At 43.6% G+C, this 123,613-nt stretch overlaps 1 protein-coding gene across 2 annotated transcripts; it reads left to right on the plus strand.

The window, feature by feature from the left end:
• The first annotated feature begins 48,191 nt into the window (after positions 1–48,191).
• nr2f6a (nuclear receptor subfamily 2, group F, member 6a) lies at positions 48,192–110,326 on the plus strand. Of its 2 annotated transcripts, none has more exons than XM_084327482.1 (7): positions 48,192–48,518; positions 48,860–49,613; positions 54,374–54,468; positions 84,321–84,655; positions 100,547–100,696; positions 102,354–102,450; positions 103,798–110,326. In XM_084327482.1, exons 2-7 carry the CDS (start codon positions 49,342–49,344, stop codon positions 104,070–104,072), a joined length of 1,224 nt encoding a protein of 407 aa, XP_084183608.1. In that variant the 5' UTR covers positions 48,192–48,518; positions 48,860–49,341; the 3' UTR covers positions 104,073–110,326. The 2 variants fall into 2 exon arrangements, with proteins under 2 accessions (XP_084183608.1, XP_084183609.1); XM_084327483.1 differs by having other exon boundaries at positions 84,324–84,655.
• The last annotated feature ends 13,287 nt before the right edge of the window (positions 110,327–123,613 follow it).

Raw genomic sequence — 123,613 nt, forward strand, 5'->3', positions numbered from 1 at the left:
GGAATTAAAGGTCAAGGGAAAGGCGAACCTCACAGTACTCCCCCCTCCACGGGAGCCACCGGGCGACCCAAAAACACAGACAGAGGGGCAGGGGAAAAAACAAGGCAACAAAACAAAAAGTACTGGGCCATGCCAGCAGGGGAAGCTACAACAAAAGTGGGGCTAGCAAAGGGAAAGGGTAGCTGCCAGGGCACTGATCGCTACAGGGCCTATGCTAGCTGTACTGCTACATTAACATAGAGGCTGCGCTAGCTGCCGGAGCTAGGCTGGCAGACAGGGCTGGACCAGCATGAGAGAACAAGCTAGCTGGAAGGACAGTCCTAGTCAAGTCAAGTCAAGTCAAGAGTTTTAATTGTCACGGCATACAGGTATACAATGAAATGCGGCTGGTCTTGCCCGCGACGATGTGCAATACAGTGGTACAACATATAATAGAATCCAATAAAATACAGTGGTACAACATATTAATAGAATCCAATAAAACAGTGCAATAAACAGGTACATGGTGTGCCATCTCGGTATCTGTACATTAGTATTTACAGAGCATATAGGACATGCTAGGTAGCTTTAGTAGTGCAATACACTGTTCCTGATGCTATACTACTTTAAGTGGCCTTTCCTCTGGCCATAAGTGTGCGTGTGTGCGGCATGAGTGTTAAAGTGGCTGCTAGTGTGTGAGCGTGCTCAGCGTGCGTGTCGTGTATGTGCTTGTGTGTGGATAGTTCAGTTTCTGTGTCTCTCCATGTTCATTGTTCAAGGCTCTGATGGCCTGGGGGAAGAAGCTTAGCCTAAGCCTCTCCGTCCTAGTAGCTGGAGTTCGCAGGCGTCTGCCTGACCTCAGCAGCTGGAACACTGGACTAGCTGTGGGAAACTGACCTAGCTAGCTGAAGGGGCAGTCCTAGCAGTGGGAGAAAACTGACCTTGCTAGCTGAAGGGGCAGTCCTAGCAGTGGGAGAAAACTGACCTTGCTAGCTGAAGGGGCAGTCCTAGCAGTGGGAGAAAACTGACCTTGCTAGCTGAAGGGGCAGTCCTAGCAGTGGGAAAAAACTGACCTTGCTAGCTGAAGGGGCAGTCCTAGCAGTGGGGCAAACTGACCTTGCTAGCTGAAGGGGCAGTCCTAGCAGTGGGAGAAAACTGACCTTGCTAGCTGAAAGGGCAGTCCTAGCAGTGGGAAAAACTGACCTTGCTAGCTGAAAGGGCAGTCCTAGCAGTGGGAGAAAACTGACCTTGCTAGCTGAAAGGGCAGTCCTAGCAGTGGGAAAAAACTGACCTTGCTAGCTGAAAGGGCAGTCCTAGCAGTGGGAAAACTGACCCTGCTAGCTGAAAGGGCAGTCCTAGCAGTGGGGCAAACTGACCTTGCTAGCTGAAGGGGCAGTCCTAGCAGTGGGAAAACTGACCTTGCTAGCTGAAAGGGCAGTCCTAGCAGTGGGAAAACTGACCTTGCTAGCTGAAAGGGCAGTCCTAGCAGTGGGAGAAAACTGACCTTGCTAGCTGAAAGGGCAGTCCTAGCAGCGGGAAAAAACTGACCTTGCTAGCTGAAAGGGCAGTCCTAGCAGTGGGAAAACTACACAAAAAGTGGAGGCCATGCAGAGGGACCGGGTTAGCTGCCTGGGCATGGCTAGCTACAAGGCCTATGCCAGCAGCAAGGCTGCATTAACATAGAGGCTGTGCTAGCAGCCGGGGCTAAGCTAGCAGACTGGGGCCATGCTGGTAGTAGAGGCCTAACAAGCTGCAGGGGAGCTAACGAGGCTAACAGGGAAGCAAACAGGGGAGCCAACAGGGGAGACTAACAAGCTAACAGGGGAGCTAACAGGGCTAACAGGGAAGCTAACAGGGCTAACAGGAAAGACTAACAGGCTAAACAGGGGAGCTAACAGGGGAGACTAACAAGCTAACAGGGGAGCTAACAGGGCTAACAGGGAAGCTAACAGGGCTAACAGGGGAGCTAACAGGGGAACTAGAGGGAACCAAAAAAAAGGCAAACTCAACATACACCGTCTGTGCTGGCTGGGGTCGTCGACTGGTCGGGTCGTACTGTTATGGTTTGTAACCGACCCCAATCGCACAACACAAGACAGGTATGAGAGTAAGCCAAGAACTGGGCATTTATTGAAAACAACAGAAACGGCACTGTCCCTTTAAGGGAGAACACAAATTACAGGAAAACATGAACTTGGGAAAATAGGCACAGTGCCTTTAAGAGGCGAGCTGGCTAAGGGGAAGGCTAAGGGAAGGCTAACGGACTGGGCCAGGGCAAGGGACAAGGCAGGAACAGGGAGGACTAGGAGGACTGGACAGGGAGGACTAGGAGGACTGGACAAGGAGGACTAGGAGGACTAGAAGGACTGGACAGGGAGGACTAGGAGGACTAGAGAGGGGAAACAGGGACAGAGGCCCGCGGAGGCGGGCTGGGGACAGGGAGGACTAGGAGGACTAGAAGGACTGGACAGGGAGGACTAGGAGGACTAGAAGGACTGGACAGGGAGGACTAGGAGGACTAGAATGGGGAAACAGGGACAGAGGCCCGCGGAGGCGGGCTGGGGACAGGGAGGACTAGGAGGACAGGACAGGGATGACTAGGAGGACTAGGAGGAACTGGACAGGGACAGAGAGAAACAGAGTCAAGGCCTTGGACAGGGCGAGGGCTGGAGCTGCTTACAGGGAGGAGTAGGAGGGCGCAGGCTCGGAGAGCGCATCTGGCGCGGAGGTCTGAGTGGTGCGCGTCTGCTTGGAGTACGCGCCGGTACGGAGGGCGCATCTGGCGCGGAGGTCTGAGTGGTGCGCGTCTGCTTGGAGTACGTGCCGGTACGGAGAGCGCATCTGGCGCGGAGTCTGGATGCGCGTCTGGAGTGCGTCTGGATGCGCGTCTGGGGTGAAGAGCGCGTCTGGCTCGGAGGTCTGGATGCACGTCTGGAGTGCGTCTGGATGCGCGTCTGGAGTGAAGAGCGCGTCAGGCTCGGAGGTCTGGATGCGCGTCTGGAGTGCGTCTGGATGCGCGTCTGGATGCGCGTCTGGAGTGAAGAGCGCGTCAGGCTCGGAGGTCTGGATGCGCGTCTGGATGCGCGTCTGAAGTGAAGAGCGCGTCTGGCTCGGAGGTCTGGATGCGCGTCTGGAGTGAAGAGCGCGTCTGGCTCGGAGGTCTGGATGCACGTCTGGATGCGCGTCTGGAGTGAAGAGCGCGTCTGCTGCGCGGAGGTCTGAAGTGGAACACTGGAATACCTCCCGTAGAGGATTAGAGAGCGCAGTACAATGTCTCCCTCCAGGCAAACGGCGACAGGTGGCCAAAGCTTGCACCTCGTCTCACGCCGGAGATAAAACAGCATACAGACAGAAACAGAAACTCCCGTAGGAGCCTACAGACAGAGAACCTCCCGAAGGAGCTTGGTGATAGAGATATGATACGGAACGACCCGACAAGGACAGAGGGGAAGAGCGAGGTACTTAAAGCCCACAAGGGCGCTAATTAGAATACACATCAGGTGCGTGAAGGTAATTGATACTTGAAACTAGAAGTGTGTGTTCGGCACCAGACCAATCAAACACATAATGACAGGTAGTCCAAGGGTGTGGCTGCTGAAGAGCAAACGAGAGTAAACGAACGCGAGGGTGGGGGCTAGTGAGGTGAGGAGACAGGGAATTAAAGGTCAAGGGAAAGGCGAACCTCACAATTCCAGTGACCTACTACCTCATACTGGACATGAGCACCATCGGTCCCATGGAACAGCTTCATATTGCCTTCTGTCTGACCTGCAGCGTCGAACCTTACCTGCTCTGCCTTGACCTATTCTGAGTGATTTCTCCTGCCCCCCGGGGCATATGGCCCTGAGCCATCGTCTTGTATTCCATCCTGTATACATATGCTTGTTCTTAGTTCTATTCATTACTTAATTTCACAATTCTCTTATATACTCTGATTCTATTCACATATATGCTTACTACATGAATCTATTCTATTCACATATGCTTACTACATGTTTCTATTGCTATGTCCGCCTATCACAAACACGCAAACTATCTAACGCCTGTCCCCGTTATCAGCTCTATTCTATTTTCAATCTTTCAAAATGTTCTTATGTACCCCAGTTGCTATTGCATGTACATATTTGTGTTTCATTACACATATATGTACATACTTACCAACTGTTTCGCCTGTTTTATAGCAACACTACTATCACCGACATCTAAGAAGGGAGATCCCCCCTTGAACGACCCTTCTAAGGTTTCTCCCATCCACATTGCTTGTGGTGCTTTTTTCCTATCGCTAGGTTTTTAGTGAGTTTTTCCTTACCTTTGCGTGGGGTATATCTGGGAGTGTTGCATTTATTTATTTTACATTTTATTTTGGATTTCATGGTGTTTTTTGTTTTGTTCTTGATTTATTGTGATGTTTCTTCTTGACTTGTTTAAAAAAGATGTGCCCGGCCCATGGGGACATTAACGTTAGGTTATGACTATAACCAAGTTCTGTTAATTAGGGGTGACGCTTGGCATCACACTGCACTATCTCGCGTACGTGCACGCGCACTCAATAAATTCCACAAATGTACCTTTAATACCAGTATTAGTCTGACCACACCCCTCATCAGCTTACCTTCATAAGCAGGTGTGTGGTCACCTGCTCTCCTCCTTCCCAAGCTTTCACCACAAGGTGAGGTCAAGGGCTGCAGCGGCCGTCTGATGCCAAGCGTCACCCCTAATTAACAGAACTTGGTTATAGTCATAACCTAACGTTCTGTTCCATTAGGGGCTCTGCTTGGCATCACACTGCACAAAGGGAGGCCAAGCGGAGCCGCTGGCTGACAAATACACCCCGCTGAAGGCCCCCCACAACCAACAGAACAGGGAGGGCCGAGCCCCCCCGACCCCCCCTAATGGAGGGCACCCTCCCTATTAGAGGTTTACCGAGAGGGCGACGAACCCGACCGCGCGAAGAGGCACTCAAGCAACTCAACGCACAGGGTGAGCAGACCGTGGCTTGACCCCACGACTACACCCACGCACAACCCGCATGCCACCCGGGAACGAACGTAGGAAACAACCTCGTTACTGCCCCCAGAATCACGGGATCAAGGGCAAACCCAACCCCGTGGCAAGGCCGTAGCAGCGGAGCGCGAAGGAAGACCCAGACCCACCAAAAGGACTGGACTCCCTGGAATGGGGGCCCGGAGAAGTCCATGATGCCAGCATCAAGACCCCACCAGGTGGGCACCTAGTGACCCCGCCCCCCACATCGCCAGCGTATTCGGACAAAGGCCCCTCAGCCGAGCGGGCCCTGTCCTCCCCAACAGTACACCGCCTGGAACACAGGCCCTGCAACAGGCAGACAGCATGGTCGTAACACACAAGAGTTAACCAACGGAAGCAGGCAGTGCACCGGGAAAAAAGACCAGGCAACAGGCTGTCAACCCAAGCCTGGAGACTGCGGACGAGGCAGGCGCCAGAAAGGACAGCTGAACACAGCCGCCCCGGCGGAAGGGGCGTATGCTGGCGTTGTCGCATAACCAAGCCTCCACAGAGAAGGCCGATACGATCGGCAGACGTCATGAACGTGCAGGGGCACCCTCAACCGGAGAAACCGGGAGTTGACACTGCAGCAACACACCAGAGAACCAACCACCTAGGCATTACCCCATGCAATGGTTGGTCCCATAACCCCTCAGGAAAGAAACCCCAAAAACACACCTGCGGCACTGCCGCAGCCCGCGTTCTGGTTTCCAACAGGGCTATCCCGGGCCTACGGGTCAACGAAACATTACCCCGGACCGGGCCCGGTGATACGGGGAGCACAGGGTCCCCCGAGGAGGTTAAACCCACCCCAACAGGCCCCTCTGCGCCAAGCGCAAGAGAAGAGCGTAAAAAATGGAAGACCAGCCCCAGCACCCCGCACTCGGTATTCCCAGGAGGTCACCCAACCAAGTACCAACCAAGACCAACCTGCACAGCGGCCGAGATCCACCGAGATCGGGCGCGTACAGGTTGGCACGCCCGTAAGCCATTACGACAGAATGTGCAGAATACAACACACCCAACAAGGGTTCCATAAGGCTCAACCCTGTGACACCCGGACCGACCTAGCATTTTTTCCCCCTGAAAAAAATCCAAGTCCCTCAGGGTACCAGAACAGCAGATCTGCATCCCCAGCGGACAACGGGTGCAACTGATCTGGACCAGCGCGACCAGAACCAGTCCCGTGCCCTAATCACGCCGACCTGCCAACCCCAGGAGAAGGGGCAGATATGCGTGTTGATCCCAACATAAAAAGAAGGCGCCACCCAGACGTTTCGGTACGAACCGCGCCCGGTGGCCCACCCCTAGGGCGTGAGACCCTTCCCCATATGTCCAGACCCATTCCGTCATCATCCCCTGACATGAACGGGAACCCATCGACAACCACACAGGGTGTCGGAAGAGGAAAAACCCCCATCCCAATTGCTTCATAAAAACGCTGTTTCAACCCCAAGCAATCAAGGCGCGCCAGTCAGCCAATGCCCCAAAAGAACATCCTGAGCTAGCACTATGTGTGCGTTTTGACATACCCACATCAACAATAGGCTGTTTAGACCACCATATTGAATCCCCAAGATGCCCAGGGGAACGACAAGAGGGGCGAGATGCAATCAACTCCATGAATGAATGAATGAAAAAATTTTACCCAACAGACTGCAGAAAGGGTACAACCCAGTACGGCAATACACACAATTGGTTAAGGGGAGGCAGACCTGAGAAAGACGTTAGTCTTGTTTCCATCAGGGACCCTCATTTCCAATCCATATAGACACATCCAACTCTTTATAATAATAAAGAAAAAGCATCACCCGTATGACCCAACTGCACAGCTGGGAGTAAAAAACCTGTTTTCACACGATTTTAATCCAGTCACTCTTTTTAATCAGAGTGTAAGACCAGACCCTCCCAGAAACACCTTCCCACATGAGTTCATAGTCATGAAAAAGATATGCCAACTGTGAGTCACGTGACCAACCGACTCAAGTTGACACATAAATCGGGCGCAGCAGAACTGTGAGCCCTACGCCCTAAACTCGACACCTTTAAGACACCAACTCATGGAAGGCGTCGCCATAGCAACACCGCTACAACGGGCGGGGAAACCTGCCGGCTCCTGTCATGTAATAGGAGTCGGTAGAATAATCCCTCCCCCCGCCAAGACGTCCCACTGGCTTGGCCCTGACTGGCTCAGCAGAAGAGATCAAAAATCCCCTAAACCAATCAAGTGGGGAAAGGAGGGGTTTATTCGACACCCCCTCCCGAAAAAACACCCTTTATCCCTACACACAGAAAAACAACCGTAGCCATCTTGAAAAACCTCCGGTAGAAAGCAATGCATAGCAAAAGCTAATACAATGCCCACTACCCACAAAAATGTGAACAGGTTTTACAACAAAACACAAGTCGCCTGTGCGTGAATCCTACACCCGTTGACTATGTCGTACATAGGAAAAAACGCTGATCGAGAGTAAACGGCTAGGCCGTGAAATGTGTGTGTACGAGTATTACTGCAACTAAACAACACAGCATTGTGAAACACATATACTTAGTTCAAGCAATGGAATAACACCAGTTTCTACCTGCATGTGGAGCATCAAGCTAATAGAACCTATTACCGAGTGTACGTTGCAGACCTTGCTTAACCTCGTAACACAACACGACTCATCCCACAACGTAAAAGGGCAGATTCATATATACACAACCCCACCATATGAATTGTTTGAAGAAACACACAGTTTGTTCGGCCAAAACAGTCCCCCTCACATCGGGGAACTTTTTTATTAAACTAAATAAAGTGTTTCAAGGCACAAAATCATAGAGGGGCCGGGGAGGGTGTAGAGGAGAGGGGACACAGAGGGGAAAAAGTCACTTAACGGCGTCTGCCACCTCGCGCCGCTCGAGTCTTGCCACCTCGAGGAGCCCCGGAGGGACGGTAGGTTACAGTCTGCTGGACACGACGTTCCCTACCGTCTCCTCCGGTCGTGGATGTGCCGGCGGTGGCAGAAGCGCCGTTTCGTCCCCTGGCCCTCTTGGCAGGGCCAGCAGCGGCGGCGGAGGCAGTGGTAGCGGCGACGGAGACAGCTCGACGTCGCGGAAGCCTTCTGACTCCACCGGCAAGGACGGGAGGCAAAAAATGGGGTTGGAGAATGGACCTCTCCTCTGCCATCTCTCTGCATGTTGAGGACATCAACCGCAGGGCCTTCCCGAATAGGCCAGTGTCGGAGAGGGCCTGCTCCAGCCAAAGGTGACGCTGGCCCAGGGTGGCCAGGGCGCGCACTTTCCCCATGGCTATGGCCAGCACCTGGGAAAGGTGCAGGACAGCTCCCGCAGCCTGGGTGATCTGATTGCATTTCACCTCGTTCAGATCCGTGCCGCCCGTCATTATCCCCGATACAAATCTAGCCAGGTGGGCGATGTTAGACGCCGCAGCTAGCGATTGTGTACCAGCGATGAATGACTGGTCACCCCAATAAGCCAATCGCCTAGCCGATTTCCCCTGGAGGACCGGCTTGCATAGGGGTTCCCACACCATATCCGGACAGAGGAGCGCGGCCATCGGACTGTCAAGCCGAGGCACGCCCTCCCCCATACCTTTGACCAACCCCGACACCCGCGTAACTGGTACGTAGGCGGGAGTTAGTCCCATGATGTTGGACACCGCCTGACCCCGACGAACATAGGCCCCCATCGATGGGAAAAATGGGTAGACAACGTCCACCCCTCTCACTGGGGAACGCTGCCAGGGATGGCCTATGAGGTCATCAGGGACAGGTGCAGGCAATGGCAGCGGCAGCGGCACACCGTTTGCGGCGGCGGCTACCGCCATGAGCTCGGGAAACAAGGCCCGCAGTTCCCCCTGCGAACCTTCCTCCACCGACCCCGCATCCCTCACATACAGCAGGCTGCGACTGGTCAAGGAGCCACAGTCTGATGTGGCCGACAGTAGGGCATCCTGCTGATGAGGCCAAGGTGGTTCCTCGACATCCTCGAACAGGGCGCCCCATGGAGCCATTTCCCCCCCCCTCCGGGGTCTCCTGAGGAGGGATACTCTCCTCCACGGGGCCCTCATACAAAAACCCGTCCGCCTCGTCCATGAAGTCCTCAGTCTCCATTGGAAATCCAGAGCCGGATGCATCTTCGCTGGTCTCCAGCAGTTCCCCAAACCTAACATAAATGGCACCTAACATAAATGGGGGCTCGTCCGGGATCAACAGACAGTTGGTGTTGGTGTGCAGTGGGCACGTTGATTGGTTTTGGTTTTGGGTGGTAGTTTGTTGGGTGTGTTTTTGGTGTGTGTGTGCACTAGTGTCTGGGTAGGGATGTCGTCTTTTGGGGTGGAGGAGTTCCTGAGTGATCCCTCGGTTGATCGTTTGGATCAGTGTAGGAGGGAAGACTTGTTTGCCATCGCCTCGCATTTTCAGGTCGCCCTTGCTAAGAGTTTGGCAAAGGCTGACCTGAGAGAAGAGGTGGTGCGCATATTGGTGTGGAACAAGGTGCTCGGTGTCGGTGAGGGTGCGTCTTTTGTTTCTTCCCCTCCAGTCTCAGACGAGGAGCGGGAGGGCGAGGTACCTCCGGTGGTAGACCCGGTTAGAGACGGGGTAGAGGATAAGCCTCCCCTTTCGGGTGTCACGTCTCCCGTGCCCGGACATGCTTCATCTTTCCCTAGTGGGAGTGCTGAAGAGGCCAGTCTACAATTGAGTTTAGCACGGTTGCAGTTTGAGGAGAGGAAGGAAGAGAGGGAATATAGTCACAGGTTGGCTATAAGGAAAATGGAGCTGGACACTGAAAACCGCCGGCTAGACGCTGACAGCCACCGGGTGGACGCCGAGATTAAAATGAAGCAGCTGGAGCTTGAAGCTGCTAAGATTGGGAGTCCTACTCAACCCTCTTCCACGGCGGTGGGGGCTTACGACGTGAGTAGACTAATTTCTCTTGTACCTCAATTTCGTGAGGCGGAGGTAGACGCATATTTTAATGCTTTTGAGCGGGTGGCTACATCTTTAAAGTGGCCTAAAGAGGTCTGGGCTCTCTTACTACAATGTAAGCTAACGGGAAAAGCCCAGGAAATTCTGTCTGCCCTCCCTCTGACTGACAGTTTGTCTTATGACATAATCAAGACGGCTGTACTTCGAGCATACGAGTTAGTGCCGGAGGCATATAGGCAAAAATTCCGAGCTCACAGAAAGTTACCTGGCAGTACTTTTGTGGAGTTCGCTCGTGAGAAGGAGTCTCTATTTTTTCGGTGGTGTAAGGCGAGTGACGTGTCTGATTTTAATTCACTGTCTGAGTTACTGTTGCTGGAGGAGTTTAAAGGTAGTCTGTCTGACCGTTTGGCTACATATTTGAATGAGCAGAAAGTGGGTACGTTGGCTCAGGCTGCAGTGCTCTCTGACGAGTTTGTGCCGACCCATAGGCAAACTTTTGGTACTCTCCGACATGAGAGTAGGACCTTTTATCCCTCTGCTCACACTCCAGCTAGGTTACATGTTAGTCCGCCGCAGATCCGCCGCAGTGGCTATGTTGGACAGACTAGTCCGCCCCGCTCAGTATCTCCCCGCTACAAGGAGGAGCGGGAGTGTTTTTACTGTCATCAAGTGGGCCACGTAATAAGTGACTGTGTTGTTTTGAGACGCAAGGAGCAGTCTCAGACAGATGGACGACCTAAAGCGGTTGGTTTGGTCCAGACAGTGTGTGACGTCCCAGGTCCCAGTTACGATCCATTTATGTCGGACGGGTTGGTCTCGCTCAGTGGCAGTGAGTTGGACCAGCGTCCAGTACGCATACTGCGGGATACTGGGGCAGCACAGTCATTTATCACATCAGACATGTTACCATTTTGTGATGAGTCATCGACTGGCTCTAGTGTGTTGGTGCAGGGGTTCGGCATGGGCTTTGTGTCGGTGCCCCTCCATCAGATACATTTAACCTGCGGGTTGGCAAAGGGGGTGTTCGAGGTGGGCGTGCGCCCATCATTACCAGTGGGTGGTGTCACCTTTTTATTAGGTAATGACATCGCTGGTGGCAGAGTTATGCCATGTATTGAAGTTTTGGATCACCCTAATGTTTTGTGCCCTGATGTGTTTGCTCTGTTTCTCCCAGATGTGCCAGTGTGTGCGATCACCCGTGCTCCACAACCTGTAGTTGTGGCGAGTGACAGGGTGACGATTCGACGGGGTACACTAGCCTCTGACGCACCACGGTTACCCAGGACTTGTGGTAAGCTGGTGGTTGCCCAGAGTGAAGACGCTGGGTTGGGCACATGTTCATTTACTGCTCCTGCTCCAGGGATAGCTGGAAGCAGAGAGGTGGTCAGTTCGGTTGTGAATAAAATTCGGTCAATAGGCGGTCCTTTGAGGCTGTTGAAGCAGCTGATGGGAGAGACTCTTCACAACAAACCTCAGGTGAGGGGTTTGTTGTCTTGTGTGTGCAGGCTTGTAAAGTGGCTGCAGGAGGCTAGTGCTGTCTCTGAGGGGGGTCTCTCTGCTGCTCAGCGTATTGTGACGCTGCATTTTGTGCTGTGCTGTGTGGTCTTTCTCACATTGTATTATGTGTTTTTCTTTGTGAGGAGGAAAACGGCAGCAGTCTGCCATTGTGCATTTTGACCATGGACCATCCCTCTGTTTTTTTTGTGAGGTGCCTTCTCAGACCACGGTCTTAATACTTTTGATGTTGGTGTTGGGACTGCTGTACCCCTGGACATTTTGTGTCAACAGCACCCCTGATCATGTCAAATGCTACCAAGAGAGGTATGAAGAGGCGGAAGGTGATGGTCTGTTTGGTTGGTGGCGGTGGTGGATGTTTTGTTTTGTGTTATGATGTGTGTTCTTTGGGAAAACTGATGGGGTACTTGGGTGTTGTGTTGTCGCCAGCCATGGGCTGGCTCTTTATGGGGGGGAGTGTTACGGACGGTGTCCTTATGTGTATATATATGGGAGTAATGTATGTAATCTGTTGTGTATATAGGCATGTTTTGTTTGTTGTTGTCTTGTCTCCCTCTTGTGTCTTCATATCCCACTCTCAGGTTCCCAGTTGCAGCAGCAGCTGGTCAATCAGCAACTCACCCCGGTGCAGCGGCAGCTGAGACTCGTTTTGCAATCAACATCCACTCTCCCTTCATATACCCTTTGTGTTTCAGTGTTAGTTAGCTCCCTGGTTTATTGGTTGTGGTAACTATTCTGTGTCTTTGTGGGAGAGCTCTTTGTATCTGTTTGTAATTAGAGCGGTGGCTCTTTAGGGTGCTTGTGTACCAGATCTGGTTAAAGCTCGGTTTGAGTTCTTAGGTATCTTTTGGTACCAGAGCTGGTGAAAGCTCTGGTTCATTATTGTTAGCATAGGAAATATTGTTGTGTATTTGGTGTAGAGCTGGTACCTGAAGCTCTGGTTCATTGCATTGTGTTTAGGAGTCTTTATAGTTTGTGTACATTTCTGTTAACCCTAACCTGTGTATACTTGTTTCTCTTATTTCCTCGTCACCCAGCCTATGGTGATTGTTTTGCTTTGTTATTAATCTTTTGTTTCGCACACAGGGACATTGAGGGCAGGAAGATACCCTGGGGTCTACATCTGCATCACGTAGGAGAACTACTGTTAAAGACACCAGCTTAGAGTGAGCACCACCTCCTGTACTTTGGGGCGTCCGCGCCTGTAAGGGGGGGGGGGTGGGCTTTTGTTTCATTTTGATATTATTTGGTGCTCACTGGTAGGTCCTCTTTGCTCTCTGTGTTGCTGATCCTTATTTGAAAAATAAATATTGTTATTTTACAATCTGTCTCCGGTGTTTTGTGTCACTGCACCCTCACCTATCCTGTCTGTGGCCTAGTGTTGCGTCTCCCCACGGGGGCACGTAACAGACGTGAACGGGCAGACGCGAAAAGTTTGCGTCGCAAATCCTCTGGCTCCAAGACAACCCCCCGTTCACCAACGGGCGATTCCCCAGAACCAGAGGAACCAGAGTCGAGATCAGGCCATCGCCGGAGCGACGGCACCGAACCCTCGGCTCTTCGGTGAGGCAAACTATCCACCGGCAGTCTCCCGGGCTGGGTCGGCAACCACGAAAGTGGCAACAGCCCAGCACCGAGGCGCACGACGGAGGCGGGAATGGAGAACCGCTGGTGAAGAGTAGGTCTAGCGGGTCTACTCTCCGCGGAATACATTATGACCCAACTTTTTCTTGTACAACAGATGTGAGAGAAGAAAAAATTAAGCACAATGTAAACCCGTCACAACTCTTTTCAACTAACAACACGTCAAGTGGGGTACTACCGAGGCACTTCCTTGTGGTGAAAGCGAGAAGGAGGAGAGCAGGTGACCACACACCTGCTTATGAAGGTAAGCTGATGAGGGGTGTGGTCAGACTAATACTGGTATTAAAGGTACATTTGTGGAATTTATTCAGTGCGCGTGCACGTACGCGAGATAGTGCAGTGTGATGCCAAGCAGAGCCCCTAATGGAACAGAACGTGTGTTGTCGGGCCTTACAAATACATTTTATTTGGTTTAGAAGACCAGACCTCTTTAAATGTAATGCGTACCAGAGAAGACCAGACCTCTTTAAATGTAATGCGTACCAGAGAAGACCAGACCTCTTTAAATGTAACGCTTACCAGAGATGTGCCTATAATTTTTTTATGCTCAACAGATATGTGCCTATTATTTGTAATGCTTGCCAGATAAGTGCATTTCATGTTTAAGACCTCTTTTTTTCTTTTTATCCACTTTTTCTTATTCTTTTTCAGTTTTTTCTCCCATCCCAATTTAGTCGTGCCAATTCCCCCCCTCCCCTGTCTTGATCATTGCTCGCATGTGCCCCCCACTGGTCGGTCGTAGGGAGGGTTGAAGAATCTATCGCATGTCCCCTCCGATACATGCGGAGTCAGCCAGCCACTTCTTTTCACCTGCCAGGATTCAATACCGGTGTCTCACGCATTGGTGATGAGCGCTTAGACCGCTGCGCCACCCAGCCTCCCGTGTTCAAGACCTCTTTAAACTTAATGCTTACCAAAGAAGTGCCTATATTTTTAAGACCTCTGCTTACGAGAGAAGTGCCTATAATTTTTAATACCTCTTTAAATGTAATGCATACTATAGAAGTGCCTATCATTTTTAATACCTCTTTAAATGTAATGCGTACTAGAGAAGTGCCTATCATTTTTAATACCTCTTTAAATGTAATGCGTACTAGAGAAGTGCCTATCATTTTTAATACCTCTTTAAATGTAATGCATACTAGAGAAGTGCCTATCATTTTTAATACCTCTTTAAATGTAATGCATACTAGAGAAGTGCCTATAATTTTTAATACCTCTTTAAATGTAATGCATACTAGAGAAGTGCCTATAATTTTTAATACCTCTTTCAATGTAATACGTACTAGAGAAGTGCCTATCATTTTTAATACCTCTTTAAATGTAATGCGTACTAGAGAAGTGCCTATCATTTTCGACTAAGTCGACTAAGACCACCTACTGGTGCGGGAAAGAAGCCCATACATGTAAATATATCTTATATATTATAAATATATCTTATATATATTGGATCGTTATAACAAGCATTTCCGGGGGAAAAACGCTATTTACAATGTAAATAGAACAGTGTAAATGATGATTTGTGAGTAACATTACTCAAATTGCACTTCCTCGCTCATCTCATATCAGTGCAGGGAAGACATTTCTATGGGCAGGACTACACTGAAACAGGCGATGTGTGAACATGCTTCCTAATTGTCAATCATCTCTTATTCTCTCCTGCAGATTGTCAGATTTTCTCACTTTAAATAGTTAATAATGGTAGCAAGCAACAGGCTTTTAAAAAATGTATAGTATTATAGTACAATAATAATCGTGTGGTAACATTCCAGGCAACTAATACAATTATTTCATTCTTTCTGACTCACCTCCTCTCACTTTCACTCCCCCCCTCACACACACTTCTCTCTCTCATGAGATCTTGGCTTAATCCCAACGTCTGGATTTCTAGGCTCACAGGCTTTGAAGTGTGTTCTCAAAGTGTCCGGGAGGGAAGAAGATGGTCTCATGTCAGAATAAGGGAGCCCATGATGGTTCTCGTACAGACGTTTTGAGCCCTCTGTGTGGACCTTCAGCGAGTCTGTAGCTTTGCCTTCACCCGGGGGAACTGCCCACAATCCAAAGTGAGAGTGATGATTGAGAAAGATAAAACACACCTAAAGTGTGGGGGGGGGGGGGGGGAACTTGTGTAAATCTATATTAAGGGATACAATATTGAGTATTCCTTGTATTCATCTTTAGCCTGCTATTTTATTTAGGCCTATTCAATTCAATTCAATTCAATTAAATTCAATTAAATTCAAATGTATTAATCCACAGGAAACAGACATATGCACAGACAGACATATTGCCCATACAATTTATTTTCATGATAACATCCGAAGTCTTGAGTTGCTGATACTGAGCGGGGAGGGCTGTGTGCAAATGCTCTTCCTTCGCAGAACCCTTGCGCCCTTCTTGGACTCTCGAACTTGACAAGTCAGAAATAAGTGTCCAAGGGCTCAGTTTGTACAGTAGGCCTAGTCTGAACATTGGGATTTAGCTATTGTGTGCCTTTCCAAAAGGACAGAGGTGACAGTTCTGTTATCTCTGCCTTTCCCTCCTCCTAATTACTTATTGACTTTCATGACAAACACTGCCACCTAGTGGGCAGAATATATATATATATAGGGTATATATGGTAAATGGTGCATTGATTGATTGATTGATTGAAAAGTTTATTAACAGATTGCAGAATGGGTACAGTACAGTACAGCTCAATACATACAATTGTTAAGGGGATGCAGACCAGAGAAAGACTTTCGTCTTGTTTACATCAGGGTCCCCCATTTTCAATTCATCATAACATATATGACATACATGACATACAGATAGACAGTACTGCTACATCTATACATTTATGACATATCAGATTTGCAAATACAGTACTGTTTGTGATACAAAAGTGTCCAGAAAAAGAGTGTATATACATTTGGCGTAGAAACTGTACATTGGAGGAGGTTGGGTGGGTGGGGTGGGGTTGGGTGGGTTGGGTGAGGGCTGTACATTGTAGGTGGGGGGGGGGGGGGGGGGGTTGGGTAGGGGACACACACACATTTTACACTGTACATTGGAATACTGACAAAGCCTTACTTGGTAATTTACTGTACAACTAGGTTAGGACATTTGTAGGGGCCAGTTTCGAATTGCAGTACGTAGGTGTTTTTTGAGAGTGTTTTTGAAAGTGGGTAGTGATTCACATTCCTTTACAGCTTTAGGTAGGGCGTTCCACATTGATGTGGCATAATTGCGAAACGTGTTTAGTCCCTTGTTTGAGCCGAATCTGGGTTTTACATGATTTGTGGAGCTCCCTCTGGTGTTGTGGGCGTGGTATTCACTGACCTTTGGGAAGTATGTTGACATGTACATGGGTACCTTGGTCGCGTAGTGTATCTTGTAGACCAGGCCCATTGCAAGTTGCTGTACTCTGTCGTCATTTATATAGCGCTTTTAGCCAATGCACTTTACAATTTAGTTCCTCACATTTTTACCCATTCACTCACACACTCACACACCGACGGCAGAGGCAAACATGCCAACCTGCTCATCAGGAGCAGTTAGGCGTCAAGTGTCATGCTCAAGGACACTTTGACCTGCTACCCAGGAGGAGCGGGAATCAAACCGGGAACCTCCGGATTACTAGACAACTGCTCTACCTCCCGAGCCACTGTCACCCCCAGTGTATATACCGGTATGAATAATTTAATAATATCCACCATCAGAAAAAAACGTCACACAAATGATGAAATGATTTGCTGTTTTGAAGGTAAAACACAGTTATTGGCTGTATCTTCAACCCTAGTTATATTTCAAACAGTGTAATAATCTGCACTTTTGAAATATAGCATTAATCCATCAGAGTTTAATTGAATTAAATATATTTGTATGTACCCTACATACGCAAATCAAGCTCAGGTCCAAGTCATTTTCCAGAAAGATCATATTATGTTGACCTGTGCCAGTGACACAGAACACAGTTTCAATGAAACCGTCTGAGACACAGTCTCTTCCCTCTCCTGTGTGTGTGTGTGTGTGTGTGTGTGTGTGTGTGTGTGTGTGTGTGTGTGTGTGTGTGTGTGTGTGTGTGTGTGTGTGTGTGTGTGTGTGTGTGTGTGTGTGTGTGTGTGTGTGTGTATACATGTCCTTCTGACATTGTAGGTTTGAGTCTGGTTCACAACTTGTCCATGTTAGCCCTTTTCTCATTCTTCTATCTTTCATTCCTGTCACGTTCCAGTGTAAATGATCTATTGAAGTAGAAATCCAATATAGTTTATTATTCTGTTACCCTTAGTTTAGTATTCACTCTCTTTCGTTTACTCTCTTTGGTTTATCCTACATTCACTCTTTTTAGTTTATTATAATAATAATAATAATACCGATAATAATAATAATAATAATAATAATAATAATAATAATAATAATAATAATAATAATAATAATAATAATAATAAAGAGTATTTGTATAGCACCTTTCATACAAGAATTGCAGCTCAAAGTGCTTCACAGCTGAAAAAAGACAGGCACAAGATGAGCACATAAAGTGCAGACATATAAAATCACAGTGTTTCACATTAGGATCTAACATCAATAGGGCACCTTGTTTGTGGTTTGATAAACAAGCAAGGCCTTTGCTTTTTGGACAGGCTGCTTTTGTATATAAGAATTTGTTCTTAATTGCTTGCCTGGATAAATAAAGAATTAAATTCTATGGCAGTTTTAAAATAGACAATAATAAAAAGAGTAGAATAGAATTGACAGAGTAAAATGATGCAACAGTGCAGTGCAATAAAATAGTTCTGAATGACTGTTTAACAGTTTAAAACCATCTTTACCTATGTTTGATATCTGTTTAAAACCTGACAGTCTTTCTTCCTGTTTGATACTCACTTTGACCCTTCGAACCTCCCTCTCAGGGCGCAGTTCCCTCTCTCAAGGCGCAGTTCTGGGCCTGGATCCCCCACACAGTTTTAAAACCTGACAGTTTAGAATCTGTAATAAAAAGTTTGAGAACCCCTGTATTAAAAGGCTAAGGTGAAGAGATACATTCTTAGCTTATTTAAAAAAAAATAAAAAAAAAATTTAATTTAGCTTCCCTAATGTCCATAGGTAGGGTGTTCCATAGCTTTGGTGCATTTGTTTGGCTGCGTCCCCAATTTTCTTTAGCCTGTGGTTGGGAACCGTCAATAGACCAGTATAGTAGACTAGAGAATTTGCTATGTTTATCCTACATTCACTCTCTTAGTTTATTTTACATTCACTCTCTTAGTTTATCCAACATTCACTCTTACAGGTACATAATACATGCACGCATGCATACATGTACACTACATACATACACACATGAGCATACACATACCACCACCCCCCCCCCCACCCCCCCCCCCCCCCCCACACAAACACCTACACCACCCACACACACACACACACACACACACACACACACACACACTCTCTCTCTCTCTCTCTCTCTTAGCTGTCCATCGTGTTCGATGATGACGCTTGCTCCAGGGATGGGGTGAGGGGGGGGGGGGGGGGGCTTAGCGACGCTGGTGCCACTTCTCGTGGGCGTTGAGTCCTTGAGCCGCACACCCGTCACGAAATGTGCAAGCAATAAAAAAAGAAAAGCCATTTCTAACTAGACTGGTGGAACAAAGTACTCTTTTTAACATACAGTATGTGTCCATAGCTCAACACCAGTCTGTCCCTGTGACCGGTGGCCATCATTACATCATCATTAGAATGTTTCTAATCACACCGGGGTGCGATGGCAAGGCCTCAGAGGGTGAATGCTCCCAGGGGAGGGCTCCTCCACTGATGTCTGGCTAATTGGTAACTTGCACTGAAGGATCCGGTTACCAAACAACACAACAGTGTGGCGCTGTATCAGGTGGCTGAGAAGAAGAATGGAGCCCTCTGTTGGAGATACTGATGGGGAAGAGGGGTGGAGGGGCGCGTGGTGCGGGGGGTGGAGCCTCTGTAAATGCCTTGCTTAACTACCAGGCTCTTGTTTTTACTCTGGTGAGACAAATAAACAATATGGTGTTAAATACTTGCATGTAGAGAGAGAGAGAGAGAGAGAGAAGAGAGAGAGAGAGAGAGAGAGAGAGAGAGAGAGAGAGAGAGAGAGAGAGAGAGAGAGAGAGAGAGGGAGGGATAGATGAGAGAGAGGAGAGAGAGGGAGGGATGGAGGGAGAGGAGAGATGAGAGAGACAGAGAGAGAGAGACAGAGAAGAGAGAGATGTACTTCAATTGTGGCTCAATTCTACAAATAGCTTCATTCATTCAGTTAAAGGTGTACAGTAACCTGTAATCCAAATGTAAACAAGCAGGGAAATGTAAACAAGCAGGGTGCACCAACACTGAAGCCAACTCATGAGATTGGAGAGAGAGAGAGAGAGAGGGGAGGGATAGATGAGAGAGAGGAGAGAGAGGGAGGGATGGAGGGAGAGATGAGAGAAAAAAGACAGAGCTAAAAACAGAGGTAGAGATTGAGAGAGGGAGAAAGTGGGTGAGAAAGAAACAGAGAGAGAGAGGGATGTATATATAATATATCACATATAGAGAGAGAGAGAGAGTCCTTCTTCTTGTCTCTCCATTAGAGCTATACAGACCAGTATTTATACATCGTCCAAAGCTAGGGACATTTAAAAGCTCGTGTGTTGCAAAAATATTGAACCACTTCAGCGCCGTAATGCCATCGCCCCCCCCCCCCTCCCATTACTCATTAGAATACATGATAACATCAAACCCGGAGAACGATTAAAAATGAATCCTCTCTGTAGGCTGGGCTCTTTGTGTCGCGCATTAGACTCTAAGGCAGTTTGATATTCAAACCCCAAATTTAATTTGAAAATAAATGACTAGCTGGGACTGTTTGCTCCTGTGGCTCTGTGATAAGGAGGGGTGACTGTATTCATACATGCAAGGATCAGAGATATCCTTTTAATACGGTATATATCTGCATATTTCAATCCATTTATCCTTTTTTTTATGCCAAAAGGAGGCAGCTGCTGATGCCATACATAGTGGAAAGAGAGGGCAGGTATGTGGAAAGCAACAGCACAGAGACAGCTGCATGTTCTCCAGACAGTCCATTCATATAGTATTTGTTTAATTGAGACAGTAGAAGAGCTAAGACAGAGAGAGAGAGGAGGAGAGAGAGAGAGAGAGAGAGAGAAGAGAGAGGAGAGAGAGGAGAGAGAGAGAGGAGAGAGAGAGAGAGAGAGGAGAGAGAGAGATACTCTGAATTATGGCAGGTGTAACTGAGGGGTACAATTCCCTGACTGTATTGATAAGTATGGTATCATTAAACCACTACCGCTTTATGTACTTTAACTTCTGGCCATACAGTACACGATATCTAAGTATGATGAACACTTTCCCACATATGAAATCAGGTCCACACAAATATAACAGTCAAAGGTTTAATATAGCAAAAGGTATATACAACATTCACTTAATTACATTTATGATTTGAATGCACTTGTAAGGCAAATGAGTATTCGTAGGCAAATCAACACTGAATGTCCAATCTCTGGTTACGCAGGAAGCAAGTATACAACCTGGTTCTTTAGGGAACTATAGCGATGGTACTTAAGGATTATAGCGGGATACTAAAGGGGTCCTGCTGGTTGTAAGTCAGTAGGGGGGGGGGGGGTTTGGAGAGCCGTCAGCTGCATCCCATCTGGCCAACGATTCCTGGGGAGAATTCAGGTACAGAACACAGTGCCCGCAGGATCTTGATCCACAGATGAATACACTTGGGCCCTCTTGTAGACGGTAGCTGTAGGCTGTAGGTCCACAACGAAGGAGAAGCGAGGTGGCCTCGGTCTGGGTTGAGCGCCGTCTCACCTGGGCTCCTCTCGGGGGTAATTCCAACACTCACCGGCGTTGGCTGTTATCCGCTCCACAAATCAAAGCACCCAAAGCAAATAGATATTCCATGCCGTATAGGCTCAGCAGTCGTCCGGGTAGGTAATCCAATGTGCAGGTCCCCCTCGGTCCTCGTCTAGAACTCCTCGGATGCAAGCACCACACGTGGTCTGCCCAGCCTGGTTAAGCTTCTAGATAACACGAGGAGGCGATGGGGGTGCTACTCACTCTAGAACTCGATACCGCACGATGCACCATACATAATAGACTATTATTAACTTAATAGAAATACGTCCCACTCGACGGTACAGTGCCAAACTATGACAATTCAGCTATGAATTTACACGAGGTCTCAATGCTTATTCTGGGGCCAAATAGGCCATACTGCACCACACGTGGGTCGTGGGTGAGGCTTCACGTCTGTTACTAGGTTGGAGGGTAAAAGACTAATGGACTAAAAGAAAGTTCTACTTTACTTGCGCCATATTTATATGCACGGTGAACAAATAGTACCATTCGTATTTCGGTAGCCGTATTCCTACGCGGAACCGGGGCTAGTTGGGACATGTTCGTCGGCACTATTGAACTTGACTCAAGGGGCTTGTCTGCTGGCGCCAGGTTCTTGTCCAATGAGAGAATGAACTATTATGGGCTGTAGTAGACTAAAGGGATATTCAGTGTATATGTACAAAGAATATACAAGGGATATCAAACGATATACAAATACTATTAAATATATATCCATAAATAAATATATATATTCGGTTTAATCTGATCCTTCACAACAGCCGCCCCCTAATTAGTCCCACCTAATTAGCTGAGCAGAGACAGATTAACCGCACTGTCCACTACTCAATGTCCGCTGTAAGGGTCAGTCAACTCACAAAGTCATGGGGTCATGGTCGTCATCGATAGTGTCTGGGAGTCTTGGCAGTTCTATTAGCCTCGCCACGGGTCGTGTGTAAGTCCGCCCTTGGACGAGCACTTCAGCTGCTCGGACCTTGCCATCGGCACCGGTGATCACTTTGCTTACGCGGCCAGCCGGCCACATAGCTCTGGGTAGTGACTGGTCAATAATCATGACGACTGTTCCTTCTGTCAAATTGTCTCTCTCTTTTACCCACTTCTGGCGGGTCTGTAGAGACGGTAGATAGTGGAGTAGGAAGCTATTCCAAAACTTGTCAGCCAGTACTTGACTGTACCTCCACATTCTTCGGCCGTTCGCTTCTTCAGGCCTGTACATTGTCTGGGGTAGCGCGGGGTCCAGCCGCCCCATCAAGAGTGTGTTGGGGGTGACTGGGTCGACATCTGCTACATCACTTGAGACGTAACCGAGGGGCTTGGAGTTCAATACTCCCTCGATCTCTGTGAGGACTGTCATTAGGACTTCTTCCGCCACAGTCTGGGCCCCAAGCACGGCGTACAGGGCTGTCTTTATAGAACGTACTTCTCGTTCCCAGGTTCCACCGAAGTGGGGTGCGTTCGGGGGATTAAACTGGAAGTCAATCTGGGATGGAGCGAGGTGGGTCTTAAGTTCTGGGCCCATAGCTTGGAAGCTCTCTCTCAGCTCTCTTTCTCCGCCTTTGAAGTTTGTCCCGTGATCAGACAACAATGTAGACGGTTTTCCTTTCCGCGATGTGAATCTTCGGAAGGCCATAAGGAATGAGTCTGTGCTCATGGTTGGAAGGAGTTCGATATGTATCGCTCTGGTGGTCATGCATTTGAATACAATACCCCACCACTTCTCGGTTCCTCTTCCTTTCTTTATATACAGCGGACCGAAACAGTCCATGCCTGTGGAGTGAAAGGGCTTGTCGCCGAGTCGGAGGCGACAGGGAGGTAGGTCAGCCATCCGGGGTGTGCTGGGCTGCGCGCGCCACTTTCGGCAGTCTAGACAGGTTCGCTGGAAGCGTCGCACTGCTTCTCTCCCTTGAAGTATCCAATAGCGACGTCTGATCTCCGCGAAGACTCTCTCTGCTCCTGCGTGGTGCACATCCTCGTCGCATTTCTTTATGATCAGCTCTGTGACCTTGTGTCGGCTGTTCAAGACTATCGGGTACTTAACGTCATCCGGTAGGTCGGGGGCTCTCCGCAGACGACCACCGACTCTGATGAGACTATGGGCGTCACTCTCGGGTGCCAGGTGGAGCAGTCTGCTGTCTGATGGGACGGGCTTTCCTCCCTGTAGACAGTCCAGCTCATCGGAGAACGAGTCTCTCTGGGCTCGTTGTAGCAGAAGAAGTTCTGCTTCTTCGTAGTCAGCTGCTGAAATGTCAGTGGTGGGCTGAATCTCTGGGTGGTGCCACAGGAATGTCTTTAGCTGCGCACTCTGTAGGGTGAGGCAATCATCTATGTTGGGGTCTGTGGAGGCGACTGTGCTTAATCCACAGAACATAGGTTTCTTGTTCTCAGCCTCCTCTTTACTCGCCTCCCGTGGGGTGGGCGTAGGCCACTCTTCTTCCGGGAGCTTGAGGAACTCTGGTCCGTCACCGTAGATGTTGTGACGGGTGAGGTCATCCAGAGACATTCCCCGGGTGATGACGTCAGCTGGGTTGTGTTTGGTGTCCACATACCGCCAGCTCGCTGCTTCTGTTAACTCTTGAATCTCGGTGACTCTGACTCCCACGAAGACCTTGTATCTGCATGAATCAGACTTGATCCATGTGAGTACTGTCGTAGAGTCTGACCACAAGATTGTTCTTTGCACCGGGATGGTGAGTTCACGTTGGATTAACGTGGCTAGATGCGCTCCTGCTAGGGCTGCGCAGAGCTCTAGACGCGGGATAGATTGTTGCTTTCGTGGGGCTATTCTTGAGCGAGCCAGGATGAAAGCGGTGTGTATCTCTCCTCCCTTCTCTTGGGCACGCAAGTAGGCCACAGATCCATAGGCTACTTCGGAGGCGTCGCTGAAGACGTGTAGATCCATCTTGCATGTCTCTGGCCTCACTGTGGGTGGGAAGTAGCTGCGGCGTATGTTGACGCCTGGGAGTGAGCGGAGTTCCGTCTCCCACTCTCTCCATGTGGAGGCAAGGTGTGCGGGTATTGGGTCGTCCCAGCCCTGGTCCTTGTCCCATAGTGCTCGTACAATCATCTTTGCCCTGGTGGTGTAAGGTAGAATACATCCCAACGGGTCATATTGTCTGGCGAGTGTTCTGTACACACTCCGTCTGGTGGTCGGTATTGCCGTCGACCTTCCCTGCTCCGTGGTCAGGGGTTTGTGTCTATAGTAGGATCACGGTGGTCTCTTTGCCGCCTAAAGCGCTCTTGTCTGGCGGGCGGCAGCTTCTCTAAAATCCTCTCGACGTTAGAGTTGGCGTATAGCTCGTGCATACCCTTTTCTCGTTGCGCTCCCAGCATCCCTACCAGGGACTGCACTTTTATAGACAGGTCGTCTAGTGAGCGATTGTCTGTTGCTGGGGGTAGGCGGTCAATATGCCTTATCTCTTGGATTACGTAATCCCATATACGTCCATATCTCTGGTCCAGCGCTGCTAGAGCCGCGGTGTATGGGGTCGTAGAGGTGGCATAGGCTAGCGCTATATTGTGCGCTCTGGGTACTTTCAGGTGCTTCAGTAATATTGCATACTTGTGGCGTTCGTCAACGACATCCACCATCATTGTCTCTAAGCACATCCGGAGCTCCGTGTACTGTGCTCGATTCTCATGGGTGAAGTCTGGAAACGTCGGTGTGCCAATGTATGACGCCGTGGATGGCTGGCACATCGGTGAGCGTTGGGAGAGAGGCCTCCTAGGCGAGTCTCCTCTTGCGCCTCTCTGTGGGCTGGTACCGGCAGGGTACCATGGCCCGCTGGTCCAGGTGCTGTTCCTCGGGGCTGGTCGTGCGTCATGCTCACCCGTGAATAGAGTCGGGGGTCTGTAGCGCAGCGCCGCGGGGGTATAGCCTGGGCTGTACTGGACCTCCTGGTCCGGTGGAGTACTGTGCTGTCGTCGGGCTTGGTTCTCCTCCTCTCCCTCTTCTTCTTCTGTCAGGTCCTAGATCCTGTAGTCGTTTATTTAGCCTCTCTGCAGTGTATGCTGCTCCTTCCTTGTAGCTGGGTCTCGCTTGGACCGGTCGGGGAAGGGGGTCTGCGGGGGGTATAGGCTCTCTCTGGTGGTCAAGTTCAGGGTCGCTTGGTCGGTTAGGGGATGCTGCCCTTGACTGTTGTCTCGACGAGGCCCTTGAACCCCTGGGGGAGGGAGAGGGTGTTGCCTTGGTGATCAGCTGCTCCATTAGCTGCGCTTGTAGTCTGTCGCGCTCGCCCTGTAGTCTGTCGCGCTCGGCTTCGCGCTGGATGAGAGCGATGTCGCGCTCTGCTTCTCTTTGGGCACCGTCAGCGGCGCGCTGGGTGTCGGACCGGTCTCTTGCCATATTCTCTTCCGTCTGAAGGCGTCTCATCTCCAGGCGTATGTGCTCTTCTTCGCTCCGTTGCTGTGTTTGGAGTCGATCGCGTTCACCCTGAAGTCGATCGCGTTCACCCTGGAGTCGATCGCGTTCGGTAGAGGCTGTCAGGCTGACGAGGAACGCCTGTGACAGCATCCTCTCCGCCTCGCTGGGGGAAGACGCTTGTAGAGGTGAGCCGCTCCTGGCTGTCCTCGTTGGGGAGTCCTGGAGCTCTATCTCCTCGGCGCTCTCCTCATCTTGTTCCGTGCAGGGTTCCACCTCTGGAGGGTTGTCTTCCTCCCGGAGCTGGTCGGGGACTACTTCTTCGGTATTGGCGGGGGGTAAAGGCATGTCTGTTCCCTCCTGGTCCCCACCGTGAGCTTGGTCAGTTACATTAGAACCCACTAGGGCCTCTGTGGTCGGGGTAACCTGGTCGTTAAGGTCAGACATAATTTTACTTTCTACTTTTACCGCGTTTACCGTCTGTAGAAGGCTAGGTAGTTGACTGACAGCGTAATCCTCTAAGTACTGAGGTGTCTGTCGTCTGCGCCGCGGGCGTTCTACGTTAGGAGGACCGTTTCGTGGAGTGTTCATCATAGGCCATTTCAATATTAATAACACTATATTAATATTACACTAGTTACCCTCCGGCTCGAAGGACCAATTGTAACTGAGGGGTACAATTCCCTGACTGTATTGATAAGTATGGTATCATTAAACCACTACCGCTTTATGTACTTTAACTTCTGGCCATACAGTACACGATATCTAAGTATGATGAACACTTTCCCACATATGAAATCAGGTCCACACAAATATAACAGTCGAAGGTTTAATATAGCAAAAGGTATATACAACATTCACTTAATTACATTTATGATTTGAATGCACTTGTACGGCAAATGAGTATTCGTAGGCAAATCAACACTGAATGTCCAATCTCTGGTTACGCAGGAAGCAAGTATACAACCTGGTTCTTTAGGGAACTATAGCGATGGTACTTAAGGATTATAGCGGGATACTAAAGGGGTCCTGCTGGTTGTAAGTCAGTAGGGGGGGGGGGGGGGTTTGGAGAGCCGTCAGCTGCATCCCATCTGGCCAACGATTCCTGGGGAGAATTCAGGTACAGAACACAGTGCCCGCAGGATCTTGATCCACAGATGAATACACTTGGGCCCTCTTGTAGACGGTAGCTGTAGGCTGTAGGTCCACAACGAAGGAGAAGCGAGGCGGCCTCGGTCTGGGTTGAGCGCCGTCTCACCTGGGCTCCTCTCGGGGGTAATTCCAACACTCACCGGCGTTGGCTGTTATCCGCTCCACAAATCAAAGCACCCAAAGCAAATAGATATTCCATGCCGTATAGGCTCAGCAGTCGTCCGGGTAGGTAATCCAATGTGCAGGTCCCCCTCGGTCCTCGTCTAGAACTCCTCGGATGCAAGCACCACACGTGGTCTGCCCAGCCTGGTTAAGCTTCTAGATAACACGAGGAGGCGATGGGGGTGCTACTCACTTTAGAACTCGATACCGCACGATGCACCATACATAATAGACTATTATTAACTTAATAGAAATACGTCCCACTCGACGGTACAGTGCCAAACTATGACAATTCAGCTATGAATTTACACGAGGTCTCAATGCCTATTCTGGGGCCAAATAGGCCATACTGCACCACACGTGGGTCGTGGGTGAGGCTTCACGTCTGTTACTAGGTTGGAGGGTAAAAGACTAATGGACTAAAAGAAAGTTCTACTTTACTTGCGCCATATTTATATGCACGGTGAACAAATAGTACCATTCGTATTTCGGTAGCCGTATTCCTACGCGGAACCGGGGATAGTTGGGACATGTTCGTCGGCACTATTGAACTTGACTTAAGGGGCTTGTCTGCTGGCGCCAGGTTCTTGTCCAATGAGAGAATGAACTATTATGGGCTGTAGTAGACTAAAGGGATATTCAGTGTATATGTACAAAGAATATACAAGGGATATCAAACGATATACAAATACTATTAAATATATATCCATAAATAAATATATATATTCGGTTTAATCTGATCCTTCACAACAGCAGGGTTTGATCTTATTAGACCAACTGGTACATGTGGCTAGATTCCTGAGATAGGGTGTGTCAACCACCAATAAACCGTCTCCACCATCACAGTCAGACCCTGGGTTGGCAACTGTGCCGTATTAGCCAGGACATCCCGTATATTGGGCTAAATTGGTTTGTACCATACAAGACTTCCCTTGGGCTGTATATTGACTGCCAAATTCTTTGTGATAAGGACAGGGGGAGAGGAGAGGAGGAGAAAATAGAAGAGGAGAAGAAAACAAAACAAAAGAAAAGAAAAGAGAAGAAAAGAGAAGAAGAGAAAAGAAGAGGAGAGGAGAGGAGAGGAGAGGAGAGGAGAGGAGAGAAATGGAAATGAGGGGTGAGGAGAGGATAGTGTGCTGTTGTTTCAGAACCATGGACAGTGCTATTTGATGTGTGGAATACTCTACGCATACACCTCCAGGAAACAAAATTTCTCAAGATGGATCTTTCAAATGTTAATTTCACAGATATGTATTTCCTTGCATGCCTATCAAATGATTGCATCTGCAGTAACATTGCTGACTTTGAGTGAGTGTCTATAAAAGGAAGGAACAAGAACTTTGAGAGAGACTGCTTATATGAGTCATATAAGTAAGAGAGACTGCTGATATGAGTCATATAAGTAAGAGAGTCTTATATGATCAAGTTGGTAAACGGTAAAAGAAAGGTGCAAGTTCAACCTTTTGTTGACTGGGTTGTACCTGATTGTGCAATCACCAAGTCATACAACAGAAAGCTAACATTGCATGGACATTGAAGAACCCAGATTGGGCTATTTGGTGTTATTTTATGACTGAGAGGCTGTTTAAGAGGTAAAGTGCCAGACAGCATAGCCAATCACACCCAAAAAAATACTTTTAGTGTCCCCTTCAGGCCACCTTTTGTCCTTTATTTGGTTGTGAGAAAGTTGTCAGACCCACTGGGAGTTATTTTGTGATTATTGTGACCCAAAATGCTAGTTTTTGCGGGGGGGTTCTCAACATTTACACTGCAATTTGCAACGTTTTCTGTGTTTTATTGTGGGGAAATTGTGAGAGGTTGTGAAAATTGCAAGTCCATGAAAGAAATTGTGATTTTTGTTTCGGTAAAGTAAACCGGCAATGAGAACCAGAAGCAGAAAATTGCGAGCAGCTTGATAATTTTATGCAGGGATGGTCAAATTTGCATGCTGTCACAAATATTATGGGGTTTGGTTGCATTTGTGTTAATTTTTGTGATCACTGAATTACTTCATTAAGTCCTGGAGGGTCTGCGGTGCACAGTGTAACAAATGTACTATTAAAGAATCAAATAGAAAATAATTCAGTTTTTTGATCTGGAGGAAAACAGACAATATTACTCATCAGCTAATTAAGTATAACATGATATTGTCGGAGTTTGGACTTGGGTAAATAGCAGTAACTTAGTTACTGCAGTTTGCCTTTGTAGGGCAGTAGGCTACTGGTATAGTACATACATGTACATGTAGAGGTGTACGGATATAGTGGTATACATACACATGTAGAGGTGTACAGATATAGTGGTATACATACACATGTAGAGGTGTACAGATATAGTGGTATACATAATAATAATAATGTATTTGATTTGTACGGCGCTTTATAATTGTGGAGCAAATCTCAAAGCGCTACATTGTAAAAGAACATAAAAGCTAGCAAGAGAGTAAAAAATTTAAAATAAAATAAGCAGGACTAAAACTAGTAAGGAGTCAAAAGAACACTAAAGCTAGTAAAAGAGTAAAAAAATACCATAAAATAAGAAGGGCTAAAACTGGCAAAAGAACATAAAATGTGTGGAGCTAAAACTAGATAAAAATCAACAAAAGTCTATTAAAAAGATGATTTTTGAGGCCCTTTTTAAAAGCATCCACAGTCTGTGGTGCTCTCAGGTGGTCAGGGAGAGCATTCCACAGACTGGGAGTGGATGAGCAGAAAGCCCAATCTCCCATGGTGCAGAGTTTGGTCCTTGGGCGCTGGAGGACGTTTGCCTGGCCGGAGCGGAGATGTCGTGAGGAGGAGTGAGGGGTGAGGTATAGGGGGGGCATTTCCGTGGAGGCACTGGTGAGTGAGCAGGGAGACTTTGTACTCGATCCTGTGTGAGACAGGGAGCCAGTGAAGGGACTTGAGGATGGGTGTGATATGGTGGTATTTCCGCACTCCCATCAGGATCCTATGTATACATGTAACAGAACTTTTTACTTTAGTAGGGCAGAGTAGGCTTCTTCTTCTTCTTCTTCGGCTGAGAAGACTGATGAATCTTCTAAGACTTAATCCACCTCCTCTTGTCTCTTGTTCCCTCCGCCTGGCAGATGTTTTCCCTCTGAGCAGGACAAAAGGCCCCTGGTTGTTTCCAGGCTTGTCCATTCCTTTAGGGTCAAAGGTCAGGTCGGTCTCAGGGGAAAGAAATACGTCCCTGCAGGTCAAAGTGTACGATGACCATCTATTGGAGCGTGATGAAAACACTGGAGAGGGGGGGGGGGGGGATATTATCTCTTATTGCTCTTTCAGATCATTTTGTTGGGTTTAAAAAATATTACTTCATGATGATGTCACTTGTTTCAAAACACTTCCTTCTAATTCGGGAACATTTCTTTAAAACATGTTGGTTGTGTTGATTTTTTTTCCTAATGATGTATATGTACTTTTTTTTGTCATTTTTTTTTTTAAGTCATTGTGAGAAAGTAAGGGACATTTCTTGAAAACCATAAAACCACTGTAATGTAATTTCACCCATAAATATATTTGGATTTGTATGTCTGAATACTAGAACAAATCACATGTTCAGCACTGCATTTTCTGGAGAGAGGCAGTGGTGACATCTTGTGACTAGTTGGAGTGAAGACCTACTTTCCATATGCCTGTGTGGTTGGGCGCACACTGCTAACACTCTTGAATTACAGCCCATCCCAGGGTTGCCTTGGGGACAGGGATGGTCTAACTTTAAACACCCTGACATGGCATGAGGGGTGGGTCTCGAACTGCTCAATAAGAAGACCACAGCTAAATTGTAATGGAAATTATTTCAATACATTTGAGAGTCATGTTTTTGGCATGCCCAGAGATACAAATGGGTGGGATCCGCTCCTATCTACATTCCTAATCTAATTCAAATGGTAGAAAATCTAAACATTCTCAAACTGATTGACAGGGCTTCTGATACATGGACTAGTGGTAGGCAACAGTTATACATGAATTCTCTGTTTATTTTGTAGCTTTTTACGTTTGTAACATTTACAAACATTGGAGTAAAATAAGCGTGGTGGTGGTGGTGGTGTTTTAGGTGGACATCATTACAAACAATCCCATCTAAGAGACTTGCATGCTACCAAACAGCCACAAAAGACTATTATTCCAACATACAGTAGACTAGGTTGTGCCTGGGTCCAGACCTTTGAATCCTACTTCAAGTCAGTGGAGTGTAACGAGTTGATAATTCTGTGTGATATCAGGAAACTCTAGGTTGATAACAACCTAGAAACCAAACTATTCTGTTTTAAGAATTCTGAATTCTGAACTTTGTTGAGTTCCTCTCAGGTACCTTGAGCAGTGCTGCTCAAGAAGAAGAGGTTTGTATTACTAAGGCTAAGATAACATTTCTGTGGGGTACATTCTCCTCCCCAGCTCCTAAATTCCCATCCAAGCCACAAATTGTTAGATTGTTGGGGAAGCTAGGTTAAAGAGGAACTACGCCCAATAGAGGCCTTGTACTGAATCTTTCTGTAGTTCTCTGTCTTCCAACATGGCTGCCTGTAACATAGCAACCCTTGTTTTGTACATGGCAGAGACAACAGTTGCTATGTGCAAAACAACGGTTGTTATGCGATGATATACGAGAACTACACAAGCATTCCGTGCAAGGCTGTGATTAGGGAATTGTTATTCCTATGGTCTAAAGACACTCCAAATGTGTGTGACTACAAACAACCCCATGCCAAATACAAAAACTACAGTACTAAAGATTTAGAACACTTTATAATAATGATTAGTTAACTTACAAGTAATTTACTCATTAAAACATCATTTATACACATTTGTAAATGATTAACAAATTATTTGTGGTTATATTGTTTATATGCTGTAAGTAATTTATAAACCATTATAATTAATCATTTGTAATTTATCAACAAATGATTAGTTCAGCATTCATTTTAAAATCATTTTAAGAACGTATTTGATCAACATTCAACATTCAACATTATCTCACCTCTTCCACATGGCTTCCATGACATTCCAAGTTATTGACCTGCGGGCCAAGATCCAGCCAATGGTAGAACAATATACAGGATATCTGCAAGAATATACAGGACATCTACAAGAATATACAGGACATCTACAAGAATATACAGGACATCTTCAAGAGCCGAGCCACTGTACTGAGGAGGCTGAGGGTCGACGTGCAGCTACTGTCTGCTCCACAATGGACTGAAAAGCCCCAGTTCTCATACCTTGAAAATATATTCCAGTGTTTGTTGACATACAGAAAAAACAACACTGTAATCCCAAAGCACCAACAGATCCACCAAAAGAATTGTAAGTGAAATATATTGCAGTAAATCCACATATATGATTCTTAAATTCTTAAATGGCTGAGCAACCAGTACTGTAACATACTGTATATAGTTATGATATCTTATAAAACATTTTGAAGGCAGAACTATACATGAATGTTTCTTATAATTATTTTTCATGTGTGTGTGTGTGTATGTGCGCACGTGTGTGTGTGTGTGTGTATGTACTAATATCTGTGCCAGTGGGTCTTTATCTGTATATGAATACATGTGTTTGTTCATTCAAACCTTTATTTAAAATATGAAACACTGTTGATGTTTCCCTCATTTACAATGTTGTTGATGTACATGTATATGTGCATAATAAAATCTGGGTGTATACTCAGTGTATGTGTGTATCTATGTGTGCGTTTGTGTCTGCCCTGTGCCCACTAACATGTATGTGTTTAATCTGTATCTCTATGCGTGAGTGGGTGTACGTATTGTATGTACGTGTGCATATCAACATATGTGCCTTTGTGTGTTATCTCTGTGTGTGTGTGTGCATCTCTATCTGTAATGTGTCTTTGTATATCTCTCTTTGTGTGTGTGTGTGTGTGTGTGTGTGTGTGCGTGCGTGCGTGTGTGTGTGTGTGTGTGTCTGCCATATTGTGGCAGATATCAACCCCCCCTCTCATGGATATGTGAAGGACGGGAGATATTACTGCCACGGAAGGAGTGGAAACAATTAGGTAGCTGATTAGTACTGATAGAACACACCTGTGCATCATTAGTTCACCCACACCTCACACGCACACACCCCAGACACACACACTACAAATACACTAGGATAGAGAGTGTTGAGTTGAGTGGAGGTGAGGGTGGAGTTATTGTAGTGAGAGAGAGATTGTTGTTGCGAGGTGAGAGGTAGTGAGAGGAGAGGTGAAGGCGAGAAGGTGTTCATTGTGTACTGACCCTGGACCGGACGACTACTATTGAACAATCCCTTTTTTGTACAAGCGCCTGTTTTTGTATTACGACCATTCTATTTGCCCATCATACTATTATTCTGCCTGTAAATCAATAGATATTCTTATTGATTGATATTGCACTTGTGTGAACATTTGAACCGTGCCGAGTCTCCACACCACCAGGCTTGTCACAATATGTACGTGTGAATGAGTATACACAATATATGTATTTCTCTCTTTATATATATATGTGTATGTGTGTGTATCTGAGTGTTGTGTGTGTATTTGAGTGTTGTGTGTGTGTGTGTGTGTGTGTGTGTACATGTGTGTATCTGTGTATGTATATCAGAGTGTTGTGTGTGTGTGTGTGTGTGTGTGTGTATCTGAGTGTTGTGTGTGTGTGTGTTTGCTTGTGTGTGTGATCTGAGTGTTGTGTGTGTGTGCATATCTGAGTGTTGTGTGTGTGTATCTGAGTGTTGTGTGTGCTTGTGTGTGTGTATCTGAGTGTTGTGTGTGCTTGTGTGTGTATCGGAGTGTTGTGTGTGTGTGCGTATCTGAGTGTTGTGTGTGTGTGCATATCTGAGTGTTGTGTGTGTGTGTGTGCTTGTGTGTGTGTGTGTGTGTGTGTGTGTATCGGAGTGTCGTGTGTGTGTGTGCTTGTGTGTGTCTGAGTGTTGTGTGTGTGTCTGTGTGTGTGTGTGCTTGTGTGTGTGCATCTGAGTGTTGTGTGTGTGGTGTGTATCTGAGTGTTGTGTGTCTGTGTGCATCCGAGTGTTGCGTGTGTGCGTATGTGTGTGTGTATCCGAGTGTTGCGTGCGTGCGTATGTCATGTGTGTGTGTATCTGAGTGTTGTGTGTGTGTATCTGAGTGTTGTGTGTGTGTATCTGAGTGTTTACTCTAGCTTGGGCAGGAGTGTATGTGTGTGTATGTGTTGGGCAGGAGTGTATGTGTGTGTATGTGTGTATCTGAGTGTTGTGTGTCTGTGTGCATGTGCTTGTGTGTGTGTGTATCCGAGTGTTGCGTGTGTGCGTATGTGTGTGTGTGTATCTGAGTGTTGTGTGTGTGTATCTGAGTGTTTACTCTAGCTTGGGCAGGAGTCACTTGCAGTCCTGCTTTTTCTGCGGTCGTCACCGTGAGCGACCACATTCCTGACTGCTGGTTCAAAGGTCACATCACCCCCCCCGCCCCCAGTGGTCAGACAAACACAAAAATGCACACATGCACACACACACACAGTACTCCTCGTAAACAAAGAATGTCAAAATAAACAGTCTGATCATCACATTTTCCACATCATATGGTCGAACACACACAAAAACAGTGTGGAAGCAGTTGGTCTCGTCCACAATAACACAAGTAGCCTGTGTCCACATGTTTCTTCTTCACAAATGTTCCATTCTGCAGGTCTACTACAGGGGAGCTGGGAGGTGAGGGGTCATTGATGCCCGAGAGACCTAGAGAAAGAAAGGGAGAGAGACCTAGAGAAAGACAGAGAGAGAGACCTAGAGAGAGAAAGGGAGAGAGAGACCTAGAGAAAGACCTAGAGAGAGAGAGATCTAGAGAGTGAAAGGGAGAGAGAGACCAGAGACCTAGAGAAAGAGACCTAGAGAGAGAGAGAGACCTAGAGAGAGAAAGGGAGAGAGAGACCTAGAGAGAGACCTAGAGAAAGAGACCTAGAGAAAGACATAGAGAGAAACCTAGAGAGAGACCTAGAGAGAGAAAGGGAGAGAGACCTAGAGAGAGAACTAAGATTCAGATTCCTTTATCATCACGTCATTCAGTACCTTACAGCTAAAAAAGAGTGAAATACAATTCTTTGTGGTTCCTCAACCATAGATCCAAACATATAAATACAATAAGATTTGCATAGAATAAGAAAATAACTAGATAAAATATGACTAAAATAAAGATGACTATATATACAGTTCTAAAAAGTGTGCAGTGCAGATATTATACTATATAAAATGTATAAAATGTAAATAACAAAATGGCTATGTACAGTTCCAACTAGAAAAAAAGTATGTTGTGTGATGTGCAATGAGCAATGTGCACATTTTTAACAGTGGGTAACGAGAGAGAGAGAGAGAGAGAGAGAGAGAGAGAGAGAGAGAGAGAGAGAGAGAGAGAGAGAGAGAGAGAGAGAGAGAGAGAGAGAAAAAGAAAGAGAGAGAGCATTGGGCTAAAATCCAACAATGTCAGGAGTAACATAGGCCTATCGAATATATCATTTGATGGAGACACGTATGCAAATTACTTTACAGTACCTACTATGAGTGCACACATGTTTAGTATGGGTAGCCTCAATGAGAATGGAACCCCCAACCTTTGCAGTGGAAAGGCTCTCGTATAGTTTAGGTAGTACAGGGTGCATACACTATAGGGAGGTGAAGGCCATGGTTAGACTAGTGTATTCCTGGCGTTTTTTTATACGTTTTTGACGACGTTTCGTGTCCCTATTACACAGAAATGCGTTTTTTGGCGTTTTTTTGTGGATACGGCTGAAACGCAAAATTGTGTTTGCGTTTGGAGATACGCAAAAAAAACGCGTCAACAACAGCGTGTAGTCAGCACGGAGCCGTTGTTGTGAAAACGCCCATGCGCAGTAGATACCATCTGCGTGCCCTTCCGGTGACAACAGTGTGTGTGTTTGGGACATAGCTCCGTGTCCCAAATAGCTTCAGCTACCATGTGTTGTCAAGTTATTGTTATAAGGACCCCAGTCCAAGCTACAACAGTCTGCATTCCCTTAACAATTGTTTGTATTGAGCCGTATTGTATTGTACCCATATGCAATATGTTAAATAAAGTTTACATCCATTCATTCTGCTAGCATTACCGATTGCATGAGCAGCTGGCTAATGTGAGCTATCAGGATTCAGACCCTGTTAGCTCAGAGCTCCTCTTTCAACTTAACAAGCATTAAACAAAATGGCCCAGTCATCTATTCACCTTTGTTTAATACACACAGCGTTGTCTCTAATGTTATCTAACTACTGATAGCTCGCAATATCATCAGTTTGGTGCTGGCTAAGTAGCGTGAGCTAACGTTAGCTTCTAGCCACAATGCTATATTGTTATAATGGCATACTCCATTGACGTTAGCATGCAGCTAACAATGCTACCGATCGTTTTTTAGACTAAACTATCCGCTCTTGGTGGTCACTTGTGTTGATGTTAGTTTTGTTTCATCAACAAATGACAGGCAGAACACACAGTGAATGTATCCGTTTTGTTTATTGCACTTTTATTAGGCTTTGCTGAAAAAGAATTGCTGCATTGAGTAAATAGGCAAGATGGTGGCGCGGCATAGGCGCCTGCCTTATTGACATTTTCTTTGCTGGAGCTTCCAGGAAGTGTATTGGCACATTCGTTCTGATTGGTTGAAATTGCCTTCATGTTTGCCACCTACTGCCACCTACTGCTTTGGCAGTGTACTACATCAGTGTGCTCGGGTGACAAAAACGAAAAAAAAACGAAAGTGTGACTCGAGGCGCACGACGTCGCGGCGAAACGCATATGAAAACAATACGAAGATGATACGAAAGGTGTAACCGCCGCCTTAGTCTGACGTCACTGGTTGTTCCACCCGTATAGGGATTTATCATTGGGAAAATGGATCATCGGCTATTGTAACAATTCTGTCGCATGAACATTGGCAAGCTTTCCATTTTTGCACAAAATGAGTTCCCTTCTACCACTAACATTATTGTTTAAGCATTTTTGGTTGAAATAAAGGTAGTTATAAGTTTTTAATTTGTCGTAAAAAAAGAACTACATTTACATTTACATTGTTAAGTAGGCAGCTGTCGCCTACCTCACGGCAAGCTGATACATAGCTAGCTAGCTAACGTTAACGTTACCCCGCTAAACGTACTAGATGTCTACTGTCGTGAACCATTTTAAATCGGGGTATGTAGAGGAGTTTTGGGAACGAGTCAAATCTGCAGGTCCTCTTCTCAGACGTGTAGCAAGCTAGCTAGCTACACGTCACATACTTCATCATCATCATTCTTCATCAACGTTACAAGCTCAAAAACCTTATAACTACTACTACTGTCGTGTCCATAAGTTCCCTGGCAGAATACTTTGTTTGTGAGGACAAAAGTATACAAAGAGGAGAGAACCATTTTAAATCGGGGCATGAGGAGTTTCGGGAATGCCGGCTAGCAAGCTAGCTAGCTACTAACGTTAGGGTTGCCACCCGTCCCGTAAAATACGGAATCGTCCCGTAATTGGAAACTAAAAGACGCGTTCTGTATTGAACTGATACAGGACGCACTTTGTCCCGTATTTTAAGGTCGGGAATGTGAGAGCTCCGCCGTCCGCAAGTCAGTCAGTGTTGCCAGTATTGTGAGAGAAATTAGCCAACCGACCTGCAAAAACAAGCCAAAAACAAGCAAAATTGTGTCCAAAAGTTGCGGAAAATAAACAGACTTGGCAACTCTGGTATGATGGGCATGCGCTCAGCAGCTCACGACCAATGAGAATTTGCGCTTTCACGTTGCTAAGATACGCTCTGTGCCGTTGTGCCAATCCTCTGTCTGTGCGCTGCCTGTCATGGTTGCTGTAGCAGACACTCCACCGCGTCCTAAAAAGACAAAACGCCTCCAGAAGTACAGACCTGAGTGGGAAGAGGCAAACCCCTGGCTTGATAGCGTCAGTGGAGATGTTTATAAAGCAAACTGCAAAGTATGTAGGTGTTTTCTGTGGCACATGGTGGACTGACTGATAGGGCTGCAACGATTAGTCGACATAATCGACGACGTCGATTATAAAAAATCGTCGACGAGAAATTGTTGCGTCGATTAGTCATAAAAAAATAAATAAAAATTATTTAATTTTTTTTTTTTTTTTTGTACTACTTATCTTTGTGAGAGTGGCTTCTCAGGGTTCCAGACAACATCATAACATGCTGATCCCATAGCAAATTTTGGACATTGAAAACATTGTTCCCCTGCAGGAGATGATGATCAGACTAGACACACAATACATTACACACGCACTCCTCTCACTCACACACAGCGATCAGAGTAGGACACACACATACACACTCCTCTCACTCACACACAGCGATCAGAGTAAGACACACACACATACACACTCCTCTCACTCACACACAGCGATCAGAGTAAGACACACACACATTCACACTCCTCTCTCTCACACACAGCGATCAGAGTAAGACACACACACATTCACACTCCTCTCACTCACACACAGCGATCAGATAATTTGTGTATGTGTGTGTGTCTTACTCTGATCATCAGAGTAAGACACACACACATACACAAATTACACAGTACACACCTCTCACTCACACAGCGATCAGAGTAAGACACACACAAATTACACAGTACACACACTCCTCTCACTCACACAGCGATCAGAGTAAGACACACACACATACACACACACACGGACTCCTCTCACACACAGCAAACAAAAGTTATTTAAAGTACACTTCCACTTTAATTTGTATTATTTAATTTATTTATCTTGTTATGAGTGATTGCTGTATTGTTCTTCAAATACATTTTAATTTAAAGTGGCTTAAAGATCCAAATTCAAATGTTTCATGAGTCATTATTTTAATTTGCTATGGGATCATCATGTTATGATGTTGTTGTTTGGTCCTGACAAGAGTCTCAAAGTCTGGGGTGATGGTAGACAAGCAACTCTGAGGTCATGCTAAATGTCCAATCTGTTCCTCTGCTCTGTCTTCAGCTGGACCAGAGCTGAGAAGCCACTTTCACAAAGATAGGTAATTAAAAAAAAAAAAAAAAAAAAAAAAAAAAAATTGTTGTTGTTTACATTGGTTTTCGATTAGTCGACTAATCGAAAAAATTATCGGCAGATTAGTCGACTACCAAATTAGTCATTAGTTGCAGCCCTACTGACTGACATCAGACAGCATGCCTCAGGAGAACAACATTCCCGAAATATAAGAATGCAAAGGACCCAAGCACAGGTTTCACAGTTCTTCATGACTGAAACATCTCCTGAGATTGATTGGTATGGGATATTACATCTTATTTATCTGGTTGTGTTTTTAACTAGATGTCAGTATTTCTATTTACCTGCCCTGGCAGCCAGGACCCTACATATTGGCTGCTGATGTGGGCATAGTCTAGGCTATTTCAGTTGACTAATATGGTTGATTGTTCATTAATGTTGAGTAGTCTAATAAATAAACATGTATTTATATTAATCAATATAATTAAATAGTGTGCCCATTTAAACTCTTATGTTGTTATGCTCATCTGGAAAATGGAATTCTTCATAATGAATTAACAGTTAATAAATGCAAAAATACTTCAATAAATACTTAAACATAAATAAATAAAGTTCAGACAACAATATAAAAGTCATACTGTTCAATTTCATTTCATTTCAATTTTATCATCCCACTCCTCCCCTCTAGGTTACTGCAGCTGAGGTGACACAGGTATACCACACGGTTAAACACAACCTCAGCTACAACAGTGCTGACTGTTTGTTTTCTATGCATTTCAGGAGTTTGAGGGGCTGGCTCCCCAAAATAATTAAATAACATAACCCTAACACCGAAATAAAGTAAAAAAAATAAATAAAAGTTACAAAATCCGCCCATTTTCGCCCAAAAAAACGCCCAAAATTTTTTCTCCTGCGCGCTTCGATGACAGGTGTCCCTTATTTCTATTAGTGAAAGGTGGCAACCCTAACTAACGTCATGTAAAAAACAATAACGTTATAAACTATACACAATATGTACAACAAAACAATGATTTACATGAGTATTTACAGTGATTTAATATGCAGCGAAATAATGTTATACGATTTAAATTATAAATACAAATATGGTAACATGGTTGTGGCTTTTACAAATAGTGGTTAGCTTTAGAGATAAATGGTTATGATAACCGGAGCACTAGTGTTGGGTGAAACAGATACTAGCCACTAGGGGTGTAACACGTATCCGTACCGAACCGAACCGATTCAGTGTGTACTGTTAGATCCTGATCAAACTGGCCAGTATCACGTCTTTCGTCTGTTTGGCTCTCCATCCAATTCCTCTGCGTTGTGTCATTTTAATGGTCCTGACGTCTCCGATACCGGTTGATTAAATCCTTATCTCACCCAGTTAGTACAATCCGCAAACCATAATAATTCTCCACCTCCGTAAGAATTCGACACTTCGACAACGTGAAATACCTTATGAGGAAAAGCGTGGTTTATTTGATAAACAGAAACCTCAGCTCAGATGTTAACAGATTGTATTGTCCTTGAAGAGTCTATTCTAATGATCTCTCTGTGTGTTCAGATTGTCCCTCTGCCATTCAGTCCAAAAGTGGTCAGGCCCGGTCGTCAGCCAAGACCATCCTTGTGGTAGCCGAAGCTAATGATGATGTGGCATTCTCCCCCCCCCCCCCCCCCCCCCCCCCTCTGTGATAAGAGGAGAGTCTCTTGGTCCCTTCCCTCCTGTGGGATTCGTTTCTTTGGTCTCAGTCAGATTTTTAGTCTGCCCTACACCCGGAAACACTGTTCGACTTATAGATCTTCGCCGTAGCAACGACGGCCCCCCGCCCCTCTCCTGGTTGTCATGCGACGCTCATGACAACTGCTAATAACCTTTCACACATTTCAAAACGTTTTTCTACTGTTTCATCAAAGATGTCACCCCTCACCCTCGCTCTTATCAATTTGTTCTTACAAGGAATGTCAACATTCGGCTGGCTGCTAAACATTCTGCTGGCTACTGGACCACTGTTCTATCACCGTCTTCCATGCACATTTCGATCTCACCGTTTTAGCTGTGGTCATCTCCCCCCAATCTATACATCACATACATTGAAAAAGCACCCCAAATCCTTCAGTACCGTACCGTACCGAACGGCTGTGTAGTGTACCGAACGGATACAACGGTATGTTAACCACTAACGACCGCCCACCGGGGGCTGTTTTTTTCACAATCTAATTTAATTATTATTATTTAAAAAAACTGCACACTACATCACCCCTGAGTGGAACATGGAAAGCCAAACTTTCCCCCACTGGACCAAAAACCCGTACCGAACCGTGACTTCAAAACCGAGGTACGTACCGTACTGTGGTTTTTGTGTACCGTTACACCCCTACTAGCCACAGATTCAGGATCAGTTATTTTCCCATTGTACGAATTGTTAAGCTTATGGAATGTAAGGGAAATCTGATCCTAGGTCTGTGACTACAGGCAGGAGGCTACGCTGTGGAGACGTCAGTCAGCAGCGCCAAATAGCAGTGTAGTTTCCCAATGAACGAAAACGTTGTTATTTTGCTACCTTTGCGATTAATTGCGAATATTTTCATGTTGAGATATAGATTGTGGATAAATACGCACAGAAAGGTACACCATGCCAACGTTAATGCTTTATTTATCTAAAACGAGCCGATTTAGAAATAGTCAATGGGGAAATATATTTAGTGGAACAGAGGGTGGAACAGGAAAAAACGAAAATGATGTAACCACTACACCTCCCTATGTGGACGGTCCGCAGTCCTTCACCTTTCCTAGTCCATACCAGCTCTTTGATCCACCAAGCTGCTTTGATCAGCGTGCATGACAGCAGTATGCTAGTACGAGACGAGTATCAAGTAGGCACAGACAGAAAGATGTAGTGGTGTGCAGACATGCTTAATGCAGACACATTGCATGATCTTGGTCTGCAGTCCCCAGTGGAGTCCGCTCGCTGTACATACATACATGACATGTTAGTGCTATACTCTATTATGCCACACAGGACTAGGGTTGGGCACCGAAAACCGGTTCTAATAGGAACCGGTTCCTAACTTCCGGTTCTGGAACCGGAAGTAACATATTTGAATTTCGATTCTAAATTTCGATATTTATTTTTATTTTTTTTACTTGTTAATTAATACCCTAGGTACAGTACAGCAACCAAATTAAACTGTATCAAGTCAACTGAAAATGTGAATAGTATGATTTTCTTTTTGAAATAAAAAAAAAATAAAAATCTCCTTCGAAATAAGCTGTGACCTGTTTTGACCTGCACCTCAAAGAATCGGAATCGAGAATCGTTTAGAACAGGAATCGATATGGAGAATCGGAATCGGAACCGGAATCGTTCAAATCCAAACGATGCCCAACCCTACACAGGACCACAAAAATCACTTAGCAGAGGATGGTTTTGTTTCATCGACCTCTGGGTTATGGGCCCAACAGGCTCCCACTGCACCACTCTGCTGTGTAACACCCCAGATGGGACTCGAACCCACAATCGCTGGCTTAGGAGGCCAGTGCCTTATCCATTAGGCCACCGGGGCTGGACGTTCAACTGTGTAGGACACTGGCTTTTCCCCATTCATGGGTCACGTGGCTGGCGGGTGGTTCTTTTCTCATACTGGCTTTTCTATTGGGGGTTTGGAAGAGAGGGGCCTTTTTGCTTGATCAGATATTATGGAGGGGATAGAGAGACAGGAATGTTGAGGGAGAGAAGAAGAGAAGTAAAAACACCAAGCCCGTTTTGAATGCATTCTGGGAAGCGCTGTGAGTTACTACCTTGGTCTACCTGTTTAACTGCACAGGGAGTGGATGCCCCTGACTCTGGCAGTGTTGCAGTGCATCGCACAGGACCTCAAAACATACTTAGCAGAGGATGGTTTCGATCCATCGACCTCTGGGTTATGGGCCCAGCACGCTTCCGCTGCGCCACTCTGCTAAGGTCCACCCCAGACGGGACTCGAACCCACAATCCCTGGCTTAGGAGGCCAGTGCCTTATCCATTAGGCCACTGGGGCTTCTACATTTTGTGTGTTCGCCTGCTGATCCACAATGAGGCTTCGGATGAGTCAGAGCAGTCAGGAATCTGCCACAGGGCTGATATGATGACAACCTGTTGGCAAACTGGGACTGATGCGCTTTGACAAACTGGGTCTAAATGTGAAACTATGAAGACTTAGAATGTCTGTATCCAGAGGTCAAATTCCACAGTTCCTAGGCAACAAGTACACTGCTATCTTGCCTTTCAACTTCCTATGAGCGTGTGACACTGTATCTAGAAAGGGATACGTTAGCCTTCAAAGTCAGTCGATTTTGAATGGCAAACGCCAAGCCCCTTGTTCTATTTCTTTACAGATATCTTTGTTATACGGATTATGAGCTACCTTAACAGTTGTGTGCTTATTGATCCGTTTATTTGCTTTGGGAATATCTACACAAGCTTCTTCATCACGAAGTTCAGCTACAGGAAATTAAGTGACAACAGGAGAAATTTATTCAAGACTTTTTACAGTAGAGGAGTAAAACTCTTGTTTCTTGGCTGCTCGGCCAAGCAGCAACATCACACAGTAGTAAAGACAATACGAATATAACTATTTAAAATAGCAGCATAGTACTATCAAATATAAATACCATATATATCGCACATATAAAATATAAATAACATGTGTATTGTGTGCAAAAATAAAGTCAGTAGCAGTGACAGCTATAAGGTAGCACTGTTTTTCATAGAAATTTGTCATAGGCCGACTGTCTAATTAAAGAAAATATTTTCAAAGACCAAGTAGAAGAATCTGCTGAAAAGAATGTTATCCCGTTTCATCTCTTTTTACGTACACACACACACACACACACACAGCAAGCGTATGTGTGCATGACTACACACACACACACACACACACACAATGAGACATTATTTAGGGTAGCCTAATCTTTGACTAACAAAAGAGGTGACAATAAGCAGCCACAGTGGTCTAATTAAAAGGGACTTTCATTCAGCTTAGCAGACTCATGCAAATGTAGCTCACACACACACACACAGATATATTGACACGGATAAACACATTACAGAACAGATGTCAGCATAGGTGCACACATGCACAAATGCATGCATGCACACACAGAAATACAGATAAACACACATACACAGATGTTAGTGTGCACACACACGCATGCACACAAACACACCACCACACACACACCTCTGACCATCCATTAGCTAGACAATGGGCAGAACAATGCTTCACTGTCATACACACACTACAGGCCAGGGGGGGGGGGGGGGTTAAAAGCTGGAACTCAGGAATGTCTTGAAAAGGGTTTCAGGGGTGAAGAAGAATGCCTTCAGATTCTCTGTAAACACTCCTCTGATAACACAGCCTGGTGAATAAACTGAAGCTTCAGGGACGTTAACCATTTCATCTCTGGGTCCGTCAGCACTGCACATGTTTATATCTTATAGAATGATCAAGCATTATATTTTAAGAGATTTCACATCAAATTCTAAGAGAAGATGTTGCCGGTTTCAAGATATATGTCACTTGTTTTGACCACATTAGAATAGAAGTACTTTATTGATCCAGAGAGAAATTCAGCACTACAGATCGCTCACAATAAACATTTAGGTAGTCAAAAATCACAAATAAGAATACAAATCAAAATAAAACCTAGTACCTAGGTGTTTAACTTGAAACAGGTGATGTCAACAACTTTCTTCTCTCATTTGTTGCTTTTTGAAAACAGCTAAACTATTTGATTGCAATTTGGCACCATTTGAAACACACCCCACCGCAAGCTTTTGTTCACAGTCATTCATTGTATGTATTAACCCGCTAAGCATGGATTCCACATGGCTTTTGAGGCTGTATAAAAGGTTTGTTTACATTTCCAACAACAATGACCTCCTCCCCCGTCAAAAAAACACCAATAAAATAATAAGACCTGTACTTAAAATTTAGATGGTGAAATAGCTTTAAGATAATCCAACAGATACCTTGAAATACGCTTGATAAGTCTGACTACAAGATAAAAGTTCCTTGATAAGTTTGTTTACAGAACAACAATGTTGAGTAAAGTCAGACTTTAGTGGCCTGATCTTTCATCTCTATATCTCTGACTGAGATACTATCACCACCTGCTATCAGTGGTGGAAGGAGTAGGCCTACACAAAGCCTTCTTACCCAGATGGAATGGCACTACAATGCTTTGAGCAAATGTACTTATATGCTTCCACCCAGGGCTGGGAGGTATACCGCGCTTTCATTCAATCACGGATCCATGCAATGGTACGCATTTTTACAAATATCATCAACAACGATATAAACAGTATTTATATTTTTTTGTGTTGTCCAACATATAAATAACAAATGCACATTGCAGCAGTATTACAAAGGTGGAAAGATGGAAATTAAATGAGAATTAACCATTTTGAATCAAACAGCACCAACTGTACTACATAAAATGTCACAATGTCACAAAAACAATGTAACAATGTCAAACCAATTATTGTCAAATATCAGTATAACATCACAAATAAGAAATACAGCCATATGGTATTTTGGCAATATCGCCACCCCCTTAATACATCGTTTATACGTCATCTCTGATTCTCTTCTCGTCACCTGCTTCTCCATCTGCATTTGACCCTGGGTTTTAGTCGGGCAGGGATGTGAAGGTCAGGTTGACCTTAGGGGTTAAACCTCGGACACAAATCACCATGTGCCTCACAAAGCACAGGGACAGAGGCTCTTTGTCAGATGTCGATGAGCGCAAAATGGAGGTCCCTCCCGGATACAATAAGACGGGTTCAAGATGATTATTCATGGAGCTTTGTGAAATCATCAACGAGTGTTTTTCAGGGGGGGGGGGGGGGGGGGGGGGGGGGGGGCAAAGTCATATGAAGACTTTCACTACAAAATAAGATATTGACAGTTTCGGTGACGCCACGACCATAACACCAGAGGAAGTTCCACAAATCATGTTCAACCCAGATTCGGCTCAAACAAGGGACTAAACACGTTTTCGCAATTATGCCACAACAATGTGGAACGCCCTACCCACAGCTGTAAAATAATGTGAATCCCTACCCACCTTCAAAACCGCACCTACGAGAGGCTGCAATTCGAAACTGGCCCCGGTAAATGTCCAACACCCCCCCCCCCCCCCCCCCAACGTACAGTTTCCCCCCCTCAAATGTATATATTCTCCTTAACCCAGGTGTATGATCTCACGTTATGAGAGAACATTTTGATCATTCGAATTTTTGCAGAACTGAACATTCTAATGATGGACTCACAATGGCTACTGACCATCGGCAAGCTACAGGGTGGTAGAGTTCTAAAGAGTAATTCTTAGAAAATATTCCCAAAAACTTTACACCTGAAAGGATGATTATTGGCATGAGTAAAAAACATTACTGTTGGTTATTACTGAAGTTTTTAGCCAAGAAAAGTCATATGTCTATATAACATAGTAACACACCATGTATATAATGTTATTATTGATAGAATTCTGACATTCCACTATTATTATGTTCTACTCTATTTATTATTACTATTTCTACTATTATCTTTTTTCCTGCCTGCACCTCCCCTCCCCATGCTACTATGACACCTGCATTTCCCCAACAGGATTAATAAAGGAACACTTGACTTGACTTAGATGATATAATAAGTTTGCTAAAAATAAATGAATAAATGAAGTTTGAAATACTGAGAAATAAACATCATGGTACTGTTTATCCAAAATGGACATCCAGTCCAGATTACATAAAACTCTTTCTACATTCCCACATTGAGAAAATAACTACATGTGCTCTAACCACCGTTATCTTTAGTTCATTGAAAAATATGGAGTTTAGTAAGAACTTAAAGTGGCCTTAAAGGATTTAGCAAATGCCAAATCTTTTGGAAAACGGATGCAAGACATGTTTATTTGTATTGTTTTGATTACATTAGATTAAAATGTATTGTCATTTTAGAGCACAAGTACAGTACAATGAAAATAAGTTTCTCATCCATCCAGAGTGCAAATGTAACAGTGCAATAGTAATATACAATGTACAGGTGATTGAACTGGGTAGGCTATACAATTAGAACTATTGAGTAATAGTGCTAATCAGATGTATGTACAGAGTTGTAGTATTAATAACTATGGCAGTAAGTCATACTGGCCAGCAGTGTAACTAAGGGATATATACAGATGCACATATATATGTATCTACAGATATGTAAAAAGGATTATATGCAGATATGTAGTACAGATGTGGATATATATACGGTAAGAATAAATATATATACGGTATATACAGCATTATGTACATGCTATCATACAGTTATATGGGTTATATACAGGTGTATAAGTAGGTATATATAAGGATTATATGCAGGTATATTCAGACAGATATGGATATATACTGTATTATGCTGTACATTTAAATATATAAATGTATATACAGCACTATTGTACATGCTATCATACAGTTATATGGGTAGATTATAGTACGATGTAGGTAGTTGTGATTATTGATTACAGTGTAGGGCAGTTGTAGACAGTGAACACATTATAGTATAGGCAGAGTTCAACGTTTATTTATATTGCTGGAATGCTTTAAGTGCAGAGATAAAGACAAAGGGATAGTCCTGTTGTGTATTTTGTTGGAGGGCTGGAGTGCAGTCTGGTGTTGTCAGGTTTGAGTCAGGCCTAGGGGTCATGCTCTCTGCCCCCCTGAGGAGAGAGAGCCTCCACATTCTTGTTTTGTGTGTGCACGAGCGTTGGTGTGTGTGAGCTGCCCTACACAACCCACACTTTCTGCTCTTTGACTCCAATGGCCATATAAGGCAGGCGGCACCATGGCAACCGCAGGGCTTGAATAGCAGTGTCAAATCCCTGAGCGTGCACACACACACACACACACCGCCCCCTCCCCCTTCGCACACTCCCTCTCTCTTGCTTGCTTGCTCTCTCTCTCTCGTACACACACACACACACACACACACACTAGAAAGGAAAGCTGAGGGGTAGAAAGATAAAGGAGAAGACAGGGAGAAAGAGAACAAGCGAGAGAGCGAACGGTTGTGCTGGTGGCTTCAGAAAAGACAGTCAGTTTCTGGTCCAGCCATTTACAAAAAAAAAAAAAAAAAAAAAAAAAAAAAAATCTTAATTCAATTTGTGGACTCTAGCCTGAGGGAGGGGAAGAGACGCACACATCCCTTCCCCCCGTGGAAAGGCTCCCTCCACACACACGGACGGACAGAGCACACAGGGCTATAGGCCGCACGTCGGTAGTGATCCAGGCAACACTGACAAAAGGTTGGAGGGAGAAGCAGCGTGAGGGAAGGAAGGGGGGACATCTTTAGCAGCACACACGGAGGAGATTTGCTACAACCTACCCCTCCGCCAACAACAAACAAGGAAGAGACTAGAGAGCACTTCCTCGTGCTGTGGACCTGTTTGGAGAGAGAGAGGTAGGGGGTCGGAGAGAGAGAGAGGTAGGGGGTCGGAGAGAGAGAGAGGTAGGGGGTCGGAGAGAGAGAGGTAGGGGGTCAGAGAGAGAGTGTGTTGTGTTTTGTCCACGTAGCACCACTGCAGCTGAAGAGACGCCTCAGCCACAAGAAGAAAGTGATTCTTCCGTGCAGCAGCAGTCAAGTTGTTTTCGCGTCGCGGTGACCTGGAAGAGCTCCTGTTTTTGTGGGTCAGAATGTTGCTGCACATCAGAGGAAGATTACATGCGAACAGGAGGCGATGTGTTACCGCCTCTGCTGCCCGACAACCTCGCAGCACATGAGTGAGATCCGAGGAGGAGGGGAACAAGAGAGGATTTAGTCATTTTCTAACATCCCTTCTTCTGAATGAGGGAATCTATTGGAACAGCGTGACTCCTCCAGAGGTAAGCATAACGTGATTTTTACAGGATAATTTAAATGTTAAATTAAACGAATGAGGAGAGCCTAATATAGACCAGTAATAGCTACCACCCCGTCGTATGGTCTGGTCAGTGTGAGGCATGTGCTACAGGGCGAGCTACACCGAGGTCCCCTTCAGCCATTACTGTTGCTATACAGACACCGAGCTGGGAGTCGGAAAGGAGTGTCTTCTGTGCGAGATCATTTTCACCTTCGAATCATTTAGCAACTATCGGTGAATGGGGCTATTTGCGGTCTCTCTCTCTTGGTAAAACGAGTGTTTTTTTTTTTTTTTTTTTTACTCATTTGTTTTCCCGTGTGAAAGGTTCCCTGGCTGTGAGGCGTGAGACCCCCATTCCACTTCGACAGAAAGACCGATGGAGACAAGACAACAGGCTTCTCTGTAAAGACACGACGTCTCTGGAATTGGGACCAAAGAAGAAAGGAAAATAAATCACACAATAGTGACTGCCTGGGGTAGAGAGAGAGAGAGAGAGGGGGGAGAGGAAAGCAGGCATTGGAAGCCACAGGCATGCAAAACAAAAAAGTTCCCAGACAGACTGTATCCAGGTCAGAGTGGATTGGGAGGAGCCTAAACAGCACTCCTGTGCTTCTTTCAACACTGTTTTTAACTTCTCTTCACTGAAGGTGTTTCCTTGACCCTGACAACAACAACGCTTCAGCTGATTATAAAGCAGCTCAAACAGGCCAGACTGTTCTTACCATCTCCATTACCTTGACAAGACAACACACAGTATCCGGGCTGGATTGTCCCAGTTTCTCCTACAGTGGTCCGGGAACCAAGCAATGGCCATGGTGAGCGGGGGCTGGGGAGATCCAAACGGGGGCACCAACGGGCTGGGGGACAAGGGATACCTGAGGGGGGGCGAAGAGGAGGACGGGTCGCCCCAGGCCGGGGGCAGCGACATGGAGGCCGGGGACGATGACAAGGCCTGTGTGGTGGACTGTGTGGTGTGCGGGGACAAGTCCAGCGGGAAGCACTACGGCGTGTTCACCTGCGAGGGCTGCAAGAGCTTCTTCAAGAGGAGCATCCGACGCAACCTCAATTACACCTGCAGGTGAGACCAGTGGGGCATTGTGGGTAATTGGTGTTGATTGGTTGAACAAATCAATCCATAATGGCAAAGATGTATCCAAATCCCAGAAGATTTTTTATATGGTCTGAATTCACATGTATGATTCTTACAAGGGATTTAGGCAATTTCTTTGTCATAGCTGGCCAACCAGACTATTATTATTAAAAGGACAGAAAAAAGTAATGATATCTTGGGGCATCAACTATATGTATCTTATCAAACTTATGAAGACAACAACAAGATGTTATACTTTTCTGTATGGGAATATAGTTGGGAGACAAATTATGGACATCTGCAAATGGCAAGATAGTGATACCTACATTTTTGTGAGTGGATTAGTCTGTGTTGATTTCCAAAAGGTTGAATACCTCCCCAGTCAATAGCTTCTGAAGAGTCAAAGGAACACACCAACATTATGGGAAATACAAGAATATGGATATCAATATCACCTCTCTGTGCGTTCAGTAGAAAGCTATCCGGCTGCAAGCTAGTCTGGCTTAGCACAAATTAATGGAAGTGTATACTGATCAACTAGCCTACCTCTCCTGGAGTTTTAAGCTAGGCTAGCTGATCTGTATCCACTTCCATTCATTTGTGCTAGGCTAGCTTGCTGTCAGATAGCTTTCTACTGAACACAAAATAACATTAGCAATGCTTCTTGTGGGGAATGTATAGTATTTTCCACTGCCGACCATGTCTATGTAACACACCCTGGCCAGCCACCACAAATAACCTAAGAAGAACCAGTGGTAAATATTGTAAATATTTAAACGCTTAATCTCTGTTGTTCTGTCATAATGGGTATTCAGCGCTACCAAGGATATGGATGCAAATTGATACAATGATGAGTCATACATTAAGACAACTCCACTCTGCACAGAGCTGCTACAATTGCCCACAGCAATGTGTGTGAGAGAGAGACAGAGAGAAACGCAAAGAGCGAGTATAAGTAATTGTGGTTGCTTGAGTTTTCATGCATGCGTGTGTGTTTGTGTGTGAATCATCACATACCACATGGAAAATAGTCATGATATTACAGGTCTTCTGGTATTGCCACTCTCCAATAAATAACCATTATTTTATGTATTAACACTTATACTGTAAGGCAGCTATTTCATAACTATACTGTACACATTACAAATCGTTGCCGTCAAATCATACCCTCGCATTAACCACAATCAAGTTTCCTGGAAATATAAAAAAGCAGCCTGGTTTTCAGTTTCACTTTTTGTTTTCAACATCAGTATCCAATGGATTTTCCGATTCTGAATCAATCTTCATTTGAACAAGCGATTATCGATTCATAGTCCCTAGATCGATATGATTTATATATTTTTTGGAATATACTGTATATATTTTTTTATCCCCACATTTTGTCGTTATGCCATTTCCCTTCCTGGTCGGATCTAAAATCATGGATCAAGTGAAAGAATCACTCAAGTCACCGCCAGGTGCAAAGGCAGATTTCTGGTTTCATTTTCGATTTTAAAAACATGACGACACAGAGAAGAGCTGGACAAAAGCAAAGCCATATGTAAGCTGTGCAAAGGGGAGGTGAAATATTGTGGAACTGGAAATACAACAAATCTACGAAACCACTTACTGAGACATCACCCAGACGTGACCTATGCAAAAGCCAATGTTCCAAAACAAATTCATGTAACTGCTTGAGAGTAAATTCTTAATGTAAACATGATATTTTTAATTGCAAGTAGTGCATGTAGACTGTTCCTTGAACCATTTATAGCATTGAATCGAATAGAAAAATGAATCGATTCGGGACCTTGTCATAATCGAATTGTTTTGGGAAATCAGTGGCGATACCCAGCCCTATTCTTCAATATATTTTGTGAGAAATTTTACTTACTGTTTTGCTTTTTATAATAACTTCAGATGACACAATTTTATATCACGATTCACAATATATAAAAAACAGTGATAACACAAATGTATTATAGGAAGGCAGGATGGCCCAGAGGTAAAGAGGCTGACTAGTAACCCAAAAGTCGCTGGTTTGATCCCCAGCAGGCTGTTCTCCACCTGTCAACGGTTGACTGGTATTACAATATTACATCTGTCTGTCCCATGGTGCCCACTATCTCTGCGTTCAGTAGGAAGCTATCTGGCTGCATGTTAGCCTAGCTTAGCACAATGAATGGAAGCGGACATGACCGGTTAGCCTTCGGGAGTGGTGTTAGTTGGACAATGCCTAGGCTAACCGGTCATGTCCGCTTCCATTCATTGTGCTAAGCTAGGCTAACATGCAGCCATATAGCTTTCTACTGAACGCACAGAGAGAAAACTGGTATCTATCTTCTTGTCTCTCTGGAGAAGACGGTAAGCAAAATGTTGGCGTGTTTCTTTTTAAAACAAGGCATTGAACGGAACCCCCAAACTGCTCCAGCGGTGCTGCGCTGCAGGTCACCATGCACTCTGACCTCTCTTCGGTAGGGGGGGATATGCGAAAAGACACATTTCAGTTACATTCATCCTTCAATCTTCATCTTCTTCTTTTGAATCATTGAGCGCTAGGCTCATGAAACTGAATCCATACAGGACCATGATGTAGTCGAATACCAACATGAAAATCATTCAAATTAGAGTTATATGGCAGCAGTACAGTCTACGACTCTACGGTATTATTTCATATTAATCCCATTTTTACAGGCTAAACTTTCACAACAATGAGCATGTTCTTTTACAGTCATAAACTGATTTATAAATTCAACTCAAAATGTAATATGTCTCACTGCCTTCTGATCTAGCCAATACTCCCAGTTGCCTAGCTATATGAAAAATCCATGATCGTGATGCAATATTAAACACATGGGTTGCCAACAACGAGATTTCTCGTTATTGGCCGCCATGCGTTGGTTGCCAATAACGAGATTTCTCGTTATTTAATCATTATTTCTTTTATTAGCGATATCCATTAATTTTTCATCCGTCCAGCCTGATGTCTTTTTTCTGTTAAGCACTTTGAGCTGCAGTTTCTGTATGAAAGGTGCTATACAAATAACGTTTATTATTATTATTATTATTATTATTATTATTATTATTATTATTATTATTATTATTATTATTATTATTATTATTATTATTATTATTATTATTATTATTATTATTATTATTATCATCATTGGGAATGGCTCTGAGCTCGAAAAGGGCAAATACCGCCCCCTATCGTCTCCCGGATGGTAATGCACATCATTGGATTGGATTGAGTGAAAAAGTGCATCAGAGAAAATCTCCGGTCCAGGGTTTTCCCACCTCTGGCAAGCAGTGTCGTGTTACCAAATTCACTGGCGAGGCTGGAAGCAGCTTGGATTATGCGTTTCGGACTATAACGTTGGATCAATAAACGCGATCAATATTTGGAATGGCGATCAGGAATTGGATTAATCTTTTTGCAGAACATCTGATCTGAGATTTTCACAGATTTCACAATGTGTGGCGTTAGGCGCTGAGCGTGGCACGAATAAATGATTTTTCAGCCCGCCTTTGTATTGTGCATAAGAACACAAATACTCTCGATAATCTAGCATTTATTTGAAAACGATTCATAAATCAGCCTGAAAATGACAACAGCTTTTGTGTATTCCAGTAAATGGCTATTTTCGCGGGAATTTCTCTGAAATTACTAGAACTCTCCGAAACTATACTCGTATTCAAAACGGTATAAAACGGAAATGTACTGATGAAAAAACAATCTGTTTCGTACATGTTGACTGCAAGCAAGTCATTTATAAGCAACGGGTGTATTAGACACATAGCCATAATTTAAGATATAGTTTATGCGTTCGCAAATGTGCTCGTCCTCTCATTGATTAACGTGGTGGCATCCAAGCGATAAATCGTCATATCCGGCTGGCAACCAATGTGTTATCACTGAGGAGATCTATGGAGGGGGAGGGGTGGGCTATTGGGTCATAGACACTTCTGTGAAATCAGCTTTACATACATTAAATGTATCTCAATAGGAGAGGCTTACTTTGTTTCAAATCATGTTTATCGCTTCTGGAGCTTATCTGTGTTGCCCCGCTCCCCCCCTCATAGACACACACACATGCTTGCATTTGTCCTGAAGTAGAGCTGGGTTATACAATCACTCACTGACAGTCAAGCAAATCCAGACAACCTCGTGCTGGGGTGAAGGCGGTTGAGCATGTACACTACACTCTCACTCTTGTGGGAAGTCAACATCCCTTACTAAAAATAATCGTGCTATTTACTAAAAAGAATCATGGTTTTTATTAAAAACTGCATTATATTTACTTTTTAAAAAATCATGGTATTTACAAAAAATATATATATAATTAAATAAAGTATAATAATATTAGATTCACCTCCATGTAACAATATGTAGTTCAGATTTACTACAGTTTTCAAGTAGTTTCCCCAACATGGTACATTATATACAATGGTCGTAACCACGGTAACACTGAAACTACCACCATACTACCATTATTATTTTTTCATGTTTCATGATGTATGATGTATTGTACTTTATTTATTTACACGCAACCTTCTTTGTTCCACATAGAGATTCCTGCTTCACGGTTCCTCAACCCCATTATTACTTTTTATTGTGCTGTCCTGATGTCATCATCTCTTACACGGTTATCGCCATAGAAGGAGGAACAGAATGTTTACAAAAAAGGCTGTGAATCTAAACCGAGCGCTGGGTTCGTGAATAATCGATCAATAATAATCCATGTTGTGTTTTGTGAATGTGTTATCAGGTCCAACAGAGAATGCCAAATAGACCAACACCACCGCAATCAGTGCCAGTACTGTCGCCTGAAGAAGTGCTTCCGCGTGGGCATGCGCAAAGAAGGTATCTTTCTCAACCTGATCCACCAGTCTATGTAATCCCTATGTTTTTGGTATGCATCCAACCGACATACACACTGTACCTCCTGATAATGTATTTTAATAGATTGTGCATCAGAGGAATGCACACCACACACTGTAAAGTCTTAAGCTTTGCACAACATGTAGGGCTCAGTGGTATACCCTTTTACAGTTCATAGAAAATAACTCAACGCTATATATATATATATATATATACCGGTGTGTGTGTGTATATATATATATATATACACACACACATGAGCAGCACGGTGGCACAGTGGTTAGCACTATTGTACAGCAAGAAGGTCCTGGGTTCGAACCCCAGTAGGCGGCCATTCTGTGTGGAGTTTGCATGTACTCTGGTTTCCTCCCACACCATAAATACATGCATGGTAGTGGTAGGCAGGGACTACAGATGAAAACTAGCTAATTAGCTAATTCTGGCACATTTACATTGATGTGGAAACTGAAGATGTTGATTAATGTGCACTGTCCCTGGGTAAAAAAAAAATAATAAAAAAAAAAATATATATATGAAAAAAAACAAGTAAATATAAAAAGTAAAAAGTATGTTTTACTTACTAGTTCTAGTAGGTTCTCTCCAGGCTAGTGTTGTCAAAAATATCGATACATATCGATACTGAATATTTCAAATGGTTTCGATACTCATTTCCCTAAGTATCGATACTTTCTGCAGTACCGATACCAGCTGGCTTGCTCCCGCAAGTTGTTGACAGACAAACGCGCTGCCAGAGCACGCTTGCCCTTCCGCCGCCTCCTCCTCCTCAGAGACCGGCAACAGACACAAGCTGCTGCTGCAGCCTCCTCCCCCTCACAGCCGGGAGCCCTGTCTTCAGTTTGTACACAAAGCTATTATTAGCTAACGTTAGCTGTCGTTCCTCCGTTAGCTTATGCTAGCTAGCTGGCCACATTTATAATTACTTCATGGAAACGGAGTAACGTCAAGCCGAGCCCACCCACACTACACCAGTACACGCATGAACTCGACACAACTACCCCGTTTCCAACGTTAGGTCAAGCGGAGCCCATCCTACACTAGTACACGCATGAACTCGACACAACGTTACCCCGCCTCCATGAAGTGTCCAATTAGCAGCAATGTTGTTGAAAATGTAACGTTAATAAATGCTCCGAGCATAGCTCCGGAGAAATCTCTCTCTCTCTCTCTCTCTCTCTCTCTCTAAGTACCCTTGTTTTCGGGTCATAACTAGAAAGGTGCGCTCAGTAGACCTCAAATCTCCAGCAGCCTCTTTCTCTGATCTAAAGATAAACAAAGGGTTTTAAAAGTGTTATATTTATCTTCTCTTATAGTACCAGAGAGAAGCTGAGGAGAACCAACCGGCAACAAAAGCTAAATTTGTTTAAAAAAAAATATATATATATATATATTTTTTTGGTATCGAAGTGGTATCGAAGTATCGACACTTTTCAAGGTATCGTATCGAAGTAGAAATTCCAGTATCGTGACAACACTACTCCAGGCATCACCTGGCTTCCAACCCACGACATCATCCTCACAGGCTACCAGGGTTTCCGTTAGAAAAAATTGTTGCCGGTCTCCGTGACCTGCAAGATTTCAATCTACCGGACAAATGAGATTAATTCCGGTCATAGTTTATTGAGCTTTAAAACAATTGAATAAAGAATGTCATCCTCAAGGCATGTAGATTTATAATATTATTACTTAAAACTATAGGCTACTTTTGCGTATACAGTCATTAATATATTCCAAATAAAATAAGCCCCTCGATACTCCGTGCTGCTGCTGACTTGAAATAAAATAGACCGCGTATGTGGGCAGTCGGTCCGACACTAAACAGCAGTCTGTTATAATCACATTTTTATGAGCTAACGAATTCCGTTATATTGGACATTTGTATTAATTATATCAAGCGAAGAACTGAGACATTTTGCAGAGAGAGACGGCAACATTATCGTGGGTTTGCGTGATGTATATCTCCACCTCCCAACGACTTGGTGCTGGTCATAATGTCCGGTGAAAACAACTCCCTCCAAGCACAACTTGACCACCCGAACCGTACCAAAACAGGGCAAAATTAAATAGCCCATGCGACGACGCCGACGAACGATTCATTACATTCGTTTCATCGTTGCTCCACCAAGCAGCCGGTCCAACAATGAAAGCTGTTATCAGCGCGAGCCGGCCGCAGTTAGTTTGCAAGAAGCATCCAGCTGCAGACCCGCAGAGCAGCTTTCCAGGTCTGGGGACCGCACTGTGCCAGCAAAGCTGGTGGGTTCTGTGGGTCTGCAGCTGCATGCCTTCCGCAAATCCAGCAGCAAGCTCTCGCTGAGCGAAGCAACGACAACAAACGCAATGATTGTTTCGTTCATCGCATAGGCCACCCAACTCCAGCCCATCCAAATACAATTAAAATAATCAAACTGTGCCCAGAGGGAACTATTTTCACCGGACACTATGACCGGAGAGATTAAATATGTCGGACTTCAACAGATTTTGCCGGTCAAATACCGGTAATTACCGGCTAACGGAAACGCTGCAGGCTACAGTCTAAATGTCACATATTGGCTGTCTGGGCTCCTATAGTTAAGCTAGCCATGCGTGTCGGCTCGATGCCACATACTTAAGAGGCCTAATCTAGTGCAAGAAGTGTGAGTGAGAGGGGATACGGTACTAAGACACCTGCGTCCCCGAGCACCAGTCATTCAGACAGACACCTCTTCTCATCAGTCAGAGGTTTGCCTGTAGAAGTGATCTGCCTGGTTGGCTATAGATGAGGTAATGCAATTTGGTTCTCTCCTGTGGTGGGCTTGAATGGCAACTAGGGATGGGAATTGCTAAGATTTTATCGATACCGATTACATTATCGATTCTGCTTATTGATCCGATTCCCTGATCGATTCCTGATAAATTGTTGGGTGGAAAAAGAGTACATACAGGTTTATTATTAACTTACTTATTTTTTTAGCTCCGAAATCAAATTGCCCTTCTCAACGTCATACCATGCAGGGATCAGGCGGTTGGTTAAACTCTCTGGATGGGGGGTTATATTTTGGGTTGAGAGTAGGGATAGTGTAGAGCCATATGAAATCCGTTTTATTATTTTCCAAATTCCATTTTATTTTTTCCCAAATTCCATTTTTTCCGTTTTAATATTTCAGAATTCTGTATTTAGCCTTTTATGCTCATTTTACCATCAGAAATAGTGTCTAATAAGTGGGAATGAATAAATGTCCACAATTGAATAAGATATAACAGTCAATTTAATGTTTTTAAGTGCTGCAACTCAGAAATACAGTTCAATTTTACACAATATTTTTCAATTAATATTGTGACAAAATAAAAAAAATACATATTTCAAGTGTAAACAATAGATACAGCTAGCTACTACTGACATTATCACAATGACAATGTCAGTAACCTAGCTATATCTATTATATTGTGATGAAATATAGTAATGCATAATTTAGGCACCTTTAGTTTAGTTTATTTCGTTTATAAAGGACAGTGTATAATGGCAATCGTTTGCATTAAACAAATGGATGGGTGCACTAGATTTAGCAAGACGCTATCATTTCCATCTATAGTCCTATGTACTGTAACGTTTCATAGCTATTTAAGTTTATTTAGATTATAAAGGGCAGTGTATAATGACAATCGTTTGCATTAAACAAATGGATGGGTGCACCAGATTTAGCTAGAACTTCTAGAAGCTATCATTTCCATAGATAGTCCTATAACGTTACATAGCTATTTAAGTGTATTTAGTTTATAAAGGGCAGTGTATAATGACAATCGTTTGCATTAAACAAATGGATGGGTGCACTAGATTTAGCTAGAAGCTAAACGTCCTAACGTTATAGCTATTTAATCACAATAGTGTCGCAAGTGTTTTTGCGGGTCCAGTCCACGGAACGTTGACAGAATTAGCAAAACACCTTATCACCGGAGGCATAAAAGTCATTAGGATACTGTTCTGCTCTGAATTGAGGGCTTATTGTGGAATAGTTTAGCTTCTTGACGATGTTAACACTGAAGCAGCCAGACGCTTGAGCACCGCGGCTGTGTTGTGTGTAACACGCTGTAGAGTCCCCGCCTCCCCGGTCGTGTGTGCACCAAACGTTCCACCCAAAAACAAAATTTCAGTCCAGATTAGGCCAAATTCTGCAATATTCCATGTTTTGCAGTTGATTCCATTTTTATTGGTTAATTCCGCGATTCCGTCCGCGATTCCGTGAACGCGGATTTCATATGGCTCTAATAGTGATGCACGATATATCGGCCGCCGATATAATATCGGCCGATATGGCAGTTTCTTTTACACATCGGTATCGGTCCGATATCAAAATTGGCCAGATATAATTTTTTTATTTTTTATTTATATATATTTTTTTAACATGGTTTGACCTTAACCCATTCTCTGCCACCACTTTGATCATCCTAAACCATCTTCTGCCAGTGCTATTTGTCTATGGAGATGTTCACCTTCTTTGCAGGGCTATAACTTTTTAAATTGTATTGCTAAATTGACATTACTATGGCCCATTCAACATCAATTATCTATCGTTCAGGATGTAGGAACGTTTTACTTTTTCATTCACACATTCATAATAAAATACCGTCTAGAGCAGCGGTTCTCAACAGGGGTTCCGCGGCACACAAGGGTGCCGCGGAGAGCTGCCAGGGGTGCCGCGAGATGCCTGGGAATGTTCTTTAAAAATATAGAATGACAACAGTCTTATTTTGAAAATCCTGTAGCGGGTCTCATTTCTGCCCACGCGCAGCTCCAGCTATAATAACTAGGCTCCGACAGCTAGCAACATTCAGGTCATTATGATACTCTTATTTTAAAAACCTGTAGTGTCGTGACTCATTTCCGCTCTACAGCACACAGCCGGATGCATCTCCACACAGCAGTACTAGTAGCGTCTCAGGCAGCAGTAGCGCTGCGTCTGGAACAGTGAACACGCACATTGCAACAACAAGGATAGTGTTTTCGCGAACCAAAACAAATCCCTGCTGTTTTATTCTGCAACGGGTCAAATGCATATAACATGCTTTGCAATCCTTGACATTCCTTTATGACCACATTGTGTTTAAGACCGGAATTAATGCGACGTTAGCATAAGCTAACAACAAGCTAAAGCCCTGTTCAGAGCGACAGAACAGCAGAGTGGGGACTTGGAAGGAGGACTGGGGAGGAGGGGGGGGGGGGCATTCTCCCTCTGTGTGTGTGCGTTTGAAAAGATATGATGAAGTCAGACGAGTGTATTATATTGATAGTAAATGTACTGAGGGTGGACAGACAGATGATGTTGATATTTAAACATAAAAAATACAATACATAATAAATGTATCCATGATCATCATGCAACATAAAACAATTGCAGGAACGGTTTGGGAGAGGAAGGGGTTGCGTGTTCCAAAAAATTTACTTAAAGTTTAAAGCTCAATATATCAAAACGTGGCACTTTATAGTGAACAGGTCTATTTGTATTAAAAACAATAAATTGTTTTTTATTTAAATGTCTGGAAGAGCTAAAACATTTTTGTAATGTTTGTAATGTAATTCCTTACACGTAACGTGTCTGGCTGTGTGACGTCAACTTGTCAGCATGAAAATGACAGCCAAACATGGCACTGCAACTAAATAACACAAATACAATAGGCACATTTGTGACTGTTACAAATATAACATGTTTTATACTTGTGCTACAAGATTTTGGCCTGTGCTACAAAACTATCAACCTCTGTAGCACCAGTGCTATGTGCAAAAAAAGTTAACGTACAGCCCTGCAACTATTTAACTAAACAAATAGTCTATCTAGTGCTTCATGTGTATACAATAATTGCCTAATCTAATAACATGAACTAAAAAAGAAATCGATCACACGTTTCGTAAAGTTATTATAGAAACTTCACCAACTTAACGTCCGCGGCAGGCGTCATTACTTTTACCAACAGATTTTCCAACGCATTTCCAGAGCAGTCCTATGTCCGTTATCAAGGAAATGCAAAGCGGCTATCGCAATCGTCGTTGTGATAATAATCACTAAATGCATTCAGTGCTGGATCTAATCAAATGGATTTATCGAGACACGTTATGGAAAGTTCAAGACCGGACCACACAGCTTCTGAAAAGTGCCAATTACACGCTTCCGACGGCGATGGTCTACTCGCAGAACAAGTGAGTGTATCATCCGCTGTGTTATGATTATTATGATACAAAATGTAAATGAATTAATTAATGAAAACTGTATTTAACAGATAAACAGTAAAAGGCACTCTGCAGGGATGTGATGTCATAATCAATCGTCACCTCACTAGAATAATATTTCCAACGTGAACCGCAAAGCTGAATTTTCACACAAAATGGACACGTTTTTAACTCGTCCATCGAAACAGGTTACAGTTACCAATACCAATTCAGTACCTTCCAGTACCAATTCGACCGCTGAGATTGCCCCAGTCAAACAGTGCAGCTGCAATGTTGTGTTCTCATGCTAAACCAGACTGGTATCATGTTGTGTGATCCTTTTCTGTATAAAAAAAAAAAAAAACATGATTTTCTGTTTGAGAAATGGTCACACTATTGCTATATTTATTTATACATTTAGACCTGAAACGCCTGGTAATAATGCATTATATAGCCTGCATATACACACAAATGTGTTTCCCGGTTTCAATGGGTTAAATAAACGTTATTTTGAAAGCAAGCACTTTTGTCATCATTTTAGCAAAAAAGACAGGACCGGAAACGTCTTTATCGTATGTAGGGGTGCCCTGGAATGTTTTATTGGACACAGGGGTGCCTTGGCAGCAGAAAGGTTGAGAACCCCTGGTCTAGAGTATAAATATGTTTTTATCGTTTCTGCAGTATTTCATAGAACGTGAGATATAGGCATAAATGCATATTAGGCTTGGGCGGTATGACTTTTTTCATACCGTTATACCTTGATTGCCTAATACCGCGGTGCACGGTATATGACGGTATGACTTTCATTCATCAGCGGGGGGGGGGGGGCAACCCAACCCGAGTTACCAAGTAAACAAATCATCGTCAGCTCTCAGAATGGTAGTCCCGCACCGGTAGAAGCCTGCACCGTTTTAGCGTTAGCATCTAGCCATGGCAGACTATTTGATTCCTTAAGGGCTAGAAATTGCCTGGGTTTTGGTATGCTCCCGAAATGCTCCCGTTGTTTGGCTACTTCTATGTGCAGTGAAAACTACTCGAATGCTTTATAACCTAGTCATTGATTTAGTTCAGGGTAATCTAAGATTAGCCGCAGAGCTAACGCTAGTTAACGTGAGCTAACGCGTTATTCAAGCTCAGTAGCTCACAGAGAGAGATAAACAGCTGACAGCGGATAGTACAGGACGGTACAAATACAATAAAAAGGCGGGTGGGGGCTGTTGTGTAAACCTTGTACTCTTTAGTTCACATATAATAAGAGACGGATTATTTGCTTGCTCCACCAGTGCACCACTCGACAACAACACACACCAACTCTCGTCACAACCAACGCTTTACGGTATTTTCACAGCACTGTCGCAACATTACCGTAAACCGTGAACACCGTTGTGACCCACTCGCTCCACTAGAGCGGTCTCGCCCTCTGCTGGCGCATGTGTGCACTACACTCAGTGTGTGCACTACACTCAAAACTCTGTTTCACTGTTATAGAAACTGAAGCGCATCTGTGATTTTGACGGTGACGGACGGTATTGAATCAATACCGTCGGTATCTCTAAATACCCCGGTATACCTTAATACCGTCATACCGCCCAAGCCTAATGCATATATTAGATTATCAAATGCAGTTTGATACCGATCCATGCTATATTAAAAATGTCAACTGTACATGATCCTAAACGTCATGACTGATCATCTGCGGGTGAACGGAGGGGGGGGGGGTCGTTTATAATTCAATGACCGACGTTAAATGATTTATGTAGTATGGGTGATATATTGATCAGAGCAGTTTGTATCGAAAATGATAAAGAAAAACGCTGAAACCAGGGTTCGAAATTAACGGGGGCTTGGGGCAAAATGCCCTCGAAAATTGTCCAAATGCCCTCGAAAATCAGTTAAGGGGGGCAAGAAAAGCCCCAGACAGTTTACTAATTATATATATAATTATGCTCTACAGTGCGAGGATTTCCCTCGTATTTGCCCCTAATAATATGTGTGTGTGCGAACCGGAAAAATCATTTACTTGCAGTGTGCGAGATGAGTGAAGATTACAAAACAGCTCCGCTGTTAATAGTTCAGAAACTGGACTGAAATTCAGTTTTTGGGTGGAATGCAAGGAGGGAGGGAGGCGGGGCCCTCTGCGTATTACTGGGTGCTTGAGAGGTGCGAACGCAGACAGACAGAGAGCTCTGCTCTGCTTTCATCAAGCATGCATAGTGTAACTTAAGTTACACTGCTATCTTAACGTTAGCAAGCTAAGCATCTGCATAGCGCGACCTGTGTAACGTTAAGTAACTTGTGTTCGGCGGGGAAAGACCGTTCCATTTGTAACACAACTTCAAATAATAACATCCAAATCCGATCCCGATGCGCATTTCCTTCATTCCACAGCGCTGAGCGCGCAACGTATTTCATTGATAGATCTGGCCAGAGCCTATACTCACAAACGTTCCAGTGCTGTCTTCCTGATGATTTTAATCCAAACGTCCATTCAAAACTTGTATTATGAAATAATTCTGGGATGTCTGACTATTTCCCTATGCATTGGTGCGAGTTCAGCTGACAGTCCATAGAGTCCATGACATAATACGTTCATGAGATGCTCTGTTCTTTTGTTGTGTTTGAGGTGGATGTTGTTGCGTGTGTGGGGTTTTTCGTGTATCAATTTGAAACGAGCCTCTTGACTGTTGGAATTAGGGATGTTAAAAATAAAATGGCTAATAATATTAGACATTCATTGATCCAGAGCAGGGGTGGCCAACCCGCGGCTCGCGAGCCGCATGCGGCTCTTTGCCCGTCAATGTGCGGCTCTTTCATCCATAAAAAAAAACAAAAAAAAAATATTTTCTTTAATTTCTTTTTTACTTTTTTTTTATTTTTTTTACTTTTTTTTATTTTTTTTACGTCACTCATTCCATAAGGACGTAGAATAAACATTTACAATTTTTTTTTAAATGGTCCATTTGCATGTTCTTGGTATCTGAATCTAGGGACATATATGGATCAGTGTCAGAAATAGTGTGTCTGTTACTAGGCTTGAGTAAATTGTAATGAACCAAAGGAGAATATCAATTCTATTTAAAAATAAATTTATCTTTGACTGTAAATAACACCATGCTAAAATTGACCAGACCTGAAAAATCTAAGCAAATGAATAAAGGGAAGATGATTAAACAGAAGGTTTTGTAGATACAGTACTGAATTCTGCCATCTTTTTTATAATGTAAATTTCTCCACCATTTTTCATCATATTGCAACACCGTTTTTTGCAAGACGTTCACAGAAAGGTAGAGAAACTAACTGTGTTCTGTTTTATGGCAATAACGTTCAGGTTTGTGGGAGATAATCCCAAAAAATAAGAGAAATTAAAAAGTAAATCCAGAAGTCAGATGATTGACAGGGGCTGGTGTGAGCTGGGTAGGGTAGTTTTTCGAAATTTGAAAGCCCTGAGTCTCTTCCTTCAAAAGACTACACTCACTTTTGGCTGTGCCACTTCCTCCTGTCAATATGCGCCGGTTTCCGACTCAATGCCCTGAGATTTCTATAATCTTATATTTCACTAATAACAGTTAAAATAATTGGTAAACAAACGTAATGCTGAAAATATACACTTTTACTGTATATCTCGGGCTTAAGAGGTTAACCCTGTGAGGCCCAAATTAAAAAGAAATTAGCAACTTCAGAGGCCAGAGGGTGGGACATATAAACATATTTACTATCAAATAGCATTGTGAGGCTGAACAACAGGACCAATTGACTATACATGTGCTTAAAGGGGAACTATCTTATAAATGGCTTTTTTCAGTGTTTACCATTGTTTCTTAGCTATGTGGACTTATATCAATAGGATATATGTCTCTAATTCTCATATTGGCGAATTCTTACAATTCTCCTCTCACAATATTCACCCTCACTGAACTGAGTCATCTGAAAATGTGCATATCTGTGATGTCAGAGATTTCTCAGCTGCATAATAATGTGGCAGTTGATGTGGCAGTTGGCACCAGGCCACACAGTGGTTGGAGCCCAGCCTCAAAACGGCTTAAGATCTTGAGGTAGAAAAATGCGGTTTTTAGTACTTGATTAGAAATACAAAACAATGCATTTTTTTTTGAAAAAAACCTAGGTGTTCCATAGACTCACAGGAATTGTGTAAAAGTGCCCAAATAGTGAAAGAAATAGTAAAATAGTTCCCCTTTAACATTTTTTAAATAAACATTATTTTTTTAAATGGCTAAAAGTGATTTTGTAATTTTGCAACCGTGGGTCTCACAGGGTACTTTTAACCCTGTGAGGCCCAAATAAAAAAAGACATTAGCAACTTCAGAGGCCAGAGGGTGAGACCTATAAACACATGAAGGGTGCCGTGACTGAAAAAAAAGGTTGAGAAACGCTGGTATATGGTGTGGCTCTTTGTGGTACCACAGTAATTTTTGTGGCTCTTAGTCTCTGACTGGTTGGCCACCCCTGATCCAGAGGCAACCGGCTATTCGTCTGCTATTTGTAGATATATCAAGACAACAACACAACTTGCCCTCAGGGACAATCATATTTAATCTATTTAGATAGAGTATGTATGTATTATTTACAGATAATTGAAGGTACCTCAAAACATGAAACCAAGCCATGTCACACATCGTGTGTGTGTGTGTGTGTTACTTGAACAATTGTCACTGTGCTCCTAAATTTCTTTGTGTGCTCCTAAATTTGTATTTAGATTTTATTTATTAACATTTTATTTAGGAGCACATGTGCTCCTTGGGAAAAAGGTTAGCGTAGAGCCCTATATATGGAGACATTAACATTACGTTATCAAACATGGGGACGAAGACTGTAAAAAAAAGTGTCAACAATGTTTTATAATCTTTATGGTAATTTTCATTATAAAAATGTTGTGCCCCCGAAATACAAAAAAAAGCCCCCGAAAATCAATTAAGGGGGGCAAAAAAAGCCCTTAATTTTTTTTTCTTCTAACCCTGGCTGAAACTCACGTCAGTCTCCTTGTAGCGTTGGGCGATGAGAGTGGAGCAAACGGATCCCAATTATGGGATGTTGATCGATGCGATCCATTTCCGGTTTGTATATTACTAATACACGTCCAAATCATGTTGATTATTGAGTTATGGCAAAGATCCATATCCACGGTGTCTGTATTGAGCCCCGGGACGATAAACGAGTGGCCGGAGGAAAATAGGGGACGGACCGAGCTCCAATGGGCACTTCCGGTTTGGCAACTCGCCGATCGGCCACCAGGTGGCGGTATTGAAGCGTTTCAGAGTTGTGATGGCTCAGACAGCATCAGCCAAAACTCCGTGGGTGAAATATGAATACCATGACGAAAATATGAAATATTGATCTCAAACACGCCTTACGGCGTGATTGGCAGACAACGCATGGCGGAGAAACCTGCCTTAACATGTGATTGGCGGAGAATGGGTTAAATAGTTTCAAAATATCACTCATTTCTGAAAATAAGTTACAAAAGTAAAAAGAAAATGCGTTTTGGAAAATAGCTCTTTATTTGATTATCATAAAAAAAGTGTTTTCTATACAGAGATATCGACATCGGTAAATATCGGTATTGGCCAGAATAGCAATATTAACACGTTGGATGCCACCAACGCTATAAGTCGTTAGTTCATGCCACCAGTTGAGTGCCACCAACGACATATATCGTCTGTTTGCATTTTTATTTTTTTTATTGGCGATTTGAATTCATATTTCATCAATCGAGCCTCTGTTTAGTGCTGCAGAGTCTCTCTGAGCTCAATTGGGAAGATACCGCCCCCTATCGTCTCTCCCTGTGTAACTGCACCCCATTAGTTCAGACTGATGCAGGGGGAGTGGTTAGTTTGCTCATTTTATTTTTCCGTCAAGGCATCTGAAGAGACCAAGTGATCGCCGGCCCTCAGAACAGCGACGATTATGTATTTACAGTACCAACACTGTAATCAATAAGCGTGATCGATATTTGGAATGGCGATCAGGAATTGGAATAATCTTTTTGGATAACATCTGATCTCAGGTAAGGAATCTATTTGACCAGTCTTAGGATAATCAGACCTGTTTTCACGGAGATATAAGCTTTTTCCCTATGCGTGTGTGTCTGCGCGGTGATTCCTGATCAGGAAATGAGAGAATCGATTTTTCAGCCCGAATCAATAGCGTGCATAAGTACACATATACTATCGATAATCTAGCGTTTATTTGAAAAACGATTCATAAATAGGCCGAAAAATGACAGCGTTTTTGTGTATTCTAGAATATTCCAGTAAATGCTGTTTATCACGGAATCTATATATTTTCCTTGAAAACGAGGGCTTTTCAAAATGCTATAAAACGAAAATGAACCGATAAAAAAACAATCCGTTTCGACAATGTTGACTGCAAACAAGTCATTGATAAACGACAGGCAGATTAGACACAGCCCTAATTTAAGAGAGAGAATATGCGTTCACAACACTATCATTGAAGTGGGTGCTGGCATTTAACAGGGTTTTCAATGTTAACCCTTTGATCGCCAATGACGTGTTTAGACGTCATTCCTCGCCATGCGTAATCTGCCAATGACGTCGTACAGCGTCTTTGAGATCAATATTTAAAAAATCTGTCATGGCAATCATATTTCACCCACGGAGACTTGACGGGTGCTGTAGTAGAGCTCCTCTCAACTCTCCAACGGTGCAAGACTGCCATCTGGTGGCCGATCGGCGAGGTGCCAAAACCGGAAGTGAGCGGCCGGAAGTGGTGCTCACCCATATTTCGTCCGGCGACTCGCTATCGCTCGCGGGACTCCAGCTTGATACACTGGATAGCGATCCGTTGCCAATAACTCGATAAACAACATGATTTGGACGTATATAGTATTATACAACCTGGAACTGGACCAACAAGATCGACATCCCATAATAGCGAACTTTCTGCTCCACGCTGATCGCCCAACGCTACGAGGAAGCTGCGGTGAGTTTCAGCGTGTTTGATTATTATTATACATATAAACTGCTCTGATCAACATGTCACCCATACTACATAAATGATTTAACGTCGGCCACGGACTTATATCACATTTTTATGCCAATATCGGCCGATAATATCGGACATCCCTAGTTGAGAGCCTTTGTCATCTCCCTACAGAACATATATTGTGGGAATGCAACAGAACTAAGCTGGTTAGAATAACAACATGCAACTTATTTCTGATTGTCATTTATTGTTGAGCCCTCATGTCAGAAAAATACACACAAAAAAATGTATTCACCTACGGAACTGTTGGGAAAAAGAGAGAATGGCGCTGCTCCAACCGGCCGCCTTTCTGTTAGCTCCGTCGAGACTGTGCTTACTTTTGTTAATTTTTATAGTTTTATTTGCACCAACTGTTGGTGCATTATATGTGTATGACCGTCAGTCACTCATTGACATTGGATTAAGGAAAACTTACCAACTAGATTGCTCTCTGGATCGGATTGCTGAACAACAACAGTGGCCAGCGGAGATCCTTTGTTGCGGCCGAAGCAAGGAAAAGGCGCGACGACGAGGTAGAAGAGCCGGCGTCCGAAACAGATTGAGATCCAAGCGACACAGAACCACATTGCCCAGCATATTGTTGGCCAATGTGCAATCGATAGGAAACAAACGACATCAGAGCACGGATCCAATTCCAGAGGGACATTTGGGACTGCAACGTCCTCTGTTTCACAGAGACTTGGCTGTCTCCAGACGTCCCAAACCATGCAATAGAACCGTCAGATCACTTCTTCGTTCTCCGCAAGGACCGAACGGCAGAAGAATCACTAAAGACGAAAGGAGGCGGCATAGCTTTCATGGTAAACAAGGAGTGGTGCGATATAGGCAACGCAAAGGAATTGTCTAACCACTGCTCCCCAGACCTGGAGTATATCACCATCAAATGCCGACCCTTCTTTCTCCCGAGGGAGCTAACGTCCATCATCATGATCGGAGTATACATTCCACCACAAGCAAACACTGGGGCCGCACTTTCAAAGCTACACGACGAGGTAAACAAACTACAGATAGCTAACGTTGACGCTGCCATTTTGGTTCTGGGCGATTACAACAGCGCGCGTCTTAAAAAGGTGTTGCCGAATTTCTATCAGCATGTGACCTGTCCCACCAGAGGCGAGAACATATTAGACCATGTATACTCGCAATTTAAGAATGGGTACAAGTCACAGGCTCTTAGTCCATTCGGTAAGTCCGATCACGCCGTCATCTTTCTTTTGCCAAAATATAAACGGAGTCTTAAGCGAACACTGGTAGTATCGCGAGAGGTTAAGCGTTGGACTGTGACGTCAGAGGAGACACTCCAGGCTGCACTTGAATGCACAGACTGGAATGTATTCCGTGATAACACAGCCAATATTAACGAATACACTGAAACGGTGCTTGACTTTGTCTGTACTCTGGTAGAAGAAACAATCCCCTCTACCACAATTAGAATCTACCCAAATCAAAAGCCCTGGGTAGATAAATCCGTCCGTGAGGCTCTGAAAGTGCGCACCTCAGCCTACAACACCGGGCTTGTGACAGGCAACATGGATGAACACAAGACGGCAAGATACAACGTCAGGAGAGCAGTAATGGAGGCAAAACGGCGTTATAGGGATAAAGTTGAACTTCAGTTTGAACAGGCTGACTAGAGGTATGTGGCAGGGCCTCAGAACAATGACAGATTACAAAGGCACCTCCCTCAAACTGAACAGTGACATCTCCTTAGCAAATGTTCTCAATACCTTCTATGCGAGGTTTGAGGCTGTGAATAACAACACCAGCCTACAAGCCACGGCAATGGGGGGGGGGGTCTGCTGATGGAGACTCAGTGTTCAGGGTAACCGAGCATGAGGTGAGGCGGAATATCAGGAAGGGAATATCAGGAAGGCAGCAGGACCGGACGGCATCCCCGGCCGCGTCCTAAAAGTCTGTGCCGACCAACTGGCCCCGGTATTCACTGACATCTTTAACCTGTCCTTAGAACAGGCTGTCATCCCCACCTGTCTGAAGAAGTCCACCATCATCCCTGTACCCAAAAAATCTACGCCTGCTTGCCTCAACGACTACCGCCCTGTAGCTCTCGCCTCCATAGCCATGACGTGCTTTGAGAAGCTAGTGAAGGGCTACATCTGTTCCTCCCTCCCCATCAACCTGGACCCCCTGCAATTTGCATACCGCCCTAACAGGTCCACGGAGGACGCCATAGCCCATGTGCTGCACACAGCAGCATCACACCTGGACAAGAGGCAGGGGAACTATGTGAGAATGCTGTTCATCAACTACAGCTCAGCATTCAATACCATAGTCCCCTCCAAACTCATAGCCAAGCTCAGGGACCTGGGCTTGAACTATGACCTTTGCCAGTGGGTCTTGGACTTCCTGACGGGGCAGACCCCAGGTGGTAAGAGCAGGCAACTGCACCTCCTCATCCATCACGCTCAACATAGGGGCCCCCCAGGGCTGTGTTCCGCTGCGTGGCACAGCGGAACAACAACACAATCATCAAATTTGCTGATGACACAGTAGTGGTGGGCCTGATCTCTGCCAACGACGAGAGGGCCTACCTGGAAGAGGTAGAGAATCTGTCACAGTGGTGTCAGGAGAACTGCCTCTCCCTGAACGTCAGCAAAACAAAAGAGATGATTGTGGACTTCAGGTAGTCGGGGGTCAAGGACTACAGGTTGAGAGAGTGAACAGTTTCAAGTACCTCGGAGCCCACATATCCGAGGACTTGACATGGACCACACACATTGACAGTGTTGTGAAGAAGGCACGACAACGCCTAAGGAAGTTCCAAGTCAGTCAGAAGATCCTTAAGAACTTCTACTCATGTACAATAGAGAGCATCCTGACTGGCAACATCACCTCCTGGTTTGGGAATAGCACTGCACAAGACCGTAGCAGACTACAAAGAGTGACACGTTCAGCCGAACGCACAATTGGAGGGGGGCTTCCCACCCTCCAGAACATTTACAACAAGCGGTGCAGGGGTAAGGCTAAGAGAATCATCAAGGACTCCAGCCACCCGAACAACTGCCTCTTTGAACTGCTGCGGTCAGGCAAGCAATACCGGAGTCTTAAGGCGAGCACAGAGACTCAGAAGAAGCTTCTATCCCCAGGCCATCAGGCTGCTCAACGAACAATAAACACTATGCAACAACCATCAAATGCACACAGCACACACACCCACACTCACTTTAAACAAACAACACACTGCAGCACCCATTCTCCACACTTTAGATCACCTAAACACACTTTATATTTATTGGTAAAGGATTTGCACTACAACTTGTACACCTTACTGTAAATTGTACCTAAATTGTACCTCATCCCATTTCTGCTTTGCACTATATAGTATTGTATATTAGTACATTGCATAGTATATTGTATATTGTATGGTAACTCAGTTACTTCTATTCTGCATCAAACATTGTACATATGTCTATACTGAACACTGTGACCTTATTTTTACTTCTATTTTACATGCTATACTATTTTATTTCATACTTATCTTGTCTAGCACAGTCTCTGGAGCGTAACAGTAAGAAGCATTTTGTATAAAAGTATTCTGTACTTCTGTATGACAACTATTAAAGAAACTTGAACTTGAATATTGGTTCCGCACAGACTCTATAGTGTTGCCTTCCTGTCGGCAGGTAGACAGTTTTAGCTAGTAACGTGATGGAGTGTTTTTCCTAGTCAATTAATCAAATCGTCTGCTATGGCTGCATGCGTGGCGCTAACGTTATTATAATAATAACATTGGATTTTACCTTCGGTAACGGAAGATGCGCTACTGGGTAGCGCAACACTGTTTTTTATAATAATACTCTCAACCAAAGCAATGCAACGGAAACATTTTGATTGACAGTCGAATCTGCCAATTACGTCACACCGCTTGCACCCGCCTCTGCTGTTACCACCAATCGGCAAGCACCTATTCGGTTTTTACTTCCTGGATGTTAGCCATTGATCACAACAAGGCTAATAACATTAGCTCCCCGCCGGAGTGGACTACCAGAGCTCCAGTCGACAGGAGTACTAAACGAGGCATAATGATTTTACTGCAAAGAATGTTATAATAAAAGCCCTTCGTTCTATACACTTGTCTGATTGAAAACTTTATTAACAGACCGCAGAATGGGCACAACGGAGATATGAATTGAGTAATGCTTGCCTTGCTATGGTCCGGTAAATACGCTGATGTTATTGAACGTGTAACTATATAACGTTAATGCCACAAAACGAATGCCTTTGTTAATCATAAGTAGTAACTTTATAATAATAATAAGAAGAAGAAAGGGTCGGGGGGGTTAACCACCGGGCGCTACCAGCCTACCACCCCTGCCCGCGACACGAGTGAACGGCGCACGACCAGAGGGGAGACTTCGAATCCGTGTTTCACTTTCAATTAGGGATGCACCGAATGGGAAATTCTTGGCCGAAACCGATACCGAAAATAGAAAACAGTTGGCCGAAAGCCGAAAGGCCGAAAATGATTCATAGAATAGATTTTTTTTTACCAATGTTGTGGAACATTATGATTATGGTAAATATATGATTATGGCAAAACTTAACTTAAATAATAAATAATCACTATTATGGGTCCATAAAACATTTATTCAGCACTTCTGAATGCATACAGTACATTAATTCCATCTTTTCTCTGGCTGTGCAGCGGACATCTGTGCTCTACTGAGCGCACCTTTCTAGTCCCCAGCTGAATGTGCTCGCTTGACTCGGCACAGTAGACGCGCGACAGACAGACAGCGGCAATGTGAGAAACACAATCCCCCCCCTCTCGCTCTGAATAATATGCATATTAGATCACTCAGTGATTAACCGCGGCATATAGTAAATAAGGATATAAAGCATGTTAAAGACGCATTTATTTGACGCGTTGCGCGCAGTTTACATAGAAACAGCGCGACTCCCGACAGCGCGACATCATCACAACACGCGAATAATCTGTATATTAGATCACTCAGTGATTTACCGCGGCATATAGTAAATAAGGATATAAAGCATGTTAAAGACGCATTTATTGGACGCGTTGCGCACAGTTTACATAGAAACAGCGCGACTCCCGACAGCGCGACATCATCACAACAACACGCAAGGTTGTTTCTGTTTCGGTGATATATTTTCGGTGAAAAAACTCTTTCGGCCGAAAGCCGAAAGGCCATTTTTTGCCATTTTCGGCCGAAAACTTTCGGTGCCGAAATGTCGGTGCATCCCTACTTTCAATAACTAATACGTGCTTGCCGAATCCCAAACAATATTCATGCTGCAAAGTCATCCTCTAAAGATAGACATTTAGACTAGAGGCAGGCTATATGCTATAAAGAGTAGACTAATAATAAAAAAAAAAAAAAAAATCCAATTTAAAAAAAAGATTTTGGTTATATTGCGGCGGTATGAAATATTACGCAAATTTGTGCGGTAAGGAAAAGATCAATACCGCGGCAGCTCTACTACTGGGTTGAGGAGATGCAGCATTCGCCTGTAAAACATCAAAAACAAGACATTCCTGCACTTTAGCTCATTCCCGCCGGGAATTAGACGGAGCCCGTCATAGCACTGCCATGCTTTAAAAGAAACGAGTGCGTCACATTGTTTGTAGAGCTAACTATATTCTATATTATAGCCATTGATACAATACTATGGCACATTTGACATCACCTATCTATCGTTCAATATGTGAAAAAGAATGAATTTTTCCATCCATACGTTCCCGTGTTATACCGTGGTGAATATAAGTATCGTTATAGCATGGTCTGGGGTAATTCCTGAAAGGCTGTGTTATAGCCTCATACGTGAATCCTACTCTAAGCGATGCCGTTTCTTGCCTGTACACAAAGCATTGCAGGATCAAGCTAAAATTTACGTAAGATAGTCCTTACCTGTGATCAGGAGTATTCTAAAAATAATATTCCAATTGTTTGATCACCATCTGGTACATCCGATGTCCATTTGGTCCACGGCATAACCCACCACAACATATGGATCGGGATATTTGACGCGCTTCACTGGAACCGGGAAAGTGAAACCGGAGACATTTGGCCATTACACAGGCCAAGATACAAGGTTTCAAAGGTTTCAAGTTTCAAGTTTCAAGTTTCTTTAATAGTTGTCATACAGAAGTACAGAATACTTTTATACAAAATGCTTCTTACTGTTACGCTCCAGAGACTGTGCAAGACAAGATAAGTATGAAATAAAATAACATAGTAAAATTAGAAGTAAAAAAATGAGGTCACAGTGTTCAGTTTAGACATATGTACAATGTTCGATGCAGAATAGACGTAACTGAGTTACCATATAATATACAGTACTGTGCAGTGTACTAATATACAATACTATATAGTGCAAGGCAGAAATGGGATGAGGTGCAATTTAGGTACAATTTACAGTAGGTGTACGAGTTGTAGTGCAAATCCTTTATCAATAAATATAAAGTGTAAAGTGTGTTTGTGTGATCTAAAGTGTGGAGAGTGGGTGCTGCAGTGTGTTGTTTGTTTGAGTGAGTGTGTGCGTGTGGGTGTGTGTGCTGTGTGCATTTGATGGTTGTTGCATAGTGTTTATTGTTCGTTTAGCAGCCTGATGGCCTGGGGATAGAAGCTTCTTCTGAGTCTTTCTGTGCTCGCCTTAAGACTCCGGTATCGCTTGCCTGACCGCAGCAGTTCAAAGAGGCAGTTGTTCGGGTGGCTCGAGTCCTTAATAATTCTCTTAGCCTTCCCCTTGCACCGCTTGTTGTAAATGTTCTGGAGGGTGGGAAGCCCCCCTCCAATTGTGCGTTCGGCTGAACGTGTCACTCTTTGTAGTCTGCTACGGCCTTGTGCAGTGCTATTCCCAAACCAGGAGGTGATGTTGCCGGTCAGGATGCTCTCTATTGTACATGAGTAGAAGTTCCTAAGGATCTTCTGACTGACTTGGAACTTCCTTAGGCGCCTGAGGAAGTAGAGGCGTTGTCGTGCCTTCTTCACAACACTGTCAATGTGATATGATATGATGATATGTGGGCTCCGAGGTACTTGAAACTGTTCACTCTCTCAACCGGTGCCCCGTCGATGCTGAGGGGGCTGTAGTCCTTGACCCCCGACCTCCTGAAGTCCACAATCATCTCTTTTGTTTTGCTGACATTCAGGGAGAGGCAGTTCTCCTGACACCACTGTGACAGGTTCTCTACCTCTTCCAGGTAGGCCCTTTCGTCGTTGGCAGAGATCAGGCCCACCACTACTGTGTCATCAGCAAATTTGATGATGGTGTTGTAGGGCTGGGCGATATGACGATATTATATAAATATCGGGTACAGTTCATTAACGATACACTTTTTAAACGTATCGTGGATATCGTGATGTTTTGACCAAGAGGCTTGTGTCGCGTCAATCTGGTCCACACGTTGACACTTTTGAACAGCGCCGCCCCACACACACACTACTGCATCAAAAGTTACTACTTATGATAACAAAGGCATTCGTTTTGTGGCATTAACGTTATATAGTTACACTTTCAATAACATCAGCGTATTTACATAGCAACGACCGAGGTCGACCTAGATATAGCAAGCGTTAGTCGACGTTCATATCTCAGCCCGTGCTGACTCAGTTGTGCCCATTCTGCGGTCTGTTAATAAAGTTTTCAATCAGACAGATGTATGGAAAGGCTTTTATTATAACATCCGTTGCAGTAAAATCATTATGCCTCCAGTCGTTTAGTCCTTCTGCGGAGCTAAAAGCTAAACGTCGGCCGCGGCGAGCTACCGCTGCCATTGTTATTGTCATTGAGCTCTCGAATGGCGGAAGTAAAAAATTAATACGCGCTTGCCGATTGGTGCTAAGAACAGCAGGGCGGGTGCAAGCGATGTGACGTAATTGGCAGACGCGACTGTCAATCAAAATGATTCTGTTTGCCGACTGAATGAATGAGAACGTTATTAACAGATTGCAGCATGGGTACAATACAGTACAGCTCAATACAACAACAGTCAACAGTGGACTGGAGGATGCAGACCAGAGAAAGACTTTCGTCTTGTTTACATCAGGGTCCCCCATTTTCAATTCATCATATTTCATATCTAAATCATATAATATCTCATTGCTAAATATATGCAATATATAATCTAATAATCCAATAATCTAAATCTAATATATAATATAAAAATGCTAAATGCATGGGTATTTTATTTTGTCTTTAATGTTAGCTTGCAAACTCAAATACTGTCTTGGTAAGCCTCATAATGAATTGTTTGGGGAAAAAAAGAAAAACATCGTGATGCGTATCGTGTATCGCCGAAAGGTCAGAAAATATCGTGATATCATATTTAGGCCATATCGCCCAGCCCTATGGTGTTGTTGTTCCGCTGTGCTACGCAGTCATGTGTGTACAGGGAGTAGAGGAGGGGGCTCAGAACACAGCCCTGGGGGGCCCCTATGTTGAGCGTGATGGATGAGGAGGTGCAGTTGCCTGCCCTTACCACCTGGGGTCTGCCCGTCAGGAAGTCCAAGACCCACTGGCAGAGGTCATAGTTCAAGCCCAGGTCCCTGAGCTTGGCTATGAGTTTGGAGGGGACTATGGTATTGAATGCTGAGCTGTAGTCGATGAACAGCATTCTCACATAGTTCCCCTGCCTCTTGTCCAGGTGTGATGCTGCTGTGTGCAGCACATGGGCTATGGCGTCCTCCGTGGACCTGTTGGGGCGATATGCAAATTGCAGAGGGTCCAGGTTGATGGGGAGGGAGGAACAGATGTAGCCCTTCACTAGCTTCTCAAAGCACTTCATGGCTATGGAGGTGAGGGCTACAGGGCGGTAGTCGTTGAGGCAAGCGGGCGTAGATTTTTTGGGTACAGGGATGATGGTGGACTTCTTCAGACGGGTGGGGATGACAGCCTGTTCCAAGGACAGGTTGAAGATGTCAGTGAATACCGGGGCCAGTTGGTCGGCACAGACTTTTAGGACGCGGCCGGGGATGCCGTCCGGTCCTGCTGCCTTCCTGATATTCACTTTTTTAAAGATCCGTCTCCTCATGCTCTGTTACCCTGAACACTGAGTCTCCATCAGCAGACCCCCCCCCCCATTGCCGTGGTTTGTAGGCTGGTGTTGTTATTCACAGCCTCAAACCTCGCATAGAAGGAATTGAGATCATTTGCTAAGGAGATGTCACTGTTCAGTTTGAGGGGGGTGCCTTTGTAATCTGTCATTGTTTGAGGCCCTGCCACATGCCTCTAGAGTCAGCCTGTTCAAACTGAAGTTCAACTTTATCCCTGTAACGCCGTTTTGCCTCGATACCGCCGTCTTTGGCGAACTCAGACTCATTCCCTATGGTAACACCAAGTATACTCGTTGTTGGCGTTCAAGCGTCTGCTCCCAATAACGAGTAAACTCGTTGTTGGCGGGGAATGAGTTAAGGGCCTGCTGTGTTGACAAATGATTCAGCATATTGCTATTATTTCCCTCCTTGGATGAAATTGACATTTTGCAAATATTACAACTTGTGCTCTTTGTATGGTCTGTATGATAAGTAGGGGTGTAAAGGTACACGTATCCGTACCGAACCGTTTCAGTGTCTACCGTACCGAACGGCTGTGTAGTGTACCCACCGGGGGCTGTTATTTTCACAATCTAATATAAAAATGTACAAGTCGATTATTAATTTCAATATAGAATATTCGTTGACGGCCCTACAAGTACAATTAGTTACTGCACACGACATCACCCCTGAGTGGAACATGGAAAGCCAAACTTTCCCCCACTGTACTGAAAACCTGTACCGAACCTTGACTTCAAAACCGAGGTACGTACCGTACCGTGTTTTTTGTGTACCGTTACACCCCTAATGGTAAGGTATGTAGCCTAGCTCCTAGGCTTATCAAAATAAATGGTTTGGTTCCGGTTGCCGACCGACCCTGCCGATTTAGGGGCGACCCAATTTATTTTATGAGTAAAAAAAGAAAAAAGTAACCAAAAAAAAACAAAAAAAAAAATATATATATATATATATATATATATATATATATATATATATATATATATATATATATATTATTTTTTACAATAAAGTTTCATAAAAATCTTAGTCAAACCTTTAGTATTATGGATATTAAACATGTTGGCAGAGTACATGCATCCATGTTGTCGTGAACATTTTAATTAAATAAAGAAATTCCCTATCCAATAAATTCAATAAAAAATACAATAAAATAAATTCCCTACCTACCCATGGCCTTAACTGACAACCAACAGGAACCAAACAATTTATTTTGTTAGGCCCTATGGTAGGTTATATAGCGTTCCTATGGTAGGTGGCATGGTCATGCTAGACCTACAAAAGGCCTTCGACACTGTCAATCACACCATTCTGATTGACAAGCTAAAAGCAATTGGTTTTGATAGTTTATCAGTGAGCTGGATACAATCCTACCTGGAGGGGAGAGAACAGATGGTGGAGGTAAACGGTACCCTATCCCCCCCCCCCCTCACAGTGAACTGTGGTGTTCCACAAGGACGCATACTAGGACCACTACTGTTCCTAATTTATGCAAATGACATGTCGTCAGCTTGTGACTGCAACTTGTTCCTGTTTGCGGACGACTCAGCCCTGCTGGTCTCTGACAAGAACAAGTTACAGGTTGAAAAAACCCTCAGCTCGGAACTAGGCAAAAGGTATGTAGCCTAGCTCCTATGGTAAGGTATGTAGCCTAGCTCCTGTGGTACGGTATGTAGCCTAGCGGACCTATGGTAGGTTATGTAGTGTGGCTCCTAGCTGCTATGGTATGTTATGTAGCCTAGCTCCTGTGGTAAGGATGTAGCCTAGCTCCTATGGTAGGTTATGTAGCCTAGCTCCTATGGTAAGGTATGTAGCATAGCTCCAGTAGTAAGGTATGTAGCGTAGATCCTATGGTAGATTATGTAGTGTGGCTCCTATGGTAAGGTATGTAGCCTAGCTCCTATGGTAAGGTATGTAGCCTAGCTCCTGTGGTACGGTATGTAGCCTAGCTCCTATGGTAGGTTATGTAGTGTGGCTCCTAGCTCCTATGGTAAGGTATGTAGCCTAGCTCCTATGGTAAGGTATGTAGCCTAGCTCCTGTGGTACGGTATGTAGCCTAGCTCCTATGGTAGGTTATGTAGTGTGGCTCCTAGCTCATATGGTAAGGTATGTAGCCTAGTTTCTGTGGTATGGTATGTAGCCTAGCTCCTATGGTAGGTTATGTAGTGTGGCTCCTAGCTCCTATGGTAAGGTATGTAGCCTAGCTCCTGTGGTACGGTATGTAGCCTAGCTCCTATGGTAGGTTATGTAGCCTAGCTCCTATGGTAAGGCAATTAGGCAGTATGTCACACATATAGTATCTCCTCTTACTCTCAAGGACAAACAACCATCTTATTGTTCTATGGTGTGTGTGTAGCGATGCCACTGCTATAGCGTTTGCCTCATCAATCAAAGCTACGCCCCTTTCTCATTGTTTAACTGAGCATCATCAAAGAATAATGAAAGACTCTCACCACCCCAACAACAGCCTGTTCAAGCTGCTGCGGTCAGGCAAACGCCTGCGAACACCAGCAACTAGGTGTTTATTTAAGAATAGTAAATGTCGTTTCAAAATCGTGGTAAAACAACATTTTCAACCAACGAAATTGACATTCCCTAATCCCTAATAGATAGTGTGTACGTAAATGAAAATGTATGTGTCTGATGGGTGTATATATAGATGAAAAGGCATGTGTCTGATTAGAGATATATTATTAAAAGATTGTATAATTGGCTGATATGAACATAGATAATGTATGTAAAAGCTAAATAGTATATTATGCTGTATTGTGCTGTATTGTATTATGAATGAATTATGAGTAGGTATTATTGTATTGTATTATGAATTCATAAGGCGTATATATTGTTGTATTGTATTATGAATTAGGGTTTTTATTGTTGTTTTAATTGTCTGTATGACATGTGAATGTTGTGAGTGTATAAGTCTGTAACTGTATTTTACGTGTTATGGACCCTAGGAAGAATAGCCCCAGCACTGCTGTGGCTAATGGGGATCCAAATAAACTTAAACTTAAACTATGACAGAGAGACTTCGGCTCAGCTTCTTCCCCCAGGCCATCAGAGCCTTGAACACTGAACTCTCCACACACAAGCACACATGAGCACACACACAACACACACACTGTACATGCTCACACACTAGCAGCCACTTTAACATGAGCACACACACACTCATGCTGCACACGCTCACACTTATGGTCACTTTACAAAAGGAAAGGTCACTTTAAGAATAGTATAGTATAACTTGAGATTGTATAATATAGCATTGTATAGCAGTGTACATAAAGACCCAGTGCCTCATACGTAGTGTATTGCACTATCGCATGACCTAGCATGTCCGACCATGCTCTGTAAAAACTCATGTACATATACCGATATGCCCTACTTTGATTACTTGTATTATTGCACAATGTCGTTCTATTGGATTCTTATTATTGTATTATGCACAATCGTTGTGGGCAAGACCCCCCCGCATTTCACTGTATACTTGTATGCCGTGACAAATAAAACTCTTGACTTGACAAAGCGGCTATGGCGTTACCGTAGCAATCCTACACTTTGTCTTCACAAAGGGTTAACAATAGCCATGCGTAGAGCTGCCGCGGTATTGATGTTTTCCTTACCGCACAAATTTGCAAAATATTTCCTTCCGCTGCGGTTATTACCGCACACACACACACACAAAAAAAAAAGTTTGAATGCATTTTTTTTTGTAGTCTACTCTTTATAGCATATAGCCTGCCTCTAGTCTAAATGTCTATCTTTAGAGGATGACTTTGCACTGCAGCATGAATATTGTTTGGGATTCGGCAAGCACGCATTCGTTATTGAAAGTGAAACACTGATTCGAAGTCTCCCCTCTGGTCGTGCGCCGTTCACTCTGTGTCGCGGGCAGGGGTGGTAGCGGCGCGCCCGGCGGTTACCCCCCCGACCCTTTCTTCTTATTATTATAACGTTACTACTTATGATTACAAAGGCATTCGTTTTGTGGCATTAACGTTATATAGTTACACGTTCAATAACATCAGCGTATTTACCGGACCATAGCAAGGCAAGCATTACTCAATTCATATCTCAGTTCCTTTCTTTGCTCAGAGCGTGCCGAGTTGTGCCCATTCTGCGGTCTGTTAATAAAGTTTTCAATCAGACAAGTGTATAGAACGAAGGGCTTTTATTATAACATTCGTTGCAGTAAAATCATTATGCCTCGTTTAGTACTCCTGAGGAGCGACGGTAATCCACTCCGGCGGGAGCTAACGTATTAGCCGTGTTGTGAGCTCTGATCAATGGCTGACATTCAGGAAGTAAAAACCTAATACGCGCTTGCCGATTGGTGGTAACACACTGCAGGACGCTCCAACGTGTGACCCGTCTCTCTTCTGACCAATCGGTGGTCTGCAGTGTTTCACATGACTTTTCTGGTACCCAATAGGGTCGCTTGGAACCTCGACAGAGGAGTAGGGTATATCTGCAGAGCCGCAAGCCCAACGAGAGCAGGGTACTTTATTATTATTATAAAAAACAGCGGTGATGCAGTATTCAGTAGGGATGCACCGAATGGGAAATTCTTGGCCGAAACCGATACCGAAAATAGAAAACAGTTGGCCGAATGCCGAAAGGCCGAAAATGATTCATAGAATAGATTTTTCTTTACCAATGTTGTTCAGCTACCTGATTATGGAAAAATATATGATTATGGCAAAACTTAACTTAAATAATAAATAATCACTATTATGGGTCTTTTTGTATCACAAACAGTACTGCATGTGCAAATCTGGTATGTCATAAATGTATAGATGTAGCAGTACTGTCTATCTGTATGTCATGTATGTCGTATATGTCCTGATGAATTGAAAATGGGGGACCCTGATGTAAACAAGACGAAAGTCTTTCTCTGGTCTGCATCCCTTTAACAATTGTGTGTATTGAGCTGTACTGTACCCATTCTGCAATCTGTTAATAAAGTTTTCAATCAGAGAGAGAGAGAGAGAGAGAGAGAGAGAGAGAGAGAGAGAGAGAGAGACCAGATGAATGTGCTCTCTTGACTTTGGCACAGTAGACGCGCGACGTGTATGCTCGAGAATGATAATAATAATAATGCTCTTCAGATTATATTATCAACGACAGACAGCGTCAATGTGAGAAACACAACCCCCCCCCCTCTCGCTCTGAAGAATATGCATATTAGATCACTCGGTGATTAACACTTTGGTTGCCTAAGGTTAAATTAATGATATACCATAGATTGCCAGCGCTATTTGTCTATGGAGAAAGTCCCCTTCTTTGCAGGGCTATAACTTTTTAAATTCTATTGCTACATTGCCATTATTAGGGCCCATTCAAAGTCCTATATGTATTGTTCATTGTGTAGCAACGTTAAACTTTTTCATTCACATATTCATAGTAAAGTATGGTCTAATGTATAAGTATGTTTTCATCTCTTTCTGCAGCTTTCTCCAGAACGTGATATATAGCCCCAAATGCATTATATTGATGATGAAATACAGTTTGATGGCAATCAGCGCGATATAAAAAATTCCAACTAGACATACTTCTAGAAGTTACTACACGTCATCTGATGTTGACCGGATGGGCGAGGGGGCGTTTATAATTCCGTGGGCAGCGTTATACCAATCATCTAATGTGGGTCAAATGTTGATAATATCAGTTATTATCGAAGACGGTAACGTTACACGCTGAAACTCACCCCAGTCTCCGCGCGCCGTTGGGCGATCATCGTCGAGTAGAAATTTTATCATTATGGGATATATTATTACCCGGTCCATCTCCAGCTTGTATAATGGTATATACGTCCAAATCATGTTGTTTATCGAGTTATTGGCAATCGATCGCTATGTAGTGTGACGAGCTAGAGTGCCGGAACCTATCCCGAGTGGCCGGAAGCAATACGGACATCTAGCACAACCTCTACTGCGCTTCCTGTTAAGCGGTTGCACGATCGGCCACCAGATGGCGCTCCTGAACCGCCAGAGAGCTCAGTGGGTCCTGCTGGTGGATCTCAGGCCAGCGGAGGGACATTATGAATCCGATCGCAGATTTTTGAAATATTGATATAAAGACGACGTACAGCGTCCCCCGGCAACTTTAGCATGGCCAGCAAAGACGTCTAAAGACGGGTCCCGGCACCCAAAGTGTTAACCGCGACGGGCATATAGTAAATAAGGATATAAAGCATTGCGCGGGGAGTTTACATAGAAACAGCGCGACTCCCCCGAGTCCCAAGAGGAGTTTTCACAGGCTGCAGAACGCAGGACTGAAGAGCTCACGTTAAGCATGTAATGACTGAAGCCGCGTTTTGATGACATCATCACAACAACACGCGTTAGGTTACAGGTTGTTTCTGTTTCGGTGATATATTTTCGGTGAAAAAACTCTTTCGGCCAAAAGCCGAAAGGGCATTTTTGGCCATTTTCGGCCGAAAACCTTCGGTGGCCGAAATTTCGGTGCATCCCTAGTATTCAGCCTAACTCTGCGGTGGGCGTGATGTAACAGCGATACCGCGGTAATGCGGTAATCGCGGCAGCTCTAGCCATGCGCTCATGTATCCCCTTTCAGTTACAGTGCAGAGTTAATCTTCCAGAAATTGAATTTTTAATGGAACAATTTGTCCCAAGTCGACAGTCTTTTGTGTTGCCACTGGAGATGACCTTGGCGTAGCGTAGCCCTGTCGCTGTGATGTCTCATTGAAACCTTGTAACTCCCAATTTAGTTAGTTATATCATGGCCCTCTGTCAGAGGTTCCCAAATATTTCTATATCAAGCCCCAGATACGACCCCCATTTGATAAGATGTTTATGATATAGGCTAACCCTTTCTAGATGCAGTGTCGCACGTGCATAGGAAGCGGAAATGTAAAGGGGCCAAGCTGCCGGCGTTCCTGTTGCCTAGCAACATAAAGTGAATACAATGCATTCTAAGGAGGAGTGTCTACGTTTCTACGAAACCTCCCGATCTTCCATTGTGTTTCCTTCTGATCGGGAATTAGACTGGGCCTAATCTGGTCAAGAGCGTCTGTTGATAATCTGACAAGGACCTCCCACTGAGCGAGTGTGCTCACTTTCAACTTTTCCTCCCTCTTTTTCAACACCCCCAAATCTCCTTCATGCCCCCCCCCCCCCTCAACCATCTCCCTCCCTCCACTATTCTACCCCTTCTACCACCACCCCCACCGTGACTTATCCCCTCCTCTCTCTCCTCATCCATCTTCTCCTCTACCTTTTTGCCCTCTTCTCCTCTGTTCTCTTGTCTCTGTCTCCTATCCTGTGCTTTCTCGTCTCCTTCTCCTCTCTGCCCCTGTTCTCTCCTCTCCCCTCTCTCTCCCTCTGTCTTCTCCTTCCTGCTCCTTTCTTCTCTCCACCTCTCCTCTCCCCTCTTTCTCTCACGTCTTCTCTCCTTCATGCTCCTTCTCTCCACCTCCTCTCCCCTCTTTCTCTCATGTCTTCTCTCCTTCATGCTCCTTTCTTTCTCCTTTCCTCGCATGTCTCTTCCTCTTTCATCTCCCCTTCTCCTCTCTCCCTCCCTTCCCCCTTCACGTCTTCCCCCTTTGCACCCCATCCCTACTTCAGCAGTCCAGCGTGGGCGCATCCCTCCCCAGCCCAGCCTCAGTCCCTCCATCACGCCCATAGGGGGCGCCAGCGGCCTCGGGGGAGGCGAGTTCTACAACAACAACAACAACAACGGTGGCGGCGGTGGCCAGCCCGTGTCGGAGCTCATCTCCCAGCTCCTCCGGGCCGAGCCGTACCCCAGCAGCCGCTACGGACACCAGTACAACCAGCAGGCCGGTCCGGACAACGCCATGGGGATCGACAACATCTGCGAGCTGGCAGCGCGGCTGCTCTTCAGCACCATAGAGTGGGCCAGGAACATCCCCTACTTCCCCGAACTGCCTGTGTCCGATCAGGTTAGTGTTGCATCAAAGTGAATGCAATCAACTACATTAAGTAAACGGCTAATTTTGTGTTGTTTGCAATGCAGCAGCTTCACACATAACTAAGTTCAAAGAGCCAGTGCCTATTTTAGTGCACTTAATAATGTTGTCTTCTAAGTAGGGCTGCAACTAATGACTATTTTGGTAGTCGACTAATCTGTCGATAATTTTTTCGATTAGTCGACTAATCGAAAAACAATTATATAAAAAAAAAATATATATATATATATATATATGATATATATATATATTTTTTTTGCACTACATATCTTTGTGAAAGTGGCTTCTCAGCTCTGGTCCAGCTGAAGACAGAGCAGAGGAACAGATTGGACATTGAGCATGACCTCAGAGTTGCTTTGAGACTCTTGTCAGGACCAAACAACATCCCCAGTTATCCCATTAGTTCCCCCAAACTTACTGTCGGTCTGTTATGTTAAGCTAAGAAGTCTTCAGCTGGCTGGACCAGAGCTGAGAAGCCACTTTCACAAAGATAGGTAGTACCAAAAAAAAATTTATAATAATTTTTTTTATTTTTATTTTTTTAATGACTAATCGACGCAACAATTCCTCGTCCACGATTTCTTATAATCAACGTCGTCGATTATGTCGACTAATCGTTGCAGCCCTACTTCTAAGGTTGGGTGAGCACACTCTATTTTTGGTAATACTTGAGACTCACACAGTACATACACACACAGTCTTGCTTGGGAGCTGCCCAGTACATCCACAGTACATCCACAGCACATCCACAGCACAGTACATCCACAGCACAGCCACAGCACAGTACATCCACAGCACAATACATCCACAGCACAGTACATCCACAGTACAGTACAGTACAGCCACAGCACAGTACAGCCACAGTACAGCCACAGTACATCCACAGCACAGTACATCCACAGTAAACCCACGGTGCGCGACTGAACCTCCACGGTTTCATAGCATACGCCTTCAGTTGATCATGACAAATCCTCTTTTACCTTGACGATTAAAAAGTATTCCCATGGCTGGTGAGATTTTACGATGCCAGCTTGTGATAATTCGTTGTAGCCAGCCAGCTAGCGTTGATGCTATTCAATGCTATCAACATTAGCTAAATACAATGACAGTGGTATCCTGAGGTAACGTTAAATACAGACAACTTTTGATTACCAACGATAGCTAGCAAGCTAACTAAATAGCTTTGTTTGTCTGGACTATCATACTAGCTAACATACCCAACTAACGTTAATGCCATTTAGAATTTATTAACATAGCTACAACACACAGTAACGTTAATATAATTACATGCTTTACATCTTTACTCAACGTCATTTAATTCTTTACAATACAACAACTCAACTCGACTAGAAAATCAAGTTAATGTACTAAAAAAAGAGAAAAAAGTAGTAGAACGCGCTCACCTCACTAGACTTGACACTGGGTGCTGTAAGCTCTGATATCAACGCGTTCGCGGATACAGACTGGGACATGTTTAAAGGAAGCGCCAGTGACGTCAGCGAGTACGCTGATACCGTTGTTTGTTACATAGCAACAGTGGTAGACGGCATTGTCCTCACAAAGAAGGCGCGGGTTTTCCCAAACCAGAAACCTTGGGTGGACAGCACTATAAGAACAGCCCTAAACTCACGCACCACGGCTTATAACCTGGGCAGAGAGTCAGGAAATATGGAAGAGTACAAGGCTTCAGTCTACACTCTGCGCAAGGCTGTTAAACTTGCTAAGAGGACATATGCTGAGAAACTGGAGACACAAATGGCACAAAACGACACAAGAGGCTTGTGGAGGGGACTGAAGACAATAACTGACTACAAAGTCAGCGCCCCCTCAATGGGGAGCGACGACGCCTCTCTAGCGGACAAACTCAACTCCTTCTACGCTCGGTTCGGTGTAGACAGTGTCGCCGCTAGCCCTCTGGCTAGTGACGTCACTGGCGCACCGGCTGTTGTGGAGGGGGGGGGGGCAACCGCGGGGGGGCGGGGGCGCTCTCTCGTTGTCGGAACACAGTGTGAGAAGAGCATTTATGCAGGTGAACACCAGGAAGGCTGCAGGCCCAGATGGTATAACAGGACGCATACTTAAGTCCTGTGCAAACCAGCTTGCCCCGGTGTTCACCGCCATATTTAATCAATCCCTGGCGGAGTCAGTAGTCCCTGCCTGCTTCAAGATGTCTACCATCATCCCTGTACCGAAGAAACCCTCCCCAACATGTCCAAATGATTACAGACCGGTGGCACTCACCTCTGTGGTCATGAAATGTTTCGAGAGGCTGGTCAAGGACCACATTTGTGCCTCTCTCCCCAGTGATATGGACCCTATGCAATTTGCATACAGGACAAACAGGTCCACTGATGACGCGGTCTCCCAGGTACTGCACAGCACTCTCTCCCACCTTGACCGTCAGAAGGGGGGCTATGTGAGACTGTTGTTCATTGACTACAGCTCAGCGTTCAACACCATAGTCCCCACCAGACTGGTGGACAAGCTGATCGAGCTAGGCCTGAGCTCCACCCTGAGCGCCTGGGTACTGGACTTTCTGAGTGAAAGACCCCAGGCGGTCAGGGTGGGGGGTCAGACCTCCAACACCATCACCCTGAGCATCGGGTCCCCCCAGGGCTGTGTTCTAAGCCCCCTGCTGTACTCACTCTACACACACGACTGTGCGGCCAAGTTCAGCTCCAACTCCATTGTGAAGTTCGCCGACGACACGGTGGTGGTGGGGCTGATCTCGGACAACGACGAGAAGGCCTACCGAGAGGAGGTTGAGGTACTGGAACGTTGGTGCCAGGACAACAGCCTGCTCCTGAACATTGGTAAAACCAAGGAGCTGATCGTGGATTATAGGAGAGGTCAGCAGGAGACACACACACCACTGACGATTAACGGGGCTACCGTGGACAGGGTGAGCAGCTTCAAGTACCTGGGGGTCCACATCTCAGAGGACCTGACATGGTCAACACACATAGACACAGTAGTAAAGAAAGCGAAGCAGCGCCTCTACCACCTGAGACAGTTAAGGAAGTTCAGAGTATCGGGGAAGATACTCCAGTCCTTCTACTCAGGAGCTGTAGAGAGCATCTTGACCGGAAACATCACTGCCTGGTATGGGAACAGCACGGCACAGGACAAGAAGGCCCTACAGAGAGTGGTGCGCTCAGCCGAGCGTACCACGGGTATTGCGCTACCTCCCCTGCAGGCTCTATACAACAAGAGGTGCAAATCCAGAGCCTGCAGGATAATGAAAGACCCCCACCACCCCAATAACAGCCTGTTCCAGCTGCTGAGGTCAGGCAGACGCCTGCGAACTCCAGCTACTAGGACGGAGAGGCTTAGGCTAAGCTTCTTCCCCCAGGCCATCAGAGCCTTGAACAATGAACATTGAGAGACACAGAAACTGAACTATCCACACACAAGCACATACACGACACGCACGCTGAGCACGCTCACACACTAGCAGCCACTTTAACACTCATGCCGCACACACGCACACTTATGGCCAGAGGAAAGGCCACTTAAAGTAGTATAGCATCAGGAACAGTGTATTGCACTACTAAAGCTACCTAGCATGTCCTATATGCTCTGTAAATACTAATGTACAGATACCGAGATGGCACACCATGTACCTGTTTATTGCACTGTTTTATTGGATTCTATTAATATGTTGTACCACTGTATTTTATTGGATTCTATTATATGTTGTACCACTGTATTGCACATCGTCGCGGGCAAGACCAGCCGCATTTCATTGTATACCTGTATGCCGTGACAATTAAAACTCTTGACTTGACTTGACTTGACTATCATACATAAAAAATAGGGAAACAATGTCCAGGCACGCACTCCAGGTTTTTCCAAATTTATTGGCAGCCTGTAATCATATGACGTTTCGGTGTGAACACACCTTCTTCAGAATGGCTTGCATGAAGCATGAAGGGTAAGTGACCCTAGTAAATACAAGTCAAACAGGAAGTGACAACATAGGAAGTGACAACACATTCCCACAAGAGATCTGCAAAAAAGTACAAAATACCCCTTACAAGCACAACCTTTTCAGAATTATGTAAATCAAAAAGAAGCATGTAAATAAAAATAAATATAAAAAAGAAACAGTAAATCACAAAGAGATATATCTATATATAGTTATATATATTTTATACAGAGTAGGCCTACATCTTAAACTCTAAACATAAACACTCATGACCCATATAAGCCATTTTCAATTATAAAGAATGATAAATGAAAATAGTAAACAATCGAATGAAATGAAATAATCAAATGAAACAGGTCAAAACATTTTCCTCATTGAGGCCTCTAGGCTCTAGACCAGGGGTCAGCAACCTTTTTGACATGGAGTGCCTGTTTGAAATATAGTTGTAACTAGGGCTGTCTTAAATGCTTCGAAGCTTCGAACGTTCGATTCGATGGCACAAGCTTCGAACATTAAAAAAAAATCGAAGTTAAAAAAAAAAAAAAAAAAAATATATAAATTTTTTTTCAAAAAAATATTTTTTTCATTTTTTTTTTTTTTTTTTTACTTCGATTTGTGTGTGTGTGTGTGTGTGTGTGTGTGTGTGAACTACCCATCCCAGTTAGGACAGCCGAATCCCGTCCAATCTTTCGCCGTCGACTAAAGACTCACTTCTTCAACCATTATCTGAAATGATAAAAAAAAAAATCTAACCGTGACTAACCTTACTGTCATGCACTTGTCCTAATAAACTAACCTACACTGTAGCACTCAACACTTTGATGAACATTGTTACTCAGCTGATAGAGTTGTACCCTTCTTGCTGTCTTGTCGTACAGAACTTGTAAGTCGCTTTGGATAAAAGCGTCAGCTAAATGACTAAATGTAAGTGTGTGTGTGTGTGTGTGTGTGTAGGTGTGTGTGTAGGTGTGTGTGTGTGTGTGTGCGCGCACCTTGTAGAATTCCACACATAAGAAAGAAAGATACTGGGATGAATAAACAAAATAGGAAATAAAATGTAGAAATGCATGCAATACATAAATAAATATGAATCTCCATATGAAATATAACATTTAGATAAGGTGCTACTGAGATGTTTTGGTGAGTTCTTTGTTTTTTTGTGGAAGTTGCCCTTCTTAAAAATGCATGAACATTCACTGATAATTGGTCTGTAGTGGAGTCTACAAGGTCTACATTGCCGGACCATGTAGAATCCGGACCTTGTAGACTGACATAATTCTGTGCATAGTTTAGTCTACACAGGCCATATTTCAAATAATCAAAATCTTACTTCATTCATCTTAAACATTCTTGATTTGGGGGATTGGTAGTTCCCATGAAATCTGAAGTTGTTCAAACGACAACAGCGATCCACCTTGAATTAAATCACACAGCCGAGTGAAACCTTGTTGGATGCGTCAGTCACGAAAGGGGCTACTTAATTAATTAATCCAACCCACTTTATTTATAGAGCACATTTAAAAACAACAACGTTTACGAAAGTGCTGTACAAGTCCCACAACATAAGAAAAAAAAATATATATATATATATTAAAAAAAAAAAAAAAAAAAAAAAAAAAATTCGAAGATTCGAATTAAAATCGAAGCTCGGCCCCGAAGCTTCGATTGCCAAAAAAAGCTTCGAAGGTCAGCCCTAGTTGTAACTAGTGTGCCTCAACAATATTCCATGCATCGTAAAAAGAAATTCTCATATTCAGGTCTTTTTAATGATAATTTTTACATTATTACATCATTATTGTTATTATTAACAATATTATTATGATGGTTGTATCAACCCTAAATCTGAGTTGGGGGGGGGGGGGGGATGCAATGCAGACAAACAGCTGCATACAGTGCGACCATTTCACTCACATTTGCCCATTCATTTTTGGACACATCACACACCATCGGTGTGTACTGTACGTGTGCTGTCATAGCTCCACCTACAGGCCTAATGGAGAACACCAGGATGTGAATGGAGGGTGAATGTGAGGTATATCGTGTAAATAAGCTTTGATTGATCGCAAGACTACACTGTAAAAAAATAAATAATAATAAGTTACCAGAACTTAAAAATATTGAGTTCAGTTACTGTGCATTAAGGTTTTCAGTTTTCAATCCATAATAAGTTAACAGAAAAATAAGTACACAACCACATTATTTCAACCTAATAAAACTATGTTTATTGTCATTGTTTTAAGGACACAAGTTGACTTGGTAATACTCACATTTTGAGAAAAAATTGCTTTTAACATGTGCAATGTTCAATGAAATAGAAAAATAAATAATACAATGTGTTGATTAATCCCACTGGTCACAATGGTGACCGTAATAATGTTTTTGTTATAAGGCTTTGCAAATGTTACTGAATGATGTAGCAATGTATTTCCAGCTAAATTGAAATAATAAACAAATAAAGGGTCTCAATTAAATATGTGGTAGTAAAAAGAACCTATGGGGGGATTTCAACAAGATAAATGCGACAACAGTGCAAAATATTTCACTATAATATGTCAAAGCAAAAAAAAAAATAATAATAAAAAAAATCTACTTTTTTTATTTTTTTAATGCTGCCCCCTGTGCCTATGAAAATGCCCCTGCGTGCCTATGCAGGCACACGTGCCTAGGGTTGCCTACCCCTGCTCTAGACAATCCAGAAAATGAATATAGAAACATTCCCTTTGTAGCAAGAGCCTGTCTCTGTCGCCGCCTCTTGGTGGTTTCAAGACCTGCTCTATACCCATGTATTTTAAGCCAGAAATATCATGTCCTAACTTATTAAAGTGCCTTGCAACTGAAGACTTCTCGTCATTTCTTCTTATAGAACATTTGTGCTCCGAAATTCGATTTTTAAAACGACTTCTTGTTTTTCCAACATAGTAAAGGTTGCAGGGACATTTAAGCAAGTAAACAACAAAATCAGAATTACAGGTAATCCGGCCTCTAACAGCGATACTCCTACCTGTACTTGGTTGTAAATAAAATGTATCTTTAATCATGCCATGACATTGGGTACAAGACAAACATGGAAAATTGCCATTTGGAATATTAGCCATAAAATGGGTACATTTTTTGGGAAAATCTGTTTTAACTAACTGGTCCCTTAAGTTAGGTTGCCGTTTGTAGAAGTATTTGGGTGGTTCCTGGAACACACCTCCGATCTTAGGATCTGACTTTAAAATGTACCAGTATTTGTTCACAATATCACGCATATCTCTAGAAATAGGGCTGAAGGTGGACACCAATGCTTAGAGCTGCCGCGGTATTGATGTTTTCCTTACCGCACACATTTGCAAAATATTTCCTACCGCCGCGGTTATTACCGCACGCAAAAAAAAAAAAAAAAAAAAAAGTTTGAATGCATTTTTTTTTTAGTAGTAGTCTACTCTTTATAGCATATAGCCTGCCTCTAGTCTAAATGTCTATCTTTAGAGGATGACTTTGCAGCATGAATATTGTTTGGGATTCGGCAAGCACGCATTAGTTATTGAAAGTGAAACACGGATTCGAAGTTTCCCCTCTGGTCGTGCGCAGTTCACTCGGTGTCGCGGGCAGGGGTGGTTACCCCTAACCCCCCTGACCCTTTCTTATTATTATTACTATAAAGTTACTACTTTATAATAAAGGCATTCGTTTTGTGGCATTAACATTATATAGTTATACGTTCAATAACATCAGCGTATTTACCGGACCATACCAAGGCAAGCAATACTCTATTCATATCTCAGTTCCTTTCTTTGCTCAGAGCGTGCTGAGTTGTCCCATTCTGCGGTCTGTTAATAAAGTTTTCAATCAGACAAGTGTATAGAACGAAGGGCTTTTATTATAACATTCGTTGCAGACAGTAAAATCATTATGTCTCGTTTAGTACTCCTGAAGAGCGATGGTAGTCCACTCCGGCGGAGAGTTAAAGCTAACGTTATTAGCCGTGTTGTGATGAGCTGACATTCAGGACGTAAAAAACGTGTGACGCGTCTCTCTTCTGACCAATCAGTGGTCTGCAATGTTTCACGTGACTTTTCTGGTACCCAATAGGGTCGCTTGGAACTTCGATAGAGGAGTAGGGTATATCTGCAGAGCCGCAAGCCCAACGATAGGAGGGTAATTTATTATTATTATTATAAAAAACAGCGGTGACGCGGTATTCAGCCTACTCTGCGGTGGCCGTGATGTAACAGCGATACCGCGGTAATGCGGTAATCGCGGCAGCTCTACCAATGCTACGGAGTTGCTTTTTACTTTGTCTTTATGTGTAAAAAGGGATTGTCTGTTTATCTGTTTAGTTTTATTAAGAGAATTCTCAATAAGGGCCTCACTATATCCTCTAGATCTAAAGTTCTGACAAAGCTCCTTGGCTTGTGTATCAAAAATGTCATCTGTATTACAGATACGTTTATATCTCAAAATCTGACTAAATGGAAGGCTCCTCTTGAGCTCTGGTGGGTGATAACTGCTATAATGGAGAAACGAATTTCGATCAGTCTCTTTTTTGAAAACTTCGGTATGGGCAATATTGTCTCTTTTTCACCAATACATAGAGGAATGCTATGGAATGTGAATCATAATTCATAGTAAACTTAATAGTCTCTCTCTGAGAGTTGAGAAACAAGTGGAACTCTTCCAGAGCCTCTTTAGTGCCTGACCATACAAAAAATAAATCATCAATATACCTCCAATAGGCTTTAATGTGTCCAACATATGGATTATTATTGAAAATACATTCAGACTCAAACTTCGACATAAAACAGTTGGCCATATTAACCGCTACCGGGCTGCCCATAGCTAGGCCTCTTTTCTGTAAAAAATATTGATCCTGAAAACGAAAATAATTCTTATTAAGGACTTCCTGAGTCAATGATATTAATGCCTCCGTAGAGGGATGTAGCTCTATTCTCTGATCCAAATAATATCTACATGCACTTAACCCATCAATATGTGGGATGCTAGGATATAAACTAGAAACATCCATAGTACACAAAATATCAATAGCTTCTATACTGCACTCATACAGCTTACTTAGAAAGTCGGTAGTGTCCTTTAAATAACCAGGTTGTGCTGCAGCCAATTCTTTAAGGTGTGAGTCAACAAATTTTGTAAGTGACCCGATACCAGCCACAATAGGTCGACCTGGTGGGTTATGAAGATCCTTGTGAATTTTGGGCAAAGTGTAAATAATAGGTCTTACTGGGTTATCATTCACCATGAACTTAAATTCCTTCTCAGAAATCTCACCCTCCTTAAGAAGGCGCTTTAGAACCTCTTTGATCTCAAAAGAGAACCGAACAGTTGGATCTGTGCTTAAAGGAATATACACATCTGTGTCTGCTAATTGTCTATTTATTTCAGCAACATAGGAACTCTTATTCTGTACCACTAAGGCTGAGCCTTTATCGGCTTTCCTGTACACCAGATTATCTAACTGCATCAATTCCTTAAGTGCTAGTCTCTCTGACTCAAGCAGATTAGGGAATAATCTAGTTTCATTACTTTTCCCACATAGAAGCATAACTTCATCCTCCACTAGTCTACAAAATGTGTCAACTGATGCATGATTAATCTGTGGAGTGAACGTGCTACGAGGCTTGAACAGTGTTTTAAATGGTCTATCAGCCGTGTCCAATGAACTGACTTCTGGCAGCACTGTGCTTCCAGGAGTAGAATAAACAATATTTTTGTCGACATCTCTAGAATAAAAAGCTTTAAGCTTAATGTTCCTAAAAAACTTAAACAATTCAACCTTTGTAGTGAAACCGTCCACCTTACGAGATGGTACAAAAGAAAGTCCTTTGGACAGTAGTTTACATTGGGAGTCACTGAGGTCTACCTCTGAAATGTTGACTATGTTTGCCACCTCCCCCTGCGTCTTCGGGTTGGAAGCTCTCTTGCCTCGTCGGGTCTTCCTGTGCCTCCTCTCCCTGGTAGGGGAGGAGAGGAGCCTGGCTGAAAAACCTTCCGGCTCCTTGTGTAAGGGCCGATCCTTTCAGGTCCTGGTTGTGTCTCATCTGAGCTCAGAGCAGAGGAGGAAGAGCCAGGATAAGGCCGAGCCCCAGCCTGGTGTGCTTGCCTGCGCATACGTGTGTGTATGAAAGTCTGTGAAAGCCAAGGGTAAACCCTATTGGATTCATAGTCCTGCGTGTTTCTATATTCATTTTCTGGATTGTCTAGAGCCTAGAGGCCTCAATGAGGAAAATGTTTTGACCCGTTTCATTTGATTATTTCATTTCATTCGATTGTTTACTATTTTCATTTATCATTCTTTATAATTGAAAGATGGCTTATATGGGTCATGAGTGTTTATGTTTAAGATGTAGGCCTACTCTGTATAAAATATATATAACTATATATAGATATATCTCTTTGTGATTTACTGTTTCTTTTTTATATTTATTTTTATTTACATGCTTCTTTTTGATTTACATAATTCTGAAAAGGTTGTGCTTGTAAGGGGTATTTTGTACTTTTTTGCAGATCTCTTGTGGGAATGTGGTGTCACTTCCTATGTTGTCACTTCCTGTTTGACTGTTGTTTGATATACAGACAACAATCGGAAATACAAATACGTAGCACAAGACAACAGCAGTACTCCCAAGGTTCTAAACCTAGTCACCTATTAGCCATGCGATTAAGAATTAATGCAAAATGTGCAGATATAACTACCATTAGAGCACAACAAGTACTTGTTACAGACCCTGAAAAAATAAACGTGACATTCAAAGAATTCTACTCCAACTTATATAAATCAGAAACGACCTTCGATCAAAACAAAATGGACACATATCTTAATCAAATTATTCTCCCTAAACTTTCAGAAGATGACGCTAAACAGTTAGAAACACCGATCACACTAGAGGAACTCAAGAAGGCCTTATCCGAAATGCAAAGTGGTAAGGCTCCTGGTAGAGACGGTATCCCACCAGAAATGTACCTCTCTTGTTGGGACATAATTGGACCCTTATTACTAAATATGATCTTATACTCAGTCAAGGAGGGGAACTTCCATAAGAACGACAATATTGCACTCATAACAGTCCTTCTCAAAAAAGACAAAGACCCCACCGAGTGCGGTAGTTACAGACCCTTAAGCCTCCTCGGAACCGATATCAAACTGTACTCTAAGGTATTAGCCATCAGATTACAAAAGCATATGACGTCTTTAGTTCATCCGGACCAAACTGGCTTCATAACAAGAGGCCGCCTGATCACTGATAACATAAGACGATTACTGCACGTACTAGATGCCGACAAGGACGACACCATACCTAAGGCGATGCTGTCCCTGGATGCAATGAAAGCTTTTGACAGGCTGGAATGGTCGTATCTATGGGCAGTATTAGAGAAGATGGGGTTAGGTAAAGGTTTCATTGATATGATTAAAGTAGTATACAAAGACCCATCGGCCATGATTACAACAGGTATAATCACCTCCGGAATCTTTCCGGTATCACGCTCAGCTAGACAGGGTTGCCCTCTTAGTCCCGGACTATTCGATCTATCATTAGAGCCTTTAGCACAATATATAAGACAATCCCAATCCATAGAACCAATCGTAATCAAGGGCACACAACATAAAATTAGTTTATATGCGAACGACGTAATACTGTTCATGCAAAATCCCAACACCACACTGCCTCATCTGCTCAAGTTGATTGAGAACTTTGGAGATTTATCGGGATTCAAGATAAATTGGCCGAAGTCGGCTTTCCTTCCACTTAACGCCCCTGCAAAAAAAGATATAACCCTCCCAGGAGAGATACCTATGGTAAAACACTTTAGATGTTTGGGAGTGGAAATATTCCCCACCATAAGACAAACGGTGAAGCACAATTACACAAAAATCCAAAACAAAATCAAAGACGACCTTGATAGGTGGGCAAAACTTAAAAACTCAGTACAGGCACGGATATCAATAGTTAAGATGGACGTGCTACCTAGAATCAACTTCTTCAGCTCAATGCTACCGTTACCCCCTCCAGGGTTACTGGAAAAAATTACACTCCTCCACATACAAATTTATTTGGAATAACAAACCACCACGTATAAAAAGATCCACCGCACAGAGAAATAAAGCAGACGGTGGCATGGCATTTCCAGATTTTTTCCACTATTTTAAGGCGTACACTTTAAGACCATTGACAACATGGTTTGATCCCCAAGCATTAGTATCCTGGAGAAAATTAGAAGAAAACATAGTAGCCCCACATAGACTGAAGGACATAGCATACACTAAACTATCAATTAAGCATTGCGAACGGAAATTTGGCCCCATAATTACTCATGCGATCCGGATATGGCGTGAAACACAAAAAAAATATCCTAACCCACATAAATGGCACAATCATACTCCCTTATTCAATAACAATGCACTCTTGATTGGAAAACGACCTATAAGATTCCCTATATGGGAAAAGCAAGGCATACACTCATTAGGGGATGTTTTTAACAAACGGGGTTTTTGTAGTTATGAAGAAATACGCAAAAAATTTAATCTCACCAAGTCCACACATCTTTTTTACATACAGTTATTGTTATGTTTGAAGACTCAAGGTGTTCCATTAAAGAAACCAATTGAACACCACAGATACCACAAATTCTTCTATGAAAGAGAGACATCGAGAGGTTTTGTTTCAGATTTTTACCATCAATTACTAACGTCCTCGTATGAAACCCTCCACCTAGACTCCGTCTGGAGGAGGGATATACCAGACCTGGAAAGTGATTTTGAATGGCAAGAAGCCTGGGCAAATGTTCGACTCACATCAAGGAACCCGGACCATCAACAAATCAATCTTAACTATATTCACAGGACATACTTGACTCCTATAAGACTGAAAAAAATGGGTCTTATACAAGACTCCAAATGCTCCTTATGTACAAATGGGGACGAGGGGACATTTATGCACATGTACTGGGACTGCCCACCAGTTAAGATATTATGGAAAGAGGTGACCCAGCAATTATCAAATCTCTTAACTTGGAATATACCTGTACACCCCTCTGTATTACTGCTGAATGATGTTTTTGAGTGTGCAGTACATCCACAGCTAAAGAGATTGGTTTTATCGGGTATCACAGTGGCTAAAAAGCTGATAGCATCACGATGGTTCCAACCGGAAAAAATTTGCCGAAAGGTCTGGATTATTACATATCTCGATGTGATCTATCAAGAAATATCTACAGCAAGAATTTTGGGTCTCAATGAATCCAAAATGACATTGTGGTTAGAAGTGGTGGAGAAAATAAAAGCTAGCATATAATGGTAATGTCTGGTTAGGAGCGAGGGAAAATGGATGGATTATCCAATGGGGGGTCCGGGAGGAGGGGGTACGAGCTAGAGCATATGTGTGTAGGTTTTTAGATAACGGGTATTAAGGGTATATCCTATATAAGACAATTAACTAAAATGTGATTTCATTGGATGTGCACTGTCAACTAATGCTTGTATATCTTATCGTGTGTTGTCATGTTTGTTTATGTGTTTGTTTAAAAAATAATAATAAAAAGAAAATACAAAAAAATATATATATATATATAATTACATGCATCATTGTTTACAATGCACGGGTGGGGCTAGTCGAAAGGACTGGACACATGGACAAGTTAAACAGCAATCAATTAATTTAATACAACGGGTAATTCGAGCTGCTGTCGTGTAGGGGTGGGAATCATCAGTTTCATCACGATACGATACGATATCGATTCTTTGGACAACGATACGATATTTGCCGATATCACAAAGTCTGCCACGATACGATACGATACGATTCAATTCAGGTGTCTGCGATCGATATGAGGCGATATTATGTGCCCATTTAACACAATCAGTCACATTTAGATCAACTAAAAAAAGGCTACGGAAATATCAATTGATGTATTTATTTTTGAGCTCTTCCAGACATTTAAATGAAAAACAATCTATTGTTTTTAATACAAATAGACCTCCTGTTCACTTTTGTTTTTATATATTGAGCTTTAACACACACACAGACACACACAGACACACACAGCCCCCACCCCTCCTCCTTCCAAGTCCCCTTTCCACTCTCCTGTTCTCTCTCACGGTTAGCTGCTTAGCTTTTAGCAGCCAACGCGACGTTCATTTAGATATTTAACGCGACGTTGGCATAAAGGAATGGCGACGATGCAACGCCTGTTATATGCATTTGACCCGTTGCGGGGAAAAAACTGCACAGACTTATATCGGCTCGCAAAATAGACGCTCTGTAGTGCTTTACAGCAGACGCAAACACTGCTGTAATTTCTACACGGAGTTTCACAATACTGGGCACCGGCGGATATGACTCGCGGGGATTTTCAAAATAAGAGTATCGCAATATGAATCGATCTTTTTACGTTGCGTCGATCCTATTTGATTATTGATAATAGATCGATATATCGATCTGGATCGATGTATTGTCCCACCCCTACTGTCGTGCCTACGACCGCACCACAGGGATATTATATTATATATGGCTTTGACAAGCTCTCTCTCCTGCCGATTAAAATCAGCAGCTCATCATCGATTGCCTGTAGCTGCATTTTTACACAACGGCGTCCATCCCTGCTGCTAACTTAGCTAACGTTAACTTGTCTAACGTTAGCTAATGTTAAAACGAACCTAAGCTATCGTTAAAACTAACCTAAACTAACAAACTAACTTAACTAACAAACGTAACAAACTAACTAAATATAATTATATTACACTATATACAAGAACACAAGCAAAAACAAACATAAACACGTGTATTATATGGGTTGTTGTTATCAATGGGTTGGTTGAGAAGGGAAATTGCCTCGGTTATGTTTCATCTAGGGAATCTAGCTACATCCGGGGTTGCATAGGCTGTGCGTGGATGTTACAGAAGTATAAATACAGAGGGCTAGATCCACAAAGAATGGATTGCACGGAGCAAGTTGCACCCTTACTTAAAATTCATTATGAATTGAAAATGGGGGACCCTGGTGTTAACAATTGTGTGTATTGAGCTGTACTGTATTGTACCCATTCTGCAATCTGTTATTTTGAATTTTCATTCAATCAATCACCGTGCAGATTGATTGATTGAATGAAAATGTATCCATAGCTATAATATAGAATATAGTTATAGCTCTACAAACAAGGTGACGCACTCCTATCTTTTAAAGCGTGGCAGTGCTAGAACAGGGCCCGTCTAATCCCCGGCGGTCAATGAGTTAAGAGTGTAGCACGGATTCACTTGTGCAAAGACGTTGGTATTTGTGGAGACAATGACTGTTTCCTATGAATGAATTAACACATTTGAGCAGGTGATCTGATCTAGGATCTGTATGGAGAAGGCATTTCGATTTCTGTCCTGTTGATTAATCATGATGCAAGAGATACCTGTCCTGTTGATTAATCATGATGCAGGAGATACCTGTCCTGTTGGTTCATTCACTGGCTCATGTCAGGAAACAGAGGAGGTTTTTAGTTGCTACCACCTCCCTTTTCACATCCCTGGCAATAAGCCTGTATGCTGTCGCCCAGAAGCTCTTGGAAAGTATTTGAAACCCATCATAATTCAAAATACAGGTCTGTTGTTAATAATATATATATACTTTTGTCAGGACTGTGATACATGATGGCTGCATAGCCTACTGCCTGTCCTTGTATCAAAAGACTCAGACAATGCATTTCCGAGTAGCCAAAAAAACCATCATGTGTGGAGCCAACCGTGTTTTAACAGTGGGCGCCATACTGCAAACACAGATTGTGCTTTTTGATAAACGTATGATGATGACGTACATCATCAAAGCATCAACAACATCACCACAGATTGTGCTTTTCAAAAACACAAGAATAACATCATCACCACAGATTATCATAATAAATATATATATTTTTTAAACATCATAATAACAACAAAACCGAACCCTGACAGGTGGCTTTGCTGCGGCTGAGCTGGAGTGAGCTGTTCATCCTCAACGCGGCCCAGTCGGCCCTCCCTCTCCACATGGCTCCCCTCCTGGCTGCCGCCGGCTTCCACTCCTCCCCCATGTCTGCTGAGCGAGTGGTCTCCTTCATGGACCAGGTAGGAGACGCAACACTGGATATTCAAAGTCTCTGTGCGACGACCAGATGTCACAACGTTCTCACTGTTCACTCACACAACACAGGATGCATTCGTCACTGCTGTACCTCTAAACCTCAAGTAAAAAACAACATCCAATCCAAACACTTACTTTGACCTCTAATCATTATTGTAATCAAGTTACTGTAATCCAGGGTAGGGAATAAAACATTTTTAACTGAACCTTTTCTATAGGCTATGAGGGGCGTTGCCCTTGTGAACTGATTGCAGGAACCTTTTGCATTTAGTCATTTAGCTTTTCAGCTTGGGGCAGTTTATAATCTTTACTAATAAAAGCCCTTGTATAAACACAATGTTGATAGCATACAGCTTTAAAAAATTTTTTTATGTATTATATTGATATTATTATTTATTATTGCAAGTCTAATGCATATTATAGGGGGCATCTTCAGAACTTCAAGGGGCATGTAGCCCCCGTTCTGTTCTGTTATGTTCTGTAGTTCTGTAATGTTATGTTCTGTGATCCTATTAGATGTAATGTGTTACTTGTCCTGCAGGTGAGGGTGTTCCAGGAGCAGGTAGATGTAATGTGTTACTTGTCCTGCAGGTGAGGGTGTTCCAGGAGCAGGTAGATGTAATGTGTTACTTGTCCTGCAGGTGAGGGTGTTCCAGGAGCAGGTAGATGTAATGTGTTACTTGTCCTGCAGGTGAGGGTGTTCCAGGAGCAGGTAGATGTAATGTGTTACTTGTCCTACAGGTGAGGGTGTTCCAGGAGCAGGTAGATGTAATGTGTTACTTGTCCTGCAGGTGAGGGTGTTCCAGGAGCAGGTAGATGTAATGTGTTACTTGTCCTGCAGGTGAGGGTGTTCCAGGAGCAGGTAGATGTAATGTGTTACTTGTCCTACAGGTGAGGGTGTTCCAGGAGCAGGTAGATGTAATGTGTTACTTGTCCTACAGGTGAGGGTGTTCCAGGAGCAGGTAGATGTAATGTGTTACTTGTCCTGCAGGTGAGGGTGTTCCAGGAGCAGGTAGATGTAATGTGTTACTTGTCCTGCAGGTGAGGGTGTTCCAGGAGCAGGTAGATGTAATGTGTTACTTGTCCTGCAGGTGAGGGTGTTCCAGGAGCAGGTAGATGTAATGTGTTACTTGTCCTGCAGGTGAGGGTGTTCCAGGAGCAGGTAGATGTAATGTGTTACTTGTCCTACAGGTGAGGGTGTTCCAGGAGCAGGTAGATGTAATGTGTTACTTGTCCTGCAGGTGAGGGTGTTCCAGGAGCAGGTAGATGTAATGTGTTACTTGTCCTGCAGGTGAGGGTGTTCCAGGAGCAGGTAGATGTAATGTGTTACTTGTCCTACAGGTGAGGGTGTTCCAGGAGCAGGTAGATGTAATGTGTTACTTGTCCTACAGGTGAGGGTGTTCCAGGAGCAGGTAGATGTAATGTGTTACTTGTCCTGCAGGTGAGGGTGTTCCAGGAGCAGGTAGATGTAATGTGTTACTTGTCCTGCAGGTGAGGGTGTTCCAGGAGCAGGTAGATGTAATGTGTTACTTGTCCTACAGGTGAGGGTGTTCCAGGAGCAGGTAGATGTAATGTGTTACTTGTCCTGCAGGTGAGGGTGTTCCAGGAGCAGGTAGATGTAATGTGTTACTTGTCCTGCAGGTGAGGGTGTTCCAGGAGCAGGTAGACAAGCTGACTCGGCTGCAGGTTGACTCTGCAGAGTACAGTTGTCTCAAGGCCATCGCCCTCTTCTCGCCAGGTGAGTTAAATCTAAAATAATGTAGAAGTTCATGATAATAGGTTTCTTTTGGGGGGGGGGGGGGGGGGGCATTGATGTGCGAAACAAACAAGTCAGGCAGTCTTATGTTTCCAGTTCCATGTTTTTTTTGGTTTTGTAGAATGATTTCATTTTGGAACAAACAATCGTGAAACTAATTAAATCTCTTAAACCCAGTAAAATGTTGTTATGTCTGCAAATGTCACCAAATGTTCTCCCCAAACTGCATATTGCACCTTTTAAAACAACATTTCACTCCGAGCTGGAGCCACAGTGTAGTAGTATTTCAGCATGTATTCATGATTACAATGTGATAATAAAACAATTGGCGATGCATGTGTTCCTTGAGGAAGAAAGTAAGCATCAAGCCCTGCTGTTGAGTCCTCGGATAACTGATGTGACTGAGGAATCTAGCAAATACTGTTTATGAAAAGCTTTCTGGACTATAGCACCCTCTCCTGGTATATCAACACCAGTGCAGTGAACAAGCGCATGGTTTGAGTAATTATTACTAGTGCTGTAATATTGTGCCACAATGTGTGCAGGAGTTTTGACTGCAAATAACATCACCAAATGACCTAATTAAAATATATATATACTTATCGATACATCTTTTTTTCCCAACTTCAGTAACCAAATTCTGATAATTGTTTTAAGTGTTGTAGTGTTGAAAACGAGCCATGTCTCTGCTCTAACGTCGCAGCAATGAGACATGTCATTCTATATTCATAGTAACTAAATTGTGAAATTTGATTGGATGTCAAACTTCCTCCTCACAGCTATTTATGTAAACTGCTATATTATTAAGCAACTTGACCTCCCTCCACTCTTTCCCTCCCTCCGTTTGATTATTCCCCTTTCCTTCCTTCACTCCCCTCCTCCCTCCCACCATCTCCTTTCTTCACTCCCTCTCTTCCTCCTCTCCTCCTCTCCTCTTAATGACTACTCTGCCACTCACCCTCTTTCTCTCCCTCCCTCCTTCCCTCCCATCCACTGTCTCTCCTTTTTTCACTCCCTCTCTTCCTCCTCCTCTCCTCCCCTCCTCTTAATGACTACTCTGCCACTCACCCTCTTTCTCTCCCTCCCTCCTTCCCTCCCTCCCACCCACCGTCTCATTTCTTCACTCGCTCGCTTCCTTCTCCTCTCCTCCCCTCCTCTTTATGACTACTCTGCCACTCACCCTCTTTCTCTCCCTCCCTGCTTCCCTCCCTCCCACCCACCGTCTCTCCTTTCTTCACTCCCTCTCTTCCTCCCCCCCTCTTCTTAATGACTACTCTGCCACTCACCCTCTCTCCGTCCCTCTTCCGTCCCTCTTCCGTCCCTCCTCAGACGCCTGTGGTCTGACCGACCCGGTCCACGTGGAGTCCCTGCAGGAGAAGGCCCAGGTGGCCCTGACTGAGTACGAGAGGATGCAGTACCCCAACCAGCCGCAGCGCTTCGGCCGCCTGCTGCTCCGCCTTCCCGCCTTACGCGCCGTCCCCGCCAGCCTCATCTCCCAGCTCTTCTTCATGCGTCTGGTGGGCAAGACGCCCATCGAGACACTGATCCGCGACATGCAGCTCTCTGGAAGCTCCATCAGCTGGCCTTACGTGCCGGGACAGTAACCCCCCCCCCCAATAGGCCAGGTCTCCGTCTGGGAACTGTGACGACAGGGACCCACAGGAGCCCTCGTGACTCAACACTATCCCATCTGTGTGGTCCTGGCCAGTGTCAGCTGGCTGTCATATGTACTGTACTGTACTGTAAAGCGCTCTGCCCACCCTCCATCCCTCCACCCTCCCTCTCATGAACCTAGCTCTCTCGCCGGGCCCCAGTGTACCACATGTCCAGAGACGAGAGAAGGAGCCCCGTGCCAGACTGTCTTGTTGCCAGCCTTGTAGCTCTGGTGCCATCTCCCCGGCCAAAGGGCCAACTCTACCCTGCTGGGTTCCAATATGGCCACCGGAGGCAGCCATGTCACCACCACCCACGCGCCACGGGTTACTATGGATATCTCGCAGAACATAAAGAGGGCGCCATTTCCCCGCCCGCTAAGAACACGTTTGAAGGGCAGTCCTGCTTACTGAAGGTCTCCCGAACAGCATTTGCCCCCCCAACGATCTCGTTTCTCGACGGGCCCCAGTGTTTGTGGTCCGGCAACCTTTTTTTTAATAGAGATATCTAATCATCAGCTGAAACTATTGGGTTGAAAAGCGTCAGACGAAGCTGGAGTATGTAGTCGTTTCCGTGAGAGACGAATAATGGTGTTTTTTTTAAGGTTCGTTTTCTCTCAAGGGATTTGTGTTGGATTAAGAACACAGAATCCACACTCCAGTGGTGTATTGGGTAGAGGTAGCTACATAACATATTATACCTACCTCCATTACTGGGTATTAAGAATATATCAATTAATTGCCGGAGAACTGTTCGGGTGGTGGGATCAGAGTTACACCCACCTCCCCGTCCACCACGACACCACTGCCACAGTACGCCCACCTGTCTCCACGGTCCAAAGGTTAAAGGGGCAGTTCACCCACAATTCTGAATTTCTTCTATTTTATCCATCCAGAGGGTTTGATTGTGTGATTTGCAGAGTTTTGGAGACGTCTGTTGTCTTCACTCTCGATACAATGGAGCTGAATGGCTCTGGGTTTGTGCTACTCAAAGCATCAACGGCAGTGTCTCTTCCCAGAGACATCATGATACGTTTCCTCAAGATAATCTCAAAATGGTAATCTGACCGTGTTGAGAGCAGTTTCATTTAGGAACTACTTGGGCCATGTTTAGACGGAGAGAGTCTCAACAGAAACCGCAGAAGTTGTCTAGCGATCTCACTTTTAATTTTGCGTTTAGACTAGTGTTTTGGGAGGGAATTCTTCGTGCAGACGAGGCTGTAAAAGTGTAGTCGACTCGAGACGACGGAGCCCCGCTAACCTATACGCTACACTAGGGCTGGGCGATAAAACGATAACTATCGCGATAAATTATTTCCTCGAAATAAACATGAAACGTGGTCGCAAAGTTTCGATATATCGATTTTCCAAGCTTGGATATGAGCACACGCACTAACAACCAATCAGTGAAGGAGATGGCGACAGCGAAGGAGACCCGCGGTGCACCTCTGGGTAGTAAACAAGGCTGGCTAGGCTCATTAGCTTGCACGCCGCTATTTTATAGTTTACGTGCGGAGTGGGTGTGTGGCGTGAATTCTGAGGCCACGGTTAGAGTAGTGTGGGGTATGCGGTGAACGTCGTTGCAATGTATTGGGGCGGAACGGAGTATTTTAGGGTGATAGTTAGTACATTGTCATGGGATACACCGCTTGCTCTGGCTAACTGTTAGTTCCATTCTTATAATGCATAATGATCCAGTGGCGGTAGGTTGCCCCCTGGTGGAATATAATAATCTATGCACTGGTGCGTAGAAAACGTGCGCGGACTGATGACGACATCAACTCGAGACATTCGCAGCAGCAAAACAAGTGAGTCTATTAATAGCCCGTCCGTCAGCGCCGGGCATAAGAAGTTAATTAAACTTGACAGAAATTATATCGACGATAATTATCGATATCGATATAATAATAATTTTATCACGATAACGTTTTTGGCCATATCGCCCAGCCCTACGCTACACTGCCTCAGGTCGTTGAGACAACCAGGCATGCTGTGAAGACCCGCCCTACTCTGTCTCTGATTCGCAGACTGTGGGTGGGGGAATGTGATTGGACCAAAGCAGAGTCACTCACAGACAGTGGCTCCAGTCACTAGTTGTGATAGCCGCTGGACTGATTCTTGTGTATTTAAAAGTACTGCCAATGTAGCCTTCAGGTGATCTCCGTGGATAGAATCAGACATGCTTGTTCGCTTTGTTTATGCTTCTAGGCTCTGACATAAGCAGTACGCAACGAGAGCCTTGAGAACCCTTTCGTCATAGTTTTATGCGGTTTGACTGTTCAGATGATAGCGCGAAGGTGTATCGTTTCTAGGATTTCCACCCAGGAAGGTGGTTTAACTTTTTTGCGGATTCTCCCCGTTGCCGTATGAACAAAAGGCACATCCGAAGTTAGTTAAGACCATTAATATATGGCAGGTGTTAAAGTCGGTATAAAATAGTTCTCAATGAAACTGTTCGCAACAAGGTCTGTGGATTACCTTGAGTAACCATGTCATGATTTTTGGAAAGAGATATGGGAGGTTAATCAAATGTATTCTTTGGGTGATTTTGAGTGACACAAACCCAGTATCACTCAGCTGCATTGTGTTGAGTGAGGGCAGACATCTCTACAGCAGGTATCTACAGCAGACGTCTCTACAGCAGATATCTCTACAGCAGACGTCTCTACAGCAGACATCTCTACAGCAGACATCTCTACAGCAGACATCTCTAGTCTCTACAGCAGACGTCTTTACAGCAGATATCTCTACAGCAGACGTCTCTACAGCAGACATCTCTAGTCTCTACAGCAGACGTCTCTACAGCATACGTCTCTACGGCAGACGTCTACAGCAGATATCTCCAAAACTTTGCAAATCATACCAAAACGAGATGGATAGCTAGCAGGCCAGGTAACAGGTGGATAGCAGGCCAGGTAACGGATAGATAGCAGCCCAGGTAAGAGGAAAAATATGTTTTTTGTTGTTGTTGAACTGCCGCTTTAACACTTAAGAGACGGAAGCAAAGGAACGGTTCTGAGGGGAACTGAAATCAAACTGGACCAAGGAAATTCACCAAAGTTTTATCAGAACATCATCACGAGGGAATGGATTCTTGAACACGGCGGTCACTTCGGCAGATGGCGTGTAGAGAATGGACTCTGGGAGTGTTTGACTGTCAGGAACTGAGAACAGTGCATTATGAGTCATACCGTTAGGGCTTTCACTGTTGTTGTCGTTGTTGTAGAAGAAGAAGAAGAAGAAGAAGAAGAAGAAAATGGCCACAATGGAAAATACATGAGAATGGACTAATACCTCACAAGACATCAGAATGCTTTAGACTTGATATCTCCTTAAGATGCCAAACTCTGTAGTTGTTGTTCACCACAAAACGCCTTTTATGACAACTGCCTTGTTATTATTATTCCATATGAAATATGAGTCTAAAGAGCTAGAAGCTTTCAAAAATTGCATTTGGCTTGACGAAAATGTTTTTAAAAAGATCCCCAATTCCTCTTATTAGCCGTGTTCACTTTACCGCCATCTTTATATCCGTAGATCGCTATGAACACATTTAACTTGAGTTTTAACAAATTCACTTCCATGGACAGATTAGAACCATGATCACAAACCTCCCTGCCTCGATTTGTAACTGATTTGAGTGTTTGTCTGTAATTGCGACATCATTGAAATTGAGGTGCTAGTGCTACCCTCAATGTATTCCAGAGAAAAGGTTGAATGAATGAAAATCTCAACACAAAAACTATGGGCAGTGAAAACCAATCTTGAGTCAGGTAATCATGAGCTTGTAATTCCGATAATGTATTCTGGCTGTTTTGATTATTTCGTTGAATGAAGTGGCATTTTCATATTGTAGTTTTAACACGGAAGTAAACAGGCAATTCTTCATCTCCTTGTTGCATCAAACTCGTACCAAGATGGCGGCAAAGTGAACAAGGCAAATTGAAAACTGAGCATGTCTCAAACTGAAATTGATGATTGTTTAAAACGGTTTGTTTTTAAATGGAGACGTGGCAGGAAGGCAGGCAGACAGACATGTATGTAAATTTATACTTGCTCTGCGTTCATCTATATGACGAACTCTTCCATGAAAAAAAAAAACGCTAAATCAAAGACAGGTGGTGCTTAAAGTCCCTGTAAAGTAAATTCAGATTTGTTTCTAAACACATTATACTTGTTAGAAAATAATTGCTAAAATCATGACTGATGAACAGATGACCGATATGATGAACTATATATGACTGAATTGGGGAGTTAGACCGTTTTTAAAGTTTTTAAACATTTGTGTGGTCAGGATTATTTTGGGCCTGAATGGCTCGATGACACACTAGAATCATCCTTAATCCCTCCCCTAACACTATATAAAAACTAGAGTGCATTAGCATGGTTCTCCCAGAGTCGATAATCGGCTCCAAAGTGTAGCATAGCAAAGCTAATGCTAACTGTTTCATGTATGAATGGAAAATGCTAGCTAAATCAAAACACAGATTTTGGTGGTCTAACCTATCTGCTAGTTAGACGATTAGTCAAGCTTTCTAATCAAGTAATATTAGTGTCCATTCTGTAGTTTATAGCAAAACGTTTAAGCTAATGCTAACTGTTTCATATATGGAATTGAAAATGCTAAAACATTTCGCGCCATACTCTGGGAGGTATAGTTGAATAAAAACAGATTTGGGTGGTCTAACCAGTTTGCTAGTCAGTCAATTAGACTAGCTTTCTTACCAAGTAGGGTCCACATTTGATAGATTTGCTAGTTTATAGCTAATCGTTTTTAATGATTGAATGGGAAATAATGACATTTGAGGGAGCTGTCAATCAAGTGTGATCTGACCACACCCCCACAATCCTGAGCTGATCAGCCAGATGAGCTGGGTTTTATTATAGTCATTAAGGCTTTTTAATCACATTTGGCTGCGTGATTAATATAATTTTTCTGTGGTGTGACAAACTCGGAGCGCATATTTATTATTGCTTTACAGGGACTTTAAAAAGAAAAAATGCCATGAAAACCAACATTACATGACGAATCTTTTTAGAGGTTTACTTAGACGGTTCCTGTTGGAAATAAACCCAGGATGTTGAAATGTACATATATATTTTGAGGCCAATTTTTCCTGCTGCATGTAAAAAAAAAAGGGGGTTTTCTTTTTTGGAATCTTCCTGGAAGTCTTTTTAAGTTCAAGTTGTTTCTTTACGCGGTGGAATAGACACAATGTTTCCTTTTTTAAATGTTCAAATATTGAGTTTACTGGTTTCTGTTTTGTTTTGTTATAAGTGTTAATATTTTACATGAAAATACCTCGGCCATCTATTCAGATGTCAAAAAAAAGAGAGAGAGACGAGCCTATTTCCAAGCCCATACAGATGGCGTTACATTGACGGAACAAGAGGCAACTCTCAGGGCCAAAGTGTTCCACGTCTCAAAGCATCCAAGGTGTCTCTTAATTGCCAACTACTTTGAAGAGTACTGTAATGGACTTGTATCTGGCATGATGCTTGGAGGCTGTTACAATGCCAAAACATCACACTACCTGTGAGATAGAGAGGGAGAGAAGGGGTGAAAGAGGATAGATATGGTCCAATATCCGGATCCGGCAGGATTTACCTCATTGTGTTTTATTATATCAAGGGGAATGATTACGGGGTTTAACCAAATTACTTTTGAAACGTGATTCAGAATCATCGGTTTTCATGGAGAGAGATCTCTGTGGTCCCCGGGGGGTTCTTAGGTTATTTGTGGTGGTACTTTGAGAGGCTTGGGGTGGTTAAGACAATTGGAAAGAACTGTAAAAAAAATACCACCTACAAGCGTGTTATGGTATCAGCTAGGGTAACCTATTTGCGGTGGGTCTGTCTGATATTGCAGTGGTCTGTCACAAATATATCTTAAGTATGGGAAACACTTATGATCATCATCTGTGTCTGTAGGAACAAAATATCAAAGTAATTTTTTTTTTACAAATTATACACGACAGAAATGCAGAAAAGGTCTTTTCACAGTAAGCAGGTGATAACCCTGTTTCTTGATGACCCTCCCCCCCTGGCCTTTTTCAAATAATTACGATATCCTTTCTTTTACCCGTCAGCTCACACAACCGTGTCATATAGAGGAAAGACAAAATGATAAATGTACTATTAATGTTTTCCTATCTTTGTGTTGCTGAGTTCTCTAGTTTTTGAATTTTATGTGTAAGGAAACATTATTAAAAGGACAAAATCAAAAGGTAGGTGTGTCTCTTCTTTCTTTTTTTTTGTTCTTCTGGAGACTGACTACGAAGCCATTTGAAAAACAATTGATTAAAAACTGAAATATTCCATTACATAATTATGATGTAAACAATTGCTAGGGCTGTCAGTTTATCGTGTTAATTAGATTAATTAATTACACAGCAAATTATTGCGTTATGAAAATTAATGCACAATTAATTACAAAAAAATAAATCTTTTAATTTTTTAAATTGTTTATATCTCATTCATTCCATAAGAACGTAGAATACACATTTATAGACTTTCTTTTTTAAATGGTCCTGTAATGGGAAATATTAAAGGACTAAACGATGAGCCGTTTACAAATCATTCTGAGTCATTAATAATAATAGGAACGTTTATTTCACTGTGGCCACAATGAAAGGACAGTTTACAGTCAGAGACAACATGTTAACACAGTAGCGTCTGGCCATAGACTGACCAAGAGTTCTGTTCAGACGTATGTTAAATACACAGTTGTCAGACGTAACATAATATCAGATATGATGATGAGAATGGCCCAGTTAGGAGAATCAACCTTGGCTAGCCGGTGATGTTCCCAACTGGAATGATAAACAGTCTTGCTAACAGAGAAAAATACTTAAAGGGACAGCATGTCTGCCACATCTGAGCACATTATATAGCTGGTCTAATGACACCAGTCAAGCTGTCTAATGACATGATAATATATTCCACAACAGTCCATTTGCATGTTCATGGTATCTGATTCTAGGGACATCTATGGATCGCAGGGAATGTATTCCCAGTGTCAGAAATACTGTGTATGTTACTAGGCTTGAGTAAATTGTAATGAACCAAATGAGAATATCAATTAATTAAATTTGTTATCTTTGACTGCTAAAATTGACCAAACCTGAAAAATCTGAGCAAATGAATAAAGGGAAGATGATTAAACAAGGTTTTGTAGATACAGTACTGAATTCCGCCATCCGGACACATGCAATTTGAAATATGATTATAGAATATCATCTATCAGGCCTAAAATGGTTATGCGATTAAAATGTGATTAATTAATTACAAATCCTGTAATTAATTCGATTCTTTTTTTAAATCGCCTGACGGCACTAATAATTACACTTCTGAGTCATTCTGTATAAAACATGGTTGATGCCACAAAACTAGAACATCATAACAAAACATGCGACACGTATGTGGGACATTCTGCCAGAAGTGTACATTATTTGTCCTGGAATTGTTTGTGTATAACTTGTGTAATTAAAACATTTCTAAAACTGACTAGATGGTTGATTTCTGTGAGTTCTGTTAATAGGCCGTAAGCCAGGGCCCCAAATTTGGGCCACGGTTACCATCTTGGGGGACTAACTTGCATAGTGATTTTTGGGAAGGTATACACCCCTGCTGCTAGAAAATTATGTGATAGCAATGCAGAAGTTGCCTCCAAATGTGTGCTATGCTATATCACATCTTTTATAACACTACCAAGCATATTTTCAGGCCTCCTGTCCTAAATTACATGCCCCAAATGAATCATGATAGCTCCTGAACCATAAGGCCTATATATCCATGTGTCTGGTCTCCTTTGATAGGTAACAAGGTAGGACATATGAATCCAGTGTAAGTAAACACATCTATTACCATTCCAGAGTAAATGGAGATACAATGAAGGAAAACATTGTATTTTTACCCTCGCCTGGTACATAATCTTAATTTAAAAGGCAATATGACCATTATAACCAATATCCATGGATAATAATGCAACTGAATGTGTTCTCCTACTCCTTGACTACAAATGTAAATGTGATGACAATACATAAAAAATACAACATTTATTATACTGTTTAAAAAGGTATACTCAGATGATGTAAATGTTTTGGCCATGGTTACTGTTTACATGTTGACTGTTTACTGGTAATTGTACTCCAAAACACTTTCTTTCAATACAGCCATGTTACAAAAACATAAATCTCCCCAAAACATTGAAATAGTTAATAAAAAACAATGAATATTGATCAATATGCAGCATATTCAACATATGGGCCACAGAGCTTCATGCCATGTGACCTATCAATGTTTTCAGCTCAGTTAGACCTATACAATGATATATTGCTTATTGGCTTTCAGAAAAATATTACTTTATTTTGGAAAACTCAATACAAAACCCAGGGCACATATAATCACATCACAGAATTCTTTCAGGAATTCAAATAACTAATTACTTAAGTTTTGTCAGTACAGACAGTTCTCAGTCTCTATCCGTGGCGCTGTTGGCAGCGCTCTCCAATTGTCTGAGAGCCGAGACTAGTACAGACGTAAAAAACAACACGTTTCAAGCTTGTTTATTATTTGTCATAATAAAATACAGAATACTTTATGATGAAATGCTTGTTTCTGTATGAGCCCCTGAGAGTGTGCTATACAGTAAAAAAAAACATATATAATAATAATAATACAAAACCTACCATACTTTGTTTTACATGTGTTAATAATCACAATAATCTTCCAAGTCTTCCATGTCTTCCACGTCTTCATCAGAATTTTCCACACTCTGAGGTGGATGCCTGGGCCCTCATTTATCAATGTTGCGTACGCACAGATATATGCGTAACCCGTGTGCACGATCATTTCTAAGCAAAGTGTGGGACTTATCAATTTGAACGTGTGCTTGCCTTCGTGCATATATCTACGCACAGCTCAGACCATGCGTACCTGGCGCCCAGCGGTAGAATATGAATACTGCCCCACGGAAATAAGCTTTCGTGCATTAGTTCAAACACTGGCGCGTGTTCTGTATGACCTGTAATTCATTATAGTTAATTGTAAAATAGCGACAGTAGTGTAATTATTGTCAAACCCTATAAATAGCATTTGGAATAGGTCTTTCTTTCCGAATGAATGCAGTATGGTTTATATATAGTGTTATCGGAGGGGTGCACTGACTGCGCTCCGCGGGGAACTGTTTTCAGAGATAGGACAGTCTATTTGCCGAGAGAACATACTATCTCTCCTAAAGCACCCAACGCGGTACCGTCCAATGGCGCACTGTCTTTTCGGCACTATTTTCAAATTTTTTGGCGGAGGGACACCATTTTTTGTGGCCATATTACGAACACCGGCCCCCACACACACAGCAAGTATCACTCCGCAGCTCTCACCAGAAGTCTATAAAAAACCCTGTCAACCGCAGCTCCCGTTTTCCAAACTTTCCCCCAGAGCGAGCGGTCGCACAATGAATTTTCTCCGGGGAATCCGCGCCTGCCTGTACATTTCGAAACGACTGTGTAAGTACTGTTTTACTAATCTGTTGGACTTCTTATAGCATTCGTTAACTTTTATGATCGTCTATAGTGTTTGTGAGATGTTTTTACAGAGATTCTGGTCATATTTTCCATCAAAAATCTTGTTTTGAAATCTACCGTGTGCGACTAGCAATTTCCCCCCAGGGAGAGTTACCTGTGAGTTGGCTAACATTCAGCGCTAGTTGCAGGCTAGCTGCAGGCTAACGGCAACACAGTTGTCGTATTTATTTCGCAAATGCAGTGTTTTCAAATAAGCCACATTGCTGTATTTAGTGTATTCATTAGTGGGTCATATTCCTATATGTAACATATCTCATTTTATCAACTTAGAATTGACGGCAGTGTCTAGATGCTGGAACTAGCTCCCATGCTAACAGCACCGGCTGAGATCCAGGAACAGTGCCGTCATTCCCCTACCCAGGACAAAACGTTCAAGAAGGGCGAGGTTCTAGAAGGAAGACAAGGCTCTATGAAGATAATGGGGTAAGTTTGAAGACAAATTTTAACACACACATGAACGTTTTATAATTATCATCACAATATGTAAATAAAAAAAAGATATAATTTTTTTTATCAAATCTAGTTTCATTAATTAATTAATAACTTTTGAACAATAGATGCTATTTCTAATCTGTCAGCTGTTCTATATTGCCAACAAGATTGTCTACATTCCATTCAATATACATAATTGCCAATTGAGTTAGTATGACGGCTGGTCCAAGCCGGAGGCAACGCCGACAACCGGAGTCGAACCCGGTGTCTCTTGCGTTGGTGACAAGTGCAATGTCCGCTGCACCACCCAGCCGCACCCCAAAACAACTTTATTTGAACACATCACACATCCCATCACACAGGATTCAAACACTTGCTGAGGCACTTGCAATAAATGAGACATTTCATCCCCCTGCCAGCACAAGAACATGAGGTGCATTTATTAGATCTGCAGCTACACACCGCTGTTACCTGAGACAATGTGTCTCCTGCGGAAACTGTGCTCCACTTGACGAAGAGTTTCTCCCCATCGGTAGTCCATCCCCATTCAACAACCGGGGGACAAGGGAGTTGTAGAAGGCTGTTCCCCCACAGCCATCCTGCCTGGACTGTATCTCTCAACAGATGCTGTAGAAGTGCATCCTGTCTTGGGGGCAGGTCTCGCAGCTCATCTTTAACTGACTGCTTGAACAGTTGGAATCTGAGTCCATCTATACTTGCACAGTCGTACAGTCCAGCCTTGTTGTACCAGCTCATTACCCAGGGTTCAATAACTTCCATGCTGTTCCTAACAGTCTCAATACTAGGGCAGCAACTTAGTCCTCTCAATGCAGCAGTGAACTCTGTCAACTTACTGTGGTTCATCCAGGCTTTGAATTGAGCATTCTTTGATTGGCCAAAGAAGGCGCTCACAGAATCACAGCCACTGAAATAATGGAACACAGGCATGGCATCAGCCACATCTCCACCAAGCTTCTTGTGTGCTTCTGTGATTGAGTTGAACTGGCATTTGTCCGGAACAGCAAAGTCGACGAAGTTGCAAATCACAACATACTGACCGGAACTTTGTAGTGAACCCTAGTAGGATGTCAACTACATCGGAGTCGACTGTTCTAACCGTAACTGACTTGATCCCCTTGTTTAGCATGTCCATCTCATGGCAAATGATGCGGTTGTTAGCCTCCTCAAGCATCTCTATGCGGTCATAAAGCTGGATCTCAACATTTTCGCCAACGTTTGCAAGGATCTTCCTGCTGTAGGTGATGCTGAACTCCTTGCTCCAGTTCCATGCATGTTCCTTAGCAATCCTGGCAAACATTAAATTCAGGGCTACCTTGTTGTCTTGATTAGACAGAAAACCTTCAAAGAATTTCTTAGATTCTGGCACTGTGTCATTCTCGCTGAAGGCCATCTGTGAACTACCTGCTGACCCCCGATTATTCCTAGTCGCAGTCTTAATGTTCATAGTCTGGTAGAGGTCAGCCACAATGTCAATACGATTTTCTCCCTTCTCATGACCAATCTTGGCAACGCTGTTCAACACCTTGAAGACAAAGTCCCGGAATGTCATGCCTTTGGTGAGAGACTTCGCCAGGATTCGTACTTGCACAGATAGATCTATCACAAGTCCCTCTGAGGCTGTAGATTGAACTTGTACTCCGATGTCTTTCAGGATTTGAGACTTTTGGCTGTGATAAATGTCTCCATCCTTTCTTGACAGGGCTTCTGGTAAACCTGTGATTGAAATGAATAGTTTTACCAAAACTAAATTAGCACTGTCAAATCAATTCACTTATAAAATGAATAATTGAACATCACTGTATTGAGAATCTGGTAAGACGAAAGTTGCCTGCGTCTAAAACATTGAATAACTTTGAAATTATATCAACTAGATTTACCTGTGAATTCACCACCAAAGAGCCTCCTTGTCTCTTCTTCTCTTTATCTGCAGGCCACCTTCAGCTTTGCAAAGGTTCCTTTAGGTGGCTTCATTGCAGGGCTAGCAAGCTGGACTTTTGCACCTGAACTTGGGAGTTTCAGGGCATTTCGGGAGATTTTCGCACTAACATCCTTCTGAGCATATACAAATCGCTCCTGCACAAACTGGTCATGCTGTGTTTTGCCAACTGTAAAAACAAGGCTGGCATCTTTAGTTACCACATCTGGGAAGGAAATGGATGAGTTCAACCTCATGAACTGAGCTTGGTTGAAGGGGTTGGTAAGGATCCCCTGATACACCTTGAGAGTGTGGCTTGAAAACATTTCCTTGAAGGAGTCCAGCATTTCTTTGTGTCCGTGTGCTAGATCTTGACCTTCGACCTCAGCTAGGTAGCACTGGATTTCGGGTAGGGCAAGTTCGAGTTTCCTGAAGAATTCCTGATCTTCCCGATTGATGATATCGACATATCCAGTGTCAGACTTGATGACCTTTATATTATGCTCCTGCTTTTGATCACATGCAATCTTTGAAAATCGGTTACCTCTGGTGTTTACTGTGAAAGAGCCTGATAGAAATTCCTTGAACAAATCTGGGTGTCTCCATTTGAGCTCTATGAGATCCTGAAGAAACACTGATGTCCATCTGGCATAGTGTGTATGATCAAGTGCAAAGTAAAGAGGAATGAGCTGCTCAAGTCCACTGACCATCATGATGAAGTTGGCCTCCCGAAAGTATCTGATGAAGATAAGATCCTTCTTGCTTGCTTCAAGGACATTGGTCCAGTAGTGAAACATGGGGCTGTTTTCATTGGCCACCCAATTGCTCCAAATCAAACTGTTGTCCTCTAGATGTTTTGCCTGGAATGCCTCATCTCTCTTATTGGCCAGGACCACAGCCAGGATTTGAATGCAGTATCTAGCCTTCTTTATGGAATTCACATCACATACAGCAGTTGTCAGACCAGTGATGTTCAGATTAGCTGAGGTTAAGCTGGTATCCAGGACAGTTCCTTTTATCAACTGGCCAACACAGACCAGAGAAACCTTCTCAAGGTGCAGCCCACCCATAAAAGCAAAGTATGAATGAGAAAACTCTTCTCCCATGATACGCGATACACCCAGAGCGGTTTCGTATTTCGGCCGTGGCGGAATGGCAGTGATTTTTCACAAATATCTGAAAAAGTAAAGGTTTTAGGGCATATGTTTGTTCATAACACTAATATAAATGTGGTGTTTCCGCAACTTTTGAGCCCAGAATCAACTCTCTGTGACCTTCAGGAGCCGAGATACAAAATGCCAGGCCTAAAAAGTGGGCGTGGCCGTTTCAGGGACTTCGCCTAGCAAATTTGTTGGGCTCCTTGCATTTTTTTGTTTATCAGGCCCTAAATGAACAGAAAAACATTGGCTCAAATGTTAATAATTTTTTGCAGCCATTATGCCTAAACTGACCAGACTATTACATCACGTGTCCCCTCCGGTACTCGAGGAAGCAGCAGTCGCATCTTTTCACCTGCACAGCGCGATCTCTCAGCGTCGGGGGTCTGCGTTTGGAGGGCACGCCGCCCCTGTCGCTTCCTGATTCTGCTGCGCAGGTGCACCAACTGACCTGTAGGAGTCGCTGTCCACAACGTCCGATCCCCACCCATCAGCTTCCCACCCCCTAATACTGCCAATTGTATTAGTATGAACGACCAGCCAAGCTGATAGCAATGCAGAGAGCTTGGCTCGAACCCAGCGTCTCCTGCATTGGTGGTGAGCGCCTTGCCCACTGCACCACCTAGCCGCTTATTATTACATATGTTGTTGTTTTTTACATCTGTACTAGTCTCGGCTCTCAGACAATTGGAGAGCGCCGCCAACAGCACCACGGATAGAGACTGAGAACTGTCTGTACTGATGGAACATTAGTTATTTGAATTCCTGAACAAATTCTGTGATGTGATTATATGTGCCCTGGGTTTTGTATTGAGTTTTCCAAAATAAAGTAATATTTGTCTGAAAACCAATAAGCAATATATCATTGTATAGGTCAGGGGTCAGCAACCTTTAGTATCAAAAGAGCCACTTTTCCCCCGTCCCACAAAATAAAATGCTCAGGGAGCCGCACAACCTATTTACCCTTAAAATGAAGATAACACAGTGTATAACGTTTTATATATCCCCAAGCATACCCCACAGTTAGCATAACATGTCTGACAATTGCATACCCAAAGTCATTTGCGATTTATTATACTTTATACTTATAGCACACAGTTTGTTGCATTAATGGGATTATAAAAGCAACAAAAAGAAAAAATTTGACTTTTTAATTGCTGTTTTTACCTGTTATAACAAAGGAAAACCTCAAACTCTTATGAAGAGGAGAAAAAATACTGGCTGTGTAGACCTATTTTTTAATAAAACACAGAAGAGGAGACAAAACACTGGTGTCTGTAGACCGACTTTGAAATAAAACCCTGAACTATTCAGGTATATTTGAGTCCTTCCCTTATTTGTGGAACATTTATCAAATAAAAAGTAGTCCACTTTGAAAAAAGACTACCATGTGTAGACCTACTTTGAAATAAAACACAGAAAAGGAGAAAAAACACTGACATCTGTAGACCTACTTTGAAATAAAACCCTGAACTATGCAGCTCTATTAGAGTCCTTCCCTTATTTGTGGAAAATCTATCAAATTAAAAGTAAATCTTTCGTTGTTCGCTAATTTTGCACCACATATCAGGCATACAGGCAAGCCTTTTGTTGACTAAATATCTTAGTTGATGAAATATGTTTTCATTTCAGTGTAACAGTATGACATCGATCTCCAAAATAAGATAAAATACTTTTTATTTTTTTATTTTTTTGGGCCAGGGAGCCACAGCTGATTGGCTAAAGAGCCGCATGCGGCCTCGAGGCCGCAGGTTGCCGACCCCTATAGGTCTAACTGAGCTGAAAACATTGATAGGTCACATGGCATGAAGCTCTGTGGTCCATATATGAATGTTGAATATGCTGCATATTGATCAATATTCATAGTTTTTTATTACTATTTCAATGTTTTGGGGAGATTTATGTTTTTGTAACATGGCTGTATTGAAAGAAATAGTGTTTTGTAGTACAATTACCAGTAAACAGTCAACATGTAAACAGTAACCATGGCCAAAACATTTACATCATCTGAGTATACCTTTTTAACACATTCTGGGCCATTGGGATTAGACTATGAGGCCAGCTTGAGGCCAGCTTTTCATTACAAGTTGTCACTGAGCGTGAGGTAGTTTGTAGAGCAAAATCTATATTTTATATTATTGCTATGTGTCCATTGTCATTGTCAATTGACAGTATAAACCTTCCCTTCAATATGCCATAAAGACATTTTTTTTTCATCAATACGTTCCCATTTTATAGCATCGTGAATATGAACTTTATACCGGAATGGTCTGGGGTAATTCCTGCAAAGCTAGTTATAGGGCGCTAAGCTAATAACGTTAAATCAATTGGCATTTCGGCCTTACACAAGCGTTAAAAATCAAAATGCATATGATCGGTATCATGTTCCACCATGAATGCATGAAAGGGGGGGGGGGGGGGGGGGTCGTTTCTGATTATTGATTACCAATGACGGCATTCGTTATTGCAACATCATATGCTGACCGGGTGGATGGCTATGAGATCAAGCTGAAATTGGCGTCAAATCGCTCTTACCTGTGGCTGGTTGTATTCCAAAAAGAATTTCCCAGTTATTTGATCGTCATCTGGTAGATCGATATGTCCATTGGCTGATGCTATATTCCTTTACTGCATACTGAATTCGGCGTCGCAAAAAGTATTCCAGGCGATCTGGTGAAGCTATAGCTTTAGGCTAACAGAAAAGCTAACCCGGAGCGGAAAAAAAGTGACACCCGGTTTGCAACAGGGGAAACTGCATTCTTGAGACAGCGCCAATACCAGGATCTGGCCGGTACTGCACTTTTGGAGTCCCAATATGCCTTTTCCAGCCAAGATACAGCTCCATGACAACATCCGGGATATTAAAATGGAATAAAAACAAAAACAACCTTAACACTTATATATACGTGGTTGGCCGTCAAGCGCTGGCTCCCAATCACGTATATATATACGTGGTTGGCCGCGAATCGGTTAAACGGTATCATAAATGTTGTATTTTTTATGTATTGTCATCACATTTACATTTGTAGTCAAGGAGTAGGAGAACACATTCAGTTGCATTATTATCCATGGGATATTGGTTATAATGGTCATATTGCCTTTTAAATTAAGATGATGTACCAGGCAAGGGTAAAAATATGATGTTTTCCTTCATTGTATCTCCATTTACTCTGGAATGGTAATAGATGTGTGGGTTTACTTACACTGGATTCATATGTCCTAGCTTGTTCCCTATCAAAGGAGACCAGACACATGCATATAGGCCTTATGGTTCAGGAGCTATCATCATTCATTTGGGGCATGTCATTTCAGACAGGAGGCCTGAAAAATATGCTTGATAGTGTTATAAAAGATGTGATAGCACACATTTAGAGGCAACTGCTACATTGCTATCACATATTTTCTAGCAGCAGGGGTGTATACCTTCCCAAAAATCACTATGAAAGTTAGTTCCCCAAGATGGTAACGACCAACCCTACTGGCTCACGGCCTATAAGGACTATGTTATTAATTAGGTTCTCGGATGTTTTTTCTTCATTAACTTTTGAGAATAAAAAATCGTGAAGAATTGCTATTGTTATTTTCGAAGAACAAAAACACCATTAATGACAAGTTTAAGTTGGCATTCACATAAATTGATTAAAAACATGAAATTATACATACATTCTACAATAAAATATTATTTTACAACTGTCTCCATGTTTTCGGTCAGTTTTGTCAAGTTGACACTTGACAGTGACTTTAAGGTTAAAACTCGGGAAGTTGGGCTGCTGGGTAGCGCAGTGGAGAATGCACTTGCCTACCACTGCAGAGACTCTGGGATCGAATCCAGCTGTCAGCGGTACCTCCGGCTTGGTCAGTCGTCCCTACTAACACAATTGGCAGTGTTAGCGGGTGGGAAGCCGGCGGGGTATGTGTCCTGGTCGCGTGTATATTTTCCCTAACAGACTTTCACTTCCGCGTTCGGGTTCCGCGATCTGATTGGCCACTGACGTTTATCTCAGCGCCAATCGCGTGACGCCTAGTTCTATCACTGGTTAAGTTTGGCGACTCTTTCGAAGTTGGTTACGGTTAGAGTTTGGTTTAGAGCAGGGCGATAGACCACCAGCCCTGTTTACAAACTCTAACCTTAACCAATTTCAAATGAGTCGCCAAGCTTAACCAGTGATAGAACTAGGCGTTAGCTAGCTAGCAGGCTGTTAGACTAGAGGCATAACTAGGCGTAACGCGATTGGTGCTGAGAGAAACGTCAGCGGACAATCAGATCACGGAACCCAAACGTGGAAGTGAAAGTCTGTTAGGGAAAATATACACGTGTCCTGGTCGTTGTAAACTGTGGTTCCTACTAGTCGGTTGGGGCGCCTGTTCAGCAGGGAGGGGATCGGGGGGAAATAGCGTGAACCTCTGCATGCGTTACATTCCCCCAGTGAGAGTCCTCGCTGTCAGGTGAAAAGAAGCGGCTGGCTGACTCCACATGTATCGGAGGAGGCACGTGGTAGTTCTACAGTACACCCTCCCCAGCACGACAGTGGGGCAATGCGCGCAACGACCACGAAGGGAATTAGCATAACAACTAAATTGGGATGGGAGCAAAAATACAGAAAAAGTGAGAACAAAAAAAAATGTAATAGAAAAAAAGACTCGGGAAGTGACATTATTTGTCCATGGTGATGCCAGGCTTTATATCACTAATATCACAGACAATAATGAGATTGTTGTAAATCCAAAACAACAGCAGTGCAACAGTTTTGGTAACAGCAAAGAGGATATACACTGCTCAAAAAAATAAAGGGAACACATAATCATTAAAAATGCAACTCCAAGTCAATCACACTTCTTATCAACCTGTCCAGTTAGGAAGCAACACTGATTGTGAATAAATGTCACCTGCTGCTGTTGTGCGAATGGAACAGACAACAGGTGGAAATGAGAGGCGATTTGCAAGACAACCCCTATGGTTCTGCAGGTGGTGGCCACAGACCATTTCCCTGTCCTCATCCTTTCTGGCAGATTTTTTGGTTACTTTTAGTTTTTGCTAGTGCCCTCACCACTAGAGGTAGCATGAGGCGGTGTCTACAAACCACAAAAGTTGCTCAGGTAGTGCAGCTCATCCAGGATGGCACATCAATGCGCGCTGTGGCAAGAAGGTTTGCCATGTCTCCAGTCCCAGTACAGTGTCAAGAGCAGATACCAGGAGACGTGGAGGGGGCCATAGGAGGACAACCGCCCAGCAGCAGGACCGCTATCTGGTCCTTTGTGCAAGGAGGAACAGGAGGAGCACTGCCAGGGCCCTACAAAACCACCTCCAGCAGGCCACTAATGTGCATGTTTCTGCTCAAACTGTGAGAAGCAGACTCCATGAGGGTGTTATGAGTATGAGGGCCCGACGTCCACAAGTGGGGCCGGTGCTCACAGCCCAACACTGTGCAGCCAGATTGGCATTTGCCAGAGAACACCAGGATTGGCAGATTTGCCATTGGCTCCCTGTGCTCTTCACGGATGAGAGGTTCACACTGAGCACATGTGACAGACGGGACAGAGTCTGGAGACGCCGTGGAGAACATTCTGCTGCCTGCAACATCCTCCAGCATGACCGGTTTGGCGGTGGGTCAGTGATGGTCTGGGGAGGCATATCCTTGGAGGGCCGCACAGACCTCCATGTGCTAGCCAGAGGTACCATGACTGCCATTAGGTACCGGGATGAGATCCTCAGACCCATTGTCAGACCATATGCTGGTGCAGTGGGCCCTGGGTTCCTTCTCATGCATGACAATGCTCGGCCTCATGTGGCTGGAGTTTGTCAGCAGTTCCTGCATGACGAAGGCATTGATGCTATGGACATTCCCCAGAACTGAATCCAATCGAGCACCTCTGGGACATCATGTCTCATTCCATCCACCGACGCCACATTGCACCACAGACTCTCCAGGAGTTGATTGATGCCCTGATCCAGGTCTGGGAGGAGATCCCTCAGGAGAACATCCGTCGTCTCATCAGGAGCATACCCAGACGTTTTAGGTAGTGCATACAGGCACGTCGAGGCCACACACACTACTGAGCCTCATTTTGAATTGTTTTGAGGAATTTCCACAGAAGTTGGATAAGCCTGTGACCTGATTTTGCCACTTTTATTTTGAGTATGATTCTGAATCCAGACCTCCATGGACGAATGATTTTGATTTCCATCGAGATCTAGGATGTGTTGTTAAATTAAGTGTTCCCTTTATTCTTTGAGCAGTGTATATGAAGAGAATCCACTCTACTTTTGCCAACAGAGGGTGCTCCAAGTACAGTGAGTATAATGAATTGCGGTCAATGGGAGAATTACACAAAGTAGTAATTTATGACTAAAAGACAGTTTTGGGGGATACCCTTTCATTT

The sequence above is a fragment of the Notolepis coatsorum genome (genome assembly GCF_963971535.1).
Source record: "Notolepis coatsorum genome assembly, chromosome: 13".
In the NCBI taxonomy this organism is placed as follows: Eukaryota; Metazoa; Chordata; class Actinopteri; order Aulopiformes; family Paralepididae; genus Notolepis; species Notolepis coatsorum.

Coding starts and splice junctions, on each gene's coding strand:
- nr2f6a (XM_084327482.1), top strand. CDS start 49,342: ATGGCCATGGTGAGCGGGGGCTGGGGAGATCCAAACGGGGGCACCAAC. Junction 54,469..84,320: donor CGTGGGCATGCGCAAAGAAG/GTATCTTTCTCA, acceptor TCCCTACTTCAG/CAGTCCAGCGTGGGCGCATC. Junction 84,656..100,546: donor AACTGCCTGTGTCCGATCAG/GTTAGTGTTGCA, acceptor GAACCCTGACAG/GTGGCTTTGCTGCGGCTGAG.